At 48.7% G+C, this 144,179-nt stretch overlaps 1 protein-coding gene across 1 annotated transcript; it reads right to left on the bottom strand.

The window, feature by feature from the left end:
- Positions 1 to 24,779: 24,779 nt before the first annotated feature.
- Positions 24,780 to 91,027, bottom strand: LOC139278151 (probable G-protein coupled receptor 139). Its single transcript, XM_070896808.1, has 5 exons — positions 90,958 to 91,027; positions 36,728 to 36,967; positions 32,372 to 33,210; positions 30,702 to 30,737; positions 24,780 to 24,923 (listed from the first exon to the last, which is right to left on the bottom strand). Exons 1-5 carry the CDS (start codon positions 91,025 to 91,027, stop codon positions 24,780 to 24,782), a joined length of 1,329 nt encoding a protein of 442 aa, XP_070752909.1.
- Positions 91,028 to 144,179: the final 53,152 nt, after the last annotated feature.

The raw sequence follows: 144,179 nt of genomic DNA, 5'->3' as shown, positions 1-144,179 counted from the left end.
ACATTTTGGGCTGGATTTCCCTTTCAATAGCAGGACTTCCACCTACTCACATGATCTCACTACGAACCCACAGAAGTTTCCTAACCTGGTCCTCATTAGTTATTCGGAGTTGGCTTTAAAGAAGGTAAACTACTGCTCATTGGTTTACCATCGCTGGGAGGGAGGGAATTTCAGTGGTTCTGCCGCTGATTCGAAGGGTAGCAGAACAATGTAAAGGCAGAAGGAATGGCACCCAGGATTACAGATACTTCAATGAATGTCCTACTAGGAGAAACAAGTTTAAGACGAGGAGGGCTCAGAGATGGAGAATCCCCAAAACCAGGTTGTTGAAGTTTAATGGACGAGGTGACAGAGGCTGTGCGTGCAACTTCCTCCACCCCACAAACTGCCGCATGGAGCAAGAAGAGGTTTAATTACCTCACCAAGGTCAATGAAGGCATCACCTCCATGTCAGAATAATAGGGGCCTATTGCACTCCTCCTTACCTCTCATGTCTTCTGGGTGACAGACAAACTGAGGTGAGTGCAAAGAATCTCCGATAGAATAAAACACCTTCTTAACTCCAAGCCATGTCAGAGTCTTACTTTTGGATCAGGGAGATAACTTGCAGACATTTGGAGCTGAAGCAGATGGGTTTAGTGGCTGGGGTAATAAACATAGCTCGAGGGATCCATTAACTATAACATAGAAAAATAACAGTTAATAGAGAAGTTATTGCTACTCTTCAAAGAAGTTAAGAACAGTTAGGTCAGGATGTCTTAGTTCAGGGAAGTAGTTTTGGGGTAAACATCTACAACTGTTTACACGAATAGTCTGTCTTCAAAGAATTTGGGAATAGATACATCAGGTGGTCTTATCTGTGACATGTAACCTTGATGTTGACAGAATACGGTGTACAAAGCAGCATGATTGTCAACAAGGTTTCAGAGGGCTCGAAAGATACAGAAACTGTCAAGCTGCTCTCTCTGTGTTTAGTTGAGCTGATCACGCAAACTAAACATCAATGATGTCTATTCCATGTACTCCACCATGAAGTTCCTTGTGCTTACTCCAAAGGTGTTGTGAACCAGAGAAGGATGGCGGTTGACTGCTAACAGAGTGTCACATTTGCAACCCTCCAGCCCTCTGGCACACTCCATATCTGAGGAGGATTGGAAGATTGTGGCCTATAACTAATGCAATTTGCACCCTACCTTCCCTCACCAATCGAGGATACACCCCATCCAGATCGGGTGACCGTTGTACTTTGAGCGCTACCAATCTTTTAACTATCTCATCTTTATCTATTTTTATCCTATCCAATTGCTCCACTATCTCCTCCTTTACTGTGACAATGGCGGCATCCTCTTATTTAGTGAAGACAAACAAAAAGTACTCATTTAGTACCTCAGCATGCCCTCTGCCTCCACAGGAAGATGTTATTTGGTCCTTAATCCACCCCACCCTTCCTTTCACTACCCTTGTGCTATTTATATGTTTATAAAAGACTTTTGGGTTCCTATTTATGTTACCCGCTAATGTGTTCTCATACAACTTCTTTGACCCGCTTATTTCCTTTTCCCGTTCTCCTCTGCACTTTCTGTATTCAGCTTGATTCTCTACTGAATTATGAACCTAACATTTATCATAAGCCTCCCTTTCTATTTCATTTTAATCTCTACATTTTTAGTCACCCAGAGAGTTCTAGCTTTGGATGCTCTTCCTATCCCCCTCATGGGACTGTGCCAAGTCTGTACCCAAACTCTCTCTGAACTGAAGGCTTCCTTTACAGCTTTCTCTGACAATTTTTGATTTCAAACCACCTGGGCCAGATCCCTTTTCAGCTCCCTGAAATTAGCCCAACTCCAGTCAAGTATTTTCACATTTGATTTATCCTTGTCCTTTTGCATCAACCGCCTTCCTGTATGGCTCTGAGACATGGACCATATAGAGTAGACACCTCAAATCGCTGGAGAAATACCATCAACGGAGTCCCCGCAAGATCCTGCAAACCACCTGGAAGGACAGATGCACCAACGTTAGTGTCCTCGACCAGGCCAACATCCCCAGCATCGAAGCATTGACCACACTCGACCAGCTCTGCTGGGTGGGCCACGTTGTCCGCATGCCCGACACAAGACTCCCAAAACAAGCGCTCTACTCGGAACTCCTACACGGCAAGCGAGCCCTCATGTGGGTAGAGGAAACATCTCAAGGACACCCTCAAAGCCTCCCTGATAAAGTGCAACATCCCCACCAACACCTGGGAGTCCCTGCCAAAGACTGCCTTCAGTGAAGGAAGAGCATCCGTGATGGCATTGAGCACCTTGAGTCTCGTCGCCCAGAGCATGCAGAAATCAAGCGCAGACAGCGGAAGGAGCATGCGGCAAACCAGCCTTCCTACCCACCCTTTCCTTCAACCACTGTCTGTCCCACCTGTGACAGAGACTGTAATTCCCGTATTGGACTGTTCAGTCACCTGAGAATTCACTTTTAGAGTGGAAGCAAGAATTCCTCGATTTTGAGTGACTGCCTATGATGATGATGGTTTCCTGTGACATCATGCTTTGTTTTTTTTTCACCTCACAGCTCAGTTTGGGCTACTCTGTGCGAACTGTTTTGACCTCTGACTTCTCTCCCGCTCTCGGGCTGTAATGTGCAACAACGTAAATTTGGAGCTCCAGAAACTGGCAGAATGAGGAGAGAGCTTCGGAGAAATGGAAATTACAAGCTCCACACACGGGGGAATGAGGAGAGAGTGCTGGATAGAAAAGAATTAGGAGCTCTAGGAACACGGGAACTGGGAGCTTCAGAAATTGGGGCAATTTATATCACTGCATACGGTGGAGTAAGAATCCCCAGAAACAAAGGGATGAGGACTCCAGAAGCAGGGAGAATTAGGAGACAGCACCAGAAATAGGGGAGTTAGGAGCTTTATAAACAAGGGAATTCGAAACTCCAGAAACAGGAAAATTACGAGCTGCTCAAACAGGGAGAATTTCATCATCATCAAAGGCTGTTCCTCGAAATCGAGGAAGATTTGTTTCCACTCTAAAAATGACTTCTCAAGTACTGTACAGTACAATGCGAGAATTACAGTCCCTGTCACAGGTGGGGCAGGGAGTCATTCGAGGAAAGGGTGGATGGGGAGTCTGGTTTGTCGCACGCTTCTTCCACTGCTAGCGTTTGCTTTCTGCATGCTCTTGGCGATGAGACTCGAGATGCTCAGTACCCTCCCGGATGCTCTTCCTTCACTTAGGACATTCTTTGTCCAGGGACACTTAGGTGGTCGGTGGGGATGTTTCACTTTATCAAGGAGGCTTTGAAGCGTTTCCTCTGCCCACCTGGGGACTCGCTTGCCGTGTAGGAGCTCCGAGTAGAGCACTTGCTTTAGGAGTCTTGTGTCAGGCATGCGAACAATGTGGCCCACCCAACGGAGCTGGTCGAGTGTGGTCAGTGCTTCGATGCTGGGGATGGGCTGATCGAGGACACTAACGTTGGTGCGTCTATCCTCCTAGGGGATATGCAGGATCGTTGGTGAATTTTCTCCAGCTATTTAAGGTGACCACTGTATATGGTCCACGTCTCAGAATCATACAGGAGGGTGGGTATTACTACAGCCCTGTAGATAATGAGCTTGGTGCCAGGTTTGAGGACCTGATCTTCGAACACTCTCTTCCTCAGGCACCCGAAAGCTGCGCTGGCGCACTGGAGTCAGTGTTGAACCTCGTTCTCGATGTCTGCCCTTGCTGATAATAGGTTCCCGAGATATGAAAAGTGATCCAAGTTGTCAGGGTGGCGCTGTGGATCTTGATATCTGGGGGGCAAAGCTGTTTGGCGAGATTAGGTTGGAGGAGGACCTTTGTCTTACGGATAATTTAGAGAGGGCTCCATAACCAGGGGAATTATGTCTCCAGAAAGAAGGAAATTAATAGCACTAGAAACAGAGTGGTTAGGAACAACAGATATATGGTAACTTGGAGTTCCTGAAACAGGGTGAATTTGGAGAGGGCACCAGAATCAGGGGATATATGAGGGAGCTCCAGGATCAGGGGAATTCGGACAGAGCCCCAGAAACAGCGGAATTAGGAGAGAGATCTAGAAACGGGAATTAAGAGCTCGAGAAATAGGGGAATTTGTCTTCAGAAACAGGGTGAATAAATTTATCGCATCAGAAGCAGGGGAATTAAGAGCGAATTCCAGAAACAGGGGGATTCTGAGAGGGCACCATGAATAGCTGAATTAGGGGAGAGTTCCAGAAACTTGGGAATTAGGAACTCGAGAAAAGGAGAAATTGATGAGGAAGAGGAAAGACATGGACTGCAGGAGGATATCAATCTACTGGTCAGGTGGGCAGAGCAGTGGCAACTGGAGTTTAATTCAGAAAAGTATGATGTAATGCACTTGGGGAGGGCTAATAAGGAAAAGATATACACATTAAGCAGTAGGCCATTTAATAGTGTCGATGAACAAAGCAACATTGGAGTGCTTGTCCACAGATCCCTGAAAGTAGCAGGCCAGGTGAATAAGGTGGTTAAAAAGGCATACGGAATGCTTGCCTTTATTGGCCGAGGCATAGAATACAAGAGCAGGGAGATTATGCTTAAATTTTATCATACTTTGGTTAGGCCACAGCTGGAGTATTGCGTGCAGTTCTGGTCGCTGTATTATCGGAAGGACGTCATTGCATTAGAGAGGGTACAGAGATTTATTTGGATGCTGCCTGGTATGGAGAATCTTAGCTATGAAAACAGATTGGATAGGTTGGGTTTGTTCACCTTGGAACAGAGGAAGTTGAGAGGAGACCTCATTGACGCATACAAAATATTGTGGCGCCTGGACAGAGTGGATAGTAAGGGCCTATCTTCATTCTCTTGTTCGTTCCACTCCCTATATTTCACTCATGGTTAGTCACTTCATTCATATATCTCTCTCTCTCTATATATATATATATATGTGTGTGTATATATATATATTATATATAATATATAATATATATTTCGATATATAGTTATAGATATGGATATACATATCTATATATATATATATATTTATTGCCCTCTATATGTATATATGTGTATCTCTCTATCTCTCTCTCTTTCTCTTGATGTGGATTATGACAAAGACACTCAACATTGGTCTTTTGTGGAGAAAATAATTGTTTAATTGCTTGATCAAGGGAAACACGGTTTACAACAGTTCCTTAACTGGGTGCCTTCCCAACCGTTCTCGTTCAAATATGTTCGGAGCTGCACCTTTGTACAGACTTCTTTGCAAAGTCATCATTTACATCACCATTGGTCAGTCTCTCTACCGCGTGGCAATCTTCACTTCAGCTTGTTAATTGCTGATTGTTTCAGTATGAACAGATACATGCTACAGCCTGCCAATAACAGGAACTTATTCACTAGGCCTCAGACCTTAGTTCTGAACAACGGGAATTTAAACCATTGTCCTACTGTTGCACCTGCTAATTTTGCCACATCAGCAAATTGTGTTTTTGCCATCCCAATCTAAAATGTGTTTAACTCGTTAATTCCCCCTTCAGATATGCTTGCTTTGGAGGCAGTCAGAGACAGTTCACTAGGTTGATTCCAGAGATGAGGGAGTTGATTATGAGGAAAAGTTGAATAGGTTGGACCTCTACTCATTGCTCTGCAGTTGCACCTGATAATTTGCCACATAAGCAGAATTTCGTTTTTGCCTTTCCAGCATAAAGCGCGTTTAATTCCCCCGTCAATCCTCCCTTTGGTCATATGGTTATTCAATTAACCCAGTGTGACCATTTTTTTTGTTACCTCACTAGACTCGTGTGTTTCCTGAACCGATTTCGTTGATTAGGCGATAGGATTGGGACACTCACGACTCATATGAGGCATTCGTGTTGGTTTGGTTCGTCTTTCTTGTTACCTACTTTCAGCAAAGGATTCCTTTCATATTTCTGAGCGGCTTTTACCACCACTTTCATCCTCTCCTCCGACATTGAAAGCACCATTCAAACAATAACATAAGTACAATCAACATCTGCACTATCACTAATACATGTGATATAATTCTTATCCAAGGATGTATATGAACATTAGTTCCAAAATTCTATCGTCGTATATTTTTGTCATTGATCACAGATACTTTTCTCCAACACTATCTGTTCTTCACTTAGTTTGCCAATGGGTTTTCCCTGACGCTCTGCGAATCCCTTGTACTGCACCTTTATAGTGTCTACCACCATTCCACTGATAGTTTCTTCTTTTAATTGTGGGTATGTAATATGTCCCTAAATATTAAATTCTTCTCTGGTGGTGAAGCAAAAGTCGGTGTTAGTGATGGGGCAGTGCGTTACTCCTCCCACAGTCAAGTTAGTGGCTGTGGTGCTGAACACCATTGCACGTTACTTCGTGGTGCTGCTGTTGTCTCGGAATCCAACATCAGCGGGATTATGCTGATGACACATCATTCTGTGCAGCTTTATCCACAGTCATCTTGATCGAATTTGGGTTGTTCTCGGCACAAAACAACCTGGTTATTCTTATAACAATCTTTAATGCACACACCCTTGGTATCATCTCTCTTCTTAATAACGTATTGGTGCAGTTTGTGGTATCTGACCCATGTGTGGTTTCTTATTTCTCCTATATTGTCAACTGTATACAGGAGGTTTCCCTTGGTCACATCATATTGTGGTATTGACAGTACAAATCCGACTATATTCTGATGACTATTTACACATTTAGTTTTAGAAGCCTGATTCCATAGGCGTCTGTTTCCCTTTTTCTCAATACATCATTGATTATCTAATGTGGGACCTCCCTATTTTGCAGCTATTCTAAGTTATGTTCGACTGTAGTTATCATTCATGCTCCATACCTGGCACATACCTCAGCGTTTCATCCGCTTTCGCTTTTGTATTTTTGGTACACGTTTCTGAAGTTAATTGTCTTGGCATGATCCCTTAGTGTGTGGGTCACTTGTAACAATTCTCTATCAGCCCCATCTCCCAATTGGGCCTGCATCTTCCAGTAATTGTCTCCCCTCTCCAGCATCCCTGTTAGGGTTAGGGTGAGTGTGTCAATGTGCTTTTCTACCGCCTGGAGATCTATACTGTTTACCATCGCTACTCCCGCCGCATAACCCATGCCTATCATTTTATAAACCTCTGGGTTTTAGACTCTGGTCCATCTAAGGCCCGCCGTGTCAGATTTTTATACATGCTTATTGTTTTTGACCTGTAAAATCTGGGGATCATTAGCTCGGTCAGATTTAGAAATATTGTGATTATCTTCTGGCGTATTCCAAAGTGTATTTTTTCATTTGTATATTTCATTACTACTCTCCCTTTGGCCCCTTTTGTTATGTGAGGGCAACTTGGAGTTCTCCTCTTCCCCCTCCTGTATGATTGTCACGACTTGTACTTCCCTGTGGGGTGGGTGATGGGCTACTAGTTCCTTCCTTGTCCTTGTAGAATTATAAGGTTGGTGGTGATCACGTTGATATACATTCTGTGGATAAAACAGATCCTGGATATTCTCGGTTTTTTGTTAGATTCTTAACATTTCTACTTCTACCAGCTTGTTTGCACCATTTCTCTGGGAATGTGACCTTTCCCAGATCCATTTAATTATGTCAAGTACCCCTAGTATTGCCAATCCCCAGAAAAGTGTATCTATCAATGCATTCCTCCATTCCTTATATACTTTCAGCTCGGACCAATGTTTCCATCGGCCGCCACATTTCATATTTACACTGTTAGCGTTAGTGTTTTCTTAGAAGAATCACTCAACACTCAGGGTCGGTTCCAATGCTGAAGCAGCTTTTATTACGCTCAGTGGGAAGGAAAAACTCAGGACCGTATCCAGGTTTCTCTTCACAGAACAAAGAGTTACATGTACCTTTATATGTTTCACAACAGTTACAAAACAGTTTACTACAGTTACACAGCCCATCACGGCTGGACACAAGCCAATCACAACGATTATAGATTACATATAGGTTCTTTTAACCCAATAGAATTCTCCTAGTATCCAGGGAACCATTGTCAACTTGGGCTGATCGATGACTTTATATGTTCTCTCCCTAGTTCTTTCATCTGGGAGAAATAATTGGTTTGTAGCCTTGTTTACAGCAAATGGCTTCCCTCTTATCTTTCTTCCTGGGGAATTAATTGGTTTATGACCTTGTTCACAGGAGATGGTTTCCTTCTTATCTCTGTCTTCCCAGGCATTCCTACAGTGGGCCTCACAGGGTTATTGCTCGGTCAGTGAACGTTCAACAGTTCACAGTTTGACTACCTGGTTTTCCATCATGCCTGGGCAGCCATTTTATGTGTGTGTCCATTTAAGCTTATGTGAGTTTTAAATATCCAGCAGGTGCCTAATGCCTAAGTCTATATATATGTTTCTACTCTCTGCAACAATTCCCCCTTTCGGTAAAGGGACTAGTCCTAGTCCCCTTTTAACCGAAATACTGCCTTTATCTGATATTTGTGCACGGCCCGGTATTCCTTGCCTCAACGTGCTGGCCAGTCACGCGGTTTCAGGAGTTCCGGTTGCTTAAATCAAATTAACAAAGGCTAGCTCCTCCCGTCCCCTTTTCAAACAGGCTTGTTTAATATCCAGGGAACGGTGATTAGTCCGTTTCCGCCATTTGTGGCGCCTGCATACCTGGCAGGCCATCACGCCCCATGTTATTGCTAAGATTAATTGTATACCGACCAGTGTGTGTGAAATAATTCGGATCCATGGGTGGATGTTCACATTTATTCCCCAGTCCCAGACCTTTCTCCACCAACTCTGACTTTGTAAGTCTACCTCGGTATCTTCTTCCAGTTCTTTGATTTTAGTTTGTAGCTGGTGATAGATTTTTACGGATTGCCCCACTCTGAGCCTTAACTCCCGTAATACCTCGGTTAGATGTGGGATAGGGACCTGCTCTGGCTCGTCATAATCCTGTAAATGATCATGGAGCTGATCGGTTACCTCGATAACTTCGGACTTCCGGCGCCTAACCTGGGTGATATGCGCTTGCCCGATCGCGACAGGTCGTAGTGGTGTAAAGCAAAAGTTTGGCTGCGGTATAGGGCACTGCAGGTCATTATACTGGTATGAACGCTCTGTGGTAGAGACGCAGTATCTTCCCCTCCCTCCGTAGCCTGCCCTCGCGAAGTGCATGTGTGCGGGCACTATTTCTAGTACACACCCGTTGGTTCGGTTAAACCCGCACTCGTCTAGTTCCCCTCGGCCCACCGGGTGAGGGCATACTGTGATTTCCCCCCTTTGCTTGCAATCTGCTAGGGAAATCCCAGTAAGTATGTTGTTTCGACGAACGGCAGAGGTGGTGGTTAGGTAGTAGCGTATGGAGACATTTTCCCGTATTACTCCGATATTCTCTCGTTGGTATAGGGGGAACGGCCCTGAGTCCGGCGTGACTATAGGGATCATCAGGACTGTCCCTATCCCGGTAGTCCTACCCATCTGGCAATCTGGAATTGCTGGGTATACTCTGGTCAGTCCCTTCAGAGTACAATTATCCAGTGTCCCCCTTTGGTTAGCCAACTGAGCTAAATCTTCCTGTTCTCTATCAATGAAGTGATTGATGGTTCTGGCGTGAGCTTCCATGACTGAGATGCCATCCAGCTGGATTTTGGCACCCTCCTTTCCTAGGTTGGCTTGGTCTTCCTGGTTTTGCTCCACCCTCTCCAATAACCCCTTCATCACCCCTCTAAGCTGTTCCACCCTCTCATTTAATTCTTGTATGTCTATCGAGTTCACTACGGAGGTCTCTGTATTGAAAACGGTAGCAACATCATTAACTATTTCCCTCTTCATCCTGGGGGCTAACCCCTGTCCCCGGAACTTACTGGCACCCATGGCATCGGCAGCCTGCTGCATTACAACTTTACTTAATACATTGTACATCTTCCTTGACTGTTCTGTACAGTATTCCAGCATCTGGATGCCTGAAATATTGATCAGAACAGGCACAATTTCATGTCTAACATTATCATACAACAGTTCCCCCTCGCTGTACATTACAATCCCATTCTCTGATCCCTTCGTAGTTATGGGGCAAGGCAGTTCCTCGGGCAATGTAGTGATTCTTATGGGGCGCGGTGTCAGAGGGGGTGAGAAACATACATACAATGATATTGCAGTCGCCCCCGCCTCCTCGTAATACCCACACAGCCCCACTCCCTTCTTGCGGATGACTGATTGCTGGGATTGTCCCGGAGGCGCGCAAATTATGCCGAAAGTACATTCATCAGGCCCTTTGACATCCCTCCGTTTAATGCATCTGCTCCTTATACCCGTGGAGCACTGTACACATACTCTTATTCTTATTAGGATTCTTATTAGGATTCACTTGTAACCATGCATTAAAATAAGTCCTGTCCTTGCTCCAGTCCTTGGCTGCTGGGATGCACATTCCGGCCGTTAAATTAAACAAGACTCCATAGTTCATATAGTTGTTTATTTCCAGCGTGCTCTGCTGTCCGTCGGTGTTGCCCAGGGTACGTGCATGTCGCAGGGCTATCCAGATTACGAGTAGCGCCGTTCGTATTCCCATTCCGGTAAGTATTATCTGTAATTTTAAACAGACGGCCTGGTCGTCACCAGGGGTTAAGTTTTTTGCTCTACGAGAGTCCCTGTCACCCTGCAAAATCAGAAGCACAAGGTTATAATCGAACCATTTCGAGCTGAATCTGTAGGGCGTGCGCCCGTGTCTTTACTCACTTAAATATTACCCAAACTCCTATGACCAAGGCCAAAGCTATTCCTCCAAACATCGCTGTCTGCTTTACCATTAGGTTGGGTTTGTGGACTACACCTACCCACCGTGGGGTACATTGGCTCTATTGCCAGAGGTGACGGTGCTATGGCTGCGCACTGCACTATCCGTCTAGTCCCGTTATCTCTTCCAGCCTGTTTATCTTCGCTTTTAACTCTTCAATTTGTTTTATTGAATATCTATTTCTTTATTGTATCAGGCAAGTATTATTACATAAGCTAGTTCTGTTTTTATTTTTGTTTCCTCTGTTAGGTGAGTCTTTTTTTTTCTATTAAAAAATCCAAATTAATAATGTTCAGTATAAAACGGCTGTCAATGGAAAGGGTTAACTCCTTTCCAGGTTTGTAAGAAGACCTGATGACTTCACGTAATCATCTGAAAAAAAAAGTCTTTGTGCCTTCAAAACTGGCTTCGAAATTAGGAATCCGTTAAAAACAGCATAAATCATTAGAGTAAACTCCAATGTTTTCTTAACTTCTAATTCAAGTACTTGCCAAAGAATTTTTTTTTAATTGTTTTAAAACAAGACCACACATACAATAGCAATTTTGTTTACTGAAATTCAATTCTGTTTTTTTTTATTTCTCTCTTTCTCCTCATTATCTTCAAAACCCTCCTGCTTGTTTAGACTGTTCGGGACATTTTTGATAAACACTGTCCATTTTGGAAATCTTTTCAAACTGCATTGAAACTTTTTCATAATTGAAAATTCGAATCCATGTAGAATGTTTTTTACTTATTCCAATTTTTTTTTCTCTTCTAATTAAACCAATATCTTTTTCACAGCAAACATCAACTAGTATTTAGTAAGTTATGTCTTTTTTCATTTAGTCCGTTACATCTTTTTTTTTCCTTTCTTCAAATTAGGTTTTGTATTTTACACGGAGGGTTCGTAACTCCATAAAGTTGTTAATTTAAAATCATTTGTTTACTTTCAAAGTGGCGTCTTTATCTTTTTCTTTTTCTCCATAACTGGAATGGAGACCAGCTTTGAGAGTTTGAGTGCTGCCTTTCGTTATCTCAAAATGCTCCAGTTTCAAAGTCGTTACTAAAGCTTGCTGTTTTTTAACATTTTCCAAAAGTTCCTTTTACACCTTCGCAGATAGCTCGCCACTTGCCCAGGAGTTTGACCTGATCAGATTTAATTTAATCTTTTTCTTTTTTTTTTAAATCCACCTCAGTATTTCCTGTGCCTTCTCTGAATATCTCAAAATCCCAATTCAAACTTTGTAATTTCAATCTTTATTTAAAACTTTTTTTTTTAGAAGCTCTCTTTTTTTTTTAAGCATTCTTTATCTCATTCCGAGACCAAATTTATGTCTTTCAACCCAATCAATCATTGCATGTTTTCTTTCGGCAAGTAAGTGAGCATGTCAAATAAATATTTTGCTTAACAAACCTATTCTTTATTTGTTTATTTTCCTAGCTCCGTAACTTATCATCCGAATAAATCCACACCTGCGTTTCTAACTTAAATGTCTTAAAACTTCCCACATACAGGACAACATTACAAAGGGTTTAAAAAAAGACTTTCACTCTGTTTCTAAAATAAACAGACACTTGCATTCCTCTTCCAACCAGGCTTTCGGAACATGAAAACATAAAAAAATTCATTCTGCAGTCAAAAATCACACAGACACTTCTCACTCAACGATTTACAACAATCTCTCTTCTTGTTTTGGCCGGCTCTATTTTTGGATCCATGACCTTTCAGGGAATTCGTAGTTTTATTCCTGAGGATTCCACCCTGCTTTAATCATTTTTTCAATTAGCTTCTTTTGTTTTTCCGCCAGGTGGCGGGTAAGCGACCCTTCTGGTCTCCACTCGAGTTTACTTGTTTTCATGGCCATTCCTGGGTAGGACTAGTACCGTTAGGAATCTACTCTCAGAGGTCCGCTTTCTTTCTAGCGCGACTTGTAGTAAACTGTCTCTTGGCTACTGTCAGGTCACAAGTTCTGCTGTTACACAAACTTATACAATTCTTAAAAACGCGTTTAAGCAATTCCCGCAGTGCTCTACGTATCCTTAACGACTACCTACCACCGCTCAGCCCGTTGGTCCGACCCTGTTCACAGGTTTGGATTCCGTTAGCTGCTGTACACCGCTTGGTTCTATCCCGGGGTATTTCAAATTACACTACTGGGTCCGGAAGATGTCTCTCGGTATCACGATCCCACGGTCTAAGTGTGTTCCCTACGCCTACTTGGTTCCTGGCCGTCACGTGGGACAAAAGTCCTCTTAATTCAGGCTCAGGCTAGGCGTTTGAGATATTAGACCGTCTCCTCATGTCGATCAACCAGCTTCCACCTTCCGCACCCTTTATACTTAAAAATTGTTTTTTATACTCACCCGGGTTTTTTCCAAGGGCGTCCAGCGACTCCGGGAAATCCCGTCGACTACGCCATTGTTAGCGTTAGTGTTTTCTTAGAAGAATCACTCAACACTCAGGGTCGGTTCCAATGCTGAAGCAGCTTTTATTACGCTCAGCGGGAAGGAAAAACTCAGGACCGTATCCAGGTTTCTCTTCACAGAACAAAGAGTTACATGTACCTTTATATGTTTCACAACAGTTACAAAACAGTTTACTACAGTTACACAGCCCATCACGGCTGGACACAAGCCAATCACAACGATTATAGATTACATATAGGTTCTTTTAACCCAATAGAATTCTCCTAGTATCCAGGGAACCATTGTCAACTTGGGCTGATCGATGACTTTATATGTTCTCTCCCTAGTTCTTTCATCTGGGAGAAATAATTGGTTTGTAGCCTTGTTTATAGCAAATGGCTTCCCTCTTATCTTTCTTCCTGGGGAATTAATTGGTTTATGACCTTGTTCACAGGAGATGGTTTCCTTCTTATCTCTGTCTTCCCAGGCATTCCTACAGTGGGCCTCACAGGGTTATTGCTCGGTCAGTGAACGTTCAACAGTTCACAGTTTGACTACCTGGTTTCCCTTCATGCCTGGGCAGCCATTTTATGTGTGTGTCCATTTAAGCTTATGTGAGTTTTAAATATCCAGCAGGTGCCTAATGCCTAAGTCTATATATATCTTTCTACTCTCTACAACATACACATGTGTCTCTGCTAATCAGTACCTCATAGGGACCGCTCCATCGAGGGGTGAATCCAGGTTTTTCTGGTAACACCGTAACCATTACCCTTGCCCCCACCTCGGGTACTACCGCCGAGGGGTTCTGTTCCTTTATCCTCGTCTTCCTCTCCCTGTTTATCTCGCACTTCCTGTCACATACATTTCAACTACCTACTCAGTTACATCACATACTTCCTAATTCTATCGCGTAAAGGTCCTTACTCTACTCCTCCTCCAACTATTCCCTCAGGGAGTTTCATTGCTCGTCCAGTCATTAGTTCCTAAGGGGTGAGTCCCGTTGTGCATTTCGGTGTAGCACGCAATCTCATCAATATGGTGGGCAGGAGTTCCGGCCATGCCTGTCCGGTTCCTGGATTGTTTTACTCAGGGAGGTTTTGAGGGTTCTATTAATTCTTTCGACCATTCCCGAACTCTGGGGATGGCATGGGGTGTGGAATTTCTGCTTAATGTTCAGTATTTTACAAGTTTCCTTCATTACCTTTCTTGTGAAATGAGTCCCTTGGTCCGAATCTATCTGAATGGAAATCCCCCATCTAGGAATTACCTCTCCTGCTAGTATACCGTGGTTCTGGTGCAATTGTGGGTGGTGAATGCTTCCACCCACCTTGTAAACTGCTCAATAATCACCAAGCAGTACCTCCTTCCCCTGGTGTTTATTAAGGGCCCAGTAAAATCAAGCTGTATGTTTTCCCATGGTCCCCGTGGGCGGGGTTGGTGTGCCATGTTTATTTTTATCGCTTTTCCCGGATTATGTTGGGTGTACGTAACACAGTGCTGACAATGTTTAGCAACATTCCCGGGCACCACCAATCTCGTGAGATATTGGATATCATGGCGTTATGCCCGGCATGGTCAATGCCGTGGTGCAGTTCCATGATCATTTGCCGAATGCAGGAAGGGGCCAACACCTTTCTGTCCTTTCTCCACACGGAGTCTATATCAGGTGATCCTCCCCTCCTCTCCCATTCTGCTCTTTCTTCCTCGTTCGTATCTGCGTGCAGTTTAACTATGTTTATAACTTCCTCTGCGGTAATGCTACAGACTGACTATACCTTTATGTCTGCGGATGTGGTCGCTTCTCGACCAGCATTGCTCGCAGCCTCATTTTCACGCTGTGTTTCATCCACTACTTGTTGATGGGTCTTTACCTTTATCACTGCTGCTTCAGCTGGTTTGCTGGCTGCTTCTAATAGTAATTTTATATGTTCATCGTGTTTGATGGCCTCACCGCAAGAGGTAACAAACCCTCTCCTTCCCCACGTACCATATAGTCATGTACTACCCCAAAGGCACACCTACTCTCTGTATATATGTTCACTGTCTTTCCCTCTGCTTGTAATAAGGCTTCCGTCAGTGCAGTTAATTCTGCTAATCGGGCTGAAAGGCCTCTGTCCAGAGCTCCCTACATCACTACCTCAAGATCCTGGTTTAATACCGCCCATCATGTACGTGTGTGGCCATCAATTTACCGTCCGGATCCGTTCACATACCATGTGAGGTCAGGGTTTTCGAGAGCTATCTCACTCACATTCACTGGGGTAGCTGCTCATTCTAATGCATTACATTCATGGGGCTCGCCCCCAGTGAGAATTCCTTCTGCCGGGTTTCCCCGGTGTCTCTAACTATCTTTACTGATTCATCATGGGGCAATAAAACAGCTTCCCACTTCGCTCGGTGGACTTTGGAGATAGCGCGGTGCTTTCCAGTATTAAACATTTCTACCAGGGTGTGTTTTGTGTAGGACAATTTTGCCTGTCATCACGACAGGTTTGCTGACCTTGACTGCCCATGTGGCGCGGTTTAGTGCAGCCATGCATTTGGACAAACCCGCGGCTACTGGTGATTGTTGGGTTGAATAGTAAGCTGCAGGCACATTCTGTCCACGTGCATTTGTGTCACCACGGCTCCATAAAAGCCTTCTTGGTTCTCACAATAAACGTGGAAAGGGAGGTCCACATTCGGGTGTCCCAATCCTGGGGCAGACATTAGGGCCTCCTTCAGACTTCCATATGCTGTCACTTGCTCGGGACCCCATTCTGTCGTCTCTAGAGACGGTTCTCCCCCTTTTACCAACCTCTGCACGGGTTCCACAATTGCTGCAAAGTTGTGTATAAAATCCCTGCAGTAGTTAACGAGTCCCAATACCTTGCTCGCTCCTCGGACTGTTTTTGGCTCATTTCCTATCCTTGGACATTGTCCGAGTGCCTTGGGAAATCTCGTGTCCCTAGTACTGCACTGTGGATTGTCCAATCTGTGCCTTTTTGGGGTTTACCTTAAACCCCGCTTCTCGTAATGCTTCTAGGACCTCTATAAGTGTGCCTGTGTGCCCCCTTTCATCTTCTGAGTCTATCAACAGGTCGTCTACCTACTGCAGCATCATACTTCTGTATGGTGTCAGGTCCACTTTTTCTATGGCCCGGCTCATGGCTCCATGAACTATTGCCAGACTATTGTGGAATCCTTGTGGGACCCGCATCCAGGTACACTGGTGGTCACCAACCATAAAGGCGAATTCATCCTGGGGATTCCTTTGCTAGGGGTATGGACCAAAAGCCGTTGGCTATGTCGAGTACCGTGAACACCTGGTGTTCAGGCTTCAACGCATTAAATATGGTCGTGGGGCTTGCCACAATGGGGTGCCATCTTCGAGTTACCTTATTCAAAGCTGTGCAGTCAATGGTCAGCCTGTATGACCCCGTCTTGCTTCTTTACTGAACATACCGTGGAGTTGGTAGCTCCTTCCGCTTCTCTAAGTACCCCATTATTTAATAACTCCTTTATGATTTGTTTTACGGCGGTCATTGCCTCTGGTTTAATGGGATATTGTTTATGTGAGGTATGTTCGGGTCCTGGGATCACGACAGAGTCACCCCCTACCAACCCACAGTCTTGCTTGGACATTGCCCAAACTCCACTGACGTGCTGGCAGACGGCCCCCCACTGTCCTCGTGCATCCCAATCCCTTGTTATGATCCGGGCACTTCCGACTTCAGAATGTCCATCGACCCTATCTTGCCTCCCTGACACACTCATCTTCTGACCATTGGCCTTTACCCAAATTACCTTCTTTCCCCGGGGTTCCACCAGCGCCCCTAATTGATCCAATAAATCTAATCCTCGAATCGTACCCTCATTGTTGGTCATTACGTAAAATTGGACCAGTAGTAAGATTCCAATAATACAACCTCTCTTAATTTGGCAGTTGAATTGGTCCCTTCCACCTCCTCCCCGCATTTACCCAGCAACGGTCCTTGGGGTGTACAGTTCTGTCGCAGTTCCGGCATTTCTTTCGCGATGATCTACACTCGCTTTTTCGATGTCCCATCTTTCCACAATTATAACACTCCTGACTATTCCCCACTCTCATGGCCGCCACCTCGGTCTTTATCTGTTTTGTTGTCTCGCTATCTACCTGACATGCCCATTGTACCAATCCATCGTACATATTGGCTGCTATTATCCCCATTTTGAGAATTTTCTGATGCTCTGCCAAAAAACAATCTTTAAACATTTTACAGTAGCGGATATCGTTCCGGTCTAGGTTGGCCTGGCCTGACGACTCCTGATATGCTGTCCATAAACGCTCTCCATATTCATTATTGTTCTCATTTTTCTTTAGTTTTACCAACATTATAAGGCCCCAATTGGGCTGTGATGGTCCCAAGACATTCTGCACAGTGGTTTTGAATCCGTCATATGTAGCCTGCTTTATGGCTCGGGTGGCATTTACGTTAGTAATCCAGGTCCCATCGCTAAAATTTTGTGCCAGGTTATTTTATTTGTCACATGGGCATGTTGCCCTGACTCGTTGATGAACGTCCTGTTCATGCATATCATGAATGTCATACATTTCTTGCAGTGACGTCCAAAACTCTAAGTTTCTGTTGCGGGGTTTTATTACACCCAAATTCTTAAGTATGTCCTGTTTTTCCAGGGGGATGAAGGCCCTAAATTTGTGTGCCCCTGCATTGGGACCTCCTACTGTCACTGTCACTGGTGCGATGGAGGTTTTGTCTTCGTTGTCGCTACTGTCCATCTTTGGGGCAGTTGGGACTACTTTCTCATAGGGTGGGGGCATGTAATTTGTCTTACTGTCTATCTCGTCGTCTTGGTCATTGCGTAGGGGCCCAAAGTGTCCCTCCATCTGCTGTTTTAAACTACTTACTTCTACCCTTAACCTATGTAATACTTCTAGCTGAAGCCTGGCCATGGTCTTATATTAGAAACATTGACTGACCTCCATCAAACCCGCTTTGGCTGTCTTTTTGTTTTTTTGTTTCTCCCAGCATAATTTTTCTTTTGCAGCGTCTTCTTTGGGATCCCATCCGTCACTTAACATAGTAACTATCAATTTTCTATGGTCATCGGCAAAATACCTTCTCAGTGAACCTCCCGGCCCCCTAATCTAGCATATCTTTGTGTTATATGTTTGGTACCTCTACCCCTCTATCAGCTCGTTGTCCCCTTTAACCTGGGTTCCTCGAACCTAGGATCTGCAATTACAAACCTACGATGCCAATTCTACTTTGATAATTACTATTGTGACCTCTTAACTACCCTCAATTCTTTTACACTATTGCAGACCTTTCTCACAAGTTCGGACACCCCAGGCGACCGATACGTTTCACGGCAGATTACATCGGATTTATGAGTGATATTTAAAATATATACTCACTCGTGATGATCTGCGAACGTCCGTTTCTCTTGGAGGTTGTGAGTCTGAGTGATGCAGAGGAACAAAGGAATCTTGGAGAACAAACATACTAATCACTAAATGTTGCGACACAAAGTCATAAAAAAGCAAACCCAGCACTAGGGTTTATTTCTGGAGGTACAGAATTGTAATGTAGGGAAGTTATGCTAAACCTGTATCAGATCCTTGGTGAGACCACACAGAGTACTGTGTACTGTTCTGGTCGCCATATTACAAAAAGGATATCGAGGCACTGGGAGAGGGTGAAGAGAAGATTTACAAGGAAGATACCAGAAATGCGAGGGGATGCATATCAGGAAAGGATGAACAGGTTGGGCCTCTTTTCTCTTGAAAACATTACGGTGCTCTAATAGAGGTCTTTAAAATTATGAAATGTTTTTACAGAGTAGATACAGAGAGAATGTTTTCACTTGTGGGGAAGAGCATGAGTAAAGGCTATCAATATAAGACAGTCAGCAAGGAATCTAATAGGGAATTGAGAAGAAACTTTTTCCCCAAAGAGTGGCAAGAATGTAGAACTCGCTATCACAGCGAGTGATTGAAAGGAATAGTATCGATACATTTAACTGAGTCTCGATAGCTGCTAATCATTCACAACTGTTAGAGGAGGTTAGTTCCAGTGGTTTCATATCAGTTTCAGCCAGTGGATCAGTTTATCTGAGTAATTTCAACCCTCACAATTCTGTCTCTGAACCAATTTGAATGTTAATGGAATGAGAGAGAAGGAAAACAGAAAAAGTCAACTTACAGAGCTGAATGAAAAAACCTACAAAGGCCATTCAGCCTATCGTGTCTGCTCCTGTCTCTACAGCTGCAGTTACCTACTCCAATCCTGTTTCTCCGTTCTGCTCCAGATCCCACTGGCTCCTCGTGCTGACATTGTGAGGTTCCTCTGGCAGTGTTGAGCCTGATCAGTGGCTGGGTGATTGGGTGGGTAAGCCGGCAGCGTCTAGTTTTGTGGCAAGGAACTCCGCAGAGAGAGGTCAGCTATTATTTAATTCAGAGCCCACACCCAGACCACAATGTTCTGTGGTCTGTGCAGGTGCGATTTGAGGTGGGTCATGTGAGAAATTCGATAAAAGCCGGAGTCTGTGAGGACCCTGACTTCATCCTGCCGCTGCACGCCTTTCCCTCTGGAGCATTTGCTGGTGCGGCAGCAACACAACCCGAAGAGGCGGGGACCTAATTGAGATTATTTTAAGCTTCTTGTCAGACATGTGAACGCCTTTTTGTCGACACATTTCAAATTTCCTCACACGGCTACTGGATTCACGCAGCTTGTGAACTACTTCTATCAGCCTGAGGCAGGAGTTCAGTGGCCATTCCTCCAGCTGATTAATTGACAGCATCCAAAATGGTACTAAAACTCGCAACTCACAGCTAATCACTTTCCTCAGGCAGAATATGTTCCTGACGACATTGGCAGCACAGATTAAACTTTCTGCAGGCTGTAAGTGTGTCTAGCAAAGTCTCCAGTGTCACCTCATTGGAAGAACCTCTCTCACCATTGACAGATTGCTTCTCTCAACTCCAGTTGACCTTCCATCTGTTCAATCAGTGAGTGACGTTTCTGCTGTGTCACCATGGTGCTCAGAATGGGACCACGATGAACCCCAAGACCAGCAGCACCAGACACACCAGCAGCACCAACAACAACACCGCCAAACTTCTCCACAACCAGCTGATGCTGCACAGGACAGAGGGTATCAGCACACAAGCATATTACTGCCCGGGAGGCCATGGATGGCCAGATTTACTTAACTTTGCGGTGCACCACAATACGACTGCCACATGCTGTGCCAGGTTGGCACCATCCCACAGCAACACCATAAAGAATGCCAACAGTAACCAAGCCACTCCTTCCACACTGACCACCATTGCTGGACGTTCTGTTATGTCTTACGGGTCACTGCAACTCACTACACCACTTCCAAAGGGGCACACAAATGAGTCCAAGACGGTAAAGTGGCGTAAATAAAGATTTTAATGGTTAACAATACATTAACGCAAACTTGCCATTAACATTGACTAAAATATCCTAGTTGCTACCATTGTGAATCTACCTGTGTGCCGGATTTCCCTTATGCACACTTCTACGAGGTGCTACCCCTGTGGCTTCAGCAGAGGTAGGGGCAGGCTGCTCACTCCCGTGTTGTGAATGCTTAGATAATCTTGGGATACGAGCTCTGGGTTTTGGAGCCTATGCAGGCCCCAGCAATATCTGCTCCTCTGGCGACTGAGCAGGGGCAGATTCGGCCGTCATGATGAGAGGGCCGACTTAGGGCTCTGACTGAGGGGGAGGCAAAGGTGGAGAAGCGTAAACACTTTGCGGGGACCACATACTACCCTCCCCACTCTCACATCATCGTTCTCATGGGCTAGCAACACCCCTTTGTTCGCAAGCAGCTGGAGAGCACCTTGCTGCACATCACTGGTATTATGTTCAGAAGAAAACCACAGGACTATATCGCAAGCTCAAACTGTTGTGACCTTGGTCTCTTTATTCGGACTCCACAGTGAGGAAGCAGCATGGTGAGTCACCTTTTATACCTGCTTGCCCCAGGGTGCACAGGTGAACCTTAGGTCTCCCACAGGTGTGCCCCCTAGTGGCAAGTCTTACATTTTGGTAAGGTTTACATACATATATAACATCACTGCCCGCAAAGTCATATGTGCAAGTTATTTGCTAATTGAGGCGATCTGTTGCCTTGTGTACCCGGGTCAATTGCCTTGGTTGAAGTCCTGACATGGTGGGTTCATCCTCGTGGTTGATGGCGTAGTTGATTGTGTTAGTGGGTCGCTGGGGGCCAGGAACTTTCACAGTGGTTCCTGGTTATCTGTAGTTCGCAGTTTGGTCTGGTCCCACTGCTTTACTCGTTAGCACGGTACATGGTGTCACCATCAAACGCTCCGTTTTCAGTAGATACACTCCATTCCCCTCCCTTGGCTAATGCGTAACCAGCGGCCCAACTGGGACCCTGAACATGGTCTACATCACTTATTCTGCTGTCGCGTGGAGGGGCCATGCAATTATGGCACATTCTCTGCTGATTGCATATGGACGGCTCGGTTGTGAGTGATTCTGTCTGGTGACTGCTTAGCACCCAGGATAGCCGGGTCTGCAGGGAGTCGACCATGAAACAAGTGGTGCTAGGTTTTGTGATTTGGGCTTGCTGACCCTGAGGTCTGACAAGCCCAGGATGGCCGCAATGGACTTGAGACATTTTGTAGTGGCAGGAGACCTAGTGGTCCCCGTGGACCTTGGGCCGCAGTATGGGAGCCCTGGACCACCAACTGTATGTCGCCGCCCTACCTTACTTTGCAACGTTGGGATGGGTCTTTCGTCTCTGCGACAGATAGGTAGCCACATCCCGTCTAGCAGTTCACCTTTGGCAGGCGGTAACGTGGGATCTTGGCTGGTCCAGCTCCTAAGCTGGGAGGCCCTTACGGTTGACCCATCACTTTCTAGCACTTCCCGATCGCGAGTGGGTCTGCGGGCTGCGCCGTTTCCACCCTGGTGGTGGGCAACGGTAGCCAACTGAGAGCATTAGTGTTGCTCTCAGTGCCTGGCCCGTGGCGGATCATGTTACAGTGCACAGACAGTGTTAGACATTCTCGAAACAACGCATCGATAATGCTGCCTCTGCTCTCCCAAACTTGTGGGATGGGCAGCTTGTCTGACTCGAGCACATATTGGGACATTCTTTGGTATGTCTCTTTAGTCCCGTGAACACAGGCTGCTGCTTTGTTTAACTTATTGGATACATGTTCAATCGTTTGGGGCTCGCCCGCGACTTTAGACTGCTGCACAACACTCCCGACACCGTGCGGTAACATCTCACTTGCTATGAATACTTTGTTAGATACATATACAACTCGATTGGGTGTGCCCGCTACTTGGCTTGCTGTACAACACACCCGACCCCATGTGATAACGCATCACTTGTTACAAGTACTTTGTCAGATACATATACAACCGGTTGGTGTTCACCGCTACTTTGGCTTGTTGTAAGGTACATTCCTCCGTTCCGTTGCAGCGAAATCCCGTAGTCTGGACGCTCCCTCGTCCCGTGGTCTGGACGCTCTCTCGTCCCATAGCCTGGATGCTCTCTCGTCCCATGGTCTGGATGCACTCTTGTCCCATGGCCTGGACGCATCTTTGTCCCATTGTCTGGATGCACACTTGTCCCATGGTCTGGACGCACCTTTGTCCATGGTCAAGATGCACTCTTGTCCCGTTCTCTGAACGCACTCTCATCCCGTGGTGTGGATGCCCTCTTGTCCGTGTCTGTGATGCCGACTGCCGTGATCTTCCTGGCTAGGTATTTTGCCTCTGGCATTGGGAAGATGTATTCGGATCGTTTCGGCCGGAGTCCCACTCCGCATGGTCGATCTGGAGCCTCTTCCATCATCGCGATGAAGTCGTCGGCTTTGGGTGGTGGGTATCGCTCCTGTACCACTGCTCGCTTCAACTTTACCTCCTTGTGGTTGGGATGAGCGACCTCTGCCTCGGGAATCTGCAAATGGATCTGCACTTCCATGCCTGGTTCAGCTGAAGGTGGGGGCTTGCTCAGCCTTTGGGAAGGGGAGACCTCGTTCACCGGACAAGGTATGCAGAGGTCTTCCCAGTTCCATTAAATCTTCCCCATCCACCACCTGCCAAGCAGCGTTGACATATCACCAGATACAATCCACAGTGGTAAATCGTATACTGCTCTCTCATGCAATACTCTTATATCCGCACGACCAATAACTGGTATCAGTTCCTTGGTGTAGGTGCACAGCTTTGCCTGAATCGGGATCAGCTTGGGTCGCTGTGCTTCGTTGAATGCTTTCTGGCTCATAACTGATTGACTCGCCCCCGTGTCTAGTTCCACGGAGACTGGAGTGCCGTTAAGTTCAACTTTTAACATTATCGCAGGGCTTTTGGTGGAGAAGGTGTGTATCCCATATTGTTCCACTTTATTCTCAGTTTGAGTTGCCTCTCGTGTTCGTTCATCCTGATCCTCGCTGGATCAGATGTCCTCTCCTGACTCTGCCATGTGGTGAGTCTCAGGTCGTTTGCACATTCGCTGGAGGTGCACCATTGTTCCACGGCTCTTGCACACATAGGGCTTGAATCGACATTGATGAGCTCGATGGCTGCCCCCACAGCAGCAACATGGTGCTCATGGATATACATTCACGCCCCACGGTGGACTCTGAGTCACTCAAGGCCTAGGTCTGGCCTCTGCAATCGTGTGGGCCCTGCCCTGTGCTGTTCTGCCTGCTGAAAACATTAGTTTGCGCACGGTGCTAGCTGGTGAGCTTCGATTCTGTGAAGATATCTTTTTCGTGTTGTCGCTCGTGGATATGAAGGCTTGGGCTGTCGTGATGGCCTTGCTCTGATCTAGGGATTCGGCAGACAGCAGTTTGCAAAGAATTACCTTGTGTCCAATACTAAGCATGAAAAAGTCCCGCAACATTTTTCCCAAGGATGCTGCAAATTCACATTGCCCCACAAGGCGACTTTTGTTGGCGACAAAGCTCGTCACGTTCTGGCCTTCGGAGCGACGGTGCATGTAAAAGCGGTACCTGGCCATCAGGATGCTCTCCTTTGGCTTGAGGTGTTCCCCAGCCAGTGTACACAACTCTGCGTAAGATTTGTCCGTTAGTTTGACCGATGCCAGCAAATGTTTAAGGAGGCCATCTACGGATGATCCAAATAGGGTGAGGAGAATCGCCCTGCGCTTGATCTCTGTTCAGCCATGTCCAATTCGTTGGCTACTGGTCAAGGTGCTCAACTAAGGCTTCCCAATAATCACCCTCAACAAATCTCTCAAGAATACCAACGGCAGCCATTACCACGTGAAAGTTCGATATCTGTTACTCGTTGCCAATTTGTTATGTTCAGAATCAATCCACAGGATTATATCACAAGCTCAAACTGTTGTGACCTTGGTCTCTTTATTCAGACTCAAGAGTGAGGAAGCAGCATGGTGAGTCACCTTTTATACCTGCTTGCCCCAGGGTGCACAGGTGACCCTTAGTTCTCCCACAGGTGTGCCCACTAGTGGCAAGTCTAATATTTTGCTAAGGTTTACATACATACATAACAACTGGGACCATGAGTACCCACGTCTACGCTGACATCTCTCCTCGACAGGAGGTCTGTCAGCCTCTGCCATCTATGCTCCATAAGTATTCATCAGTTCTCCATCAACACCATGTGCTCCTGTGGGTAGTGCATTAGCTGCTCTGTGCAGATGGGCACCATATCCATGGAAGGACCGACTCTCACCATGGCCTGTGACATGGTGATGCTCCTGTTGGAGATGGACTCCTGCATTCTCTGAACATTTGCAGACATCGTGCTCACAAAACCGGTCAGAGCTCCCTGCACTTCTTCCTGCACCTCCAGAATCAGCCACTTCCTGAGGCTCAGTGTCTGCCTGCAGCTGAGCAGAGCTGGGACAGTCCTGCGTCCTCCAGCAAGGAGACTATACTGCTGTCCCTGTCTGCACCATGTGCTCTTGCTCACTTGTGACACACCAGCTGACACACCATTCTATCTCGCATTGGACCTACAGGAGTGTGCATCTCTGTGCTGGTGCAGGGTGCGCTTATGTCTGGTGACGGTGCACCCTCAGAGCTGGAGGCTCCTCTAAGGAGTCGTCTTGCTCTTCATAGAAATGTAGAATCATAGAAAGTTACAGCACGGAAGGATGCCATTTTGGCCGAGCCTGCCTAGAGCTATCCATCCAAATCCCACTTTCCGTAGCCTTGTAGGTTATGGCTCTTCAAGTGCACATCCAAGTATTTTTTAAATGTAAAAAGGTTTCTGCCTCTACCACCCTTTCAGGCAGTGAGCTCCAGACCCCACTATCATCTGGGTGAAGACATTTTTGATCTAATCTCCTCTAAATGTTACAGCAATTAAGTTAATTTTATGTCCCCTGGTTGTTGACACCTCAGCTAATGGAAATAGGTCCGTCCTATCCACTCTACCTACGCCCATCATAATTTTATACATTCAATAAGGTCTGCCCTAAGCCTCCTCCATTCCAAAGAAAACAACCCCAGCCGATCCAATCTTTCCTCGTAGCTAAAATTTACCAGTCCAGGCAACATCCTCGTAAATCTCCTCTGTACACTCTCTAGTGCAATGGCATATGGCCTGTAATGGGGTGACCAGAACTGCATGCAGTACTCTAGCTTTGTCCAAACTAGTGTTTGATACAGTTCAAGTATAACCTCCCTGCTCTTGTATTCTATGCCTCGGCTACTAAAGGCAAGTATTCTGTCTGCCTTCTTAACCAACTGATCTACCTGGTCTGCTACCTTCAGGGATCTGTAGACATGCACTCCATTGTCCCTTTGTTCCTCTACACTTCTCAGTGTCCTACCTCTACATCCTGGAAAGTAGGCAGAGGGGGTACCCTTGATAGTCCTGCGGGAGAATAAATAATGTGTGCACATATTATGATGCACATGATGACCATTCTGTGACTGATGCCATGAGTCCCGATATGAGTGACTGATGTATGCCCTTTAGCTGTATGATATGTAATTCTATCGCTAGGTTGCTAAAATGTCTGCTCTCTCGGTCTTCTGCTTCCAGCTGTTCAGACACTCCCAAGACTTCTAACGCAGCCTCCTCTACTTTTGTGCAGGTGGCAAATGATGGAAGCCAACCTACAGTTTCCTCTCTCTCTCTTATTGTGCATTTTCTTCTCCTGCTAGGAGGCAAAGAAGGGAAGTTTGAGTGAAAGTGATCTATTAATGTAATGAGTGGTCAGGTTTCATCATGAGAGACAGACTATGATGGAGTGGGGTGGCTACTTGCGTGCTGTGAGTTGATAAGATTGCATTAGGATGTGTGAGAGTTTGAGGGGCAAATAATATGATGAGGACAGATGAGGGAGGGATGGGAGGACGTGCAAGGTAAATTGGTGTAATTAAGGATATGTGAGGAGGGTTGGGAAGGCAGAGTGATGGGGATATGATGGGAGGCACAGCATTTGAAGGTGAGTGTGGTTTTGTACAAATGTTTCCTGATCTCATGAGATCATTAAAACGTTTGTGGCACGGCACTCAGCTCCTCCTGAACATATTGGAGTTATTATTGAAATGAAGAAGGAATGCAAAGTGCCCCAGTATAGCGAGACCTAGATGTACCTTTGCATGAAACACCAAAGGATAGTATGCAGGTAGCACATGTGATCAGGAAGGCCAATGGTATTTTGGCCTTTATTGCAAAGAGGATGGAGTATAAAAAGCAGCGAAATCTTGCTACAGCTATATAAGGTTTTGGTGAGGCCACACCTGGAATACTGTGTGCAGTTTTGGTTTCCATATTTAAGAAAGGCTATACTTGCTTTGGAGGCAGTTCAGAGAACGTTCACTAGGCTGATTCTGGGGATGAGGGGGTTGATTTATGAGGGAAAGGTTGAGCAGGTTGGGCCTCTACTCATTGGAATTCAAAAGAATGAGAGGTGATCTTATTGAAACGTATAAGATTATGAGGGGGCTTGACAAGGTGGATGCAGAGAGGATGTTTCCACTGATGGGGTGGAAGAGGGGACTAGAACGAGAGGGCATGAACTTAGAATAAGGGGCTGGCCATTTAAAACAGAGATGAGGAGAAATTTCTTCTCTCAGAGGGTTGTGGATCTGTGGAATGCGCTGCCTCAGAGAGCTGTGGAAGCTGGGACATTGAAAAAATTTAATACAGAAATAGACAGTTTCTTAAACGATAAAGTGATAAGTGGTTATGGGGAGCGGGCAGGGAAGTGGAGCTGAGTCCATGATCGGATCAGCCATGATCTTATTGAAAGGCGGAACAGGCTCGAGGGGTCGTGTGGCCTACTCCTGCTCCTATTTCTTATGTTCTTATATCCCGGCTGTTTGTCTCCTCTGCAATTTGCAGCCAGGCTCTTTTTGACTCCTGCGGATGTCTCTTCCGCCCATTGTAATGGAAGAGGGCCTCCCTGTGTGCTCTGACACCATCCATAAGGATATGGAGGGAATCATCGGAGAACTTGAAAGCAGCTCTCTGCCTCTCTGCAGCCATCTCTCCAAGTCTTTGGGGCAATGCGAACCTCCAGTGTGCTGCCTGCACATTCCCAGATAAAGCATCAAATCCAAGGTGGCCCTGGCTCCTTTTAATGAACCACGTGAAAACGTGACATGGATGACGTCACCTGACCAACAACATTTAATAGGGCTGGCGGGTATAATGGGCCCATTATCAGAAAGTCTTTGTCTGCAGCGGGATGGAAGCAGTAACGGGGTCGTGACCTGCCATGCTGACCACACTACCCGACACGCCCAGGTACAGAAACCTGTCACATCCTTTGTTGCCCCATGCCCAGCGCTCACTCCCATGGATGACCACATCCATATATCTGTGGACCGAGAATACAAGGGCCAAGAAATTCAGAAACTCAGTGCCGGCAGTCAAGGATGGTTTAATAAAAAAATGGCGGCCGCCCACTTCTGGTGCGGACCATGTGGGACACCAACTTGGTGAAGGTGATATGAGTGACTGATAGTATGCCCTTTAGCTGTATGATATGTAATTCTATCGCTAGGTTGCTAAAATGTCTGCTCTCTCGGTCTTCTGCTTCCAGCTGTTCAGACACTCCCGAGACTTCTAACGCAGCCTCCTCTACTTTTGTGCAGGTGGCAAATGATGGAAGCCAACCTACAGTTTCCTCTCTCTCTCTTATTGTGCATTTTCTTCTCCTGCTAGGAGGCAAAGAAGGGAAGTTTGAGTGAAAGTGATCTATTTAATGTAATGAGTGGTCAGGTTTCATCATGAGAGACAGACTATGATGGAGTGGGGTGGCTACTTGCGTGCTGTGAGTTGATAAGATTGCATTAGGATGTGTGAGAGTTTGAGGGGCGAATAATATGATGAGGACAGATGAGGGAGGGATGGGAGGACGTGCAAGGTAAATTGGTGTAAGTAAGGATATGTGAGGAGGGTTGGGAAGGCAGAGTGATGGGGATATGATGGGAGGCACAGCATTTGAAGGTGAGTGTGGTTTTGTACAAATGTTTCCTGATCTCATGAGATCATTGAAACGTTTGTGGCACGGCACTCAGCTCCTCCTGAACATATTGGAGTTATTATTGAAATGAAGAAGGAATGCAAAGTGCCCCAGTATAGCGAGACCTAGACATACCTTTGCATGAAACACCAAAGGATAGTATGCAGGTAGCACATGTGATCAGGAAGGCCAATGGTATTTTGGCCTTTATTGCAAAGAGGATGGAGTATAAAAAGCAGCAAAATCTTGCTACAGCAACATGTGTGTGACGGCAGTATATAAAGCAGGCAGATCGTGACATTAGTCAGCATGCGACACTGATTTGACGCTGCCACTTGGGGGTCACCGTTTAAACCGAGGGCCTCGCCTAAACACACACGTGGAGTTGCCTATCACTTCTATCATGGAAACCATGGGCTCCATGCATTGTGCAAAGCCCCAGGTAATGTTGGACACGGACCCCTCGATGCACCTTGACAATGACAAGCGTCTCTCTGGCAGGCATAGCACTGCACCAAGCATTTCTGTGTGCATGCCCATCATCTTTTTTCTGAATGCCGTCCAATCAAAGTTCTCATCTGAGTCCTTTGCAGCAGAACGTGTGCGATCTCACCCTCTAGGGGGCTGACATCTGCACTACCCTGTCTCCTTGGCCTGGCAGCAGCGCAATCATGCCCCGTGGCTCACCACATGCATGTCCCGCCTCTATACTACCCTCCAAAGTTCGTGCATTGCTATTTTCTAAGATGGTGCCTTGGAGAGTCAGATCGAGTAAAGGTGTCTCTTCTTCTCCATCACTCTCCTCCTGTACTTTGCTGACCAGTCTGGGCAGCTGGCAGTTCCTAAGTATCCAAAAGGAGACAGGCACAAGGGTCGGGTTGTGTTGAGGGGTAGGGTGGAGGATCAAGATATACATGCTTACACCCTCAGCACCTTGTTAGTAAGAAGAGATTGTGGATAGAGGGAGAAGTTGGATATGAGAAGAAGGATTAAGCAATGTATCATGAATACTTTCAGCCTCGCAGCTCACCACGGTCTCAGTGACAGCCCCTCCAGTGATCTCCTACACAGATCTCCAGCCGTGCTTGCCACTCAACCTGTTTGTTCCAGCTTGCACCAATGGTGTGCCATCTTGGCCTGCAAGAGAAAGGGAAGTGTGTCAGTGATTGTGGTGCAATGTGTTTGCATGATGTGATAATCATGGTTGAATAGCTGGCATTGTGTACATACTGTGGGAAGTTGGTGTGATATTTAGTGGTGGTAAGTTTGTGAGGGTGAGGTGAAGCTATGATTGTGAGGTCTGAGTCGTCATTGCTAGACTGTTGGTAGGTGAGTGATGAGGTGTGCTGCATTGGGCAGTGTATGAGGCTAGTGCTGCAGTTGGTGGGATATGGCATTGCAAGATGTATTCATTTACCTTGGCCACTCCAATCAGCTCATTTAACTTCTTTTGGCACTGCTAACTTGTCCAGGGGGCAACACTGTTGGCACTGATGGCTCTGCAATGTCCTCCCACTGCCTTCACAGAGTCTGTTTGAATGGCATCCTGCCTCCTGCAGGTAGAGGGCCTGTCTCCTCCTGTAGACCAAGGCCTAGAGTTCGCCAGCAGTGAACATGGTGCCCTTTCCCTCTCCTGTTGAGATATTGTTCCAGCTCCAGCCACGATGAGGTACTTTGGTAAACAAGCACCTCCCCTTTCAGAAGTGCAGTCAGCCTTTCACCCTGCATGTATCCTTTAAATAGACGGCAGATTCCACACGGTATTGGGAATCCTGTTGAGCTCTGAGCCGACCAACACGTTTCTCCCTGGGCTCAGTGTTGCAATCATGGCAAGAAGCAGGCAGCACAAATTTTCCTCCCCAGGAGTCCTGCCACTGAAACCGGGAAGGTGCATTCGGGTTGTCTCAGCCGGATCATCACCACGCAGTCGTGATGAGAAGTCTGTGCCTCGGAGGCTGCGCGTATCTGCTCTCTGGTGCCTAGTCCAACCGAAGGTAGGGGCTTGCTTTGCCTCTGAGCACGGAGGACGTCGATCGCTGGAGGGATGAAGTTTTCCCTGTTCCAATGAATCTTACCCATCCATTTTCTTCCAAGTCGCGTTGGTCCATCACCTGAAACAATCCATAATGGTAAATTATCACAGCGCCATCATGGGATACACTTACATCCACACTACCAACAACTGATATCAGTTGCTTTGTGTAGGTGCGCAGCTTTGCCTGAACCGGGAGCAGCTTGGGTTGTTCAGCTTGATCGTTCCATAGCCTCTCAAAGGCATCCTGGCTCATTACAGACTGACTCGCCCCCGTGTCCAATTGCATGAAGACTGGAACGCCATTTATCTCGACTTCCATTATCATTGGAGGACAATTTGTGGTGCAGGTATAAACTCCATACACTTCGTCCCGGGACTGAGTTGCCTCTCTAGCCATCTCCTCGTAATCCGCGCTGGATTCACAGCCATCTGCTGACTCCTCTTCCACGTGGTGAGTCACAGCTCTTTTGCACATTCGCTGGAGGTGGCCCTTTATTCTGCAGCCTTTGCAGACATAGTCTCTGAACCGACACTGATGAGCCCTGTGATTACCTCTGCAACGCCAGCATGGTGCTACTCGACTTACGTTTGCACCCCTCGGTGGACTCTAATTTAAAGAACTCAGGGGCCTGTACGTTCTGCCCTGGGCAGATTCATGTTCAACAGTTCTGCCTGTGAAAGGCGCCATTCTATTTGGAGTATTTGCCGATTTGAGTCCTGAGAGTGAGTCATCATCTGCTTGGAGCTGCAGATTGAGGACATGAACGCCTGGCTGATGCTGATTGCCTTCTGCAGAGTGACGGTGGTTTCGGCAGACAGTAGCCTGTGAAGAATGGCCTCATGACTGATGCCAATTACGAAGACGTCCCGCAATGCATCAGCGAGGGATGCACCGAATTTACATGGCCCTGCCAGCCTCCTGAGTTCGGTAGCGTACTTCGCGATTTCCTGGCTCTCGGGGCGGCGGTGTGTATAAAATCGATGCCTGGCCATGAGGCTGCTCTCCTTCGGTTTGAGTTGGTCCCAAATTAGCACCTGCGGCTCCTCGTATTAATTGGTCGTTGTTTTCTCTGGTGCAGGCAATTCCCTGATGAGGCCGTGGACTGTGGGCTCACAACTGGTCAACGGGATAGCTCTGCGTTTATCTGCCAGCGTGGCCGGATCATCGTCTACCAGGTCGTTTGCTACGAAATATTGGTCGAGCAAAACCGTAAAGGCTTCCCAATCTTCATCCTCTAGACCTTTTCTAATGCACCAAATATGTCATTCTGTTGTGAAAGTTCATAATCTCGTCGCCAGTTGTTATGCCTTTAATACTCTTATGAATGACTCCACGAGGTCCAGTGTTGTACTTGAGCTGTTGTGACCTTCGTCCCATTTATTGTAACTCCAGAGTGAGGCACAAGCATGGTGGGCAGCCTTTTATACTGGGCCCTGCATACATATGCAGGTCACCCTCAGGTCTCCCACCGCAGTGCCCTCTGGCGGCCCACCTTACATGACTATACAGTTGGTACACATGGTCTACATACATGACAGTTTCAATGATGTTTTGTGATCTCGGTAACGAGCCGGGATGGGATTAATGGGATATAATGTGAAACAAATTGAATTTGAGTTCAGGAAAGTGGTCAGCTCTCACTGTTAGGTAACTAACTGGACAATCAGAACAAAGGGGGAAGTCACCACATTCTTTAACTCCTCTCTGACTTTGCTCTGGGTCACAACGTAAATGCAAGTGTTGCTGCAGGAACTGAGGAGTTGTAGCATTGACGCGATGTATCTAATGAAGTACGGAAGACGGTCTTTGTGAAAGATATGAAGGAACTGACTTAATATAATTCGTTCGTGGAGGGTGTACACAACTTGTGTCCCCCACAGCAGTATGAAGCTTGCAGATATACTGAAGAGCAGGATGATCGACTTCCTGCGATTCTTCATCTCTGTATCCTTGTGATTCTCCTGATCACTGTTCCTCCGCAGTATCCTGCGGGCTCTACTCGTCAATAAAATATATCTGACAGTCAGGCCATTGAGGAGCAGAATCAGAACGAACGGGAGCAGTGGGGTTGTCACTCGATGTAAGAAGTCAAATGCTTTCCACAGGGGTGAGGTATAGTAGCTGAACTTCACCATGCAGAACCACGGTGTGCTGAAGAAATACACAGCTTCATATCGAAAATACCAAGGGATGTTCTTTAAAGAGCTCAGCACACACACTGTTGTGATTACCACCAACGCAGTTCTCCAAGTGCAATATTTACTTTTCAGCTTCTGGCAACAAATGGCCACAAATCGATCACAGGTGAAAGCGACTGTGAACCAGACAGAACAATCTGTGGCTGCATGAGTGAGGCAGTCAATGAGACCACACAGGGTAATGTTGTTCGTGAATGGTTCCGTGGAATAAAGGGGGATAATCTGCTTCAGCAGCACGTCAGTGAGAATAACACTTAGATTGGCTGACGCCATCGCCACCAGGTAACAGGTGATACATCCGAATAGACCACACCTTCCTCGGGACAAGATCAGGATCACCAGCAGGTTAACTGTGAGAAATCACAAAAAAAGTAGCAGATAATACTCATCAAACTGGCAACACAGATTGGACATGATTTTGAGTGGGATTTCTAGTGTTCTTACTGCATTCAGCAAATAGAGATTGATCCCCAGACCTGGAGAGTGCTATTAAATGGAGACTGATCAATGGAACTGGACAGTGTTTTCAAGTGGAGGGTGATCTCTGGACATGAACAGTGCTACCCATTGGAGACTGATACCAGACTGGGGCACTGCTGTCTTATGGTGAAAGATCTATCGACTTGGGCAGTGCTCTCAAACGTGGATTGAGCTGGGGAACTGGACAGTGCACTCAAATGAGAACTTATATCTGGGCCTAGTCCGTGCAAATAAATGATGTTTTATCCCAGAAATCGACAGTTCTATCAAATGGAGACTGACCTCTGTTCCTGGACACTGTTATCAGAAAGAGAATGATGCACGGAATTGACAACTGCTATGAAATTGCAACCGATCTCTGGACCTGGGCAGTGCTAGCAACTAGAGACTGATACCCAAATATAGGCACTTTTGTCAAATTGTGAACGATCTCTGGACTTGGGCTGTGCTTTGAAATACAAACTGATCTGTAGAACTAGAGAGTGCTAAGGAGTGGGATCTGATCTCCTGATGTAGGCATTCTGAGCAACTGTAGACTGACCATCGACTGATACAGTGCTTTCAAATGGAGACATATCCAAGTACTATGGATTAGAGAATGATCTATAGACCTGGTTAGTGCTAACAATTGTATAATGATTTTCAGACCTGGTAAGGGTAAATAGTTAGAGAGTGATCTTTAGACCTGGTTATTACCAACAATTGTGGATTGATCTGTTGATCTGGTTAGTGTGAACAATTGGACAGTTTAGTGTTAAAAATTGGAGCAGTATCAATGCTCCTGGTTAGTTTGAACAATTGGAGAATGATCTCCAGACCTGTTTACTGATAACAATTGGAAAATAATCGGTTAGTGGTGACAATGGGAGTATGGTCTTCTCTTCATGAGCAATCCCACGGAGTCGAGGATGATCAGGTGACTGCTGAGTCCAATGCGGGACCGAAAGTCTCTCTCAAGGTTTTGGCAGACGGTGGTTGGAGGGATAGAACAATAGGTGCGGGAGTAGGCCATTCGGCCCTTCGAGCCTGCACCACCATTCAATATGAGCATGGCTGATCATTCACCTCAGAACCTCATTCCTGCTTTTTCTCCATACCCCTTGATCCCTTTAGCCATAAGGCCAAATCTAACTCCCTTTTGAATATATCTAACAAACTGGCCTCAACAGCGTACTGTGGTAGAGAATTCCACAGGTTCACAATTCTCTGACTGAAGAAGTTTCTCCTCATCTCGGTCCTAAATGGCTTACCCCTTATCAATAGTCATTGACCCCTGGTTCTGGACTTCCCCAGCATCCTGCATCTAACCTGTCCACTCCCGTCAGAATCTTTTACGTTTCCATGAGATCCCCTCTCATTCTTCTAAATTCCAGTGAATATAAGCCTAGTCGATCCAGTCTTTCTTCATATGTCAGTCCTGCCATCTGGGAATCAGTGTGGTGAACCTTCGCTGCACTCCCTCAATAGCAAGAATGTCCTTCCTCAGATTGGGAGAACAAAACAATGTTCAAGGTGTGGCCTCAACAAGGCCCTGTACAACTGCATTACGACCCCCCTGCTCCTATACTCAAATCCTCTCGCTACGAAGGCCAACATGCTATTTGCCTTCTTCACTGCCTGCTGTACTTGCATGCCAACTTTCAATGACTGATGTACCTTGACATCCAGGTCTCATGACACCTCCTCTTTTCCTAATCTTTCACCATTCAGATAACATTCTGTCTTCCTGTTATTGCCACCAAAGTTGATTACCTCACATTTATCTACATTATACTGCATCTGCCATGCATTTGCCCACTCACCTAACCTGTCCAAGTCACATGGCAGCCTCTTAGCATCCTCCTCACAGCTCACACTGCCACCCAGCTTAGTGTCATCTTCAAATTTGGAGATATCACGTTCAATTCCTTCGTACAAATCATTAATGTATATTGTAAATAGCTGTGGGCCCAACACTGAACCTTGCAGTATCCCACTAGTCACTGCCTGCCATTCTGAAAAGGACACGTTTATTCCGACTCTTTGCTTGCTGTCTGCCAACCAGTTCTCTATCCACGTCAATACATTGCCCCCAATACCATGTGCTTTAAATTTGCTCACTAATCTCTTGTGTGGGACCTTGTCAAAAGCCTTTTGAAAGTCCAAATATGCCACATCCACTGGTTCTCCCTTGTCCACTCTACTATTTATAACTCTAGAAGATTTATGAAGCATGATTTCCCTTTCATGTTGACTTGGACCGATCCTGTCACTGCTTTCCAAATGTGCTGCTATTACTTCTGAAATAATTGATTCCAACATTTTCCGCAAACCGATGTCAGGCTAACTGCTCTATAATTCCCTGTTTTCACTCTCCCTCCTTTTTTTAAAAGTGGCGTTACATTAGCTACCCTCCAGGCCATAGGTACTGATCCAGATTCAACGCACTGTTGGAAAATGACCACCAATGCATCCACTATTTCTAGGACCACTTCCTTAAGTACACTGGGATGCAGACTATCAGGCCCTGGTGATTTATCGGATTTTAATGCCATCAATTTCCCGATCACAATTTGCTGACTAATAAGGAGTTCCATAAGTTGCTCCTTCTCGCTAGACCCTCGGTCCCCTAGTATTTACAGAAGGTTATTTGTGTCTTCCTTAGTGAAGGTGGTTGGAAGGGCTGCATGCCCTCCTTACGCTGTGTGCGATTGGCTTGCACGAGCTCCCAGCAAAGAGACTTGACGTGTTCAATGCCTTCCCGGATGCTTCTCCTCCACTTTGAGCGGACTTGGGCAAGGGATCCCTTGGTGGCAGTGGGGATGTTGTACTTTTTCAAGGAGTCTTTGTGGGTGTCCATGAAGTGTTTCCTCTGCCCACCTGGGGCTCACTTGCTGTATCAGAGCTCTGAGTAGAGCACTTGTTTTAGGAGTCTTGCATCCGGAATGCAGACGATATGGCCCGTCCATAGGAGCTGATCGAGTGCGGTCAATGCTTCGATGCTGGGGATGTTGGCTTGAGCGATATGTGCCCATCCTGCCAATGATTTTGCAGGATCTTGTGGAGGCAGCGTTGGTGATACTTCTCCAGTGGTTTAAGGGGTCTGCTGTACATAATCCATGCCTTTGAAGCTTATAGGAGGGTGGGTATCACTACTGCCCTGTAGACCATGAGCTTCGTTACGGGTTTGAGGTCCTGGTCTTCAAATACACCCTTCCTCAGCCGACGGAAGGCTGCACTGACACACTGAAGGCTGTGTTGGACTTCGTCATCGATGTCTGCCCTTGGTGACAGTAGGCTCCCAAGCTATGTTAAATGTTTCACATTGTGCAAGGCCTCATCATGGATCATGATAATCGGGGCAGTGCTGCGAGGCAGGGACAGTTTTGTATAGCACCTTTGTATTACGGGTGTTTAGTGCCATGCCCATACTCTCGGACACTTTGATGAAGGTATTGACGACGGTCTGGAGTTCGACCTCCGAGTGTGCGCAAACGCAAACGTCATCTGCATACCGTAATTCAATGACAGAGGATGGGGCGACCTTGGATCTGGACTGTATGTGACAGAGGTTGAACAGTTTCCCGTTCGTTCTATAGATAAGCTTCACTCCAGCAGGGAGCTTATTAAGGGTGAGATGGAGCATTGCTGCAAGGAAAATCGAGAAGAGGGTTGGTGAAATGATACAACCATGCTTGTCCCCGGACCGCACGTGTATTGGGTCTCTGGTGAATCCATTGTTCAGGATCATGGCTAGCATGTCATGGTGGAGCAGGCGGAGGATCATGATGGACTTTTGAGCGCAGCCGAATTTATGGAGACACTCCATAATCTTTCGAGTTTAACAGTGTCAAAGGCCTTTGTGAGGTCAAAGAAGGCCATGTACAGAGATTGACACTGCTCCCTGCATTGTCTTTAAATTTGACACACGGTGACTGCCCTGTTCATTGTGCCCCTTACTGGGTGGAATTCGCATAGTGAATCTGGGAGGAGCTCTTCAGTCACTGGTTGAAAGCGATTGAGAAACATTCTTGTGATGACTTTCATTGTGGCAGACAGCAATGAGACTCCTCTGTAATTACCGCAATGGGACTTGTCACCGGTCTCAACTTGGTTCGAGCTAAATATTGGAGAATGATCTGTAGAACTGGTTAATGCTAATAATGGTCTATAGATGTCGTTAGTGCAAACAGTTAATGGTCTGTGGACCTGGTTAGTGCTAACAATTGGAGAATGATCTAGACTTGGTTTCGGCGAACGATTGAAGAATGAGCTGTAGACCTGATCAAATCTAACAATTGGAGAACGTTCGATAGAAGTGGTTCACACTTACAAATGGGTAATGCTCTATGGATATGTTTAGTGTTAACAATGGGAGAATGATCTATAGACCTGACCTGTATTAACAATGGGAGAATGATTTATAGAACTGGCCTGTTTTAGCAATTGCAGAATGATTTATCGACATGGTTAGTGCAAACAGTTCGAGAATGATCTTCAGAAACATAGAAATCTACAGTGCAGAAGGAGGCCATTTCGTCCCATCGTGTCTGCGCCCGCCAAAAAAGAGCCACACGGCCCTTGGTCAGCAGCTCTGAAGATTACATATAAACCTATGAACAGTGAAAAATGGCGGAAACGTGAAGACCAACCAGCCCAACTAGTCCACCGCACACAACTGCGACACTCCTTGCTCAAAAACATTCTACACTCCACCCCAATTAGAGCCACGTGATCTTCTGGGAGTGGCAAAAACCAGATAAAAACCCAGGCCAATTGGCTTAAATAAAATCTGGGAAAATTCTTCTCCGGCCCATCCAGATGATTGAAACTAGTCCAAGAGATCACCTTGGCTATATCTGCGCAGGCAACAAGAGGTTATCCAGTCTAATCCAAATTACCAGTTCTAAGTTGGAAACCTGCAGGTTACAGCACTTTAAGTGCCCATCCAAGGACACTTTAAATGAGGTAAAGGTTTCTGCATTCACAACCCTTCCAGGCAGTGAGTTCCAGACCCCCAACACCCTTGCGTGAAGAAGCCCCACCTCAAATCACCCCTAAAACTTCCACCAACCACCGTAAAGCTATGGTCCTCATAATTGACACCTGCACCAATGGAAATAAGCTCTTGCTATCCACTATATCCAGGCCCCTCAAAATTTTGTACTTCTCAATGAGGTCTCCTCTCAATACAGCCAAACTGTTTCCTGTCGAATGTGGCCAAATCAATCCTCAACTTAGCAAAATTAGCTTTTTCCCATTTTGTGCCTTTCATTCCAGGCCTATCCTTGTCCCTATCCATAACTAACTTGAATATGGCTGAATTATGGTCATTGGCAGCCACGTGCTCTCCGACTAATACCCCTTCAACCTGCCCAGCTTCATTCCCTAAAATTAAACCCACAACCGCCTCCTCTCATGTTGGGTTTGTTACATACTGATTAAAAATGTTCTCTTGAATGCATTTTAAAAATTCTGCATGCTTTATACCCTTCACACTATATTTGTCCCAATCAATATTAGCATAGTTAAAATGCCTTACTATTACTGCCCTATGGTTCTTGGACATCACAGCAATTTGCCTACATATTTGCTCCTCTATCTCCCTCCCACTGTTTGGGACTCTATAATACATGCCCAGCTGTGTGATCGCCCCTTTTTTATTTTTCAGTTTGATCCATATGGCCTCATTTGATGATCCCTCTAACATATTATCCCTTCTCACTGCTTTAACAGTTTATTTAATCAATACCACGATGCCCCAGCCCTTTTTACCTGCTTAGTGCAAAAAAAAATGGAGAATAATCTACAGACATGGTTAGTTTTAACACTTGGAGAATGAGCTATAGACCCGCATAGTGTTATAAATTTGATAATGAATTTTTGGTCTGGTTAGTGTTACCAATTGCAGAAAGATCTATGTACGTGGTTACTTCTAATCATTGGTGAATATTCTACGGACCTGGTTTGTGCTAACAATTGGAAACTGTTCTATCGAAATGGATAGTGCTAAAAATTGGAGAATGATCTGTGGGACTGATAAGTGTGAACAGTTGGAGAATGAAATATGCACCAGAAAAATTGTAGAACGATCTTCAGACCTCGTTAGTGCTAACTATTAGAGCACGATCTACAGCCCAGTTAGTGCCAACAATGGACGATGAGCTATAGACATGATCAGTGCAAACAATTGCAGCATGATCTATAGACCTGGTTAGTGCTAACAATTAATGAATTATCTATAGACATGATCAGTGCTAACAATAAGGCAATGAACGATAGACCTGGTTAGTGTTAACAATTAGAGTGTAATCTATGAACCTGGTTTGAGCTAAATATTGGAGAATGATGTGTAGAACTGGTTAGAGTTAACAATTGGGAAAAGTTCTATGGATGTGCTTAATGCTAACAATTGAGAATGGTCTATAGACCTCATTAGCATTAACAATTGGAGCATGATCTATAGACCTGGTCAGTACTATCAAGTGGAAAATGATCTGTGAATTTCTTTAGTGCTAACAATTGGAGAGTAAATTATGAACCTGGTTTGTGCTGGCAATTGGAGAATGATCTTTTGACCTGGTTAGTGCTAAAAATTGTTGAATGAATTATGGAACTGGTAAGTTTTAACAATGTAGAATGGTCTATGAACCTGCTCCTGTTAACAATTGGAGAATGATCTACGTACCTGGTTCGTGCGAACACTTGGAGAATGATCTGTAGCCCTGGTAAGTGCTAACGATTGTAGAATGATCTATGGACCTGTTCTTGCAGAAAATTGGAAGATGATCTATGGGCCTGGATAATGATAGCGATCGGTAAATATTCTATAGACCTGGTTAGTGCTGACAATTGGAGAATTATCTGTGGATCTGGTTATTGTTGATCATTGGAGATTAATCTATGGACCTGGTTATTGCTAACAATTGGTGAATATCTATGGACTAGGTTTGTGCTAACAATTGGAGAATAAAGTATGGAACTGGTTAGTGCTGACATTGGGAGAATTATCTGTGGACCTGGTTATTGTTGACAATTGGAGATTGATCTTTGGACCAGGTTATTGCTAACAATTGGCGAATGGTCTAAGGACTAGGTTACACCTAACAATTGGAGAATGAAGTATGGACCTGGTTAGTGCTTACAAATGGAGAATGATCTGTAGACCTGGAGAGTGTAAATACTTGGAGAATGATCTATGGTGAATGGTCTATGGTCCACGTTCTTGTTAACAATTGTAGAATTTTCTATGGACCTGGTTAGTTATAACAATTAGAGAATTATCTATAGACCTGTTTTGAGCTAAGTATTGCAGAATGATCTGTACAACTGGTTAGAGTTAACAATTGGAAAAAGTTCTATAAAAGTGGTTAATGCTAACAATTGGAGGATGTTCTTTTGACCTGGTTAATGACAACAATTGGAGAATGAATTATGAACATGGTTCATGTGAACAATTGCAGAATGGTCCATGAACTTGGTTACTGCCAACAATTGCAGAACATTATTTATGCCTGGTTACTGCCATCAATTGGACAATGATCTATAGACCTGCTTTGAGCCAATGATTGGAATTAATCAACAGAGCTGCTTAGAGTTAACAATTGGGGAAATTCTATAGAAGTGGTTAATGCTAATAATTGGAAAATGCTCAAGGGGCCTGGTTAGTGCAAAGAAATTGAGAATATTTTATGTACCTGGTTAATGTTAACAAATAGAGAGTTATCTATGCAGCTGGTAAATGCTAACAATTGGCGAATTATATAGAGACTAGGTGAGTGTGAAAAATTGAATAATGAACTATAGACCTGGTTAGTTCTAACAATTGGAGAATGAACTACGGACCTGGTTAGTGCAGACAATTGGGGAATTATCTTTAGACCAGGTTAGTGCTAACAATTGTAGAATGAACTATTGACTTGGTTATTGATAACAATTGGAGAATGAATTATGGGCCTGGTCAATGGTAAAAATAATAGATTGATCTACAGAGGTTTTTCTTGTTAAGAATTGGAGAATGACTTCTGATCCTTGTAGTGTGAATAATTACAGAATGGTCTATAAACCTGGTTAATGCTAACAATTTTAGAACACTCTTTAGATCTTGTTAGTGTGAACAGTTGGACAATGATCTATGGCTCTGGTTAGTGCTGACAATTGTAGAAATAGCTATGGAGCTGGTTAGTGTAAACAATTGGAGAATGATGTAGGAATCTAGTTAGTGCAAACTATTAGAGAATGAACTATAGACCTGGTTCGTGTTAACCACTGTGGAATATTCTGTGGACCTGGGTAGTGTTAACAATTGGAGAATTATCTATAGACCTAGTTAGTGTTAAGAATTGGCGAATGATCTATGTAACTTGATAGTACTAATAATTGTAGACTGGTCTAAGAACATGGTTAGTGCTAACTATTGGAGAACGATCTATGTAACTGGTTTGTTCTAACAACTGAAGAATGAGCTAAGAAACTGGTTAGTGCTAACTATTGGAGAATGATCTCAGTTACTGGTTAGAGCTAACTATTAAAGAATGATCTAAGAAACTGGTTAGTGCTAACTATTGGAGAATGATCTAAGAAACTGGTTGGTGCTAACTATTGGATAATGATCCATGGAGCTGTTTAGTGCTTAAAATTGAAGAATGTTGTGTTAACCTGGTAACTGCTAACAAACGGAGAATCATCTCTAGAACTGGTAAGTGTTAACCATCGTAGATTATTCAAAGGACCTGGTTAGTGTTAGCAATTGGAGAATGATGTTTGGATCTGGTTCGTGTTTAAATTTGAGAATGATCTATGGACCTGGTTACTGTTAATAATTGGAGAATGATATGTGGACTTGGTATGTGCTAACAATTGCAAATGATCTAAATACATAGTTAGTGCTCACATTTTCAGTATGGTCCATAGACCTGGTTAGAGCTAGCAATTGGAGAATTGTCTAGAGAACTTGTTTTCAATTGGAGAGTGATCTATGGAACTGGTTAGTGGGAATAATTTGGGAATTATATATAGACCTGGTTAGTGCGAACATTGCGTGGACCAGGGTAGTGATAACAATTGAAGAATGATCTAAGATCCTTGTTCATGCTAGAATTTGAGAAAGCTTTATCGACCTGCTCTGTGCTAACAATTGGGGAAACATCTATGGACATGGTTAGTGCTAACAATTGGAGAATGATCTATAGATGTGGTAAGTGTTATCAATTGGTGCATGATCTATAGACCTGGTTCAATTTAACAATTGGAAAATGATCTGTAGATCTGGTTAGTGCGAACAATGGGACAATGATTTAAGAATGTGGTTAATGCTAACAATTGGAGAATAATCTATTTAGCTGGTGTTGAGAATTGCAGAAGTTTCTAAGAACCAGATTAGTGTTAACCATTGGAGAATGATCTATGGACCTGGTTAGTGTTAACAATTGGGGAATACATTATGGACCTGGCTAGGGATAAGAATTGTACACTGATCTAGGAACGTTGTCAGTGTGAAAAATTGCAGAATGATCTATGGATCTGGTTTGTGTTAACAATTGGAGAATGATCGATGAATCTTGTTTGCGTTAACAATTGGACAATGATCTCTCGACCTGCTTAGTGCAAGCAATTGGAGAATGATCGATGAACCTGGTTTGTATTAAGAAGTGAAGAATGATCTATTGACCTGGTTAGTGTTAGCCATTGGAGAATGATCTATGGACCCGGTTAGTGCTAACAATTGGAGGATGAACTGTGGACCTGGTAACGGGAGCGTAGTTATAAAATCGCCGGACTGATAATCAAGATGACTGGACTAATGATCGAGAGACACGAGTTCAAATCCGACCACGGCAGCTGGGGAGCTTATCTTCAGTTAATTAATGATTATGGAATATTAAAAAAGCTTTTGTTGGTAATAGTGACCATGAAAATACCGCATTGTCATAAAAACCCATCTGTTTCAATAATATTCTCCAGCGAACTGCCGTCCTTACCAGGTCCGGCTTATATGTGACTCGAAACACACTGCAACGTGATTGACTCTTAACTGCCCTCTGAACTGGCCTAGCAAGCCACTCAGTTGTACACAACCGCTAAGAAAAACAATAGTGAGCATAAATCCAGATGGACTCCCTGGCATCGACTTCGGCAACATCACACCCAGCACAATCGACACTGCAAAGTCCTTCTCACCAACATCTGGGGACTTGTACCAAAATTTGGAGAGCTGTCCCACAGACCTGTCAAGCAACAACCTGACACAGTCATACTCACAGTATCGTACCTTTCAGTCAATGTCCCATAATCTTCCATCACCATTCCTCTGTATGTCCTGTCCCACCAGCAGAACAGACACACACGGGGTGGCGGCACAGTGGTACACAGTCGGGAGGGAGTGGCCTTTGGAGACCTTAGCATTGACTCTTGACAGCATGAAGTCTCAAGGCTTCAAGTCACGAATCGGCAAGGAAACCTGCAGATTACAAGCTACCGCCCTCACACAGCTGATGATTCAGTAATCCTCCATGTTGAATACCACTTGGAAGAAGCACTGAGAGTAGCAAGGGCACAGAATGTACTCTGAGTGGAGGACTTCAATATCCATCACCAAGAGTGACTTGGTAGCACCACTACTGACGAAGCTGGCCGAGACCTGAAGGATATAGCTGCCAGACTGGGCCTGCAGCAGGTGGTGAAAGAACCAACACGAAAAACCTACTTGACCTTGTCCTCACCAATCGACCTTGTCCTCACCAATCTACCTGTCGCAGATGCATCTGTCCATGAGATCATTGGTAGCAGTAAACAGCACACAGTCACTGTGGAGATGAAGTCCCGTCTTCACATGGGGGACACCATCCATCATGCTCTGTGGCACTACCACCTTGATAAATGGGACAGTTTCAGAACTGACCTAGCAGCTCAAAACTGGGCATCCATGAGGCGCTGTGGGCCATCAGCAGCAGCAGATTTGTATTCCACCACAACCTGTAACCTCATGCCCGGCATATCCCTCACTCTACCATTACCATCAAGCCAGGGGACCAACCCTGGTTCAATGAAGAAAGTAGAAGAGCATGCCAGGAGCAGCACAAGGCAAACCTGAAAATGAGGTGCCAATCTGAGGAAGCTGCAACACAGGACTACATGCATGCTAAACAGTGGTAGCAGCATACTATCGACAAGGCTAAGCGGTCCCACAACCAACAGCTCAGATTAATGTGCTGTAGTCCTGCCACATCCAGTCATTAATGGTGGTGGACCATTAAACATTTAACGGGAGGAGGAGGCTCCATGAATATCCCCATCCTCAATGATGGCAGAGCACGGCATGTGAATGCAAAAGAAAAGGCTGAAGTGTTCACAACCATCTTCAGCCAGAAATGCCGAATGGATATCAGCCTCCTCCTGATGTCCCCACCCTCAAGGAAGCCCGTCTTCAACCAATTCGATTCACTCCACATGATATCAAGAGACATAAGCACTGGAAAAATAAAAGGCTATGGGCCCCAACAACATTCCGGCTGTAGTGCTAAAGACTTGTGCTCCACAACTAGCCATGCCTCTAGCCAAGCTGTTCCAATACAGATAGAATACTGATATCTTTGCGACAATGTGGAAAACTGCCCAGGTATGGTCTGTCCACAAAAACCAGCGAATTACTGCCCCATCAGTCTACTCTCAATCATCAGCAAAGTAATGGAAGGTTTCATCAACAGTGCTATCAAGCAGCACTTACTCACCATTAACCTGCTCACTGATGCCCAGTTTGAGATCCGCCAGGACCACTCAGCTCCAGAACTGTTATAGCATTAGTCCAAACATGGACAATACAGCTGAATTCTAGAGGCGAGGTGAGAGTGACTGCAATTGACATCAAGGCAGCATTTGACTGATTGTAGAAGCAAGGAGCCCTTGTAAAACTGAATTCAATGGGAATCAGAGGGAAAACCTCCACTGGCTGGAGTCATACCTAGCACAAAGGAAGGTGGTTGTAGTGGTTGGAGGTCAATCATCGCAGCCCCAGGACATCGCTGCAGAGTTGCTCAGGGCAATGTCATAGGCCCAACCATTTAATGTTGCTTCATCAATGAACTTCCCTCCATGATAAGTGAGGATGTTCGCTGATGATGTCACAGTGTTCAGTTCCATTCGTAACTCCTCAGATAATGGAGCATGCAGCAAGACCTGGAAACATTCAGGCTTGGGCTGAAAAGTGGCAAATATCATTCGTGACACAGAAGTGCGAGGCAATGATGTCTCCAACAAGTGACAGTCTAACCACTGCCCCTTAACATTCAATGTCATTACCATTGCTGAATCCCCCACCATCAACTTCCTGGGGTCATCATTGTCCAGAAACTTAACTGGACCAGCCACAAAGATACTGTGACAACAAGAGCCGGTCAGAGGCTGGGTATTCTGTGCTGAGTCGCTCACCTCCTGACTCCCCAAGGACTTTCTACCATCTTCAAGGCACAAGTCAGGAGTATGATGAAATAGTTTCCACTTCCCTGGAGGAGTGCAGCTCCAACAACACTCAAGAAGTTCGACATCATCCTGGACAAAGCAGCCCGATTGATTGGCACCCCATGCAACACCTTAACCTTCCACTCCCTCCATCACTGAATTACCGTGGCTGCAGTGTGCACTATCTTCAAGATGCACTGCAGCAACTCACCGAGGCATCTTCAGCAGCAGCTCCCAAATGCAAGACTTATACCACCTAGGAGGACGTGGGTAACAAGAACATGGGGACTCCACCACCTCCACGTTACTCTCCAAGTCACTAACAATCCTGATTTGGAAGCATATTGCCGTTCCTTCACCGTTGCTGGATCAAAAACCTGTAACATCCTCCTGAATAGCAGTATGAGAGTAAAATAACAACACGGACTGCAGCGATTCAAGAAGGTGGCTCTCCACAACCATCTCAAGGGCAATAAATAGTGGCCTTGCCAGCGACACCCACATTCGCCGATCCAATATTTTTTTTTTAAATTGGAGATTGATCTATCGACCTGCTTAGTGTCAATTATTGCATACTGACCTATAGAACTGGTTATTATTAACAATTGGAGAATGGTCTATGCAACTGGCAATTTCTAATAATTGGAGAATGATCCAGGAACGTGGTTAGTGCTAACAATTGGAGAATGATTGAAGAAACTGGATATATTTAACAATTGAAGAACATTCTATAGACCTGTTTACTGTTAACAATTGGAGAATGATCTAAGAACCTGGTTAGTGCTAACAATTGGTCAATGATCTACAGATCTGGTTAGTGTTAACAATTGGGGAATATTATATCGACCTGCATAGAGATATGAATTGTAGACTGATCTAGGAACCTTGTTCGTGTGACCAATTGGAGAATGATAAAGGATCTGCTTACTGTTAACAATTGCAGAATGATCAATAGACCTGGTTTGTGCTAACAATTGGAGAATGATCGAAAGACCTGGTCATTGCAAACAATTGCAGAATGAACGATAAACTTGGTCAGTGCTCACAATTGGAGAATCATCCATGGGCCTGGTTATTACAGACAATTGGAGAATGATTTAGAGCTGTTTAGAGCTAACAATTGGAGAATGAATTATGGACCTGCTGAGTGTTAACAATTAGAGAATGATCTATTTACCTTGTGTTGACTATTGGAGAATTATCTAAGCAACTGCTAAGTGTTAACCATTGTAGAATGATCTATGGATCTTGTTATTGATAATAACTGGAGAATTATGTATAGATGAGGTTAGTGTTAACATTTGGAGAATGAGCTATAGAATTGGTAAATGTTATCAATTGTAGCATGATCTATAGAGCTGGTTAGGTTAACAATTAGAAAATGATCAATGGACATGGTAAGTTCAAGCAATTGAAGAATGATGTGTCAATCTGGTTACTGCTGACAATCGGAAAATGGTCTGTCGACCTGGTAAGTGCTAAACATTGGAGAATATTCTCAGGATATGGTTATTATTAATAATTAGAGAATGATCTACTGCACTCGTTATTCTTAATATTTGATGAATTATCTATGGATCAGGTTAGTGCGAATAATTGGAGAATGATTAATAGACCTGGTTCGTGATAACTATTGGAAAATGATCTATAAACCTGGTTCTGCTAACAATTGTAGCACAAACTTTATATGTGTTTAGTGCTGACAATTGGAGAATGATCTGTGGAACTGGTTAGTGGTAACAATTGGAGAATTATCAACAGACCTTGTCCAAGCTAACAATTTGAGCATGATCTATAGATCCGGTTCAAGTTAACAATTGGAGAATGATCTATAGTTCTGGTTAGTGCTAACAATTGGAGAATTGTCGATAGACCTGGCAATGTTAACAATTGGAGAACGGTCTATGGCCCTGGTTAATGTTAAGCATTGGAGAATATTCTGTGGACCCGGGTCGTGATAATAATTGAAGAATGATCTAAGTACCTTGTTGGTGCTAACAAATCTACAAAGATTTATAGACCTGCTATGTGCTAACAATTAGGGAAACATCTATCAACATGGTTACTGTTAACCATTGTAGAATATTCTGTGGACCTGGTAGTGTTACCAATTGGAGAATGATCTACAGACCTGGTTAGTGCTAATAAATTGGAGATTGAACTATGGACCTGTTTCGAGCTAACAATTGGAAAACGATCTATGTAACTGGTTAGGTCTAACAATTTGAGAATGATCTAATAACCGGGATAGTTTTAAGCAAATTACAATTGAAGAAAGTTGTATCGAACGGGTTAGTGCTAACAACTGGAGAATTATCTATAGACCTGGAAAGAACTTATATTTGGAGAATGCTCTATGTTCCTGGCTAGTGTTAACATTTGGTGAATTATCTATGGACCTGGTTAGTGCGAACAATTGGAGAATGATTTCGAGACCTGGTTCGTGATAATTATTGGAGCATGATCTATAAACGTGTTTAATGCTAACAATTGTAGAATGAACCTTAGACCTGGTTACTGCAAACAATTAGAGAATGATCTGTGGACCTGTTTACTGCTAATAATTGGACAATGTTCTATGAACCTGGTTATTGATAACAATTGTAGAATGAAGTTTGGACTTGGTTGGTGTTAACAATTGAAGAAGGATATATGGAGCTGGCTAAAGTTAAAAATTGGGGTTTGAGCTAAAGCCCTGGTAGGTGCTCATAATTGGAGATTATTCTATGGACCGGTAAAGGCTAACAATTGGACAACCATATAAGTATCTCCTCTTTATTTATATGCTATCCAATGTCTCTACCTCTCCTCCTTTCCTGTTACATTGGCAGCATTCCTTTCTTAAAGGGAACACCGATGCAAAGTTTAATTTTGTACCTCAGCCCTGGTCTCAGATTCCACAAGACGATTCAGTGTTGATCCCTAATCGGTCCCACCCTTCATTTGACTCTGTATTCAGTCACTGTCTTCAGGAGACAGCTTTCTGTTTGGCGATAATTCGCTATTTTGTTTATCACTCAATATGATTCAATTTTATTGCAATACTCAGGTCCATGAATAAGTCTCCATTTTATAGCCAGTGTCCAAGTCTGAAGATGAAACTCCATTTCATATCCCTAATATGGGTCAATAGATCTCCAATTGTTAACACTTACCGGGTACATATATCATTCTCCAATGGGTAGCAGTAACCAGTTATGTAGATCATTCTCCAATTCTTAGCACGAGCAAGGTCCATATAATATTCACCAATTATTAACACTAAGCAGGTCTATATATCATTCTCCAATTGTTATCACTAACCGGATCTATAGATCATTCTGCAATTGTAAGCACTGATCAGGTCGATAAAGCATTCTCCAATTGTTTACACTAACCACGTTCATAGATTAACATGCAATGATAAGTCTACAGTGATGTCCCCATGGAGTTGGTATTAGGGCCACTGTTATTTGTCATGTATGTCTAGTTGGGTGTAGGGAGTATAATTTCAAAATTTACAGATGACACAAAGCTTGGAATGTAGTAACAGTGAGGAGGATAGCAACAGACTTCAGGCAGACACAGAGAGACTGGTCAAATGGGCACATGCATGGCAGAAAACATTTAATGCAAAGCAGTGTGAAGTGAAGCATTTTGTTCAGGAGGATTAGGAGAAGCACTGCAAAATTAATGCTACAATATTAAAGGGGTGCAGGAACAGGAGGACGTGGGGATGTTGTACACCAATCTTTGAAGGTATAGAACAAGTTGTTGAGTCTGTTGATAAGGTATTTGTGATCCTGTGCATTATAAAGGAGGGATGTGACCAGGGCCCAGGGGAGGCGCGAGTTGGGGGCCAGGGGCCCAGGTGTAGCATGGGCCAGTCCACACTGCCGATACGAATGCACACTAGATCCATGCAGAAAAGCACATCTCTGTATTGTATAGGGTAAATCACATAGAGTTAATTATGATATTCCGACATTTACAGTGTGTTTCCTTCTTCATGCCTCGTGGAATGTTGTTGATGAAGAGGGAGAGAGAGAGAGAGACCTTGATATGCACACCATCTTGTTTATGGGACGATCAGTGCCTCGAGGTCTCATGCTGGGGCCTTACAGATTAGGAGTTGGCCATAAGGCACATGCACCCATGTTTGTTCAATAGTATAAAGGAATGGAACTGTCCAGTAGCTCTTTCAACTTCACCTTGGACCATGATTCGCAAGTGGTGCCGGGACCCCCAAGGCTCCTGACCAGCCATGGTTGCGGAGTTCCCGACGGGCTGAAGGCTGTGACCTTTGTTGCATCTTATCATACTTCGCTTTTCTTCGTAAACTGTATTATGTTTCTTTTCTCTCAGTAAATGGTGTTTTATCTTTACTTCATTTATCTTGTCCCTTATTTAACATTCATCCAGATCCCGAACCTGGGTCTATTATTATCGATCCAAAACATTTTGGCGTAGTCGGCAGGATCTGGTAAAATGTTTAAGAGAAAAGACAAGAAGCAGTCTCCTCTTGTGGGAGAGAAGTATAGAATACCAGGGTGGAGCACGAGGGATGAGGGTTTTGGCTCTCTTGCCAATGTGCTAGCTCGGTTTGGACCCCCGTAACATGGGGAAATGCCGTTATTGGAACAGAGCAAAGATAGAACCGTACCCCACGCGATACTGTCGCTCCTGGAGGAAGTGGGCTTCCCACAGGAGAACATTAGTCCGCCACAAATGGGATGGATTTTGTTGACAGCATTAAAGGCGATGTGTAAACAACTTAAGGAAAGTGAGGCAGAAAACCTACAGTTAAAAACAGCTTTTAAGCTTTTGGAAAGTCAAAACTCGACCCTGACTGAAGCGGTCCGCACTGCACAAGAACGGGCGCATAAAGTCAATGAACAATCAGAAACTTTAATATGCCGTCTGGTGACAGTGCAAAATATGACGGAAATTACAGATAGATCGGCCAAAGGTACGTGCATTGGTAGCTGGACCCACTTTGGATCCGGCTCATTGGGACGGAGACATCTGGTACTCCTTTGACTCAAAATATGAGTGGACAGATGAGAGGGGGGAACGGGAGGAAAGTAAAGTCACTCCCCCATACGCTCTGAGCACGGAAGCTAGACCCCTTATGACAAATAAGACGAAAAAGCAAGATGGGGAACCGCCGGTAACCACTAGAGGGGTGTGTGATTTCAGCACTACTGAGTTTCAAGAAATAGGGTCGCGATTTCGCCAAAAACCCGGGGAGTCATTGTCAGAATGGCTAAACCGGATTTGGCACCAGGGAGCATCAGGCATAATACTTAACCCCGAAGAGTTAACAAAAATGGGGACTATGACCATGGACCACCATATCACAGCAGTGCTACAGAATGTCCAGGGCATACTTTCGCTATAGGACATGGTTACTATAGGGGTCCTGCAAAAATATCACTCTGCCATTGATTGGGAAGTGGAGATAAAACCTTGGAATACTATGGTGGAGGGTGCGATATAGTTGCGCAATATGGCAACACAGGGAGGATTATATCACCAACCATATGGGGGGCCAGCTCAGGAGCTCTTTACGGCAGGTATGCGGAGCAGGCTGATGAAGAGTGGCCCTCCTATGATGAGGGTGTGCTGCTCGCATTGTTGGAACCAGCCCAAGGGCAGCGGGTGTGGTACACTTGCCTATTGTTAGGACAGTTGGAGGATGTAGAAGATAGTGTGCGAGAGTCGAGAACGGCTAAGGTAGAGGGGGATCGGGACCAGCGACAAGGTTTGACCTCTGGGAAAGGTACAGGATCAGGAAAGACAAAAAAAAAGAATTACGCGGAGGGACATGTTCACTGCTTTACTGAAGGCAGGGGTCCCCAAGGAAAAAATTGTTGGAATCCCAACAGGAGCGATGTATTCTATGTGGAAGCAACACTGTGTCCCGGGAACAGGGAAGGGTGAAAGGGTGGAGGTAAGGGAGACTAAGTCGGATAGCGATAAGTCTGCGGATGCGGAGAAACCACCACCCGCTAGCCAATACCACAACGTAGAAGAGCTGTGGAAGGCTAGTACTCCCGTCAACTAAGGGTGTGGGCAGGATCCGGGAGTACTCCCCATTCGAACTCCATCAACCCAAGCTCCCGGGGACCTGAGGCCACACATTCTGATTACGATACATTGACAGGGGGGGGCGGTGGGGGGGGGGGTGTGGGGAACATACAAAGAGATTTTGCTTTACTAGACACAGGGGCAGAAGTTACTCTAGTTCATGGACATTCTGGGAAACAAACAGGGATCCGTATGATGATTAATGGGTTCGGAGGGGCAGAAACGCCCACTGTCCGAACAGCTATCAGAATGGCATTGGGAAATGGGCCTCCGCGCTGGGTAACGGTCTTAATATTGGCAGTAAAGGTACATATTTTTGGAATGGACCTTTTGAAGGGAACCACACACACAACACCTCGTTCGGGTGATTCTCATTCGGGATACTGGCGATCACTGTGATTGCAGGGGAAGCAAACTGGGAAACCGTGGTAATACCACGGCCATCGCATATAGTGACTATGAAACAGTACTGAATACCTGGGGGGACACAAAGAAATAGGGGAAACCATACAAGGGCTCTTGGAGGCGGGTATCATTCGACATGCGTGTTCCCCTACAATAGCCCTGTTTGGCCTGTGCAGAAGCCTGACAAAAGTCATATCGTAGACAGAGCAAGTAAGGGAAAAGAAGGAATCACCTGACTACATGAGCATGTGGCTGAATACCCACAAACAGCTGAGAGTGAGCTTAGGCAGTTGTCTGTCAGTTTAACCAAAGAGTCACCGATCTCCTGGGGCGTGTCTTTTGAACAGTTTACACCTGAGGAACGTAGCCATGCCTGGTTGACAGAAGGCTCAGCGGTCTGGCGAAACGGCCTTCGTCCAAAAACTCAGACAATTGTGCATGATGAGGGCGTGGGAGGCTCCAGCCAGCTAGCAGAACTAGCAGCTGTAGTCCTTGCGTTAGAAGAGAAACAGCAACAAGTTCACATATATATTGACTCATGGGCAGTAGCCAATGGCATGGCGAGCTGGATGCGAAACTGGCATGAACATGACTGGCAAATAACTGGGAAAGACTTGCGGGGAAAGCACCTATGGGAACAAATATGGTCCAAAGCCCAGAAGATGAAAATAACTGTATATCATGTGGACGCTAACATGAAAAACACTTCAAAGACTTCTGAACATAACACCGTTGATAATATAGCACAGGTACAGGCTGTCAATGAGGCGGAAGAGGAAGAATATGGATAGATAAATGGGCCAACCACAAATCTGGACATTTGGGCATTCAGGGTACGATACAATGGACACGAAATAGGGGGTTACATTTGACTACGGACGGTGTTAAACAGATCATAAACACCTGTGAAATTTGTCAAAAGGTGAAGCATTTTCCCCTACAACGACAACCCGGTGCCCATATTAATAGATGGACTCAACCAGCAGAAATATGGCAAGTTGATAGGACCTTTCCCATTGCAACAAAGGTTCCAATATTTGCTCACTGCTGTTGATACCTATCCTATATTTTGATAGCTTATCCAGTGACTAAAGCGTATCAACAAAGTATGATTAAAGGACTGGAGAATTTAATCACATACTATGGTGAGCCAGCAGAAGTATAGTCCGATAATGAGTCGCACTTCACAGGTCAAACAGTGCAACAGTGGGATCTATTGGGTGTTTCACATAGCTTACTATCCGCAAGCCGCAGGGTTAATAGAACGCATGAATGGACTACTTAAGCAACAGATTAAAATATTAACTCCCAATAACACATTGCAAGGGAGGTTAAAGGTCTTACCACAAGCAGTGCGCAATCTGAGTCACCGACCATTGCGAGCGGGGCGGGGGGGGATCTCCCATAAGCCACATGTTAGGCAAAGTTAGTGTCCCTACTATTGAAAAAGAAAATCAGACTCAGGACACAGTTTGTGAAGGAGGAAAAGTGTGGGTACAGTACCCCCAGAAACCCTTACAAGCAGGGGAAATTTTAGCGAAAGGAGAAGGAAACACTTATTGGGTGCTCCTGACTGGTAAAGATATTCCTCGATGTGTTGACAAGGTTAAATTGACTAAACGAGGCTGAAATTAATATACTTATGCTTCCTCCCACAGGAATTCTGCCAAAAATGGCGACTTACCAACTTGTGCTGGCAAGTCTCTGTGTCTCGTTATCTGTGACTGTGCTACTTCCATCCTCAAACACAGCATGGGATGGCCGTATAGGGTGGCGGTTAACTAACATTGATCGTACAGAAGACACATTTACCTGTCCTTCCGGGCAAGCCTGCACTGTAGGACACTAGAGCGTCACCTGTGATGCATGCGGGTACTGGGGAGGCCCAGGACAGGTCCTATTAACAGTAAGCACGGGGGCCAACATCATGTCATCAATCAAGTGGCAAAAAGATATCACAAAAACCAACATTTGGTGCCAGTTTATAGTGCTTCTTCACCTGTATGGCCGGAATCTGTGGGTACCCGAGTTCAAGGATGGATGGATTGATGCTAGCAATAGAACTCACCAATCTCAAGATTGTCAAATATGGCTTTTCGATATGGTGTATCCTTTGCACACACCTGTGTTTGAACCATGTTCCCTACCTTTGGCAGTACAAACCTTGATAAATTGTATGTTGCCACAACAAGCCAGAACATACAAGATAAAGATTTTGGACTGGCAAGGAAAAGGTTGGAAAGAGACAATTACAGTACTGGCCAATACGGATATGGAGGGACTGTTCACCTATAAAGACAACAAGTTAATAATGAGACTTTGATAGTCTCTAAAACAACACCTCTCCCTTTATTGGGAAGACAGACTTTGTGCAAACTAGGAGCCACAATTTATTGCACAAAGGAAGGAATGTTCATGGAGCTCCCTCCAAATAAAATCCATCAGTTCTTTAATGGGATTGAAGAAGAGAAAAGGGAGGGTAACAAAGAAAAGGCTGCCCTCTATTGTTGGCAATTGAATGGTAACTTCTACTCCCCTTTAATACGTGAAGTAGCCCTAAGCGGGAACATATATTTGGGCACTTGTACCATACAATGATAACATTTTACATGAAATTGGACAGAATCATGTTTGTATTACTAGTGTCTATCCCATTTATCTTGACGGTGCCCGTAATGATCCTCCTCTAAATGCTTGCTTTAAAGATGTGTATACCATATATTACCTTCATTCTAATAGGTCATAACGATTGGGATGATGGAAAAATGTTGTGCGCCATCGCACTGTCCTTGGCATTACTAACCTTCCTCCCGCTGTAGACCTAACTCGTTTAGCTCAATTTCTAAAGGATAAACAAAAGGTCGCTGATGAATTGAACAAACGAGGGCGTAATCTTCATACTCTGCAAGTTGCTATGAGTTACAGTGAAGGTGCCTTGGTCAGAGTTGTGGCAATGGTCACCGACCTTACAGTACACCATTGGTGGGACATCTTTTACGGATGGTCCCCAAAAACATCCGCCGCTTTGAAGCTGTTAATACATCCTATCGTTGTTTTACTCATCGCGTTATTACTGATATTACTGCTCGTATGTATTCTTTGGTGAAGATTGCAGGCGTTGCTTGCGCATACTCAACGTGTAACTGATGCATTACGCCTTCAACTCGATTATATTACTTCGAATGTTTAAATATCAAGGGTGGATTATATTGTATAGTGTTAATCACATAGGGTTAATTATGATATTCCGACATTTACAGTGTGTTTTCTGCTTCATGTCTCATGGAATGTTGTTGATGCAGCGAGAGAGAGAGAGAGAGAGAGAGAGACCTTGATGCACACACCATCTTGTTTATGGGATGATCGGCGCCTTGTGGTCTCATGCTTTGTGGAAGAACAGCTGGGGCCTTACAGATTAGGAGTTGGCCATAAACCACATGCACCCATGTTTGTTCAATAGTATAAAGGAACGGAACTGTCCAGTAGCTCTTTGAACTTCACCTTGGACCATGATTCACGAGCGGTGCTGCGACCCCCAAGGCTCCTGACCAGCCGTCGTTGTGAAGTTCCCGACGGGCCGAAGGCTGTGACCTTTGTTGCATCTTATCATACTGCTCTTTTCTTCGTAAACTGTATTATGTTTCTTTTCTCTCAGTAAATGGTGCTTTATCTTTACTTCAGTTGTCTTGTCTCTTATTTAACATTCATCCAGATCCCGATCCTGGGCCTATTATTATCGACCTAAAACAGTCTCCAGTTGTCTTGGGTAATCCTTGACACTGGACCAAGACCTAGCTCTGTCAAGCACCTGTCGGCCACAACATGTTAAAAAAATCCACACACAGGCATCTTCCACCCTTGCGGATGTAGTTCGGGTTCTTCATTCAAAATACCTGTGAACTAACTCATCCTTTTTTTTGGTGTGGAAGCAAGTCATCCTCGTTTCGAGGGACTGCCTATGAGGAAGATGATGATGATGATGATGATGATGATGATGACGCTTTATAAATAGAAGCATAGAGCAATGAAGATATGGTAACACTTTTTAAATCACTGCTTCAGCCCCATTAGAGTATTGTTTCCAATTCTGGGTGCCGCACTGAGGAGTGCAGAGGAGATTTACCAGAATGGTGCCAGTGATAAGGGAATACAGATATGTGGAGATACTGGAGAGCCTTGTGTTATTCTCCTTATTCTGGTAATAGAGCAGGGGAGTGGTGGGACTATTTGGATAACTCACTTATAGAGACAATACATGTACAATGGGACAAATGCTCTCCATCTGTGCTGTATGATTATACTCAATTATATTTTACAGCTGGCAGGCAAACAGATCAAACAGGAAACTGGATGTACTGATGGATAATGAGCCTGAAATAGTCTACAAGGAAGGAGAGAGAGAAACCAGGAAACCTCAGACCTGTCAGTTTAACATCAGTTTTGGGGTAGTTTCTGAATACTATCATCAAACACGGAGTGCCTGAGCACTTGGAGAAGTAAGAGCTGATCAGAAAGAGAGTCAGCTTGGATTTGTGAAGGGAAGCTCATATCTGACTAATCCAGGTGATTTGTTTGAGGAGGGCACTAGCAGGAAAGTGCCTATGGATGTTATCTCTCTAATAATAATGTGATCTTGTGCAGCATATAACAGCAGCGGTTCAGGGCTCGGTAGAGGCACATCAGATCCTTGTCTCCAGTCGCCTTGGTCAATCCTCGCCACTCAACCAAGAGCTGGCTCTGTCAAGCCCGCGTGCGGCTGATGTGCAACGGTCAGCACACGTTAAAAATGCCATGCCCAGGCATCTTCCACCCTTTAAGATGTAACTCACTGAAACACCTGTGAGCAGATTTGTTTTTTGTGAGAAGAGCATCATCCTCGTTACGAGGGACTGCCTAGTAGTCTATAATCTGATGACAAGGGATGACTTTAACGGGATGAGCAAAGTATCCACAGTAAACTGGACTGAGCTGTCAATGGGTAAACCGACAGACACACACCGGCAAGGATTCCCAGAGGGAATCTTACAACACAAAACCAGCACATGAACTAAAATTAAAAATCGCGACTTGTGTCGTTAACATTCGCTGCAACTAATTAACCAATCGGCTCTATCAAGCTCAAAGGCTTATATAGATGCAAGGAAAATCGAAAATTCAACAGACGGGGAGAGCTATAAAACACAACAAAGGGGCAAAATGGAAGCAATGAGAGATGCAGAAAGAGAATGAAGAAAGTTGGAATTGGTATCAAAACAAACGGCAAACGGTTTTATAATTATATGAAGAGAATGAGAGCGGCAAGGCAGGCTGTGGGTATATATTGAAGACAGATGGAGGGGTGACTTCAATGAATGAGGAAATGGCAGGCTTGTTAAATGAGGAGCTTGTATCCTGAGAGGGGGAAGAGGACAAAATACCAACGGTACAAGGGATCCTGGATTCTATATTCAACACATGTTTACAGAAACCCTGGAACCGATTGCGGTAGGTTACTGTGGCGGAACTACAGTTAAGTGAATGTCACATCAAACGTTACACTCTGGGCACACAAAGTGAATCCCAGATATTTCTACCCGAGGTCCGTCAGTGAAGCTTTCGGTTTTTCAGCAACTCGTCTCGAAACAACTATTTGGGTCCCGACATTTCAATCTCCATTGTCAAGGGGCCTCGTGACTTGCACACAGATCGGGACAAAAATGCTAAAGTGACAGTATTTCTACAGAGCTGTCACTTCATGAAGCCCCGCCGTTGGACTCAGCTGTTTCTACATAGATTGAGTCGGGTTAGGGTTACTTCACTGTAGGATTCCCACCGGGGATCCAATGGACTGACAGAGATATCACAAATAACTGTTAGAAAGCAGCGCCCAACCGGAATAGGCGATAAAAGCAGTTAAAATGCAGTCTCTGAGATCTGAGCATCACAGTGAAACCTGTTGTCCATCATCTCCAGGGACACTGTGGGTTGTGAGATAAACAGTGCGATAAAATAGGAGCAGGGATTTAGACACAGCCCAAACCAACAATATACCAGCTCAATAGAGAGAGAGGGGGAGAGAGACATACAGAGACAGACAGACGGATGCAGAGAGTGGGAGAGACAGACAGAGAGATGGATAGAAAATGGACAGACAGGAGAGACAGAGATACAGAAAGATATACAGAGACACATAGAGGGATACATGAACAGAGATATATGCAGATCGACCGCGAGAGAAATTTGAAAGAAACAGACAACGATAGAGAAGCAGAGAGAGAGAGACAAAGAGAGAGAGAGAGTTAGATAGAGTGAGACCGAGAGATACAGAGAGAGGGAGATATACAGAGAGAGAGAGACAGAGAGAGAGAAAGAGAGAGAGGGAGAGAAACAGACAGAGTGAGCGAGAGAAAGAAAGAAACAACGAGCGAGAGAGATTTAGAGAGAGACCGAGAGAGACAGAGGAAGAGAGAGTGATACAGCGAGAGAGAGAGAGATAAAGAGAGACACACAGACACCGAGAGAGCCAGCGATAATGAGGGGCAGAAAGCGAGAGAGTTATAATCAGAGAGGGAGACAGAGAAAGAGAAAGATAGAATGATGCAGAGATACAGAGATGCACAGAGATAACGAGAGAGAAAAAGACAGAGCGAGAGACGGAGAGAGAGACAGAGAGTGAGAGAGACAGAGAGAGCGAGTCAGAGACGGGGATGGGAGAAACTCAGCGAATCTATTGCACAGCATGACCGGGACAGCGCCAGGCACTCACCACATTATACAGTATCAACATGACTGGGAACATACCGAATGTGACTGGGTATTATTGCAGTCTGTATTGCCTGTGGATTGCAGTAATCCCATTAAACTAGTACAGAGCGGGGATATCAGGATGTGCTAAAGGGGAACAGGTGGATCCACAGTGAGCAGCACAGACTGAATACACAGTGTGTCGCTCAGGATCAGACAGCTGCAATCAGAGCGGATCTCACAGCTTGTCATAAAGCTGTCATCCGGAGCCAGTGCTCGATCTGTGTCAGAGATTGTCAGACAGATCCATGGGGCGGCATCACTTATATTACACATTCACATTAGTATCGTTTGTGTAAGGGAGTCGAGTGAAAATGGGGAATGTGACATTTGTTAAAGTGATGTCACTAACAGTACACTGTGACACACGGGTGACGGCAACACGCTGACACTATCAGGAACAGCGGCAACACGCAGGCACTTACTTGGGATCGCAACCGCGGCGAGAATGGGATAGAAAATCCTTTGAATATCATAAAGGTCCACATTATCAAGCAGGTGGTGCAACATCCTTTCCCTCGCAGTCCCACACGCAGTGCCAATCTCAGTCCTATACACCCAGTGCCAGATTCAGTCCCACACCCAGTGCCAGGCTCAGTCCCACACCCAGTGCCAGTCTCAGTCCCACACCCAGTGCCAGGCTCAGTCCCACAACCAGTGCCAGTCTCAGTCCCACACCCAGTGCCAGTCTCAGTCCCACAACCAGTGCCAGTCTCAGTCCCACACCCAGTGCCAGTCTCAGTTCCACACCCAGTGCCAGTCTCAGTCCCACTCCATGCCCCTCTCCAGCGATGCTGTAATGGGAGCTCCTATTTCTAGAGAGGAGGAAAGCCCCCGTGAGACGTGGAGTGGGCGGAGAAGGTTGTATCACACTTCATATTACTTACAGTCAGTTGTACACAGCAGATTGGAAAGTGGTGTCAGGGGTGTCATATAAAATCATGTTTAAATGGCTGTGCAACAGGTGGGCAAAATTGCGAAATGCAGTTGTACAATTGCTGTTAATGACTCCACACCATGACAACCCTGTACATTCAGGGAAGCACCTAACTCAATTAACTGCCAATTTCATCATTAGAAACATAGAAAAATAGACATTTACAGTGCAGAAGAAGTGCATTTCGGCCCATCGTTTACATGCCCATGATAAAGAGTCGCACAGCCCTCGGTCAGCATGTTACATATAAACCTACGATCAATCAACAATGGTAGAAAGGCAAAGAGCACCCAACCCAACCAATCCGCCCACATAACTGCGACACCACTTATACTGAATTCTTCTACACTCCACGCCAACCGGAGCCATGTGATCTCCTGGGAGAGGCAAAAACCAGATAAAAACCCAGACCAATTTTGGGATTAAAAATCTGGGAAAAATCCTCTCCGACCCAACCAGCCGAACGAATTTAGTCCAGGAGATCACCCTGGCCTTATTCTAGTCCCTTCATTACTTTCCATTATATCTGCACCGGCCAACAAAAGATTATCGAATACAATCCCAATTACCAGCTTTAGGTCTGTAATCCTGCAGGGTACGACACTTAAAGTCCCCATCTTAAAAGTGGTGATGATTTCTGCATCAACCATTCATTTAGGCAGTGAATTCCATACCTCTGCTTAAAGAACACCCCACCCCCTCAAATCCCCTCTAAACCTTCCACCAACCACCTTAAGACTATGCCCCCTCGTATTAGCTCCCTCCACCAATGGAAATAGACCCTTACTATCTACTATGTCTAGGCCCCTCAATATTTTGTACACCTCAATGTGGTCTCCTCTCAACTTCCTCTGTTCCAGTAAGAACAAACCCAGCCTGTCCACATTTCCTCATAACTAAGATTCTCCATTCTAGGCAGCATCCCAGTAAATCTTCTCTGCACCCTCTCTAGTGCAGTCACATTTTTCCTATAATACGGCGACGAGAAATGTGCGCATTACTCCAGCGGTGGCCTAACTAAAGTATTATACAATTTAACATAAACTCCTTGCTCTTGAATTCTATGCATCGGCCAACAAAGGCAAACATTCGGTATGCCTTCTTAACCATCTTATCCACCTGGCCTGCAACTTTCAGGGATCTGTGGAAAAGGGTGGAGCTGTTGGAGGCGTGGCCTATTCACTTGGAGCTGTGCTGCAGTGAGAGAAGGAGCTCCCTGCTGTTGCTCCTGCCTGGAAGGCCTTTGTGAGCCCTGTGAAAAAGCCCAGGAAGAGGAGGAAGGGGCTTACTACAATTCCAATTCATCCAGAGGGAGTGGAGGAGAGCAGAAAATTCAACATCATTATTACTGCTGCAGAGAGTTGGAGAGAGGGGGAAAAGAACAACAACTATCCAGTGTGGAAGGAGGAAAAGACTTCATCATCAAAAGGTGGGTGTATTTTGGTGCATTCCCCTAAAGACTTTGTTGTATTGGTGGGGGGAGGAAAGACGACCATTTCGAGGGCCTGAACATCGCGGGGGGTGTGTGTGTGTGGAGGTGTTTGTGAGGGTCTTGCCCACAACTAGGCCTCACACACCACTGAAGCACCCCTCCCCCATTGCCGAGCCTGGGATAACTGGAGCTACCTGGCCGAAGACTCATTGATGCCCCAATTAACATCGTTGGGAGTGCTGTGCCTGGGTGGCTCCAGCTACCCCAAGTGAAAACATCTTCTGCCCCCACCCGAAGACCATCCCAAAGACTTTGTTTTTTGCTTACCATCTGTGGGGTGCACCCACCCATCACTGTGAGGGGAGACCTGCCCTCACAGCTCCCCTCTTTCCCACCCTCCCTCTCTCTTTCTGTCACTCTCTCTGTCTCACCCCTCTCTCTCTGAGAGCCCCTTTCTCCTCATTGGAAAAATCAATTACAAGACAACTGAGCAGAGGGAGCAAGGCCCCTCCCCAATCGTCAACTAGGGGAGAGGTGTGCCTCTTTCAGAGCTCCCTCTGTTCAAACACCAACGAGGCCATTTAAGACCATTAAGGCCTGTGACTTTGGGGTGGGTGTAGCCCTTAAAAGGACCCCGTGATGGCGACCCCATCCACGCCGGTGGCAGGGCCAGCAAAGACATATGCGCAGGCGGCGTCCACATCCATGGTGCCTCCTGCGCCTCCTGCTGCCCTGCCACCTTTCAGACTAATAACAAAGAAACACGGGGTCAGGAGCTACACTCACCCGACAATGAGCATTGAGGAGTGCGTGCGGGCGATGGCTGGGGTAGTTGGCCCCTCGGCCATTGTCGCAGCCTCCAAGATGTCTGGGAAGGCAGTGTTCTTCCTGGGGTGGGAGCGGGCGGTGTCCCTGGCCCTTGAAAAGGGGCTTACGGTGGGCGGGACGTTCCTGCCGGTGGACCCTCTCGAGGCCACCGTGCAGAGAGTCATCCTTTCCAATGTCCCGCCCTTTGTTCCCGCTGTGCTCCTCCTCCCTCACCTACACCAACTGGGGGAGGTAAGGTCAGGGATTAACCCCATACCGCTCGGCCTCAGGGAGAACAGCTTGCGGCGCGTGTTCTCCTTCCACCACCAGCTCTTTGTCCGACTGGCGCGGGAGGAGACGACGGAGGGATCATTTAATGTGGTGCACGAGGGGACTGCCTACCGCATCTTTTGGACGTCGGACGGCGTGCGTTGCCAAGCCTGTAGGGAGGTGGGGCACGTTCGCAAGAACTGCCCCACCTCCAAGGCCGCCAAACCACCGAAGGCGGCTAAGGCTGGCGCCGCTGCCACCCCTCCTCCTAATTGCGTCCGCGTACCGGGATCTGTGGGTGCGCGGGCATCATTGGAGGCCTTTGTTTTCACGGCCTCCGGCGGGGGGGAGGGAGAGCGTCCGGCCGGAAAGAAGGCGCGGAGGAAGGCGAAACATCTCGAGGCGGGTCCCCTCAGTGCGCCAGACAGTCTGATCACCGCGCTCAGCCCAACCCTGTCACCGGCGAGCGTGGGGTGCCCTGAGCCCTGCCTGAGCCCTTGACCACTACCGCAGAGTGGCTCGGGCGCGGGCAAGAAAAGGAAAAGGGGGGAGTGGAGCGGGATGCCTCGGCAGACATGGAGGTCTCCCTGCCTCCATGCCCCCCCAGGAACAAAAGGAGGCGCCACTCCAATGAGGCGGAGGGGGAACAACACCACTCCGTGGAGGAGCCGGTGCCTGCCGCGTGTCCCGTGTCCCCGAGCAGCGCCCCCAAACTGCGCTGTAGGTGAGAGGAATCTGTCCCCGGGGAGGGTGGGGCAGTCGAGGCTGCCCAGCCTCTGCCTCCTGGGGATGGCGTGGAAGATCTGCCTGTCATGGGGGTGTGGGGCGAGCGGAGGAATGCGTTGCCGCCGGGTCGAGCGTCCCGGGGACTGAGGCGGGCGGGGCCGAAAAGGCCGAACCTGAGCCCGCCCAGCTATTAACCAACTTCCCCCGGGACTTGCACGACTCGGCAGAAAATGAAGATTTAAAAAATTTTAATATACATCCACACGCTGGGCCGGGAGGTGGCGGCGGGGAGGGGGAAGAACACCAACCCTAGCCCCTTACTTTGGAGCTGGGGTAATTGGAGGACCTGGAACATTTGTTTGACCAGGTGTCTCCAGTTTCCCCGGTTCCTGGGGCGGAGGAGGAACCCCTTCTGCTGTCGCTTCCTGACCCAGCACCGCATTTAAAAGAGCCCAGTGGGGACTCCTCTGCTGACGATCCTGGGAGTGGGATCGTGGCAGAGCCAGGGTCGGATGGAGCGGCCGTGCCATTTGCCGTACCTCGTGCGGTCGATGGGCCGGCTGCTGGCGGTAATCTGCCGGGGGGGGACGGGGACTCGGTGGGGGACGAGGGAGAAGATCTAGACTCCATCGCCAGTGAGGCGGAGGATCTCCTCGTGCCCGCCGCTGAGTCCCCCCTCATTCCTGTAAAGGAACTCCGGTACTTTTTGGCCCAGAGCCAGGGTCGCCGCAACCGAGCCCATCTGTCCCAGGAAAAATGATCCGAGCCGGGGCTACTTATCGCGTCCGTCCACGCCGCCGCTAAAACCATGGCCGCGGGCGGGCCCTTACCAATGGTGCAAAGCCTTGAGCTGCGCCGGCTCAAAGGGTTCCTCGCTGGGCTGCTGAATGAGTGGAGGTCAAAAAATGACTCCAATCCCCCGCCACAATAGGTTAGGTAGAGGTTGCACTATGCTTTTGTCATGAAGATAACCAGAGCCAGCCTCAACATCAATGGCGGCAGAGAGGCACGCCATAGATTTAAAAAATTTTCGCTCCTGCAGGAGGGGAAATATGCAGTGTGCTTCCTGCAAGAAACCCATACCCTTCCGGGAGACAAAGCCACGTGGCTCCTGGAATGGCAAGGAGAGGTCCGCATGAGCCACCTCACCACCACTTCTCGTGGGGTGGCCATCTTGCTGGCCCCGCATTTTCAGCCGGAGATCTTGGGGGTCGAGGAGCCCGTGCCAGGCCGTTGGCTGCAAGTCACGGTTCGCCTGGGGGATGTGCCGCTCCAGCTCATGAACGTGTACGCTCCTCAGCCCGGCCCGCAGCAAGCGCGCTTCTTCGAAGGAGTGTCCGCTCTTCTTGGCTCCGTCGACGTCGGCGACTGCATTGTCCTCGGGGGGGATTTTAACTGCACCCTCGAGGCGAGGGACCGCTCCGGTGCCCCACAGAGCATGACGGTGATTGAGAAGTTGAGGGAACTGGTCGGGTCCTTCGACTTGGTGGACGTCTGGCGAAATCTCCACCCCGACTCCAGCGTCTTTACTTGGGTGAGGCCTGGAGTAGGATGGTCCAGAATCGACCGCCTTTACGTGTCTCAGGCGTACATTTCCTGCGTCCCGGCGGCCTCCATGTGGCCGGTGCCATGTTCGGACCACCATCTGGTGTGGGCGGAGTTCGCTTCGCTCCGCGCAAGGACGGGGTCCACGTACTGGCATTTTAACAACCAGCTGCTGGAGGAGGTGCGGTTCCAGGACTCGTTCCGTCGTTTCTGGGCCGACTGGAGAAGGAAGCAGGGGGACTTCCCCTCCTTGAGGCTATGGTGGGACGTGGGCAAGGCTCACGTTCGCGTCTTCTGTCAAGAGTACGCGAGGGGGTCGACCAAGAGGTGGGCGGCCAGGGTCGCGCCTAGAAAAAGAGGTGCTCGACCTGGAGTCCCGTCTCTGTCAAGTCGTCGAGGACCTGGCCCTGCGGACGGTGTACGAAGCGAAGAAGGCCATGCTGAAGGACCTGCAGCTCGTCGGGTCCCGAGGTGCGTTCGTGAGGTCGCGGATCCGATTCCTGCGGGATCTGGACCGCGGCTCCCCCTTTTTCTAGTCGCTGGAAAAAAGACAAAGTGTCCGTAAGCAGCTCCTGACGCTGCTGGCTGACAACGGCGCTCTCGTCTCGGATCCGGAGGGCGTCAACAACAGGGCCCGTGAATATTACGGGGCTCTGTTCTTTCCAGAGCCATCAAGCGAGGAAGCGCGTAGAGTTTTGTGGGAGGACCTGCCGAAGGTCAGCTCAGAAGGCGCCGAAAATCTGGAAGCTCCGCTAAGCCTGGCGGAGCTGACCGGTGCCCTCGACCGGCTCTCGAGAGGAAAAGCCCCGGGGCTGGACGGGCTGACCGTGGAGTTCCACAGAGTGTTCTGGGACGTCCTGGGGGGCGACTATGCGTGGGTCCTGGGGGAAAGTCTGGCGACCGGGGAGATGCCCCTCTCTTGACGCAGGGCAGTCATCGTCCTGCTGCCTAAGAAGGGCGATCTCTGCCTCATTAAGAACTGGCGCCCGGTCTCCCTCCTCAGCACGGACTACAAAATCTTTGCCAGGGTGATGTCTGCTCGACTTGGCGCCATGCTGGACCACATGATCCACCCCGACCAGTCCTACACGGTCCTGGGCCGGACAATCCACGATAACATCCATCTGGTCCGGGACCTCATCAATCATTCCCAGGAGGCTGGTCTGTCGATCGCCTTCCTATCGCTCGACCAAGAGAAGGTGTTCGACAGGGTGGATCACGACTATCTGTTCGGGACTCTGCGCGTTTTCGGGTTCGGGACACATTTCGTCGCCCAGATCTGACTTTTGTATGCCACCGCGGAGTGTCTGATTAACGTCAACGAGTCCTTGACGGCGCCCCTTCGCTTTGGGAGAGGGGTGCGCCAGGGATGCCCCATGTCCGGCCAGTTATATGCCATCTGCGTGGAGCCTTTCCTGCGCCTCCTGCGGACGAGGTTGACGGGACTGGCTCTGCAAGGGCCGGGCTTGGAAGTCGTCCTCTCGGCTTACGCCGATTATGTGCACCTCACGGTAGAGGATCCCGCTGACCTGCGGAGGATGCGTGAGTGCCAGGAGATTTACTCGGCCGCATCCTCCGCCAGGATCAACTGGGAGAAATGTTCCGGAATCCTGGTGGGTCAGTGGCGGGTGGACTCCCTGCCGGAGGAGCTCAGGCCTTTTGCATGGAGCATGACCCATCTCTTCTATCTGGGAGTCTACCTTAGCCCTGACGAGGAAGCCTGGCCGGCGAACTGGCAAGAGCTGAAGGCCAAGGTCGCCGCTCGCCTAGGGCGCTGGACAGGACTGCTCCGAGTGCTGTCCTACAGGGGTCGAGCAGTAGTCATAAACCAGCTGGTGGCCGCCATGCTGTGGTACCGGCTGGTCACTTTGACCCCTCCCCCTGCGTTTGTCACCAAGATACAGAAGAAGCTGGTGGACTTCTTTTGGAACAACAGGAAGCACTGGGTCTGTGCCACGGTCTTGAGTCTCCTGCTTGGGGAGGGCGGTCAGTCGTTGGTGTGTGTCAGCACCCAGCTCGCGACTTTCTGTCTTCAGACCCTGCAGAGATACCTTTACGTTGAGCCCCCTCCTAGGTGGCGCGCTCTGGCGACGTATTTCTTCCGTCAGTAGCACGGCCTCAACTACGGCACGCAGCTCCTGTTTGTGAGCATGGGGGGGCGTCAGGACCGCCCTCCGGGAGCTGCCTGTCTTTTACAAGGAACTCACCAGGGTCTGGAACAACGTCTCCACCAAGCGCAACTCTCCACCGGCTGCAGTGGTGGCCATCCTGCAGGAGCCGCTGCTCGGGAATCCGTACCTCCACGACCGAGGTTTTAGGTGGCAGTCGGACGAGAGGGCTGTGGCTGGTGAGGTGACCAGGGACCTGACCGATGGCGGAGGAGCGGGCTGGATGGCACCAGACACGCTGGCGCGGCGCCTAAATTCGGCCCATGTCCGACGTGCGGCCGATGCCATCGAGTCACTAAAAATAGCTCTGGGCCCTGACTCCGTTAGGTGCATCGAGGAAGCTCAAGCACGTGGGGAGATCCCGTCCGAACTGACCCTCATCCGGATGGAATTCCTCATCGGCGCCAAGTCCCGGAACCTCCCTCGGGAGCCGGCGCCTCACAACTTGAGCCACCTCGGGGCAATCATCTCCGTGTCTTTCAGTTCCACGAGGAGGGGTTTCCTGTATGGGCTGCTCTTGCACACTCTCAACTTTGCCATCCTCGCCTGCCGTCCGGACACGCCATGGCGTACCATCTTGGTGACTGGAGGAGGCGGGGTTCCCCGATGGAGGGCACTCTACGCGGGAGTCCTCCCACTATTTATCGGGGTCTTGGCCAGGAGGATGGTGCACGGAGCAGTGCCGTGCAATAAATTTTTAAGCCGGTTCACGGGCTTCCAGGCCGCCTGCAATTTCTGTGGTCTGGAAGAGTCCGTGTTCCATGTTTTTATCGAATGCACGAGGTTGCAGCCCCTGTTTTATTATTTAAAGGGGCTGCTCCTGAAATTCTGGCTGCACTTCAGTCCCACACTCCTGATCTTTGGGCACCCTGTGCGGAGGGGAGCGGGTAGGTCCGAGGGCCTCCTCTTAGGACTGCTCCTGGGCACGGCCAAGGGTTCCATAAGCCGGTCCAGGCAGCGGGCGGTCGAGGGGGTCGTTCAGCCTGACTGCCTGCCTCTCTTCCGCGCGTACATCCACGCCAGGGTGTCCTTGGAGATGGAGCATGCAGTGTCCACCGGTACGCTCGCGGCCTTTCGTGAGAGGTGGGAACCGGAGGGACTGGAGTGCATCATCACGCCCGGCAACCAAATTTTAATTTGATTTTATGTTTTAAAGTTTAATTTGTTTTAATTGCCAGTGTTTTTAGTGTCCCCCTCCCCTTTTATAGGGGGCACTTGGAGAAAAAAAATATCCGATTTTAGTGCCCAAAAAAACCCCCAAAAAAGGGCCTTGAAAATGTTTGGTGTGTCCCCCAGATCGGGGGGACATGATTTAATGTTTTAGTTTCCTCCCAGAAAGAGTTATGTGGACAAGGTTAGAGCTGTTGGAGGCGTGACCTATTCACTTGGAGCTGTGCTGCAGTGAGAGAAGGAGCTCCCTGCTGTTGCTCCTGCCTGGAAGGCCTTTGTGAGCCCTGTGAAACAGCCCAGGAAGAGGAGGAAGGGGCTTACTACAATTCCAATTCATCCAGAGGGAGAGGAGGAGAGCAGAAAGTTCAACATCATTATTACTGCTGCAGAGAGTTGGAGAGAGGGGGAAAAGAACAACAACTATCCAGTGTGGAAGGAGGTAAAGACTTCATCATCAAAAGGTGGGTGTATTTTGGTGCATTCCCTGAAAGACTTTGTTGTATCGGTGGGGGTAGGAAAGAAGACCATTTCGAGGGCTAGAACGTCGCGGGGGTGTGTGTGTGTGGAAGTGTGTGTGGGGGTCTTGCTTACAGCTAGGCCCCACACACCACTGAAACACCCCTCCCCCATTGCCTAGCCTGAGATAGCTGGAGCTACTTCGCTGAAGAAATATTAATCACCCTATTTAACATACTTGGCAGTGTGTGCCTGGGTGGCTCCAGCTGCCTTAGGTGAAGACATCTTCTCCCCCCACCCGAAGACCATCCTTTTAGACTTTGTCTTGTTTTTTTCCATCATCTGGGGAGGGCATCCCAGAAAGACACCCACCCATCGCTGTGAGGGGAGATCTGCCCTCACAGCTTCTCTCTTTCCCACTCCCCTCTCTCGCTCTCTGTCACTCTCTCTGTCTCTCCCATGTCTCTCTGAGAGCCCCTTTCTCCTAATTGGAAAAATCAATTACAAGACAACTGAGCAGAGGGAGCAAGGCCCCTCCCCAATCGTCAACTAGGGGAGAGGTGTGTCTCTTTCAGAGTTCTCTCTGTTCAAACACCAACTAGGCCATTTAAGACCATTAAGGCCTGTGACTTTGGGGTGGGTGTAGCCCTTAAAGGGACGCCGTGATGGCGACCCCATCCACGCCGGTGGCAGGGCCAGCTAAGACGTACGCGCAGGTGGCATCCACATCCACGGCACCTCCTGCGCCTCCTGCTGCCCTGCCACCTTTCAGACTAATAACAAAGAAACACGGGGTCATGAGCTACACTCACCCCACAATGAGCATTGAGGAGTGCGTGCCGGCGATGGCTGGGGTAGTCAGCCCCTCGGCCATTGTCATAGCCTCCAAGATGTCTGGGAAGGCGGTGTTCTTCCTGAGGCCGGAGCGGGCGGTGTCCCTGGCACTTGAAAAGGGGCTCATGGTGGGCGGGACGTTCCTGCCGGTGGACCCTCTCGAGGCCACTGCGCAGAGGGTCATCCTTTCCAACGTCCCGCCCTTTGTTCCCGCTGATCTCCTCCTCCCTCACCGACACCAACTGGGGGAGGTAAAGTCAGTGATAAACCCCATACCGCTCGGCCTCAGGGAGTACAGCCTGCGCCAGGTGTTGTCCGTCCGCCGCCAGCTCTTTGTCCGGCTGGCGCGGGAGGAGACGATGGAGGCATCATTTAATGTGGTGCACGAGGGGACTGCCTACCGCGTCTTCTGGACATTGGACGGCGTGCGGTGCCATGCCTGTAGGGAGGTGGGGCACGTTCGCAAGAACTGACCCGCCTCCAAGGCCGCCAAACCACCGAAGGCGGCCAAGGCTGGCGCCGCCGCTGCCACCCCCCCCTGTTGCGTCCGCGTACCGGGAGCCGTGGGTGCGCGGTCATCGTCGGAGGCCTTTGTTTGTACTGCCTCCGGCGGGGGGTGGGAGAGCGTCCGGCCGGAAAGAAGGCGCGGAGGAAGGCGAAACATCTCGAGGCGGGTCCCATCAGTGCGCCAGACAGTCTGATCACCGCGCTCAGCCCAACCCTGTCACCGGCGAGCGCGGGGTGCCCTGAGCCCGTGCCCGAGCCCTTGACCATTACCGCAGAGGGGCTTGGGCGCGGGCAAGAAAAGAAAAAAGGGGGAGTGGAGCTGGAGGCCTCGGCAGACAAGGAGGTCTCCCTGCCTCCGCGGGCCCCCAGCAACAAAAGGAGGCGCCGCTCCAATGAGGCGGAAGGGGAACAACATCCCTCCGCGGAGGAATTGGTGCCCGCTGCATGTCCCACGTCCCCCACCAGCGCCCCCAAACTGCGCCGTAGGCGAGAGGATTCTGTCCCCGGGGAGGGTGGGGCAGTCGAGGCTGCCCAACCTCTGCCTTCCGGGGATTGGCGTGGAAGATCTGCCTGTCGTGGGGGGCGTGGGGCCAGCGGAGGAATGCGTAGCTGCCGGGTCGAGCTTCCCGGGGACTGAGGCGGGCGGGGCCGAAAAGGCCAAATCTGAGCCCGCCCAGCTATTAACCAACTTACCCCGGGACTTGCATGACTCGGAAGAAAATGAAATTGAAAAAAATGTAATATACATCCACACGCTGGGCCGGAGGGTGGTGGCGGGGAGGGGGAAGAACACCAACCCTCACCCCCTACTTTGGAGCTGGGGGAATTGGAGGACCTGGAACATTTGTTTGACCGGGTCTCTCCGATTTCCCCGGTTCCTGGGGCGGAGGAGGAACCCCTTCCGCTCTTGCTTCCTGACCCAGCACCGCTTTGAAAAGAGCCCAGTGGGGACCCCTCTGCCGACGATCCTGGGGGTGGGATCAGGGCAGAGCCAGGGTCGGATGGAGCGGCCGGGCCGTTTGCCATACCTCGTGCGGTCGACGGGCCGGCTGCTGGCCGCGACCTCCCGGAGTGAGACGGGGACTCGGTGGGGGACGAGCGAGAAGATCTAGAGTCCATCGCCAGTGAGGCGGTGGATCTCTTCGAGCCCGCTGCTGAGTCCCCCCTTATTCCTGTAAAGGAACTCCGGGACATTTTGGCCCAGAGCCAGGGTTGCTGCAACCGAGCCCATCTGGCCCGGGACAAATGGTCCGAGCCGGGGCTGCTCATCGCGTCCATCCGGGCCGCCGCTAAAACCATGGCCGCGAGCGGGCCTTTATCAAAGGCGCAAGGCCTTGAGCTGCTCCGGCTCAAAGGGTTCCTCGCTGGGCTGCTGATGGAGTGGAGGTCAACAAGCGACTCCACTACCCCCCCACAATAGTTTAGGTAGAGGTTGCACTATGCTTTTGTCATGAAGATAACCATAGCCAGCCTCAACATCAACGGCGGCAGAGAGGCACACCGTTGATTTAACAATTTTTCGCTCCTGCGGGAGGGGAAATATGCGGTGTGCTTCCTGCAAGAAACCCACACCGTTCTGGGAGACGAAGCCACATGGCTCCTGGAATGGCAACTAGAGGTCCGCATGAGTCACCGCACCGCCACTTCTTGTGGGGTGGCCATCTTGCTGGCTCCGCATTTTCAGCCGGAGATCTTGGGAGTCGAGGAGCCTGTGCCAGGCTGCTTGCTGCACGTCATGGTTTGCCTGGGGGACATGCCGTTCCATCTCGTGAAGACCATCTCGTGTATGTGTACGCCCCTCAGCCCGGCCCGCAGCAAGCGCGCTTCTTTGAAGAAGTCTCCGCTCTTCTTGGCTCCGTCGACGTCGGCGACTGCATTGTCATCGGGGGGGATTTTAACTGCACCCTTGAGGCGAGGGACCGCTCCGGTGCCCCGCAGAGCATGAAGGCGATCGAGAAGTTGAGGGACCTGGTCAGGTTCCTTAGACTTGGTGGACGTCTGGCGAAATCTCCACCCCGACTCCCGCACTTTTACTTGGGTGAGGCCTGGAGTAGGATGGTCAGAATCGACCGCCTTTACGTGTCTCGAGCATACGTTTCCTGCTTCCCGGCGGCCTCCATGCGGCCGGTGCCCGTATTTGGACCACCACCTGGTGTGGGCGGAGCTCGCTTCGCTCCGCGCGAGGACGGGGTCCGCGTACTGGCATTTTAACAACCAGCTGCTGGAGGACGGGCGGTTCCAGGACTCATTCCGTCGTTTCTGGGCCGACTGGAGAAAGAAGCAGGAGGGCTTCCCCTCCTTGAGGCTATGGTGGGACGTGGGCAAGGCTCACGTCCGCGTCTTCTGTCAAGAGTACGCGAGGGGGTCGACCAAGAGGCGGGCGGCCAGAGTCGGGCGCCTAGAAAAAGAGGTGCTCGACCTGGCGTCCCGTCTCGGTCAAGTCGTCGAGGACCCAGCCCTGCGGACGGTGTACAAAGCGAAGAAGGCCGCGCTGAAGGACCTGCAGCTCGTCGGGTCCCGAGGCACTTTCGTGATGTCGCGGATCCGGCTCCTGCGGGATCTGGACCGTGGCTCCCCCTTCTTCTACTCGCTGGAAAAAAGACAAAGTGTCCGTAAGCAGCTCTTGACGCTGCTGGCCGACGACGGCTCTCTTGTCTCGGATCCGGAGTGCGTCAACAACAGGGCCCGTGAATATTACAGGGCTCTGTTCTCTCTGGAGCCGTCCAGCGAGGAAGCACGCAGAGTTTTGTGGGAGGACCTGCTGAAGGTCAGCCCGGAGGGCGCAGAAAATCTGGAAGCTCCGCTAAGCCTGGCGGAGCTGACCGGTGCCCTCGCCTGGCTCTCGAGCGGAAAATCCCCGGGGCTGGACGGGCTGACCGTGGAGTTCCACAGGGTGTTCTGGGGGGGTGACTACTCGCGGGTCCTGGGGGAAAGTCTGGCGACCGGGGAGATGCCCCTCTCTTGGCGCAGGGCAGTCATCGTCCTGCTGCCTAAGAAGGGCGATCTCTGCCTCATTAAGAACTGGCGCCCGGTCTCCCTCCTCAGCACGGACTACAAAATCTTCGCCAGGGCGATGTCTGCTCGCCTTGGCGCCGTGCTGGACCACATGATCCAACCCGACCAGTCCTACACAGTCCTGGGCCGGACAATCCACGATAACATCCATCTGGTCCGGGACCTCATCCATCATTCCCAGGAGGCTGGTCTGTCGATCGCCTTCCTATCGCTCGACCAAGAGAAGGCGTTCGACAGGGTGGATCACGACTATCTGTTCAGGACTCTGTGCGCTTTTGGGTTCGGGACACATTTCGTCGCCCAGATCCGACTTTTGTACGCCACCGCGGAGTGTCTGATTAAGATCAACGGGTCCTTGACGGCGCCCCTTCGCTTTGGGAGAGGGATGCGCCACGGATGCCCCATGTCCGGCAAGTTATATGCCATCTGCGTGGAGCCTTTCCTGCACCTCCTGCGGACGAGGTTGACGGGACTGGCTCTGCAAGGGCCGGACATGGAGGTCGTCCTCTCGGCTTACGCCGATGACGTGCTCCTCGTGGTAGAGGATCCCGCTGACCTGCGGAGGATGCGTGAGTGCCAGGAGATTTACTCGGCCATATCCTCCGCCAGGATCAACTGGGAAAAATGTTCCGGACTCTTGGTGGGTCAGTGGCGGGTGGACTCCCTGCCGGAGGAGCTCAGGCCTTTTGCCTGGAGCATGACCCATCTCCTTTATCTGTGAGTCTACCTTAGCCCCGACGAGGAAGCCTGCCCGGCGAACTGGCAAGAGCTGGAGGCCAAGGTCGCCGCTCGCCTAGGGCGCTGGACAGGACTGCTCCGAGTGCTGTCCTACAGGGGTCGAGCGCTAATCATAAACCAGCTGGTGGCTGCCATGCTGTGGTACCAGCTGGTCACTTTGACCCCTCCCCCTGCGTTTGTCACCAAACAGAAGCTGGTGGACTTCTTCTGGAACAACAGGAAGCACTGGGTTTCTGCCGCGGTCTTGAGTCTCCCGCTTGGGGAGGGCGGTCAGTCATTGGTGTGCGTCAGCGCCCAGCTCGTGACTTTCCGTCTTCAGACCCTGCACAGATACCTTTACGTCGAGCCCCATCCTAGGTGGCGTGCTCTGGCGACGTATTTCTTCAGCAAGCAGCACGGCCTTAACTACGACACACAGCTCCTGTTTGTGAGTGTTGGGGGAGTCAGAACCGCCCTCCGGGAGCTGCCTGTCTTTTACAAGGAACTCACCAGGGTCTGGAACAAAGTCTCCACCAAGTGCAGCTCTCCACCGGCTGGAGTGGCGGCTGTCCTGCAGGAGCTGCTGCTTGGGAATCCGTACCTCCACGACCGAGGTTTTAGGTGGCAGTCGGACGAGAGGGCTGTGGCTGGTTAGGTGACCAGGGTCAGGGACCAGCTCGATGGTGGAGGAGCGGGATGGATGGCGCCAGACACGCTGGCGCGGCGCCTAAATTCGTTCGACGTCCGCCACGCGGCCGATGCCATCGAGTCGCTAAAAACAGCTCTGAGCCCTGACTCCGTTACGTGCATCGAGGAGGCTCAAGCACATGGGGAGATCCCGTCCGAACTGACCCCCATCCGGACGGAATTCCTCATCGGCGCCAAATCCCAGAACCTCCCTCGGGAACCGGCGCCTCACAACGTGAGCCGCCTCGAGGAAATACCCTCCGTGTCCTTCAGTTCCGCGCGGAGGGGTTTCCTGTACGGGCTGCTCCAGCACACTCTCAACTTTGCCATCCTCGGCTGCCGTCCGGACACGCCATGGCGTACCATCTTGCCGTCCGGAGGAGGCGGGGGTCTCCGATGGAGGGCACTCTATGCGGGAGTCCTCCCACTATTTATTGGGGACTTAGCCTGGAGGGTGGTGCACGGAGCAGTGCCGTGCAATAAATTTTTAAGCCGGTTCACGGGCTCCCAGGCCGCCTGCAATTTCTGCGGTCTGGAAGAGTCCGTGTTCCATGTTTTTATCGAATGCACGAGGTTGCAGCCCCTGTTTTATTATTTAAAGGGGCTGCTCTTGAAATTCTGGCTGCACTTCAGTCCCACACTCCTGATCTTTGGGCACCCTGTGCGGAGGGGAGCGGGTAGGTCCGAGGGCCTCCTCGTAGGACTGCTCTTGGGCACGGCCAAGGGTGCCATCAGCTGGTCCAGGCAGCGGGCGGTCGAGGGGGTCGTTCAGCCTGACTGCCTGCCTCTTTTCCGCGCATACATCAGCACCAGGGCGTCCTTGGAGATGGAGCATGCGGTGTCCACCGGTACGCTCGCGGTCTTCCGCGAGAAGTGGGTACCGGAGGGCCTGGAGTGCATCATAACGCCCGGCAACCAAAGTTTAATTTGTTTTAATTGCCGGTTTTTTTAGTGTCCCCCTCCCATTTTATAGGGGGCACTTGGAGGAAAAAAAATATGATTTTAGTGCACAAAAAAAACCAAAAAAACCCCACAAAATAACAAAACAAAAAAAACACAAAAAAAAGTGCTTGAAAATGTTTGGTGTGCGCCCAGATCGGGGGGACACGATTTAATGTTTTAGTTTCCTCCCAAAAAGAGTTCTGTGGGAAAGGGTGGAGCTGTTGGAGGCGCGGCCTGTTCACTTAGAGCTGTGCTGCAGTGAGAGAAGGAGCTCCCTGCTGTTGCTCCTGCCTGGAAGACCTTTGTGAGCCCTGTGAAACAGCCCAGGAAGAGGAGGAATGGGCTTACTACAATGCCAATTCATGCAGAGGGAGAGGAGGAGAGCAGAAAATTCAACATCATTATTACTGCTGCAGAGAGTTGGAGAGAGGGGGAAAAGAACAACAACGATCCAGTGTGGAAGGAGGGAAAGACTTCATCATCAAAAGGTGGGTGTATTTTGGTCCATTCCCCTAAAGACTTTGTTGTATCGGTGGGGGGAGGAAGGAAGACCATTTCGAGGCCGGAACATCGTGTGTGTGTGAAAGTGTATGTGGGCGTCTTGCCCACAACTCGGCCCCACACACAACTGAAGCACCCCTCCCCCATTGCCTAGAAGGGATAGCTGGAGCTACCTGGCCGAAGACTCATTGAGGCCCCAATTAACATCGTTGGGAGTGCTGTGCCTGGGTGGCTCCAGCTGCCCCAGGTGAAGACATCTTCTCCCCCCACCCGAAGACCATCCCAAAATCTTTGTTTTTTGCTTACCATCTGGGGATGCACCCACCCATCACTGTGAGGGGAGACCTGCCCTCACAGCTTCCCTCTTTCCCACCCCCCCCACCTCACTCTTTCTCTGTCACTCTCTCTGTCTCACCCCTCTCTCTCTGAGAGCTCCTTTCTCCGAATTGGAAAAATCAATTTCAAGACAACTGAGCAGAGGAAGCAAGGCCCCTCCCCAATCGTCAACTAGGGGAGAAGTGTGCCTCTTTCAGAGCTCCCTCTGTTCAAACACCAACGAGGCCATTTAAGACCATTAAGGCCTGTGACTTTGGGGTGGGTGTAGCCCTTAAAGGGACCCCGTGATGGCGACCCCATCCACGCCGGTGGCAGGGCCAGCAAAGACATATGCGCAGGCGGCGCCCACATCCACGGCGCCTCCTGCGCCTCCTGCTGCCCTGCCACCATTCAGACTAATAACAAAGAAACAAGGGATCAAGAGCTACACTCACCCCACAATGAGTGTCTGGGAGGGCAGTGTTCTTCCTGGGGTCGGAGCGGGCGATGTCCCTAACCTTGAAAATGGGCTCACGGTGGGTGGGACATTCCTGCCGGTGGACCCTCTCGAGGCCACCACGCAGAGGGTCATCCTTTCCAACGTCCCGCCCTTTGTTCCCGCTGAGCTCCTCCTCCCTCACCGACACCAACTGGGGGAGGTAAGGTCAGGGATTAACCCCATACCGCTCAGCCTCAGGGAGAACAGCCTGCGCCACGTGTTCTCCTTCCGCCGCCAGCTTTTTGTCCGACTGGCGCGGGAGGAGACGACGGAGGGATCATTTAATGTGGTGCATGAGGGGACTGCTTACCGCGTCTTCTGGACGTCGGATGGCATGTGGTGCCATGCCTGCAGGGAGGTGGGGCACGTTCGCAAAAACTGCCCCGCCTCCAAGGCCGCCAAACCACCGAAGGCGGCCAAGGCTGGCGCCGCCGCCGCCCCTCCCCCTAGTTGCACCTGCGTACCGGTAGCCGTAGGTTCGCGAGCATCGTCGAAGGCCTTTGTTTTCACGGCCTCCGGCGGGGGGGAGGGAGAGCGTCCGGCCGGAAAGAAGGCGTGGAGGAAGCCGAAACATCTCGGGGCAGGTCCCCTCAGTGCGCCAGACAGTCTGATCACCACGCTCAGCCCAGCCCTGTCACCGGCGAGCGCGGGGTGCCCTGAGCCCGTGCCCGAGCCCTTGACCATTACCGCAGAGGGGGCAAGAAAAGAAAAAGGGGGGAGTGGAGCGGGAGGCCTCAGCAGACATGTAGGTCTCCCTGCCTCCGCGTGCCCCCAGGAACAAAAGGTGGCGCCGCTCCCATGAGGCGCAGGGGGAACAACATCCCTCCGCGGAGGAGTCGGTGCCCGCCGCGTGTCCCACGTCCCCCACCAGCACCCTCAAACTGCGCCGTAGGCGAGAGGAATCTGTCCCCTGGGAGGGTGGGGCAGTCGAGGCTGCCCAGCCTCTGTATCCTGGGGATGGCATGGAACATCTGCCTGTCGTGGGGTGCGTGGGGCCAGTGGAGGAATGAATTGCCGTTGGGTCGAGCGTCCCGGGGACTGAGGTGGGCGGGGCCGAAAAGGCCGAACCTGAGCACGCCCAGTCATTAACCAACTTCCCCCGGGAGTCGCTCGACACGGAAGAATGACAAAGTGTCAACAATTTTAATGATTCTGTACACGCTGGGCCGGGGGGTGGTGGCTGGGAGGGGGAAGAACACCAACCCTCGCCCCGTACTTTGGAGCTGGGGGAATTGGAGGACCTGGAACATTTCTTTGACCGGGTCTCTCCGGTTTCCCCGGTTCCTGGGGCGGAGGAGAAACCCCTTCCACTGTCGCTTCCTGACCCAGCACCGCTTTTAAATGAGCCCAGTGGGGACTCCTCTGTCGACGATCCTGGGGGTGGGATCGGGGCAGAGCCAGGGTCGGATGGAGCGGCCGGGCTGTTTGCCGTACCTTGTGTGGTCGACGGCCGGCTGGTGGCGGCGACCTCCCGGAGGGGGACAGGGACTCGGTGGGGGACGAGGGAGAAGATCTAGAGTCCATCGCCAGTGAGGCGGTGGATCTCCTCGCGCCCGCCGCTGAGTCCCCCCTCATTCCTGTGAAGGAACTCCGGGACTTTTTGGCCCAGAGCCAGCGTCGCCGCAACCGAGCCCATCTGGCCTGGGAAAAATGGTCCGAGCCAGGGCTGCTCATCGCGTCCGTCCGCACCGCCGCTAAAACCATGGTCGCGGGCGGACCCTTATCAAAGGCGCAAAGCCTTGAGCTGCGCCGGCTCACAGGGTTCCTCGCTGGGCTGCTGAGGGAGTGAAGGTCAAAAAACGACTCCACTCCCCCCACCAACAATGGGTTAGGTAGAGGTTGCACTATGCTTTTGTCATGAAGATAACCAGAGCCAGCCTCAACATCAATGGCGGCAGAGAGATACGCCGTAGATTTAACAATTTTTCGCTCCTGCGGGAGGGGAAATATGCGGTGTGCTTCCTGCAAGAAACCTACACCGTTCCGGGAGATGAAGCCACGTGGCTCCTGGAATGGCAAGGAGAGGTCCGCATGAGCCACCTCACTGCCACTTCTTGTGGGGTGGCCATCTTGTTGGCCCCGCATTTTCAGCTGGAGATCTTGGGGGTCGAGGAGCCCATGCCAGGCCGCTTGCTGCACGTCACGGTTCGCCTGTGGGACGTGCCGCTCCATCGCGTGAACGTGTACGCCCCTCAGCCCGGCCCGCAGCAAACGCGCTTCTTCGAAGAAGTGTCCGCTCTTCTTGGCTCCGTCGACGTCGGCGACTGCATTGTCCTCGGGGGGGATTTTAACTGCACCCTCGAGGCGAGGGACTGCTCCTGTGCCCCGCAGAGCATGATGGCGATCGAGAAGTTGAGGGACCTGGTCGGGTCTTTTGACTTGGTGGACGTCTGGCGAAATCTCCACCCCGACTCCAGCGCCTTTACTTGGGTGAGGCCTGGAGTAGGATGGTCCAGAGTCGACCGCCTTTACGTGTCTGGGGCGTACGTTTCCTGCGTCCCGGCGGCCTCCATGCGACCGGTGCCATGTTCAGACCACCACCTGGTGTGGGTGGAGCTCACTTCGCTCCGCGCGAGGACGGGGTCCGCGTACTGGCATTTTAACAACCAGCTGCTGGAGGACGTGCGGCTCTAGGACTCGTTCCGTCGTTTCTGGGCCGACTGGAGAAGGAAGCAGGGGGACTTCCCCTCCTTGAGGCTATGGTGGGACGAGGGCAAGGCTCACATCCGTGTCTACTGTCAAGAATACGCTTGGGGGTCGACCAAGAGGCGGGCGACCAGGGTCGGGTGCCGAGAAAAAGAGGTGCTCGACCTAGAGTCCCGTCTCAGTCAAGTAGTCGAGGACCCGGCCCTGCGGAAGGTGTACGAAGCGAAGAAGGCCGCGCTGAACGACCTGCAGCTCGTTGGGTCCCGAGGCGCATTCGTGAGGTCGCGGATCCGGTTCCTGCGGGATCTGGACCGCGGCTCCCCCTTCTTCTACTCGCTGGAAAAAAGACAGAGTGTCCGTGAGCAGCTCTTGACGCTGCTGGCAGACGATGGCTCTCTCGTCTCGGATCCGGAGGGCGTCAACAAAAGAGCCCGTGAATATTACGGGGCTCTGTTCTCTCCGGAGCCATCCAGCGAGGAAGCGCTTAGAGTTTTGATGGAGGACCTGCCGAGGGTTGGCATGGAGGGCGCCGAAAATCTGGATGCTCCGCGAAGCCTGGCAGAGCTGACCGGCGCCCTCGCCCGGCTCTCGAGGGGAAAAACCTCAGGGCTGGATGGGCTGACCGTGGAGTTCCACAGGGCGTTCTGGGACGTCCTGGGGGGCGACTATGCGCGGGTCCTGGGGGAAAGTCTGCGACCGGGGAGATGCCCCTCTCTTGGCGCAGGGCAGTCATCGTCCTGCTGCCTAAGAAGGGCGATCTCCGCCTCCTTAAGAACTGGCGCCCGGTCTCCCTCCTCAGCACGGACTACAAAATCTTCGCCAGGGCGATGTCTGCTCGCCTTGGTGCCGTGCTGGACCACATGATCCACCCCGACCAGTCCTACACGGTCCCGGGTCGGACAATCCACGATAACATCCATCTGGTCCGGGACCTCATCCATCATTCCCAGGAGGCTGGTCTGTCAGTCGCCTTCCTATCTCTTGACCAAGAGAAGGCGTTCGACAGGGTGGATCACGACGATCTGTTCGGAACTCTGCGCGCTTTCGGGTTCGGGACGCATTTCGTCGCCCGGATCCGACTTTTGTATGCTGCCGCGAAGTGTCTGATAAAGGTTAACGGATCCTTGACGGCGCCCCTTCGCTTTGAGAGAGGGGTGCGCCAGGGATGCCCCATGTCCGGCTAGTTATATGCCATCTGCATGGAGCCTTTCCTGCGCCTCCTGCATACGAGGTTGACGGGACTGGCTCTGCAAGGGCCGGGCGTGGAGGTCATCCTCTCGGCTTACGCCGATGACGTGCTCCTCGCAGTAGAGGATCCTGCTGACCTGCGGAGGATGCGTGAGTGCCAGGAGATTTACTCAGCCGCATCCTCCGCCAGGATCAACTGGGAGAAATATTCCGGACTCCGGGTGGGTCAGTGGCGGGTGGACTCCCTGCTGGAGGAGCTCAGGCCTTTTGCCTGGAGCACAACCCATCTCCTCTATCTGGGAGTCTACCTTAGCCCCGACGAGGAAGCCTGGCCGGCGAACTGGCAAGAGCTGGAGGCCAAGGTCACCGCTCGCCTAGGGCGCTGGACAGGACTGCTCCGAGTGCTGTCCTACAGGGGTCGAGCGCTAGTCATAAACCAGCTGGTGGCCGCCATGTTGTGGTACCGGCTGGTCACTTTGACCCCTCCCCCTGCGTTTGTCACCAAGATACAGAAGAAGCTGGTGGACTTCTTCTGGAACAACAGGAAGCACTGGGTCTCTGCCGCGGTCTTGAGTTTCCCGCTTGGGGAGGGCGGTCAGTCGTTGGTGTGCGTCAGCACCCAGCTCGCGACCTTCTCTCTTCAGACTCTGCAGAGATACCTTTACGTCGAGCCCCCTCCCAGGTGGCGTGCTCTGGCGACGTACTTCTTCCGCCAGCAGCATGGCCTCAACTCTGACACGCAGCTCCTGTTTGTGAGCTTAGGGGGCATCAGGACCACCTTCCAGGAGTTGCCTGTCTTTTACAAGGAACTCACCAGGGTCTGGAACAAAGTCTCCACCAAGCGCAGCTCTTCACCGGCTGGAGTGGCGGCTGTCCTGCAGGAGCCGCTGCTCGGGAATCCGTACCTCCACGACCAAGGTTTTAGGTGGTGGTCGGACGAGAGGGCTGTGGCTGGTGAGGTGACCAGGGTCAGGGACCTGCTCGATGGTGGAGGAGCGGGCTGGATGGCGCCAGACATGCTGGCGCGGCGCCTAAATTCTGCCAACGTCCGCCGCGCGGCCGATGACATCGAGTTGCTAAAAACAGCTCTGGGCCCCAACTCCGTTAGGTGCATCGAGGAGGCTCAAGCACGTGGGGAAATCCCGTCCGAACTGACCCCCGTCCGGACGGAATTCCTCATCGGCGCCAAACCCAGGCTCCTCCCTCGGGAGCCGGCGCCTCACAACTTGAGCCGCCTCGAGGAAATCCCTCCGTGCTTTTCAGTTCCGCGCGGAGGGGTTTCCTGTACGGGTTGCTCCTGCACACTCTCAACTTTGCCATACTCGCCTGCCGCCCGGATACGTCATGGCGTACCATCTTGCCATCCGGAGGAGGCAGAGGTCCCCGATGGAGGGCATTCTACGCGGGAATCCTCCCAGTATTTATCAGGGACTTGGCCTGGAGGGTGGTGCACGGAGCAGTGCCGTGCAATAAATTGTTAAGCCGGTTCACGGGCTCCCAGGCCGCCTGCAATTTCTGCGGTCTGGAAGAGTCCGTGTTCCATGTTTTTATTCAATGCACGAGGTTGCAGCCCGTGTTTTACTATTTAAAGGGACTGCTCCTGAAATTCTGGCTGCACTTCAGTCCCACACTCCTGATCTTTGGGCACCCTGTGCGGAGGGATCCGGGTAGGTCCGAGGGCCTCCTCGTAGGACTGCTCCTGGGCACGGCCAAGGGTGCCATCAGCTGGTCCAGGCAGCGGGCGGTCGAGGGGGTCGTTCAACCTGACTGCCTGCCTCTCTTCCGCGCGTACATCCGCGCCAGGGTGTCCTTGGAGATGGAGCACGCGGTGTTCACCGGTACGCTCGCGGCCTTCCGTGAGAGGTGGGCACCGGAGGGACTGGAGTGCATCATCACGCCCGGCAAACAAATTTTAATTTGATTTTATGTTTTAAACTTTAATTTGTTTTAATTGCCGGTGTTTTTAGTGTCTCCCTCCCCTTTTATAGGGGGCACTTGGAGGAAAAATATATGATTTTACTGCCCAAAAAAACTTTTTAAAAAAACACCAAAAAAAGGGCCTTGTAAATGTTTGGTGTTCCCCCCAGATCGGGGGGACACGATATTAGAATTAATGTTTTGGTTCCTCCCAAAAGAGTTCTGTGGACCAATTGTGAAGCTTTGGAGGCATGGCCTATTCAGTTGGAGCTGTGCTGCTGTGAGAGAAGGAACTCCCTGCTTTGCTCCTCCCTGGAAGGCCTAGAATGAACCCTGAGACCAGCGCAGGAAGAGGAGGAGGGGGCTGGCTTACTACGTCCAGAGGGCGAGGAGGAGAGCAGAAAATTTATCAACTTATTACTACTACAGAGAGTTGGAGAGAGGGGGAAAAGAACAACCTGAGAAACCACCATCCAGTGTGGAAGGAGGGAGAGCCATTTCTACAATCTTCAACAGGTGGGTGTGTTTTGGTGCATTCCCCGAAAGACTTTGTTGTATCGGTGGGGGGAGGAATGAAGACCATCTCGAGGGCCGGAACATCGCGGGGGTGTGTGTGTGTGGAAGTGTGTGTGGGGGTCTTGCTTTCAGCTAGGCCCCACACACCACTGAAGCACCCCTCCCCCATTGCCTAGCCTGGGATAGCTGGAGCTACCTGGCTGAAGAATCATTAATTACCCTATTAAACATCGTTGGGAGTGTGTGCCTGGGTGGCTCCAGCTACCCCAGGTGAAGACATCTTCTCCCCCCACCCGAAGACCATCACCAAGGACTATGTCTTGTTTTTTTTCCATCATCTGGGGAGTGCACCCCAGAAAAATGCCCACCCATCGCTGTGAGGGGAGATCTGCCCTCGCAGCTTCCCTCTTTCCCACCCCCCCCACCCGCCCGCTCTCTCTCTCTGTCACTCTCTCTGTCTCTCCCCTCTCTCTCTGAGAGCCCCTTTCCTCCTTAAATTAAAGTTAATTAAGACAACTGAGCAGAGGGAGCAAGGCCCCTCCCCATTCGTTAACTAGGGGAGAGGTGTGCCCCATTAAGAGCTCCCTCTGCTCAAAACACCAACGAGGCCAATTAAAGAACATTAAGGCCTGTGACTTTGGGGTGGGTGCAGCCCTTAAAGAGACCCCGTGATGGCGACCCCATCCACACCGGTGGCAGGGCCAGCTAAGATGTACGCGCAGGTGGTGTCCACATCCATGGCGCCTCCTGTGCCTCCTGCTGCCCTGCCACCATTCAGACTCATAACAAAAACAACACGGGGTCAAGAGCTACACTCACCCCACAATGAGCATCGAGGAGTGCGTGCGGGCTATGGCTGGGGTAATCGGCCCCTCGGCCATTGTCGCAGCCTCCAAGATGTCTGGGAAGGCTGTATTCTTCCTCGGGTCGGAGCGGGTGGTGTCCCTGTCCCTCGAAAAGGGGCTCACGGTGGGCGGGACGTTCCTGCCGGTGGAGCTTCTTGAGGCCATCGCGCAGAGGGTCATCATTTCTAATGTCCCGCCCTTTGTTCCCGCTGGGCTCCTCCTCCCTCACCTACACCAACTGGAGGAGGTAAGGTCGGGGATCAACCCCATACCGCTCGGCCCCAGGGAGAGCAGCCTGCGCCACGTGTTCTCCTTCCGCCGCCAGCTTTTTGTCCGGCTGGCGCAGGAGGAGACGACGGAGGGAAGTTTTAATGTGGTGCACGAGGGGACTGTCTACCGCGTCTTTTGGACGTCGGACGGCGTGCGGTGCCATGCCTTCAGGGAGGTGGGGCACGTTCGCAAGAACTGCCCCGCCTCCAAGGCCGCCAAACCAGCGAAGGCGGCCAAGGCTGGCACCGGCGCCACCCCTCCCCCTAGTAGCGTCCGCGTTCCAGGAGCCGTAGGTACGCAGGCATCGTCGGGGGCGTTTGTTTTCACGGCCTCCGGCGGGGAGGAAGGAGAGCGTACGAACGGAAGGAAGGCGTGGAAGAAGGTGAAACATCTCGAGGCGGGTCCCCTCAGTGCGCCAGACAATTTGTTTACCGCGCTCAGCCAACCCCGTCACCAGCGAGCGCGGGGTGCCCTGAGCCCGTGCCCGAGCCCTTGACCAATACCGCAGAGGGGTTCGGGCACGGGCAAGATAAGAAAAAGGGGGGAGTGGAGAGGGAGGCCTCGGCATACATGGAGGTCTCCCTGCCTCCGCGCCCTACCAGGAACAAAAGGAGGCGCCGCTCCAATGAGGTGGAGGGGGAACAACATCCCTCCGCGGAGGAGTCGGTGCCCGCCGCGTGTCCCGCGTCCCTCAACAGCGCCCCCAAACTGTGCCGTAGGCAGGAGGAATCTGTCCCCGGGGAGGGTGAGGCAGTCGAGGCTGCCCAGCCTCTGTCTCCCGGGGATGGCGTGGAAGATCTGCCTGTCGTGGAGGGCGTGGGGCCAGCGGAGGAATGCGTTGCCGCCGGGTCGAGCGTCCCGGGGACTGAGGCGGGCGGGGCCGAAAAGGCCGAATCTGAGCCCGCCCAGCTATGAACCAACTTCCCCCGGGAGTCGCTCATCCCGGAAGAAACGGAAAATATGAACAATTTTAACGATTCTGTTCACGCTGGGCTGGGGGGTGGCGGTGGGGAGGGAGAAGACCACCAACCCTCGCCCCCTACTTTGGAGCTGGGGTACTTGGAGGACCTGGAGAATTACTTTGGCCAGGTCTCTCCGTGTTCCCCGGTTCCTGGGGCGGAGGAGGAACCCCTTCCGCTGTCACTTCCTGACCCAGCACCACTTTTAAAAGAGCCCAGTGGGGATTCCTCTGCCGATGATCCTGGGGGTGGGATCGGGGCAGAGCCAGGGTCAGATGGAGCGGCCGGGCCATTTGTCGTAACTCGTGCGGTCGACGGGCTGGCTACTGGCGGCGACCTCCCGGAGGAGGATGGGGACTCGGTGGGGGACGATCGAGAAGATCTCGAGTCCATCGCCAGTGAGGCGGTGTATCTCCTCGTGCCTGCCGCTGAGTCCCCCCTCATTCCTGTAAAGGAACTCCGGGACTTTTTGGCCCAGAGCCAGGGTCGCCGCAACCGAGCCCATCTGGCCCGTGAAAAATGGTCCGAGCCGGGGCTGCTCATCGCGTCCGTCCGCGCCGCCACTAAAACCATGGCCGCGGGCGGGCCCTTATCAAAGGCGCAAGGCCTTGAGCTGCGCCGGCTCAAAAGGTTCCTCGCTGGGCTGCTGAAGGAGTGGAGGTCAACAAACGACTCCACTCCCTCCCCACAATAGGTTAGGTAGAGGTTGCACTATGCTTTTGTCATGAAGATAACCAGAGCCAGCCTCAACATCAACGGCGGCAGAGGGGCACGCCGTAGATTTAACAATTTTTCGCTCCTGCGGGAGGGGAAATATGCAGTGTGCTTCCTGCAAGAAACCCACACCGTTCCGGGAGATGAAGCCACGTGGCTCCTGGAATGGCAAGGAGAGGTCCGCATGAGCCACCTCACTACCACTTCTTGTGGGGTGGCCATCTTGTTGGCCCCGCATTTCCAGCCGGAGATCTTGGGGGTCCAGGAGCCCGTGCCAGGCCGCTTGCTGCACGTAACGGTTCGCCTGGGGGACGTGCCGCTCCATCTCGTGAACGTGTACGCCCCTCAGCCCGGCCCGCAGCAAACGCGCTTCTTCGAAGAAGTTTCCGCTCTTCTTGGCTCCGTCGACGTCGGCGACTGCATTGTCCTCGGGGGGGGATTTTAACTGCACCCTCGAGGCGAGGGACCGCTCCGGTGCCCCGCAGAGCATGTCGGCGATGGAGAAGTTGAGGGACCTGGTCGAGTCCTTCGACTTGGTGGACGTCTGGCGAAATCTCCATCCCGACTCCAGCGCCTTTACTTGGGTGAGGCCTGGAGTAGGATGGTCAAGAGTCAACCGCCTTTATGTGTCTCGGGCGTACGTTTCCTGCGTCCCGGCGGCCACCTGGTGTGGGCGGAGCTCGCTTCGCTCCGCGCGAGGACGGGGTCCGTGTACTGGCATTTTAACAACCGGCTGCTGGAGGACGTGCGGTTCCAGGACTCGTTCCGTCGTTTCTGGGCCGACTGGAGAAGGAAGCAGGGGGCTTCCCCTCCTTGAGGCTATGGTGGTAAGTGGGCCAGGCTCATGTCCGCGTCTTCTGTCAAGAGCACGCGAGGGGGTCGAACAAGAGGCGGGCGGCCAGGGTCAGATGCCTAGAAAAAGAGGTGCTCGACCTGGAGTCCCGTCTCGGTCAAGTCGTTGAGGACCCGGCCCTGCGGATGGTGTACGAAGCAAAGAAGGCCGCGCTGAAGGATCTGCAGCTCGTCGGGTCCCGAGGCACGTTCATGAGGTCGCGGATCCGGTTCCTGCGGGATCTGGACCGCGGCTCCCCCTTCTTCTCCTCGCTGGAAAAAAGACAGAGTGTCCGTAAGCAGCTCTTGACGCTGCTGGCCGACGACGGCTCTCTCATCTCGGATCCGGAGGGCGTCAACAACAGGGCCCGTGAATATTACGGGGCTCTGTTCTCTCCGGAGCCGTCCAGCGAGGAAGCGCGCAGAGTTTTGTGGGAGGACCTGCCGAAGGTCAGCCCGGAGGGCTCCGAAAAGCTGGAAGCTCCGCTAAGCCTGGCGGAGCTGACCGGCGCCCTCTCCCGGCTCTCGAGGGGAAAAGCCCCGGGGCTGGACGGGCTGACCGTGGAGTTCCACAGAGCGTTCTGGGACGTCCTGGGGGGGCGACTACGCACGGGTCCTGGGGGAAAGTCTGGCGACCAGGGAGATGCCCCTCTCTTGATGCAGGGCAGTCATCGTCCTGCTGCCTAAGAAGGGCGATCTCCGCCTCCTTAAGAACTGGCGCCCGGTCTCCTTCCTCAGCACGGAATACAAAATCTTCGCCAGGGTGATGTCTGCTCGCCTTGGCGCCGTGCTGGACCACATGATCCACCCCGACCAGTCCTACACGGTCCCGGGCCGGACAATCCACGATAACATTCATGGTCCGGGACCTCATCCATTGTTCCCAGGAGGCTGGTCTGTCGGTCGCGTTCCTATCTCTCGACGAAGAGAAGGCGTTCGACAGGGTGGATCACGACTATCTGTTCGGAACTCTGCGCGCTTTCGGGTTCGGGACGCATTTCGTCGCCCAGATTCGACTTTTGTATGCCGCCGCGGAATGTCTGATTAAGGTTAACGGGTCCTTGACGGCGCACCTTCGCTTTGGGAGAGGGGTGCGCCAGGGATGCCCCATGTCCGGCCAGTTATATGCCATCTGCGTGGAGCCTTTCCTGTGCCTCCTGCGGACGAGGTTGACGGGACTGGCTCTGCAAGGGCCGGGTGATGAGGTCGTCCTCTCGGCTTTCGCCGATGACGTGCTCCTCGCCGTAGAGAATCCGGCTGACCTGCGGAGGATGCGTGAGTGCCAGGAGATTTACTCGGCCGCATCCTCCGCCAGGATCAGCTGGGAGAAATGTTCCGGACTCCTGGTGAGTCAGTGGCGGGTGGACTCCCTGCCGGAGGAGCTCAGGCCTTTTGCCTGGAGCACAACCCATCTCCTCTATCTGGGAGTCTACCTTAGCCCCGACGAGGAAGCCTGGCCGGCGAACTGGCAAGAGCTGGAGGCCAAGGTCGCCGCTCGCCTGGGGTACTGGACAGGACTGCTCCGAGTGCTGTCCTACAGGGGTCGAGCGCCAGTCATAAACCAGCTGGTGGCTGCCATGTTGTGGTACCGGCTGGTCACTTTGACCCCTCCCCCTGCGTTTGTCACCAAGATACAGAAGAAGCTGGTGGACTTCTTCTGGAACAACAGGAAGCACAGGGTCTCTGCCGCGGTCTTGAGTATCCCACTTGGGGAAGGCGGTCAGTCGTTGGTGTGCGTCAGCACCCAGCTCGCGACTTTCCGTCTTCAGACCCTGCAGAGATACCTTTACGTCGATCCCCCTCCCAGGTGGCGTGCTCTAGCGACGTACTTCTTCCGCCAGCAGCACGGCCTCAACTACGACACACAGCTCCTGTTTGTGAGCTTGGGGGGCGTCAGGGCTGCCTTCCAGGAGCTGCCTGTCTTTTACAAGGAACTCACCAGGGTCTGGAACAAAGTCTCCACCAAGTGCAGCTCTCCACCGGCTGGAGTGGCAGCCGTCCTGCAGGAGCCGAATCCGTACCTCCACGACCGAGGTTTTAGGTGGCGGTTGGACGAGAGCGCTGTGGCTGGTGAGGTGACCAGGGTCAGGGACATGCTCGATGGCAGAGGAGCGGGCTGGATGGCGCCAGACACGCTGGCGCGGCACCTAAATTCTGCCAACGTCCGCCACGCGGACGATGTTATCGAGTCGCTAAACATCTCTGGGCCCTGACTCCGTTAGGTGCATCGAGGAGGCTCAAGCACGTGTGGAGAACCCGTCCGAACTGACCCCCGTCCGGACGGAATTCCTCATCGGTGCCAAACCCCGGAACCTCCCTCGGGAGCCGGCGCCTCACAACTTGAGCCGCCTCGGGGAAATCCCCTCCATGCCTTTCAGTTCCGCGCGGAGGGGTTTCCTGTACGGGCTGCTCCTGCACACTCTCAACTTTGCCATCCTCGCCTGCCGTCCGGACACGCCATGGCGTACCACCTTGCCGTCCGGAGGGCACTCTACCCGGGACTCCTCCCAGTATTTATCGGGGACTTGGCCTGGAGGGTGGTGCATGGAGCAGTGCCGTGCAATAAATTTTCAAGCCGGTTCACGGGCTCCCAGGCCGCCTGCAATTTCTACGGACTGGAAGAGTCCGTGTTCCATGTTTTTACCGAATGCACGAGGTTGCAGCCCCTGTATTATTATTTAAAGGGGCTGCTCCTGAAATTCTGGCTGCACTTCAGTCCCACACTCCTGATCTTTGGGCACCCTGTGTGGAGGGGAGCGGGTAGGTCCGAGGGCCTCCTCGTAGGACTGCTCCTGGGCACGGCCAAGGGTGCCATCAGCCGGTCCAGGCAGCGGGCGGTCGAGGGGGTCATTCATCCTGACTGCCTGCCTCTCTTCCGCGCGTACATCCGCACCAGGGTGTCCTTGGAGATGGAGCACGCGGTGTCCACCGTTACGCTCGCGGCCTTCTGCGAGAGCTGGGCACCGGAGGGACTGGAGTGCATCATCACGCCCAGCAATCAAATTTTAATTTGATTTTATGTTTTAAAGTTTAATTTGTTTTAATTGCCAGTGTTTTTTTTAGTGTCCCCCTCCCCTTTTGTAGGGGGCACTTGGAGAAAAAAATATATATATGATTTTAGTGCCCCAAAAAAAACTTTAAAATAAAAACAAAAACACAAAAGAAAAAACACAAAAAAAGGGCTTTGTAAATGTTTGCTGCGTCCCCCAGATCGGGGGGGCCACGATTGAGTATTTAGCCATATGGGCTAGGCGATGGTTTAATCCTCAGACGCGAAACCGTTGGTGACAGCTCCATTGTTAAAAGTCATCTTGGACATCACGGGTAGCGACCAGAAGGATTACTGCATCCAAGAGTTCAAAGCACACTCTAAGACAGAGCCCAAGTGGAAAGGGAATAGGAAAGCAGACACACTGGCCAAAACAAGACAGGAGAAGGGACACCTTGGGATCCATATTAGTATGGAGAGATTATGATTGTAACAGGCAGAGAGAGCCCAAAGAAGCACTATTGCCGTGGAATTAAAACAGACTCAGCTACGGGATGCAGATCTTAGAGCAGCGATTTGGGACAAGATAGACAGGAAATCTGTAGCAGAATCATTGAGAGCTGCAGATATAGTAGTAAAGCAGTCAATGTTCTCTAAGGGAGATAGTTGGAGTGTGGCAGGGCAGTGCAGGGAATAATTCTTGCAACTAGTGCATGGGGGTCCGGGGACTGGATATCCAGGGCCAGAAATGACGTGGAATAAAGTAGAAGCCGTGGGATGGTGGCCCGGGCTTAGAAGGGATGTAAGAGATTATTGTCAGAATTGTCTGGTATGTGCCGCAAACTATCCAGACAACCACCGGAGAAATGCTCTGTTGGCACATGATTTGGATTCTGATAAAGACACACAACACAGGTCTGTTGTGGAGAAAAGAATTGTTTAATTGCTCGATCAAGGGAGACACGGCTACACTAGTTCCTTAACTGGATGCCTTACCAAACGTTCTCGTCGAACACTTTAGCAGTTGCTCTTTTATACAGAATTCTTTGCAAAGTCATCATTTACATTATCATTGGTCAGTCTTTCTGCTCTGTGACAATTTTTGCTTTAATACAGATTGTTTAATTTTAACTTTGCTGATTGTTCCTGTATGAATAGATGAATCCAGCATCCTTCCAAGAACAGGAACCCGCTCCCTAGACCCAAGATCCTAGTTGTGAATAACAGGAACTTGCACCATTGTTTTGGGTTGCACATGATAATTTTGCGACATCATTTTTTTTTTGCCTGACTAGCATAAAGCGCGTTTAACTCTTTAATCGGCTCTTCAATCCTGCTCCCCTCACCCCGCTTTTGGTCAGATGGTTATTCAATTAACCCACCATGACCAATCTTTTTTTTGTTCCCTTACTAGACTCGTGTGTCTACCGCCCCAATTTTGTTGATCAGGCAATAGGATTGGGACACTCGCGACTCATCTCAGGTATTCATGTTGATTTGGATTGTCTGCCCTGTTACTTACTTTCAGCAAATTCTTCCTTTCGTCTTTCTGAGTGGCTTTTACCAGTGCTTTCAAACTTCTCCTCCGACATCGAAAGCACCATTCAAACAGTAACATAAGTACAATCAACATCTGCACTATCACTCATACATGTGATATAATTCTTATCCAAGGGACTACATGAACATTAAGTCCAAAATTCCATTGGCCAACACTTTCTTGGTATCCTTTTGCAGCGTAACAATCTTTTTCACCAGGATGATATATTTCTCATTGCTCACGGAAACTCTTCTCCAACACTGTCTGCTCCTCTCTTAGTTTGGGAATGGGTTTTCCTTGAGGCTCTTCGAATCCCTCGTACCCCACCTTTATAGTGTCGACCACCTTTCCACTGGTAGTTTCTTCTTTTAATTCTGGGGATATAATGTGCCCCATAATATTAACCTTTTCTCTGGTCGTGAAGGAAATGTCAGTGGTAGTGATGGGGCAGTGCGTTACTCCTCCCACAGTCAAGTTAGTGCCATTGCCCATTACTTCGTGGTGCTGCTGTTGTCTCGAAATCCAGCATCAGCGGGGTTATGCTCAGGACACATCCTTCTGTGCGGCTGTATCCACAGTCATCTTGATCAAATTTGGGATGATCTTGGCACAAAACGACCTGGTTATTCTGATAACAATCTTTAATGCACACGCCATTGGTATCATCTCCCTTCTTAATAATGTATTGGTGCAGTTTGTGGTATCTGACCCATGTTTGGTTTCTTATTTCTCCTATATTGTCAACTTTATACAGGAGGTTTCCCTTGATCACAGCATATTGTGGTATAGACAGTACAAATCCGATTATATTCTGATGACCAGTTACACATGTAGTTTTAGAAACCCATGCTTTGCTGTTTCGCCTGATTTCAAAGACGTCTGTTTGATTTTACTCAATCTGGGACCTCCCCATTTTGTAGCTGTTCTAACTTATGTTCTACTGTACTTATCATCCATGCTCCATACCCGACGCATACCATGATGTTTCGTCGATTTTCGAAATAGTACTTTTGTTTCTTGTTTATTAAGTTAATTGTCTTGGCATGATCCCTTAGTGTATGGGCCACTTGTAATAATTCTCGTTTGGGTGAGTGTGTCAACCTGCTCTTCGACCATCTGGAGATCTGTAGTGTTTACTGTTGCTACTCCCGCCGTATATCCCGCGCCCATCATTTCTAATATCTCCCTTTTTCGTCTAACCTTCTCTTTTAATGTGATAAACCTCAGGGTCTTAGACTCAGGTCCATCTAAGGCCCGCAGTGTCAGATTTTTATACATGCTGATTTTTTTCTTACCTGCAGAAACTGGGGATCGTTAGCTCAGTCAGATTTAGAAATATTGCGATTATCTTCTGACATATGCCAAAGTGTATTTTTTTCTTCGTGTATTTCATTAATAACCCCCCCTTTGGCCCCCATTGTTATGTGAGGGCACCTTGGAGTTCTCCTCTTACACAGGAACATTGTTCCCTCTCCTGTATGATTGTCACAACTTGTACTTCCCTCTGGGGCGTGTGATGGGCTACTAGTATCTGTCTTGTCCTTGTTGAATTATAAGGGCCGTGGTGATCACGTTGATATACATTTTGTTGATAAAACACATCCCGGATATTCCAGGTTTTTAGTTAGAATCTTACCATTTTTATTTCTACAGGATTGTTTGAACCGTTTCTCGGGGCATGTGACCTTTTCCAGATCCATTTTATTATGGCAAGTACCCCAATATTGCAAATATTAATCCTAGTCCCCCAACAAGTCCATCTATCAATGCATTTCTCCATTCCTGATATTCTTTCAGCTCGGACCAATATTTCCATCGGCCGTCACCTTTCATATTTACACATGCATATGTGTCTCCGCTAATCAGTACCTCATCGGTTCCGCTCCATTGAGACGCGAATCCAGGTTATTCAGGGATTACCCGAACCATTACCCTTGCCCCAACCTCGGGTACTACCACCAGGGGTTTTGTTCCTTTATCCTCGTCTTCCTCTTCCTGTTTATCTCGCACTTCCTGTTGCATACCTTTCAACTGTCTACTCAGTTCCATCACATACTTCCTAATTCTGTCGCATAAAGGTCCTAACACTGCTCCTCCTGTAACTATTCCCTCAGGGAGTTTCATTGGTCGTCCAGTCATTCGTTCCCAAAGGGTGAGTCCTGTTGTGCATTTCGGTGCAGCACGCAGTCTCATCCATATGGTGGGCAGGAGTTCCGGCCATGCCTGTCCGGTTCCCTGGATTGTTTTACTCAGGGAGGTTTTGAGGGCTCTGTTCATTCTTTCGACCTCGAACTCTGGGGATGGTATGGGGTGTGGAATTTCTGCTTAATGTTCCGTATTCTACAAGTTTCCTTCATTACCTTTCCTGTGAAATGAGTCCCTTAGTCTGAATCTATCTGAATGGGAATCCCATATCTAGGAATTACCTCTTCCGCTAGTATACAGGCTACCGGTGGTTGTGGTGCAATTATGGGTGGTGAATGCTTCCACGCACCTTGTAAACTGATCAATAATCACCAAGCAGTACCTCCTTCCCCTGGAGTTTATTGGGGGCCCAGTAAAATCAAGCTGTATGTTTTCCCATGGTCCCCGTGGGCAGGGTTGGTGTGCCATGATTATTTTTATCGCTTTTCCCGGATTATGTTGGGTGCATGTAACACAGTGCTGACAATGCTTAGCAATATCGCTCACATTCCCAGGCACCACCAATCCCGTGAGATATTGGATATCATGGCGTTATGGCCAGCATGGTTAATGCTGTGGTATAACTCTATGATCATTTGCCGAAAGCAGGAAGGGGCCAACACCTTTCTATCCTTTCTCCACACGGAGTGTATACCAGGTGATCCTCCCCTCCTCTCCCATTCTGCTCTTTCTTCCTCGTTCATATCTGCGTGCAGTTTAACTGTCTTTATGTCCTCCTCTGTGGTAATGCTACAGACTGACTATCTCTTTATGTCTGCGGATGTGGTCGCTTCTCGAGAGGCATTGACCGCAGCCGCATTTCCACGCTGTGCTTCGTCCATTACTTGTTGATGGGTCTTTACCTTTATCACTGCTGCTTGAGCTGGTTTACTAATAGTAATTTTATACGTTCATCGTGTTTGATGGCCTCGCTGCCAGAGGTAACAAACTCTCTCCTTCCCCATGCTACCATAAAGTCACGTACCACCCCAAAGGCATACCTACTCTCTGTATGTATATATATTCACTGTCTTTCCGTCTGCCAGTAATAAGGCTAACGTCAGTGCAGTTAATTCTGCTTCTTGGGCCGAAAGGCCTCCATCCAAAGCTCCCTGCATCACGACCTCGCAATGCTGGTTTAATACGGCCCATCCCGTACGTGGGTGGCCATCGACGTACCGTCGGGATCCATCCACATACCAGGTGAAATCTGGCTTTTCGAGAGCTACCTCATTCACATTCCCTGGGGAATCTTTACATTCTAATGCATTACACTCGTGAGGCACCCCTCCAGTGAGGATTCCTTCTGCCGGGTTTTCCCCAGTGTCTCTGACTATCCTTACTAATTCATCGTGGGGCAGTAGAACGGCTTCCCACTTCGCTCGGCGGACATTGGAGATGGCCCAGACCTTTCCAATATTCAACATTTCGACCAGAGTGTGTTTGGTGTCTAGGACAATTTCGCCTGTCACTACGACAGATTCGCTGACCTTGACTGCCCATATGGCGCAGTCGAGGTCAGCCACGCATCTGGACAAGCCCGTGGCTACTGGTTATTGTTGGGTTCAAAAGTAAGCTATGGGTCTTATTCTGTCCTCTAGCATTTCTGTCTCTTATCAGAGAGAATGGCATTTTTAGATTGTTTCCAAACTTTTTAGTGCATGTTTTTTCCCTAATCTGTTTAGTATTATTTCTTTTAAAAAGTTTGCCGAACCCAAGATTTTCCAATACAACCAAAAGGCTTTTCAAGGAGAATATCTTAAAATCCCAATTCAAATACTGTACTGCCGATCTTTACATTTAAATTTCTTTTACTGAACGAGAAGTTTTCAAGTCATTTAAAATAAGATTCTACACAAAGGGAAATGAGGGCGGAGCTTCCCCCAGCCTGTAGCCTCGAGAAACCCACGCAGGCTTTTTTTAAAAGGCATTAAACTCTCCCTTCTCCATTCTTTATCTCATTTTTTGACTAAATTTATTATTTTTCAACCCAATGTAATCAATGATTATGTGGATTTTATTAAACAAGTAATTAGGCATCTCGGCGTGTAATAACCAAATTGAAAAGACAACACTTTCTGATGATTCTAATTGATTTAAAATGAGACCATTCATTTTTAATTTAAGTTGTATCTTTTGTTAAACAAACCCATCCTTTGTGCATTTCCTTGCTCAGTAACTTATCATCAAAAGACATCCACATCTGTGTCTCTAACATAAAATATCATTCAATTCGAGGTACACAATTCAACTTCTTCACATTTCTTAAACTTCCCATATCTGGGACAACACTACAAAGTGTTAAAAACATTCAGCTCTCTGCCCGAAAAATGTGGATAGAGCTAAAATAAAGATACAGATACACCATTTCTCTTTTAAAAGACTGGCTTTCAGACAAATGAAAAATTCATTAATTCCCACCTCAAATAGTCTACATTCAAGAAGACTTCCACACAACTATTTTCATTCAACAAAGCTTATTGACTGACCACCATCAAACCTGCTTTGGTCGTCTTTTTATTTTTTTTTGTATCCCACTATAATTTCTGTTTTGTGGGGTCTTCTTTGGGTTCCCACCTGTCACTTAACATAGGAAATATACTTTTTTTTTGGTCGTCGGCAAAATACCTACTCAGGGAACGTCCCAGCCCTAATCTAGCAATCTGGCACATCCATGTTTGGTACAGCCACCCCTCTAGTGGTTCGTTGTCCCCTTTAACCTGGTTTCCTCGAACCTAGAGTCTGCAATTACAAACCTACGAAGCCGATCCTACTTTGATAATTACTATTGTGAGTTCTTTACTACCCACAAGTCTTTTACACCATTACAGACCTTTCTCACAAGTTCGGGCACCCCAGGCGACTGACACGTTTCATGGCAGATTACATCGGATTTATGAGTGGTATTTAAATTATACTCACTCGTGATGGTCTGCAAACATCCATTTGTCTTTCGCCAGGTGTGTCCTGCCAGACTACGCCATTTGATGTGGAAAATGACAAAGACACTCAATACAGGTCTGTTCTGGAGAAAAGATTTATTGAATTGCTTGATCAAGGGAGACACGGCTCCACTAGTTCCTTAACTGGATGCGTTACCAAACGTTCTCGTTGAACACTTTAGGAGTTGCACCTTTATCCAGAATTTTTTGCAAAGTCATCATTTACATTATCATTGATTAGTCTTTCTACCATGTGACAATCTTCCCTTTGTTACAGATTGTGCAATTTTAACTTTGCTGATTATTCCAGTATGAACATATGAATCCTGCATCCTGCCAACAACAGGAACCCACTCCCCAGGCCCATGATCCTAGTTCTGAAAAACAGGAACTTACACCATTGTTCTGGGTTGCACCTGATACTTTTGTTGCATCATCTTATTTTTTTGCCTGGCTAGCAGAAAGCGCGTTTAACTCTTTAATCGTCCCTTCAGCACACACAAGGTGGATAGAGGGGCCGTGGCAGTCTATACAGATAGATTTCATAGGGCTACTGCCCACCTCAGGCAGAGGCAATAAATATTGCTTGGTGTTCATCGATGTCTTTTCAAAATGGGTAGAAGCTTTTCCTTGTAGGGCGGCCACCACAGTAGTCACTGCAAAGATTCTGGTGCGAGAAGTATTTCCTCGATGGGGACTGCCCCTGATAATGGAATCAGATCAACTGAGTCATTTCACCAGAGTAGTAATGTAAGCTTCCCTAAAGCTGTTCGGAATACAGGGGAAATGGCATGTGGCTTATAATCCCCGACGGTCAGGTCCAATAGAAAGGAGAAACCCACCTTAAAAGAGAGGCTTAGAAAGAAGATTGAAATACCCTGAAGAAATGGGATGGGATCTTTCCCCGAGTACTGATGAATCACCGAGCCAGTCTCTCTAAGAGTACGGGACATTCCCCACATGCACTGATGAAAAGGAGACTTATGAGGACCCCATCCCATAAACTAGTACCAGTCCTGACAGAAAAGCAAGTTAAAGAGGTCACACAGGATAGGTTTCTCAGAGATCTGTATGATACTCTGAAGCAGCTAACAATATGGGCAGACAGCACCAGCAGAATAAACTGCTGCTGGAACCCCGGGTTACACAGCAATGGAAGATAGGGGATCAGATCAGAGATCAGGTAAAACACTAATAATAAAACCAAACAGGCTCTCCGGCATTGACCTCGGCGCCAGCTTTGGACACTACAACAGCACACCTAGCCCAGTCGACACTGGGAAGCATCCTCTCTAACATCCGGGGACTTGTGCCAAAATTGGGAGAGCTGTCCCACAGACCCGTCAAGCAACAGTCTGACAGAGTCATACCCACAGAATCTTACCTTTCAGCCAATGTCACAGACTCCTCTATCACCATCCCTGGGTATGTCCTGTCCCACAGCAAGGACAGACCCACCAGTGGGTGGTGGCACAGTGGTATACAGTCAGGAGGGAGTGGCCCTGGGCGTCCTCAACAATGATTTCAGACCCAATGAGCTCAGGTCTAGCAGGAGCGAGGAAACCTCCTGCTGATTTCCACCGACCGCCCTCCCTCTGCTGATGAATCATTACTCCTCCATGTTGAACACCACTTGGAAGAAGCATTGAAGGTATCAATGGCAAAGAATATACACAATTGGGGGATGTCAATGTCAGTGCCTGCGGGTCACGTTAATGGAGAACAATGGTATTTTTGACCGGGGGGGCGGGGGGCACAACCACTTTCTGGGAAATTGCCCCAGAGGTTTGGGGGGCACTGTCCCAGCAGTGCCGCACTCCATGATTAGATCCCAGGGCCGGCATGCAACTGTGAATGACAACATCGTCCCGAGCCTTGGCCGCCCACCGCCCTACGCTGACCCCACGCCGACCCCACACTGACCCCACACTGACCCCACACCGACCCCACGCCGACCCCACGCCGACCCCACACCGACCCCACACCGACCTCACATAAACCCACACCGCCCCCACACTGACCTCACACCGACCCCACGCCGACCCCACACAAACCCACACCGCCCCCACACTGACACTCGCCCACACCAAACCGCCCCCATGGGGGAAATGTCCCCGCAGACATGGGGCACGTGCTGGTGGATGTGAAGCTAAAGGCCATCACCTGCCAGGGTGTCCCTTAAAGTGGAGACCATTAGTTCCATGGTGCGCCACCTTTAGTTGTCAACTGACTCTTGGGTCGGCCCCATAATGGTGGCCCGAGCATCGAGCAGGCCCCCATCGTGCAGTCCCACACTCAGTTCTGGATGCCGGGTTGCTGGACACGTTTACACCATCCCATCGTGTCAGTATCAGGAGTTTTGCAGCACATAAAAAGTATCTGCATTTATTGTTCAATAACTCAAACTGCTAGACTTGGGTGCTGTACTGGCAGTTGAACTCACCCTCCAGGATTCATGGTGGAAGGCGAGGAGGCAGCGAGACAGACTGGACCATGTGGTCAGGGGGAGGAGGAAGGCCATCAGGGCTTTCAATAGGGGGTCGTAACCTACGACGATATTCCGAGGCACTTCTCCTACCTCCAATTAAGCGAGGAGCAGTGTATTAGATGACAACGCTTCAGCACGGAGGTGGTCACAGGTCTCTGCCAGCTTCTATAACCTCACCTCCAGCCTCAGGTCATGGCTCTCTCAGTGGCAATCAAGGTCATCATCGCCCTCAATTTATTTGTCAGTGAATCCTTCCAGTCTGCAACAGGAGACATTGCTAACATTTCAGTTTGCCATCCATTGCTGCATTCGGGAGGTCACGTAGTGTCTCTACAGCAGGAGATGGGACTACATGTACTTCGCCATCACCATGGAGAAGCAGGACCAGCATGCTTGTGGCTTTGCCCGAATAGCAGGATTCCCGATGGTGCAGAGCGACATTCTTCGCTCCCATTTGGCTTTATGGGCAGTTCATAAAAATCCTGTGGTCTTCCATAACCGCAATGGCTACCACTCACGTAATGCGCAGTTGGTGCACGACCAGAGACAACGAATCCTCAATATCAGTGCCCGCTATCCAGGCAGCAACCACGATGCTTCCATCCTGTTCCAGCAATCACATCAACTCATGGCTGGTTGCTCAGAGACAAGGGCTAACCACTGTCCATCTGGCTCATGGCTCCCCTCCACAATCCCAACATCCCTGCCCAGCACTCATTTAATGAGAGCCAAGCTGCCACCAGGTACATCATCAAGCAGGCCATCGGGGTGCTCAAGCAACGGTTCCGCCAACTTGACCACTCAGGAGGAGCCCGCTAGTACTGAGCTGAGCGGGTGGCCCATTTCCTGGTGGTCTGCCTCATGCTCCACAATCGGTCAGCCCTTGTTACCCGGGATTGTGGGACCATGTCAGGAGGAGGAAGAGGGAGAGAAGGAGCAGAACAAGCAGTACGAGTACAAAGAGGAAGGCAAAGAGGACGATGAGGAGGATGAGGTTGAAGAGGAAGAGGAGCAGGAGGAGAATCAGGACAAACAAGGAGGAGGAGGAACAAGAGGAAGGGAAGAGGCAGCCACTCAGTCGGTCTTCCAGAAAGGAGTCCATGACAACCTCATCAGACTGCGTTTCCAATGGATTAATGTCCAGATCCCCGTGGATCACCACATCCCCATCATTCCATCCCTGTCGCAGACCATATCACAGCACAAAGCTGAAATGAGACACAACATAAAATAATCCAAACTGAATTAATAAATGTATCAATTATCAGTGAACACATATTTCCAAATAAAACATGAATTATTACCCTTGTGCAATTCCTTAGTGCCTCTGGCACTGTCCCTTTACCTGCTCTCATGCTGCTACGAAGTGTTGGCCCAGTGGCTGCAGCAGGGTTGGTGGAAGGCTGCTGTGTGTCCCTGCGGGAGACCCCAGATGGACATATAGGATCCCCATGACCAGCTCCGTGTCTGGAAGGCCGAGCTGTAGACTGCACCACCTCAGCATGAGCGGCAGCAGTCTGGCCTAACCAGATGACAGGCAGCAACAAGGGCAATGGCGGAATGGCAGTGATGGGAACAGGAATGCTGTCATCCTGAGAGAGGACAGCAGGTTCCTGCTCCACTGACCCACTGCCATTCCCCTGGGGCAGCAGCTCATCATCCCTAGCAATCTCTTGGAGCACAGATTGCTGGCCTGCTGCAAAACTGTGAAAGCCCCGTTCGACGGTGGTAAACCCAGCCATGATGGCAGCAATCAGAGCTTGCATGGTGTCAATCTGAGACAGCATGGGAGCAGTCTGCGTTTGATGCCACCAACATGCACTGCATTGCAGCACTAAGACATTGCGTCGCTTCTGCCTGTGCTGCAATTGAAGCAGCGCGATCGCCCATCACCCACGGCATCATGTCTGGGTCGCCATGGTCTCTGTGGGAGACCACCATTCTTTGCTGACTGGGAATGATTGATGGACTCTGTTATGTAATGATGTGTGTATTGTCCCAGTACCTTAAATGTATTGTAAGTACTATGCCACACCACAGAGGGCGCTGCGGTGGGAAACCCTGGTAGTACCTGTAACAGGTGCTATATAAGGCTGACCACCACACCTGGGAGGCACTCTGGAGCTGAACAATAAAGGACGAAGGTCACAGCAGTTAGACTTACACCAGACCGTGTGGAGTCAGTGATTTGTGTGCTACATACACCACACTGGCAACGAGGAAGCGGACGAACTCCACGCAACCATGGCTACTCGGGCTCGCTAAAGGATTTTACCGTGGGCAATGATTGGGAGGCATTTACGGAAAGGCTGAAGTACTACTTCACAGCAAATAACCTGACGGAGGACACTTACGCAATGAGAGATAAGCGTAAGACGATATTGCTCTCCAGTTGTGGAGATGAGGTTTACTGTCTCGTCAGGGATTTGCTGGCACCTGGGAGCGCCAGGGACAAGTCATATGAGGAGCTGACTGAACTCATTCGTGACCAGTTGAAACCGAAGGAGAGCATCCTCACAGCCAGATACAAATTTTACCATCACTGCAGACCCGAGGACCAGGATATCACCAAATAAGCTGCAGACCTCAGGAGACTCGCGGCACCGTGTGATTTTGGGGCACACCTTGACGAGGCTTTGCGGGACGTTTTCGTTATGGGGATTGGCCACGAGGGCCTCCTTCACAAGCTGCTGGCCACGGAACCCACAGTCACCCTGACAAAGACCATCACCATCAGCCGGGCATATATGACCTCGACTTGCAGCACCAAGCAAATAATCCACACAGTCTTGAACCCGGCAGGCACTGTCCACAGGGTAGCGCCCACCACGGACAAAACTGCAGAACGTGGCTCTGCCCGGGGCAGAGAGCTCGGACCTCGGGATCCTGGAGCTCAGAGTCCGCTGAGGGGGGCCAATCAAGCAGCACCATGCTGGTGCTGTGGAGGAAGCCATGGGGCTCACCGGTGCAGTTTTGCGGAGTACATGTGCACCTTTAGCGTATGTGTAAAAGAAATCAGACTCACCATGTGGCTGAGGAGATGGGGGATGATCCACTGTTCAGCGAGGAGCAGGTCGAAGAAGATGAGGTGCTTGGACTGTATACGTGTACCGACGATTCGCCCCCAGTGATAAGTGAAGTAAAAATCAACGGAGTCCCTGTGAGTATGGAGGTGGACACGGGCTCAGGTCCGTCGTTGATGAGTCGGAGAACTTTTGATAAACTGTGGATTAACCCAGCTGCACGACCCAAGCTGGTCCCGGTCACGGCGAAGCTGCGTACCTACACCAGGGAACTGATGCCTGTTCTTGGCAGAGCGATGGTGCAGGTATCCCACGGAGACGAGACGCATGCTTTACCTTTGTGGGTCGTTGCAGGCGATGGGCCGACACTCCTCGGCCGGAGGTGGATGGGGAAGGTCCGCGGGAGCTGGGAAGACTTCATCACTCCACAGGCTGCTGCTCCCCGGGGTGCTGCCGTGCCCCGGGTCCCCAGAGAGCAGCGCCGACCGAGCTGGAGCTGCAGCCTCAATCCACCCACAGGCAAGTCCCAGGCCCGGACCTCACACAGAGACCCTGCAGCCTTAATCCCCACAGGCAAGCTCCAGGCCCGGATCTCACACAGAGACCCTGCAGCCTCAGCCCCCACAGGCAAGTCCCAGGCCCTGACCTCAGGCCCCAGAGATCCCGCAGCTCCAGCCCCCACACGCAAGCAGCCCTGCACAGAGGGGCCCCAAGAGGGGGTGAGGGTTGAGCCGGCAGGGGCGCTGCGGGCGGGGTGCTGAGTTATCCAGGGGCTGGCGGAACGCAAGAGCCCCGCAGAGGAGCTGTTAGCGTCGGGCGGCAGCAGCAGCTGGAGGTCGGGGGCTACGGAGGCCGCGGGGGACGCGGCAAGTCGTGTCGGAGCTGCAGAGCATCAAAGATGGCGGCGCCCAAGAAGAAGCCTCGTGGAATCCTCCTCCATCAAAGATGGCGCCTTAAAGAGGAAATGCACCTGGAGTCTTAAAAGGGCCTTACAATGAGGTGGTCCCCACAAAGGACTTCTGTTTGGCAGAGCGAGTCTAAAATGAGCTATGTTAATGTGAGATAGTGAATTTATAATAAGAATTACTTTTTTTTATGCTGAATGGCCACTGTATTTGTGTAAAATAATGGATGAAGTACAATTAATGATAACGGCTAACAAGGACATCAAGGTTCCGCTACCAGTCAATAACCAGATAATGTACCAGATAAAATGTACCATACTAACGCACTGTCTATGCCCGCCTGCCTTCCGTTGGACAAGTGTGATGTTATGTAATGATGTGTGTATTGTTGTCCTGCGTCCAGGTGGAGGGGGGAATGTGATGTTATGTAATGATGTGTCTATCGTCCCAGTACCTTAAATGTATTGTAAGTACTATGCCACACCGCAGAGGGCGCTGCGGTGGGACACCCTGGTAGTACCTGAAACAGGTGCTATATAAGGCTGACCACCACACCTGGGAGGCACTCTGGAGCTGAACAATAAAGGACGAAGGTCACAGCAGTTAGACTTACACCAGACCGTGTGGAGTCAGTGATTTGTGTGCTACATACACCACAGACTCCATGTTGTGTGCACAACCCTGTGCAATGTTGAAGCTGGACTCCTCCATGCCCCTTACCACTGCCGAGAAGCGCTCAGGCACCCTTGCCATTGCACCTATCATCTCCGAGTGCAGGCCCATCAGCCTTCTTCTAAATGCCTCCCCATCAAGATCCTCCTCTGAGTCCTGTGTTTCAGATATCGCGAGCTGGCCCCCGAGCTGTGCAGATACTGCTACTACACAAGTCTCTAAAGAACGTGTCGTGTTCTCTGAAACTGTCTCAAATACATTCCATGAACTGTGCCCGATGGTAGAGCTACTTTTGGGGGCGGCGGGACAAGAAACGTCTTTCACCAGTGTTTTCTGCCCCTTGTTATTTCTTATCTCAACCCAAACTGATTCTACTTCCTGATCTTCAGAGCCAACATCCATTCTCACTTCTGTCCTTATGTCAACCTTCATTATCAGGGCCACACCCCACCCCACACCAACTTCCACTCCCCCTTTCATTTTGCCTGTCTTTTCGAAATGTCAAGTACCCAGCAATATTTAACACTCAACCTTCTTCATCTTGCAACTACGTCTCTATCATATTTTTTCGATCAAACCCATTTATCGCTATTTCTGCCAGTAATTCATCGACCTTGTTCGAAGTTCGTCGTGCATTCAGATAAAGAGCTTAATTTTAAAGTAACCTTATTCCCAGCTTTTACCATATTCACTGATGCCACTGCTAGCTGATCAACCACTATCAGTACACTATGCCACCTGCATACTATTCTTTTGCATTTCATGCAAAGGTACGTCCAGGTCTCGCGAGACTGTGGCACTTTGCCATCCTTCTCCTTTTAAATATGTTCAGGAAGAGCTAAGTTCCACACCCTCCTATCGCTGTGAGGGGAGACCTGCCCTCACAGCTTCCCTCTTTCCCACCTCCCGCTCTCTTTCTCTCTCTCTCTGTCTCTCTCCTCTCTCTCTGAGAGCCTCTTTCCTCCTAATTGAAAAACCAATTAAGACAACTGAGCAGAGGGAGCAAGGCCCCTCCCCAATTGTCAACTAGGGGAGAGGTGTGCCTCCTTTAGAGCTCCCTCTGTTCAAACACCAATGAAGCCATTTAAGACCATTAAGGCCTGTGACTTTGGGGTGGGTGTAGCCCTTAAAGGGACCCCGTGATGGCGACCCCATCCACGCCGGTGGCAGGGCCAGTAAAGACATATACGCAGGCGTCCACATCCACAGCGCCTCCTGCGTCTCCTGCTGCCCTGCCACCATTCAGACTTAAAACAAAATACACGGCGTCAAGAGCTACACTCACCCCACAATGAGCATCGAGGAGTGCGTGCGGGCGATGGCTGGGGTAGTCGGCCCCTCGGCCATTGTCGCAGCCTCCAAGATTTCTGGGAAGGCTGTATTCTTCCTGGGGTCAGAGCGGGCGGTGTCCCTGGCCCTTGAAAAGGGGCTCACGGTGGGCGGGACGTTCCTGCCGGTGGACTCTCTCGAGGCCACCGCGCAGAGGGTCATCGTGTCAAACGTCCCACCCTTTGTTCCCGCTGAGCTCCTCCTCCCTCACCAACACCAACTGGGGGAGGTAAGGTCAGGGATCAGCCCCATACCGCTCGGCCTCAGGGAGAGCAGCCTGCGCCACGTGTTCTCCTTCCGCCGCCAGCTCTTTGTCCGGCTGGCGCGGGAGGACACGACGGAGGGACCATTTAATATGGTGCACGAGGAGACTGCCTACCGCGTCTTCTGGACGTCGGACGGCGTGCGGTGCCATGCCTGCAGGGAGGTGGGGCATGTTCGTAAGAACTGCCCCGCCTCCAAGGCCGCCAAACCACCGAGGGCGGCCAAGGCTGGCGCCACCGCCACCCCTTCCCCTAGTAGCATCCACGTGCCGGGAGCTGTGGGTGCGCGAGCATCGTCGGGGGCCCTTGTTTTCACGGCCTCCGGCGGGGGGAAGGGAGAGCGGTCGATCAGAAAGAAGGCGTGGAGAAAGGCGAAACATCTTGAGGCGGGTCCCCTCAGTGCGCCAGACAATTTGATCACCGCGCTCAGCCCAACCCTGTCACCGGCGAGCGCGGGGTCCCCTGAGCCCATGCCCGAGCCCTTGACCAATATCACAGAGGGGCTCGGGTCGAACTTCCCGGGGACTGAGGCGGGCGGGGCCGAAAAGGCCGAACCTGAGCCCGCCCAGCTATTAACCAACTTCCCCCGGGAGTCGCTCGACCCGGAAGTAACAAAGAATGTTAACATTTTTAATGATTCTGTACACGCTGGGCCGGGGGGTGGCGGCAGGGAGGGGGAGGAACAACACCCCTCGCCCCTTACTTTGGACCTGGAGAATTTCTTTGGCCGGGTCTCTCCGTGTTCTCCGGCTCCTGGGGCGGAGGAGGAACCCCTTCCGCTGTCGCTTCCTGACCCAGCACCGCTTTTAAAAGAGCCCAGTGGGGACCACTCTGCCGACGATCCTGGGGGTGGGATCGGGGCAGAGCCAGGGCCGGATGGAGCGGCCGGGCCGTTTGCCGTACCTCGTGCGGTCGACGGGACAGCTGCTGGCGGCGACCTCCCGGAGGGGGACGGGGACTCGGTGGGGGATGACGGAGAAGATCTTGAGTCCATCGCCAGTGAGGCGGTGGATCTCCTCGTGCCCGCTGCTGAGTCCCCCCTCATTCCTGCAAAGGAACTCCGGGACTTTTTGGTCCAGAGCCAGGGTCACCGCAACCAAGCCCATCTGGCCCTGGAAAGATGGTCCGAGCTGGGGCTGCTCGTCGTGTCTGTCCGTGCCGCCGCTAAAACCATGGCCGTGGGTGGGCCCTTATCAAAGGCGCAAGGCCTTGAGCTGCGCCGGCTCAAAAGGTTCCTCACTGGGCTGCTGAAGGAGTGGAGGTCAACAAACGACTCCACTCCCCCGCCACAATAGGTTAGGTAGAGGTTGCACTATGCTTTTGTCATGAAGATAACCATACCCAGCCTCAACATCAACGGCGGCAGAGAGGCACGCCGTAGATTTAACAATTTTTCGCTCCTGCGGGAGGGGAAATATCCGGTGTGCTTGCTGCAAGAAACCCACACCGTTCGGGGAGACGAAGCCACGTGGCTCCTGGAATGGCAAGGAGAGGTCCGCATGAGCCACCTCACTACTACTTCTCGTGGGGTGGCCATCTTGTTGGCCCCGCATTTTCAGCCGGAGATCTTGGGAGTCGAGGAGCCCATGCCAGGCCGCTTGCTGCATGTAACGGTTCGCCTGGGGGACGTGCCGCTCCATCTTGTGAACGTGTACGCCCCTCAGCCCGGCCTGCAGCAAACGTGTTTCTTCGAAGAAGTGTCCGCTCTTCTTGGCTCCGTCGACGTCGGCGACTGCACTGTCCTCGCGGTGGTTTTTAACTGCACCCTCGAGGCGAGGAACCGCTCCGGTGCCCCGCAGAGCATGACGGCGATGGAGAAGTTGAGGGACCTGGTCGGGTCCTTCGTCTTGGTGGACGTCTGGCGAAATCTCCATCCCGACTCCAGCGCCTTTACTTGGGTGAGGCCTGGAGGAGGATGGTCCAGAGTCGACCGCCTTTACGTGTCTCGGGTGTACGTTTCCTGCGTCCCGGCGGCCTCCATGCGGCCGGTGCCGTGTTCGGACCACCACCTGGTGTGGGCGGAGCTCGCTTCGCTCCGCACGAGGACTGGGTCCGCGTACTGGCATTTTAACAACCAGCTGCTGGAGGACGTGCGGTTCCAGGACTCGTTTCGTCGTTTCTGGGCTGACTGGAGAAGGAAGCAGGAGGGCTTCCCCTCCTTGAGACTATGGTGGGATGTGGGCAAGGCTCATGTCCGCGTCTTCTGTAAAGAGTACGCGAGGGGGTCGACCAAGAGGCGGGCGGCCAGGGTCGGGCGCCTAGAAAAAGAGGTGCTCGACCTGGAGTCCCGTCTCGGTCAAGTCGTCGAGGACCCGGCCCTGCAGATGGTGTACGAAGCGAAGAAGGCCGCGCTGAAGGACCTGCAGCTCGTCGGGTCCCAAGGCGCATTCATGAGGTCGCGAATCCGGCTCCTGCGGGATCTGGACCGCGGCTCCCCCTTTTTCTACTCGCTGGAAAAAAGACAGAGTGTCCGTAAGCAGCTCTTGACGTTGCTGGCCGATGATGGCTCTCTCGTCTCGGATCCGGAGGGTGTCAACAACAGGGCCCGTGATTATTACGGGGCTCTGTTCTCTCTGGAGCCATCCAGCGAGGAAGCGCGTAGAGTTTTGTGGGAGGACCTGCCGAAGGTCGGCCTGGAGGGCGCCGAAAATCTGGAAGCTCCGCTGAGCCTGGCGGAGCTGACCAGCGCCCTCGACCGGCTCTCGAGGGGAAAAGCCCCGGGGCTGGAGGATCTGACCGTGGAGTTCCAAAGGGCATTCTGGGACGTCCTGGGGGGGGCGACTACGCGTGAGTCCTGGGGGAAAGTCTGGCGACCGGGGAGATGCCCCTCTTTTGGCGCATGGCAGTCATCGTCCTGCTTCCTAAGAAGGACGATCTCCGCCTCCTTAAGAACTGGCGCCCGGTCTCCCTCCTCAGCACGGACTACAAAGTCTTCGCCAGGGCGATATCTGCTCGCTTTGGCACCGTGCTGGACCACATGATCCACCCCGACCAGTCCTACACGGTCCCGGGCCGGACAATCCACGACAACATCCATCTGGTCCGGGACCTCATCAATCATCTGTTGGTCGCCTTCCTATCTCTCGACTAAGAGAAGGCGTTCGACAGGGTGGATCACGACTATCTCTTCAGAACTCTGCGCGCTTTCGGGTTCGGGACGCAATTCGTCACCCGGATCCGACTTTTGTACGCCGCCGCGGAGTGTCTGATAAAGGTTAACGGGTCCTTGACGGCGCCCCTTTGCTTTGGGAGACGGGTGCGCCAGGGATGCCTCATGTCCGGCCAGTTATATGCCAACTGCGTGGAGCCTTTCCTGCGCCTCCTGCGGACGAGGTTGACGGGACTGGCTCTCCAAGGGCCGGGCGTGGAGGTCGTCCTCTCGGCTTACGCCGATGATGTGCTCCTCGTGGTAGAGGATCCCGCTGACCTGCGGAGGATGCGTGAGTGCCAGGAGATTTACTCGGCCGCATCCTCTGCCAGGATCAACTGAGAGAAATGTTCCGGACTCCTGGTGGGTCAGTGGCGGGTGTACTCCCTGCCGGAGGAGCTCAGGCCTTTTGCCTGCAGCACGACCCATCTCCTCTATCTGGGAGTCTACCTTAGCCCCGACGAGGAAGCCTGGCCGGCGAACTGGCAAGAGCTGGAGGCCAAGTTCGCCGCTCGCCTTGGGCGCTGGACAGGACTGCTCCGAGTGCTGTCCTACAGGGGTCGAGCGCTAGTCATAAACCAGCTGGTGGCCGCCATGTTGTGGTACCGGCTGGTCACTTTGACCCCTCCCCCTGCGTTTGTCACCAAGATACAGAAGAAGCTGGTGGACTTTTTCTGGAACAACAGGAAGCACTGGGTCTCTGCCGCGGTCTTGAGTCTCCCGCTTGGGGAGGCCGGTCAGTCGTTGGTGTGCGTCAGCACCCAGCTCGCGACTTTCCGTCTTCAGACCTTGCAGAGATACCTTTACGTCGAGCCCCCTCCTAGGTGGCGTGCTCTGGTGACGTATTTCTTCCGCCAGCAGCACGGCCTCAACTACGACACGCAGATCCTGTTTGTGAGCTTGGGGGGCGTCAGGATCGCCTTCCAGGAGCTGCCTGTCTTTTACAAGGAACTCACCAGGGTCTGGAACAAAGTCTCCACCAAGCGCAGCTCTCCACCGGCTGGAGTGGCGGCTGTCCTGCAGGAGCCGCTGCTCGGGAATCCGTACCTCCACGACCGAGGTTTTATGTGGCGGTTGGATGAGAGGGTTGTGGCTGGTGAGGTGACCAGGGTCAGGGACCTGCTCGATGGCGGAGGAGCGGGCTGGATAGCGCCAGACACGCTGGCGTGGCACCTAAATTCGGCCAACGTCCGCCGCGCGGCTGATGCCATCGAGTCGCTAAAAACAGCTCTGGGCCCCGACTCCGTTGGGTGTGTCGAGGAGACTCAAGCACATGGGGAAATCCCATCCGAAATGACCCCCGTCCGGACGGAATTCCTCATCGGTGCCAAAACCCCGGAACCTCCCTCGGGAGCCGGCACCTCACAACTTGAGCCGCCTTGAGGAAATCCCCTCCGTGCCTTTCAGTTCCGCGGGGAGGGGTTTCCTGAGCTGCTACTGCACGCTCTCAACTTTTCCATCCTCGCCTGCCATCCAGACACGCCATGGCGTACCATCTTGCCGTCCGGAGGAGGCGGGGGTCCCCGATGGAGGGCACTCTACGCGGGAGTCCTCCCACTATTTATAGGGGACTTGGCCTGGAGGGTGGTACACGGAGCAGAGCTGTGCAATAAATTTTTAAGCCGGTTCACGGGCTCCCAGGCAACCTGCAATTTCTGCGGTCTGGAAGAGTCCGTGTTCCATGTTTTTATTGAATGCACGAGGTTGCAGCCCATGTTATATTATTTAAAGGGGCTGCTCCTGAAATTCTGGCTGCACTTCAGTCCCACACTCCTGATCTTTGGGCACCCTGTGCGGAGGGGCGCGGGTAGGTCCGAGGGCCTCCTCGTAGGACTGCTCCTGGGCACAGCCAAGGGTGCCATGAGCAGGTCCAGGCAGCGGGCGGTCGAGGGGGTCGTTCAGCCTGACTGCCTGCCTCTCTTCCGCGCGTACATCCACGCCAGGGTGTCCTTGGAGATGGAGCATGCAGTGTCCACCGGTACGCTCGCGGCCTTTCGTGAGAGGTGGGCATCGGAGGGACTGGAGTGCATCATCACGCCCGGCAACCAAATTTTAATTTGATTTTATGTTTTAAAGTTTAATTTGTTTTAATTGCCGGTATTTTTAGTGTCCCCCTCCACTTTTATATGGGGCACGGAGGAAAAATATATGATTTTAGTGCCCAAAAAAACTTTTAAAAAAACAAAAACACAAAAAAAAACACAAAAAAAGGGCCTTGGAAATGTTTGGTTTGCCCCCCAGATCGGGGGGACACGATTTAAGGATTAATGTTTTAGTTTCCTCCCAAAAGAGTTCTGTGGACAAGCACTCCAATGTCGCTTTGTTCATCTGCACTTATAAATGGCCTAAGCTTAACGTGTATACCCTTTCCTTATTAGCCCTCCCCAAGTGCAGTGCATCTTACTTTTCTGAATTAAACTCCAGTTGCCACAGCTCTGCCCACATGACCAGTAGATTGATATCCTCCTGCAGTCCATGTCTTTCCTCTTCCTCATCAATTTCTCCTTTACTCGAGTTCCTAATTCCCAAGTTTCTGGAACTCTCCCCTAATTCAGCTATTCATGGTGCCCTCTCAGAATTCCCCTGTTTCTGGAATTCGCTATTAATTCCCCTGCTTCTGATGCAATCTACTTATTCACCCTGTTTCTGAAGATCCAATTCCCCTGTTTCTGGAGCTCTTAATTCCCGTTTCGAGATCTCTCTCCTAATTCCGCTGTTTCTGGGGCTCTGTCCAAATTCTCCTGATTCTGGAGCTCCCTCGTAATTCCCCTGATTCTGGTGCCCTCTCCAAATTCACCCTGTTTCAGGAACTCCAAGTTACCATATATCTGTTGTTCCTAACCATTCTGTTTCTAGTGCTATTAATTCCCTTCTTTCTGGAGACCTAATTCCCCTGTTTATGGTGCCCTCTCTAAATTATCCATAAGACAAAGGTCCTCCTCCAACCTAATCCCGCCACACAGCTTTGCCCCCCAGTCATCAAGATCCAGAGCGCGACCCTGACAACTTGGACCACTTTTCATACCTCGGGAACCTATTATCAGCAAGGGCAGACATCGACAACGAAGTTCAACACTGACTCCAGTGCGCCAGTGCAGCTTTTGGGCGCTTGAGGAAGAGAGTGTTCGAAGATCAGGCCCTCAAATCTGGCACCAAGCTCATTGCCTAAAGGGCTGTAGTAATACCCGCCCTCCTGTATGCTTCTGAGAAGTGGACCATATACAGTAGTCACCTTAAGCTGCTGCAGAAAATTCACTAACGGTCCTGCAAATCCACTGGGAGGATAGACGCACCAACGTTAGCGTCCTCGATCAGGCCAACATCCCCAGCATCGAAGCACTGACCACACGTGACCAGCTCCATTGGGCGGACACATTGTTCGCATGCCTGGCACAAAACTCCTCAAGCAAGTGCTCGCCTCGGAACTCCTACACGGCAAACGAATCCCCAGGTGGGCAGAGGAAACATTTCAAGGACACCTTGAAAGCCTCCTTGTTAAAGTGCAACTTCCCCACCGACACCAGGGAATCTCTGGCCAAAGACTGTCCTAAGTGGAGGAAGAGCATCCAGGAGGGCGCTGAGCACCTCGAATCTCATCGCTGAGAGCATGCAGAAAACAAACGCAGGCAGCAGAAGTAGCGTGCGACAAACCAGACTCCCCACCCACCATTTGCTCCAATGACTCCCTGCCCCACCTGTGACAGGGACTGTAATTCCCGTATTGTACTGTACAATACTTGAGAACTCATTTTTAGAGTTGAAACAAATCTTCCTCGATTTCGAGGGACAGCCTTTGATGATGATGAAATTCTCCCTGTTTGAGGACTCATAATTTACCTGTTTCTGGAGTTTCGAATTTCCTTGTTTATAAAGCTCCTAACTCCCCTATTTCTGGTGCTGTCTCCTAATTCCCCATGCTTCTGGAGTTCTCATTGCTTTGTTTCTGGGGATTCTTACTCCACCGTATGCAGTGCTATAAATTGCCCCGATTTCTGGAGCTCCCAGTTCCCGTGTTCCTCGAGCTCCTAATTCTTTTCGATTCAGCACTCTTTCCTCATTCCCCCGTGTGGGGAGCTTGTAATTTCCATTTCTCCCAAGCTCTCTCATCATTCTGCCAGTTTCTGGAGCTCCAAATTTACATTGTTGCACATTACAACCGTGAATTAGGAGGTCCAAACAGCGCGAGAGTGGGAGAGAAGCTGGAGGTCAAAACAGTTCGCACAGAGCAGCTCAAACTGAGCTGTGAGGTGAAAGAAAATAAAGCATGACATCACAGGAAACCATCATCATCATAGCCAGTCCTTAAAATCGAGGAAGACTTGCTTCCACTCTAAAAGTGAGTTCTCAGGTGACTGAACAGTACAATACGGTAATTACAGTCTCTGTCACAGGTGGGACAGACAGTGGTTGAACGAAAGGGTGGGTAGGAGGCCTGGTTTGCCGCACACTCCTTCCGCTGCCTGCAATTGTTTTCTGCATGCTCATGGCGACGAGACTCGAGGTGCTCAGCGCCCTCCCGGATGCACTTCCTCCACTTAGGGCGGTCTTTGGCCAGGGACTCCCAGGTGACGGTGGGGATGTTGTACTTTATCAGGGAGGCTTAAGATGTTTCCTCTACCCACTTGGGGGCTCACTTTCCGTGTAGGAGTTCTGAGTAGAGCGTTTGCTTTGTGAGTCTTGTGTCAAGCTTGCGAATAACGTGGCCCACCCAGCAGAGCTGGTCGAGTGTGGTCAGTGCTTCGATGCTGGGGATGTTGGCCTGGTCGAGGATACTAACGTTGGTGCATCTGTCCTCCCAGAGGATTTGCAGAATCTTGCGGGGACATCGTTGGTGGTATTCCTCCAGTGTTTTGAGATGTCCACGTCTCTGAGCCATACAGCAGGGCGGGTTATGGAAAAGGACAAGGATAAATCAAATGTGAAAATACTCGACTGGAGGAGGGCTAATTTCAGGGAGTTGAAAAGGGATCTGGCCCAGGTGGTTTGGAATCAGAAATTGTCAGAGAAAGCTGTAAATGAAGCCTTCAGTTCAGAGAGAGTTTGGGTACAGACTCAACACATTCCCATGAGGGGAATAGGAAGAGCATCCAAAGCTAGAACTCTCTGGATGACTAAAAATGTAGAGATTAAAATGAAACAGAAAGGGAGGCTTATGATAAATGTTAGGTTCATAATTCAGTAGAGAATCAAGCTGAATATAGAAAGTACAGAGGAGAACGGAAAAACGTAATAAGCGGGGCAAAGAAGGTGTATGTGAACAAATTAGCGGGTAACATAAATAGGAACCCAAAAGTATTTTATAAACATATAAATAACACAAGGGTAGTGAAAGGAAAGGTGGGGTGGATTAAGGACCAAATAAGATCTTCCTGTGGAGACAGAGGGCATACTGAGATACAAAATGAGTACTTTTTGTTTGTCTTCACGAAATAAGAGGATGCCGCCATTGTCACAGTAAAGGAGGAGATAGTGGAGCAATTGGATAGGATAAAAATAGATAAAGAGGAGGTAGTTAAAAGGTTGGTAGCGCTTTGGTAGCGCTCAAAGTACAACGGTCACCCGGTCTGGATGGGGTGTATCCTCGGTTGTTGAGGGAAGGTTGGGTGGTAATTGCATTAGTTATAGGCCACAATCTTCCAATCCTCCTTAGATATGGAGTGGTGCCAGAGGACTGGAGGATTGCAAATGTGACGCTGTTAGTAGCCAACCGCCATCCTTCTCTGGTTCGCAACATCTTTGGAGTAAGCACAAGGCACTTCATGGTGGAGTACATGGGATAGACATCATTGATGTTTAGTTTGAGTGATCAACTCAACTAAACACTGAGAGAGCAGCTTGACAGTTTCTGTATCTTTCGAGCCCTCTGAAAACCTGTGGATAATCATGCTGCTTTCTACACCGTATTCTGCCAACATCAAAGGACATGTCACAGATAAGACCTCCTGATGTATCTATTTCCAAATCCTTTGAAGACAGACTATTCGTGTAGATGTTTACCCCAAAACTACTTTCCTGAACTAAGACTTCCTGACCTAACTGTTCTTAACTTCTTTGAAGAGTAGCAATAACTTCTCTATGAACCGTTATTTTTCTATTTTATAGTTAATGGATCCCTCGAGCTATGTTTATTACCCCAGCCACTAAACCCATCTGCTTCAGCTCCAAATATCTGCAAGTTATCTCCCTGATCCAAAAGTAAGACTCTGACATGGCTTGGAGTTCAGAAGGTGTTTTATTCTTTCGGAGATTCTTTGTACTTACCTCAGTTTGTCTGTCTCCCAGAAGACATGAGAGGTAAGGAGGAGTACAATAGGCCGCTATTATTCTGACATGGAGGTGATGCCTTCATTGACCTTGGTGAGGTTATTAAACCTCTTCTTGCTCCATGCGGCAGTTTGTGGGGTGGGAGAAGTTGCACGCACAGCCTTTGTCACCTCCTTCCATTAAACTTCAACCATCTGGTTCTGGGGGTTCTCCATCTCTGAGCTCTTCTCTTCTTAAACTTGTTTCTCCTAGTAGGACATTCATTGAAGTATCTGTAATCCTGGCTGCCATTCCTTCAGCCTTTACATTGTTCTGATACCCTTCGAATCAGCGGCAGAACCACTGAATTTTCCTCCCTCCCAGCGATGGTAAACCAATGAGCAGTAGTTTAACTTCGACGAACCCAACTCCGAATAACTAATGAGGACCACGTTCGGAAACTTCTGTGGGTTCGCAGTGAGATCATGTGAGCAGGTGGAAGTCCTGCTATTGAAAGGGAAATCCAGCCCAAAATGTTGGTTATGAAACCTGGGCGGTTTCCATAATGGGCTGACGATCCGCTGGATGACAATTTTACATCCAGCGGGCAAGTTGAAAATCTACCTCATAGTCGCATGAAAATTCTCCTTCCTCCACAGCATAAATTACAAAAACATTAAAAAGATAAAACAATTGCACTTACCTGAGGATGCATTAGTTCCCTCTCCGCTGTTGGTATAAGTTTCTCACCCACTTTTCCAGGCGTTCACTGTCGGGGCATACGTGTCGAGCAGCAGTCTAAAAGCACGTCGGTGTCACAACCAGGGACAGTTCTTGTGGATGGTTCTGCTCCGCGCTGTCGAAAAACCAGCCCCGAAAACCACTGCCACCATTGCCGCCGATCCAGGCAAAAAACAGCGCACAAAGGACCAGAAAATCCGCCCGCATTCTATAATGGGAAATGACTAAGAAAGAATGACCCTTCATTACAGGTTGCTCTCTTGGTGTCTGGAGTTTGTGGAAGAGGAAGGAGAATTTTCATGAGACTCTGAGGTAGATTTTCACTGTCAAACCATTTAATGTGTATTCCATCGGTTCACAATTCTCTGGGTGAAAAAGTTTCTCCTCATCTCGGTCCTCCTAATCTGAGGAAGGACATTCTTGCTATTGAGGGAGTGTAGTGAAGGTTGACCAGACTAATTCCCGGGATGGCAGGACTGATATATGAAGAAAGACTGGATCGACTAGACTTATATTCACTGGAATTTAGAAGAATGAGAGGGGATCTCATAGAAGCATATAAAATTCTGAAGGGATTGGACAGGTTAGATGGATGAAAAATGTTCCTGATGTTGGGGAAGTCCAGAACCAGGGTTCACAGTCTAAGGATAAGGGGTTGGCCATCTCGGACCGAGATGAGGAGAAACATTTGCACCCAGAGATTTTTGAACCGATGGAATGCTCTCCCACAGAAAGTTGTTGAGTCCAGTCATTGGATATATTGAAAAGGGAGTTAGATGTGGCCCTTACAGCTAAAGGGATCAGGGGATATGGGAAGAAGACAGGAGTGGGGTACAGAAGTTGCATGATCAGCCATGATCATATTGAATGGTGGGGCAGGCTTGAAGGGCCAAATGGCCTGCTCCTGCACCTATTTTTTATGTTTCTATTTTTCCTGCAATCTGCAGCTTTCTTCTTCATTATCAACCATACAGCCAATTTTAGTGTCATCTGCAAACTTCTTAATCATATCCCCAACTTTCAAGTCCAAGTCATTAATATATATCACAAAAAGCAAGGACCTCGTACTGAGCCCTGCGGAATCCCACTGGATGCAGCCTTCCAGTCACAAACACACCCATCAACCATTCCCCTTTGCTTCCTGCCTCTGAGCCAATTTTGGATCCAACGTGGCACTTTCCCATGGATACCATGGGATTTTATGTTCGTGACCAGTCTGCCATGTGGGACCTTATTAAAAGCTTTGCTAAAATCCATATACACTACATCATACGCCCCGCCCTCATCGACCCCCTCCTGGTTACCTCCTCGAAAAATTCAATCACGTTCGTCAGGCACGACCTTCCCTAAACAAATCCATGCTGACTGTCCTTGATTAATTCATGTCTTTCCAAATGAAGATTTATCCTGTCCTTCAGGACTTTTTCCAGTAGTTTTCCCACCACTGAGGTTAGGTTGACTGTCCTGTAATTACTCGGTCTATCCCTTTCTCCCTTATTAAACAAAGGTACCACATTAGCAGTCCTCCAGTCCTCTGGCACCTCACCTGTAGCCAGAGAGGATTGCAAAATGATGGTCGGAGCCTCTGCCATCTCCTCTTTTGCTTCTCTTAACAGCCTGGGATACATTTCATCCGAGCCTGGGGATTTATCCACTTTCAAAGCAGCTAAGTCTCTTAATACTTCCTCTCTCACTATGTTTACCTCGTCTAATATTTCACACTCCTCATTGCATAGCCTGCATCGCCCCTCTCTTTTGTGAAACAGATGCAAAGTATTCATTATGAATCATACCCACATCTTCTGCCTCAACAGATTACCTTTATGGTCTCGAAAAGGTCCCACTCTTTCTCTAATTATCCTCTTGCTCTTAATGTATTTATGAAACATCTTTGGGTTTTTCCTGATTTTAGTTGTCAACATTCTTTCATGCTCTCTTGCTGCTTTCCTGATATCTTTTTTAATTGCACCCTTACACATCTTATACTCCTCCAGAGTCTCTGCAGTATTGAGTTCTCGGGATTTATCTTAAGCTTAACTTTTTCTCTTTCTCTTATCCTTTAAGTCCTTTGACATCCAGGGGGCTCTAGATTTGATAGCCTCACCCTTTTTTTAAGGGAACATACTTGCTCAGTACCCTCAGGATCTCCTCCTTGAATGCCTCCAACTGCTCTGACACTGATTTACCATCAAGTAACTGTTTCCAGTCCACATTTTGTCCTTCAATCTTTTGTGCTTCGAATATGTATCCAGTGCCCTTTTTAAGGCTAATATTGAGTCTGTATGCACTGCCCTATCAGGCAGTGTATTCAAAACCCTAGCCACTCGTTGTGTAAAAATGTTTGAACCAGTGTTGCCTCTGGTTCTTTTGCCAATCACATTAAATCTGTGCCCTCTGGTTATAGAAACATAGAAACATGGAACATAGGTGCAGGAGTAGCCTATTCGGCCCTTCGATCCTGCACCACCATTCAATGAGTTCATGGCTGAACATGCAACTTTAGTACCCCATTCCTGCTTTCTCGCCATACCTCTTGATCCCCCGAGTAGTAAGGACTACATCTAACTCCTTTTTGAATATATTTAGTGAATCGGCCTCAACAACTTCCTGTGGTGGAGAATTCCACAGGTTCAGCACTCTCTGGGTGAAGAAGTTTCTCCTCATCTCGGTCCTAAATGGCTTACCCCTTATCCTTAGACTGTGACCCCTGGTTCTGGATTTGCCTAACATTGGGAACATTCTTCCTGCATCTAACCTGTCTAAACCCGTCAGAATTTTAAACGTTTCTGTGAGATTCCCTCTCATTCTCCTGAACTCCAGTGAATAGAAGTCCAGTTGATCCAATCTTTCTGGATATGTCAGTCCCGCCATCCCGGGAATCAGTCTGGTGAACCTTCGCTGCACTCCCTCAATAGCAAGAACGTCCTTCCTCAAGTTAGGAGACCAAAACTGTACACAATACTCCAGGTGTGGCCTCACCAACGCGCTGTACAACTGTAGTAACACCTCCCTGCCCCTGTACTCAAATCCCCTCGCTATGAAGGCCAACATGCCATTTGCTTTATTAATCGCCTGCTGTACCTGCTTGCCAAACTTCAATGGCTGATGTCCCATGACACCCAGGTCTCGTTGCACCTCCCCTTTTCCTAATCTATCACCGTTCAGATAACAGTCTATCTGTTTTTACCATCAAAGTGGATAACCTCACATTTATCCACATTATACTTCATTTGCCATGCATTTGCCCACTCAACCAAGCTATCCAAGTCACTCTGCAGCCTCATAGCATCCTCCTCGCAGCTCACACTGCCACCCAACGTCGTGTCATCCACAAATTTGGAGATACTACATTTAATCCCCTCGTCTAAATCATTAATGTACAATGTAAACAGCTGGGGCCCCAGCAAAGAACCTTGCGGTTACCCACTAGTCGCTGCCTGCCATTCTGAAAAGTACTCATTTACTCCTACTCTTTGCTTCCTGAATGCCAACCAGTTCTCAATCCACGTCAGCACACTATCCCCAATCCCATGTGCTTTAACTTTGCACATTAGTCTCTTGTGTGGGACCTTGTCGAAAGCCTTTTGAAAGTCCAAATACACCACATCAACTGGTTCTCCCTTGTCCACTCTACTGGAAACATCCTCACAAAATTCCAGAAGATTTGTCAAGCATGATTTCCCTTTCACAAATCCCTGCTGACTTGGACCTACATGTCACCTCTTTCCAAATGCGCTGCTGTGACATCCTTAATAATTGATTCCATCAATTTCCCCACTGCTGATGTCAGGCTGACCAGTGTATCATTCCCTGTTTTCTCTCTCCCTCCTTTTTTAAAAAGTGAGGTTACATTGGCTACTCTCCACTCCATAGGAACTGATCCAGAGTCTATGGAATGTTGGAAAATGACTGTCAATACATCCACTATTTCCAAGGCAACCTCCTTAAGTACTCTGGGATGCACACCATCAGGCCCTGGGGATTTATCGGCCTTCAATCCCATCAATTTCCCCAAAACAATTTCCTGACTAATAAGGATTTCCCTCAGTTCCTCCTTCTTACTTGACCCTCTGACCCATTTTATATCCGGAAGGTTGTTTGTGTCCTCCTTAGTGAATACCGAACCAAAGTATTTGTTCAATTGGTCTGCCATTTCTTTGTTCCCAGTTACGACTTCCCCTGATTCTGACTGCAGGGGACCTAATTTGTCTTTACGAACCTTTTTCTCTTTACATATCTATCGACGCTATTGCAGTCCATTTTAATTTTCCCTGCAAGCTTCCTCTCGTAATCTATTTTCCTTGCGTTAATCAAACCCTTTGTCCTCCTTTGCTGATTTCTAAATTTCTCCCAGTCCCCGGGTTCGCTGCTATTTCTGGCCAATTTGTGTGCCACTTCCTTGGCTTTAATACTATCCCTGATTTCCCTTGATAGCCATGGTTGAGCCACCTTCCCTTTTTTATTTTTACGCCAGACAGGGATGTATAATTGTTGTAGTTCACGCAAACAGTGAGCAGGACCTTGCAGATACCAAAAGGCACAACAAGCATTCAGAAAAGACTGAACGATTACACAAAAAGAAAAAACATAAAAAACACAAGCATAAGGAATCCAGAAAGAGAGATTAAGGAAGAGTATGGTGTAGAGTACGGTGTATAAAACGTGTTTTTTGTGCTCCAGGCTGTTGGTGTATGAAACTTAACTCCACGAGGCTGAAATGTGATTTTTTTTTCCAAAATTGACTGTTTATGTATTGTAGTTACCCATAGGCTTAACTAAATTTGAAATCCATTGAATGTATTGTTCTGTTGTAGCCTTATAGTGGCAGTACTTTATTATTTTGTTACAAAATGAAATAGTTCATATACCTTGCAGGTTTAAATGCAGATTAGCAGCTCAACAAGTGGCTGAGCGACATTAATGTAGGTGTATGCCTCGGTTGTCACACAAACCTCACACAGTAAGCGTAGGGAATATAGATCTATGGACGACATGCCCGCATAAAGACAAAAACAGTAAAAAATCAAATAATTCAGTGTACTAGGAGAAGATGAATCCACATTATAGTAAGCCCACAACTACTTCAAAAGATGCATTAGGGAAGGTCCAGGGGAAAGTAACATTGATGATTCTGTGGCTTAAAACTCCTACAGCTTAAGAATAAACAAGTTGTGGGAGTACAGGACACTATCTATATATAATCTGTTGCTGGGCCTGTTGAATGGAGTGGCCTTTTATTATTTCATGTCACTAAAGACCCATGAAGGTTACAGTCATGAGAAAATTGAGGTTTATTTCACAATTCATAATAAACCATTACTGGTACAGTATTACGACATGTATTTTAAGACGGTAATTTTTCATGTAGAATTATTACGCAAGGGGATGCTGCAAGTTATGTGGGGAGTTGGGTACAGAGCAGTTTGTGAAGTTTAGGTTGCAGCAAATAATTCAAATATCACTCCTTTCTGTTTTCATTTATGTGAAAGAGGCATTATTAGGATAAAGGGTTGGCCATTTAGGACTGAGATGAGGAGAAACTTCTTCACTGAGTTGTTAACCTGTGGAATTCCTTGTCGCAGAGAGTTGTTGATGCCAATTCATTGGATATATTCAAGAGGGAGTTAAATATGGCCCTTACGGTTAAGGGGATCAAGGGTATGGAGAGAACGCAGGAAAGGGTTACTGAAGGAATGATCAGCCATGATCTTTTTGAATGGCAGTGCAGGCTCGAAGGGCCGAATGGCCTACTCCTGCACCTATTTTCTATGTTTCTATGTTTCTATGTTTCATCCATTCGGTCTCTAAATGTCTGCCATTGCCCATCCACTGTCAACCCCTGAAGTATCATTCGCCAATTTATCCTCGCAAATTCCTCATACCTTCAAAGTTACCCTTCTTTAAGTTCTGGACCATGGTCTCTGAATTAACTGTTTAATTCTTCATCCTAATGTAGATTTCCACCATATTATGGTCACTCTTCCCCAAGGGGCCTCGCACAACGAGATTACTAATTAATTCCCTCTCATTACACAACACCCAGTCGAAGATGGCCTCCCCCTAGTTGGTTCCTCGATATATTGGTCTAGCAAACCATCCCTTATGCGCTCCAGGAAATCCTCCTCCACCATATTGTTTCCAGTTTGTTTAGCCCAATATATATGCATATTAAAGTCACCCATGATAACTGCTGCACTTTTATTGCATGCACCCCTAATTTCCAGTTTGATGCCCTCCCCAACATCACTACGACTGTTTGGAGGTCTGTACACAACTCCCACTTGCGTTTTCTGCCCCTTGGTATTCTGTAGCTCCACCCATACCGATTCCACATCATCAAAGCTGATGTCTTCCCTTACAATTGCATTAATTTAATCTTTAACCAGCAACGCCACCCCGCCTCCTTTTTCTTTCTGTCTATCCTTCCTAAATGTTGAATACCCTTGGATATTGAGTTCCCAGCCTTGGTCACCCTGGAGCCATGTCTCCGTGATGCCAACCACATCGTATCCGTTAACTGCTATCTGCACAGTTAACTCGTCCACCTTATTCCGAATACTACTCGCAATGAGGCATAGAGCCTTCAGGCTTGCCTTTTTAACCCACATAGACCTTTTAGAATTTTGCTGCAAAGTGGCCCTTTTTGTTTTTTGCCTTGGGTTTCTCTGCCCTCCACTTTTACTCATCTCCTTTCTGTCTTTTGCTTCTGTCCACATTTTGTGTCCCTTTGTCTCCCTGCATTCGTTCCCATTCCCCTGACATATTAGTTTAACTCCTCCCCAACAGCACTAGCAAACACTCCTCCTCGGATATTGGTTCCAGTCCTGCCTAGGTGCAGACCATCTGGTTTGTACTGGTCCCACCTCCCCCAGAACCATTTCCAATGCCTCAGGAATTTGAATCCCTCCCTGCTGCACCACTGCTCAAGCCACATATTCATCTGAGCTATCCTGTGATTCCTACTCTGATTAGCACGTGGCACTGGTAGCAATCCCGAGATTACTACTTTTGAGGTCCTACTTTTTAATTTAGCTCCTAGCTCCTTAAATTCGTCTCGTAGGACCTGATCCAGTTTTTTGCCTATATCTTTCGTACCAATGTGCACCACGACAACTGCTGTTCGCCCTCCCTTTTCAGAATGTCCTGCATCCGCTCTGAGACATCCTTGACCCTTGCACCAGGGAGGCAACACCATCCTGGAGTATCGGTTGCAGCTGCAGAAACGCCTATCTATTCCCCTTACAATTGAATCCCCTATCACTATTGCTCTCCCAATCTTTTTCCTCACCACCTGTGCAGCAGAGTCCGCCCCGGTGCCATGAACTTGGCTGCTGCTGCTCCCCCCTGATGAGTCATCCCCCTCAACAGTATCCAAAGCGGTGTATCTGTTTTGCAGGGGGATGGCCGCAAGGGATCCCTGCACTACTTTCCTTGCACTGCTCTTCCTGGTGGTCTTCCATTCCCTATCTGTCTGTGGACCCTTTCCCTGTGGTAAGACCAACTCACTAAATGTGCTATTCACGTCATTCTCAGCTTTGTGGATGCTCCAGAGTGCATCCACCCTCAGCTCCAATTCTGCAACACGGTCTGTCAGGAGCTGGAGGCGGATACACTTCCCGCAGATATAGTCGTCAGGGACACCGGAAGTGTCCCTGAGTTCCCACATAGTACAGGAGGAGCATATCACGTGTCAGAGCTCTCCTGCCATGACTTAACCCTTAGATTAACTTAAATTGGCAACAACAATGCTAAAAGTTATTCACTGATCCAGAAGAGAAAAAGGAAAAACTACTTACCAGTCACCAGTTAATCACTTACCCCCTTGGCTGTAACGTCACCTTTCTATTTCTTTCTACTTCTTTTATGCCTTCTTCCTGCAGCTGCACAAGCCTCTCACCAACACTGCCCGACTCCTGCACTCGCGGCCTTTTGTAGGCCTCCACGCACCCGGACTGTCGCCTCTCACCAACACTGCCCGACTCTTGCACTCGCGGCCTTTTGTAGGCCTCCACGCACCCGGACTGTCGCCTCTCACCAACACTGCCCGACTCCTGCACTCGCAGCCTTTTGTAGGCCTCCACGCACCCGGACTGTCACCTCTCACCAATGCTGCCCGACTCCTGCACTCGTGGTCTTTTGTAGGCCTCCACGCACCCCGGACTGTCGCCTCTCACCAATGCTGCCCGACTCCTGCACTCGCGGCCTTTTGTAGGCCTCCATGCACCCCGGACTGTTGCCTCTCACCAATGCTGCCCGACTCCTGCACTCGCGGCCTTTTGTAGGCCTCCACGCACCCCGGACTGTCGCCTCTCACCAATGCAGCCCTTCAGCCATGGGAAACTGTTTCTCTTTATTTCCTTTATTAAACACTTCATGATTTGTCACATCTGTCACATCTCCTCTTAGCCTTCTCTGCTCTCTGCTCCAAGGAGAACATCTCCAGCTTCCCCAGTTTCTCCACCTAACTGCATTCCCTCATTCCTGGAACCATTCAAGTAAATCTCTTCTGCACCCTCTCCCAAGCCTTCATGTCCTTCCTAAAATTTGGTGCTTAGACTTGGACACAGTACTCCAGCTGGGGACGAAGCAGTGTTTTATATCGGGATAGCATAACTTTCTGGATTTTGTATACTATGCCTCTATTTAAAAAGCACAGGATTCCATCGGCTTTATACACTGCGTTGTTAACTTGTCCCGCCACCTTCAAAGATTGGTGCACAAACACCCCCAGGTTTCTCTGTTCTTGCACCCTTGAAAATTGTACCATTTAGCTTGTTTTGTCTCTCCTCATCCTTCCTACCAAAATGTAACATCTCACACTTTTCTGTGTTGAGTTTCACCTGTCTTGTGTCCTCTCTTTCCACCAGTCTATCTATGTCTTCTTGAAGTCTGTTGCTATCTTCCTCACTTTTTACTGCACTTCCTAGTTTTGTGTCATTTGCAAATTTTAAAATTGTGCCCTGTGCCCGCAAGTCCCAGTCATTAACATATATCAAAAACAGCCGTGATCCTGGTACTGAACCTGGGGAACTCCACTGTATACCTCCCTCCAGTCTGAACAAACAGCCCTTCACCACAACTCTGTTTTCTAGTCATGCTGCTACTGCCCCTTCTCGCTTCAATTTTGCTAACAAGCCTAACATGTGGTATTTTATCAAACGCCTTCATCCACCCTCTGTTACCTCATCAAAAAACTCAAGCAAGTTAGTCAAACACAATTTCCCCTTAACAAATCATTGCTAGCTCTCCTTTATTAGTCCAAACTTGTTCAAGTGGCTGTGAAGTTTCCCTTGGCTTTCTCCTGTACCCAGCACTGAGGTTAAACTGACTGGTCTGTATTGGTCAGGTTTATTCTTCTCCCCTATTTTGAACAAGGGTGTAACATTTGAAAACCTCCAGTTCAGGTTGGAAGATTGTGGCCAGCACTTCTGCAATTTATGCCCTGACTTTCCTCAGCAACCGAGGATTCATCCGATCCGCGCCGGGTGAACTATCTACTTAACTACTGCCAGCCTTTCTAGTAATAATAAAAAGAATATGTTTTATTTACACAGCGCCTTTAACAGTGTAAAACATCTCACGGTGTTTCACAGCAGTGTTAGAAGACAAAACAGATAAGTTTGACACCGAGCCACAAAAGAAGAAATTAAGGCAGACATCCAAAAGCTGCTTAAACAGGTAAGAACATAAGAACATAAGAAATAGGAGCAGGAGTAGGCCATTCGGCCCCTCGAACCTGCTCTGTCATTCAATAAGATCATGGCTGATCTGATCATGGACTCAGCTCCACTTCCCTGCCCGCTCCCCATAACTCTTTACTCCCTTATCTCTCAAAAATCTGTCTATCTCCGCCTTAAATTTATTCATTGACCCACCCTCCACAGCTCTCTGGGCAGCTAATTCCATTGATTTACAACACTCGAAGAGAAGAAATTTCTCTTCATCTCAGTTTTAAATGGGTGGCCCCTAATTCTAAGAGTATGGGCTAGATGTTCCATTATTTTGGCATGCATAATGCCCACTTAATGGCCATTTTAACACTGAAATGAGGTGTAATGCCCAGATATCACCCATTTAGCAACAAAATGGAAACTGATGCCCAGTTTTCGTTTTGCATTACTTTCGCCGGGAAAAAATAATACCGCCTGCCCACTTTTTTTGGGCAGAATCATCAAAATGGGCGAAACCAATGTTACTTTCGTCACATAATTAACGCCAAGATTTAACAATACCGCTTCCCACTGTTTTTTGTCATAAAGATCACATTTGCAACAACTGACGGCCAGTATATCGCCCATACTTACTTCGACAATATCACTCGCCGAAAAAACTGCTGGGAAAAAGTTGAATTAACTGGAACTACTCACAGCGGTATGGACGCCATGTTCTAAATTACAGGTCACATCATTTAAAAGGCTGCTCTGCTTCAACCTCGGGGGTGTTCAGATGTACTCTGGAGGTGATGTGAATATCTGAACAAATATCTTTTCATACTGTGGATGATTGGAATTTACTTGGTGTCTCAGTGGGGACATTCATTCTTTGTGAACAATCGTTGGAAAACAGATAGCTGTTGGAATGGGGCCTATCATTTTTCACCCTCTCTTGATGACCACTCACATGCTGCAGACTCGAGACGGTAGAAGTTACACTCGACAGCATCATGTGCCCAATGTAAGACGTGACAGACTGATGAGGAGGACCAGTCGGTACACCCCCCGGAAATACAGGGAGAAGCAGTCTTAACTCAACTTGTGCGACACCACCTGCTTTAGGAGACTGCGCTTCCACAAAGGGGTTATCAGTGAGATATGCCAGCCTGCCAGCACCATCAGGACTGCACTGTCCGTAGAGGTCAAGATCACCGCGGCACTGTTGTTCTACACATCGGGTTCCTTTCAGGCCTCAGCTTGTGACATTTGCGATATATCTCAGTATGCCACACATTGCTGCATTCGACAGGTCACTGAAGCACTATACATATGCAGGAGGGACTTTATTAGCTTCCCTATGACCAGGGAGGTTCAGACTGAGAGGGCTCTAGGAGTCTACTGAATTGAAAACTTCCCCAAAGTGCAGGGAGCAATAGATTGTACACACATTGCAATGCAGGCACCTTTTCAGGATGCAAAGGTTTTCAGGAACCACAAGGGATTCCACTCCCTGGATGTCCAACTGGTTGTCGACCAGCAGCAAATTATTATGGCAGTGAATGCTCAAAATCCAGACAGCATCTATGATGCTCACATCCTGCGTGAGAGTACTGTATCTGACTTGTTTACCAATCAGCCACAAGGTCAATAACGCTGGATGCTTGGTAACAAAGGTAATGGCCACGTCATCTGGCTGATGACTCCCTGCTTGACACCCACACTGAAGCCGAGAAGCGATACAACAAGAGCCATAGAGCCACTCACAATATCGTCGAGAAAACAATTGGAGTGCTGAAGCAGCGCTTTAGATGCCTGGACCACTCAGGAGGCGAACTCCAATACCACCGTGAGCAAGTAGCTCAATTTGTGGTGGTGTGCTGCATGCTGCACAACTGGGCTATCAGGAGGGGCATGAATTGCTGGAAGAGTCTGACGATCCACCTCAGGTGAGAGAGGAAAGAGAAGGACGAGGAGATGGACACTGACGTTAGGCCAGAAAATCAGGCTGACGCTGAAGCCATGCCCCCGCCCCGCTGTAGACCGCAGGAAAGGACCCGTGGTGGCTCCATAGCTGCACGACTCTTATGTCAGGAGCTCAGCAATGAGCGCTTTGCTTGAAAGAACATTGGTGATATTTACAAAACTGACACACTGCTGGGTGTGCAGGTCTTACATCAATGGTGGGCATCATCTTGGTGACAGTTAAAGTTTAAGTTGATTTAAGGTAAGAGTAATTATACCCTTTCATGTTAACGAATCACCAGTGTGAAATGGTACAGCCATCTGAGACAATGTTAAATAAAAAACATTTAACCTGACCATTTGTCTGAAATGATAAGTATATCTGTGAAAACATCCCCAGCCCACAACAAATTTATCACATTTACATCATTACAATGGTCCTCATTTGCAGCAAAACAGAACACAAATGCAAAACAACAAGGTAGCCCCCTTGCCCCTTGCCCCGAATCTCCCACCACAATAGCAGCAGCAATCTAAAAATGACGTGGCCTTGCTTTGGGAGTCTTGTGTTGGGCATGCGAACAATGTGGCTCGCTCAATGGAGCTGGTCGAGTGAGGTCAGTGCTTCGATGCTGGGGATGTTGGCCTGAGCAAGGTTGCTGATGTTGGTGCATCTGCCCTTCCAGGGGATTTGCAGGATCTTATGGAGACATCATTGGTGGTATTTCTCCAAGACTCAAAAAGCAAGCGCTCCACTCGGAACTCCTACATGGCAAGCGAGCCCCAGGTGGGCAGAGGAAAAGCTTCACGGACACCCTTAAAGCCTCTTTGATAAAATGCAACATCCCCATCAACACCTATGAGTCGCTGGCCAAAGATCGCCCAAAGTGGAGAAAGAGCATCCGGGAGGGCGCTGAGCACCTCGATGCTCGTCACCAAGAGCATGCAGAAATCAAACACAGACAGTGGAAGGAGCGTGCGGCAAACCTGTCCCACCCACCCTTTCCTTCAACCACTGTCTGTCGCACATTAGACAGAGACTGTAATTTCCGTATTGGAATGTTCAACCACCTGAAAATTCACTTTTAGAGTGGAAGCAAGTCTTCCTCGATTTCCAGGCAATGCCTATGATGATGATGATGATGATGATGTTTCCTGCCCGGTGCCAGGGTTAAGGACTGTGGTTGAATGATCAGCCATGATCTTATTGAATGGCAGTGCAGGCTCGAAGGGCCGAATGGCCTGCTCCTGCACCTATTTTCTATGTTTCTATGTTTCCCCTGGGCTTGAGAGGAACACGGAGTTGGAGGGGGAAGATCCAGTTGTCATGGTTCACTTAGTTATCAACATAGAAACACAGAAACATAGAAAATAGGTGCAGGAGTGGGCCATTCAGCCCTTCGAGCCTGCACCGCCATTCAATAACATCATGGCTGATCAATCACCTCAGTACCCCATTCCTGCTTTCTTTCCATACTCCTTGATCCCTTTAGCCATAAGAGTCACATCTAACTCCCTTTTGAATATATCTAATGAACTGGCCTCAACAACTTTCTGTGATCGAGAACTCCACAGGTTCACAATTCTCTGAGTGACGAAGTTTCTTCTCATCTTGGTCATAAATGGCTTTCGCTTTATCCTTAGACTGTGACCTCATTTCTGGATTTCCCCAAAATCGGGAACATTCTTCCTGCATCTAACCTGTCTAATCCCATCAGAATTTTATATGTTTCTATGAGATCCCCTCAGGAAAATCTCCCGACTCCTGTACTCAAATCCTCTCGTTATGAAGGCCAACAAGTCATTTGCCTTCTTCACCGCCTGCTGTATCCGCATGCCAACTTTCAATGACTGATGTACCATAACATCAAAGTCTCATTGCACCTCCTCTTTTCCTTATCTTTCACCATTCAGATAATATTCTGCCTTCCGGTTTTGCCGGCAAAGTGGATAAGCTCACATTATACTGCATCTGCCATGCATTTTCCCACTCACCTAACCTGTCCAAGTCACCCTGCAGCCTCTTAGCATCCTCCTCACAGCTCACACTGCCAGCCAGCTTCGTGCCATCTGCAAACTTGGCGATATTACATTCAATTCCTTCAACTAAATCATTAATGTATGTTGTAAGTAGCTGGGGTCCCAGCACTGAACCTTGCAGTACCCCACTAGTCACTGCCTGCCATTCTGAAAAGGACCCGTTTATTCCTACTCTTTGCTTCCTTTCTGCCAACCAGTTCTCTATTCCAGTCAATACATTACCCCCAATATCATGTGCTTTAATTTTGCGCACCAATCTCTGGTGTGGGACCTTGTCAAAAGTCTTTTGAAAGTCCAAATACATCCACTGGATCCCCCTTGTCCACTCTACTAGTTACATCCTCAAACAATTCTAGAAGATTTGTCAAGCATGATTTCCCTTTCATAAATCCATGCTGACTTGGACCAATCCTGTCACTACTTTCCAAATGCATTGCTATTACATCTTAAAATGATTCCAACATTTTCGCCACTACTGATGTCAGGCTAACCGGTCTATAATTCCCTGTTTTTTCTCTCCCTGCTTTTTAAAAAGTGGATTACATTACCCACCCTCCAATCCATACGAACTGATCCAGAGTCTATAGAATGTTGGAAAATGATCACCAATGCATCCACTATTTCTAGGGCCACTGCCTTAAGTACTCTGGGATGCAGACTATCAGGACCTGAGGATTTATCGGCCTTCAATCCCATCAATTTCCCTAACACAATTTCCAGACAAATAAGAATTTCCTTCAGTTCCCCCAGCTCACTAGACCCTCGGTCCCCTTTTATTTTCGTGAGGTTGTTCGTGTCTTCCTCAGTGAAGACAGAACCAACGTATTTGTTCAATTGGTCTGCCATTTCCTTGTTCCCCATTATGTATTCACCTGATTCTGACTGCAAGAGACCTACATTAGTTTTCACTAAACTTTTTCTCTTCACATATCTAGAGAAGCTTTTGTAGTCAGTGTTTATGTACCTGGCAAGCTTACTCTGTTACTCTATTTCCCCGCTCATAATTAAACCCTTCGTCCTCCTCTTCTGGATTCTAAATTTCTCCCAGACCTCAGGTTTGCTGCTTTTTCTGGCCAATTTATATGCCTCTTCCTTGGATTGAACACTATCCCTAACTTCCTTTGTTAGCCACGGTTGAGCCATCGACCACTATTTATTTTTATGCCAGACTGGACTTAGCATTGTTGTAGTTCATCCATGTGATCTTTAATGTCTGCCATTGCCTATCCACCATCAGCCCTTTAAGTATCATTCCCCAGTCGATCCTAGCCAATTCATGTCTCATATCACCGAAGTTACCTTTCTTTAAGTTCAGGACCCATATGTCTGAATTAACTGTGTCAAAATCCATCTTAATGAAGAATTCTGCCATATTATGCTCACTCTCAATGAAGAATTCTGCCATATTATGGTCACTCTTCCCCAAGGGGCCTCGCACTACCAGATTGTTAATTAATCTTCTCGCATTACACAAGACCGAGTCTAGGATGGCCTGCTCTCTAGTTGGTTCCTCGACATATTGGTCTAGAAAACCATCCCTTTTACACTCCGGGAACTCCTTCTCCACAGTACTGCTACCAGTTTGGTTAGCCCGAGCTATATGTAGATTAAAGTCACCCATGATAATTGCTGTTCCATAATTGCTAACGTCCCTAATTTCCTGTTTGATGCCATCCCCAACCTCCCTACTACTGTTTGTTGGTCCAAACACAATTCCCACTAATGTTTTCTGCCCTTTGGTGTTTCACAGCTCTACCCATATAGATTCCACATCATCCAAGCTAATGTCCTTCCTTACTATTGCGCTAATCTCCACTTTAACCAATAACGCTATCCCACCGCCTTTTCTTTCCTGTCTATCCTTCCTGAATAATGAATACCCCTGGATGTTGAGTTCCCAGCCTTGGTTAACATGGAACCATGTCTCCATAATCCCAATTACATCATATCCATTAACAGCTATCTGCACATTTAATTCATACACCTTATTACGAATGCTCCTCGCATTGGTCGGACATTGGTAGGACAAAGTAAGAGGTACTGCTGAGGTTGTATGAGCAGCTAGCGTCTAATTTGAAAAGCAGAACCACAAAGGTAATAACCTCTGGATTACTACGATCAAATTGGCACATGGTCAATAAGATCAGAGTGATGCATGTGTGTCTCCAAGATTGGCATGGGAGAAATGGGTTCCGATTCATGGGACACTGGCACCAGTTCTGAAATAAGAGGGAGCTGTTCTGTCGGGACAGGCTTCACTTGGACCAGGCTGGGACCAGAGTCCTGGCGAATCGAATAACTAGAACTGTAGAGATGGCTATAAACTAAATATTGGGAGGTAGGGTACAGGTGAGGGGACATTTAAATAGTCAAATTGAAAGTTTAAGGCAATAGTGGAGGTTAGTGATAGGGGTAATGATAACCAGAGTGTGACAGGAAGGGACACAATGTATACACATAAGAGTGCATCAGAAAGTAGTCAGAGTAGGGAAAATGGTAAAAAGACAAAATTAGAAGCTCTATATCTGGAAGCTCGCAGCATTCATAACAAGGTAGATGAGTTGATGGCACAAATAGAAATACGTGGGTCTGATCTGATTACCATTACAGAGACATGGTTGCAAGTGACCAAGGATGGGAACTGAATATTCAGTGAGATTTGACATTTCAGAAGGATATGCAGAAAGGAAAAGGAGGTGGGTTAGCTCTGTTAAGAGACGAGATCAGTGCTGTAGTGAGGAAAGCTATTGGCTCAGAAGATCAAGATGTACAATCAATTTGGCTCGAGATAAGAAATAATATGAGTAGAGAGTCACTGGTGGGAGTAGCCTACGGGCCCCCAAACAGTAGCCACACTGCAGAACAGAATATAAATTAAGAAATAATAGAGGCTTGTAAGAAAGATACAGCAATATCGTGGGCGATTTTACTCGTCATATTGATTCGACAAATCAAATTGACAAAGGTAGCCTGGAGGAAGAGTTCATACAGTGTATGCAGGCTGGTTTCTTGGAACAATACGTTGTGGAATCAACCAGGGAACAGAATATTCTAGATCTGCTAATGTGTAACGAGGCTGGAGTAGTTAATGATCTCATTGTGAAGGATCCTCGGGGGAAGAGTGATCATAGCATGGTAAAATTTCAAATTCAGTTTGAGGGTGGGAAAGCTAGGTCTCAAACTAGTGTCCTGAACTTAAATAAAGGTAATTACAGAGGTATGAAGGCAGAGTTGGTTAAAGTGGACTGGTAAAATATATTAAAAGGTAAGAGTGCAGAAAAGCAGTGGCAAACGTTTAAAGAGATATTTAATAACTCTCAGGAAAGATATATTCCAGTGAGAAAGAAAGACTCTAAGAGAAGGATGAACCATCGTGGCAAACTAAGGAAGTAAAGGATGGGATCAAATTGAAAACGAAGGCATACGATGCTGTGAAGTACAGTGGAAGGGCAGAGGATTGGGAAATGTTTAGAAACCAGCAAAGGACGACTAAAAAATTGATAAAGAGAGTGAAGATAGCTGATGAGAGTAAACAAGCAACAAAAATGAACATAGACAGTATGAGCTTCTGCAGGTATATAAAAAGGAGGCGGGTAGCTAAAGTAAACATTGATCTCTTAGAGGATGAGGCTGGGGAATTAATAATGGGGAACAGGTAAATGGCAGAGACTGCGAACAAATATTTTGTGTCGTTCTTCACGGTAGAAGATACTAAAAGCATTCCAATAATTGATAATCAAGGGGAAATTGGGGGGTGGGGGGCGGGGGACGGAACTTAACACAATCACTATCACTGGCGAAAATGTATTCAGCAAAATAATGGAATTAAAGGTCGACAAATACCCTGGACCTGATGGCCTGCATCCTAGGGCCTTAAAAGAGGTGGCTGCAGAGATAATGGATGCATTGATTGTAATCTATCAACAACGCTGGAAACTGGAGAGGTCCCAGTAGACTGGAAAACTGTAAACGTAACATCCCTATTTAAGAGAGGAGGGAGACATAAAGCAGGAAACTATCGGCCAGATAGCCTTACATCTGTCATTTTCAGATTGGCAAATACTTAGTGGGGTGCCAGAGGGATCAGTGCTAGGGCCTCAATTATTTACAATTTATATGAATGACTTGGATGAAGGGACCAAGTGTAATGTAGACGAATTTGCTGATGAAAAAAAGATAAGTTGGAAAGCAAGTTGTGAGTAGGACGCAAAGATTCTGCAAAGGGATATAGACAGGCTCAGTGAGGTGCAAAAACTTAGCAGATGGAGTATAATGTGGGAACATGTGAGTTTATCCAATTTGATAGGAAAAATAAAAAAGCAAAGTATTATTTAACTGTGGAGAGATTACATAATGCGGTGGTACAGAGGGATCTGGGGGCCTTTGTACACGAAACACAAAAAGTTAGCATGCAGATTGAGCAAGTAATTAGGAAGGCAAATGGAATGTTGGCCTTTATTGCAAGGCGGATGGAGTATAAAATCAGAGAAGTCCTGCTACAACTGTATACGGTGTTACTAAGACCACACCTGGAGTTCTGCATTCAGTTTTGGTCTCCTTATTTAAGAAAGGATATACTTGCACTAGAGACAGTTCAGAGAAAGTTCTCGAGGTTGATTCTTGAGATGAAGGAGTTGTCATATGAAGAAAGATTGAGCAGGTTGTGCCAATACTCATTGGAGTTTAGAAGAATAAGAGGTGATCTTATTGAAACGTACAAGATTCCGAGGAGGGCTTGACATGGTAGAAGCAGAGAGGATGTTTCCCCTCGTGGGGGAATCTAGAATTAGGGGGCATGTGTTTCAGAATAAGGGGTTTCCCATTTAAAACGGAAATGAGGAGGTAATTCTTCGCTCAGAGTGTCGGTAATCTTTGGAATTCACTGCCCCAGGGAGCTGTTGGGGCTGGGTGATTGAACACCACTAGATTTCATGCAGTACACCATCAGAAACAATAAAATAATCCCCGAACAATCAGATAAAGCAGCAATAAAGATAAATTACTTTTAACTGTTATTCTGGAGGGGTCACAGTAACAGAGGTCTAATTTCACCCAGTGGTGGAAAACGGTAAAAAAAAATACGTTGACTTTGAGATGTCAGAAAGTGTCTCAGACCATCACACTTACGGTCCAGTGGATTGGAAGGGAGAACATGTAACACTGCTATTCACAAAAGGAGTTGGAGAGAAAACAGGGATCTACAGGCCATTCAGCCTGTCATCAGTCATCGGGAAAATGCTGGAATCCATTGTTAAGCAAGTGGTATCACAGCAATTAGACAATCAAAAAACTGTTCTAAAATTGATACATGTTCTCAACAACCTGTTCTCAAAAATCTGTTCTCAAAAATCTGTTCTCATAAATTGAGACTTGTTCTCAAATAAACCTGTTCTCAACAACCTATTCTTAAAAATCTGTTCTCAAAGAACTGTTCTCAAAAATCTGTTCTTATGAATTCTTACCTGTTCTCAAAAAGCTGTTCTTCAAAACCTGTTCTCAAAATCCTATTCCCAAAAACCTGTTCCCAAAAACCTGTTCTTAAAAACCTGTTCTCAAAAGCCTGTTCTTAAAAACCAGTTGTCAAAAATCTGTTCACAAAATTCTGTTCTCAGAAATCTGTTCTCAAAAGGAAGTTTTTAAAAACCTGTTCTCAAAAATCTGTTCTCAAAAATTTATGGGCGAGATTTCCACTTTTTTTTGCATGCTTAACGGCCACTAAACGTTCATTTTACCGCTGAAATTACATATAATACCCATTGATCGCTCATTTAGCCACAATCTGGAAACTGACAGGAATTTTTCAGAAACTTATCATCGAGCGTTAACGCCAGGAAAAAATAATACTGCCCGCCCACTTTTTTGGGGTGGAATCATCAGAATGGGTGAAATCAATGCCCGAAATATCGGCCAGCGTTCGCTTCCGCACGTAGCATCAAGCATGTACGGGAGAATATGGATGTCTTTGCCACGCACAAGCATAATTGCCGGATAGTAACTGAGGTAGAGGTGAAGATAGACCGGGATCCGACGACACGGCCCCAGAAACAGTATAATTTTCCCCAGGAAGCAGAAAAAGATTTTGAAACTGCTATAAATTCCCTGGTGGATCAAGGTGTGCTGAGGACTATTGCCACACATATGAACTCACCCCTGTAGCCAGTAAAGAAGTCCGATAACTCACGGAGGGCCACAGTGAATCTCTGAGTCCTGAATAAAGATATTCCAGCCAGTGCACCCACGATAGCGGTGGTAGCAGATTCGACAGGAAGTAACCCCGCAGCCGCTACAACTTTTACCGTGCTAGACATTTCAAATGGGTTTTGATCCATTCTCCTGAGACGGGAGGACCAGGATAAATTTGCCTTTACCCTTAAGAGACAGCAGTATACGTGGGCATGTCTTCCATGAGGGTTTCACAATAGTCCCTCGATTATTCACCAAAGTATGGCCGAGGCATCAGCCGGATCGGTTGGTCCAATACGTCGATGACCTATTGTTATTCTCCGAAAGTGCGAAGGACCACGGGTCATTATTGAGTGAGTTATTGAATTTGTTGAAGGAAGCAGGTTTTAAAGTAAATCCTAAGAAAGCTCAAATCGGCAAAGAGGAAGTGCAGTTTCTAGGTTTGACCATTAGGGCAGGAGAGAGAGCCATAGATGTAGCTAAGAGAAATACAGTGCAGGAACTATCTGTTCCTAAGGTCGTGTCTGGAGTAAGGTCTGGGAATAATGGGATACTGCAGGGAATTCATAGAGGGATACGCAGCCATGGCAGCTCCTTTGTTGACGCTTCTTAGGAAAGGAGTAGAGTGGGAATGGAGTGAGAGTTGTGAAGAAACATTCATTCGATTAAAAGAGATGTTACAGACAGCACCAGCAATGGGAGCAGTAAATGTGGACCAGGACCTTAGTCTGGAGGTAGCAGTGACTGGGGACAGTTTGAGAAAATGTTATTCCAGGAGCGACACGGCAAGCTGAGACCAGTGGCTTGCACCTCCCGGGTTGTCACCGAAGTAGAAAAGAGATTTTTAAACTGCGAACGACATCTGTTGGAAACTTTTTGGGCAGTAAAGCATTCTTACTCCTCACATGTTTAGCTACAATAACTTTACTGACCTGGCACAACCCGACACAAATGTTACTGGACGATGGAATGAAAGATGGGACAGTGAGCAGTAACAGGATTGCTCACTGGCCATTGTTCAGTTAGACCTGAAGGTTGAGAAGCTAGGGGAACCAAAGCTATCTCCTAACCTGGCTTATCCAGGAGCAGCTCATGTGTGTTCAGTGGAAGGAGGTAGGGATGTAGAGATGGTATTCAAAGCAGGAGAACACCCGACAGACAGGGACATCTATGTAGATGGGTCTCGTTCAATTATAAAAGGACAGAGAAAAACAGGCTGTGGGATTTACAATCCTGAAGCAGGGATAGAGCAAGCCAGAAAACTCCCCAACACTTTAATGTGCAGCAGCGGTAGCATATGTAGTCACACACCTGAACGAAGCCCCAACTCCCTATATGATATGTTCTGACTCCATGTTCACTTGTAAATCCTGTAAGGAATATTTAGCCATATGGGCTAGGCGATGGTTTAATCCTCAGACTCAAAACCGTTGGTGGTGGCTCCATTGTTAAAAGTCATCTTGGACATCACGGGTAGGGACCAGAAGGATTACTGCATCCAAATGGTCAAAGCACACTCTAAGACAGAGCCCAAGTGGAAAGGGAATGAGAAAGCAGACACACTGGGGAGACTAGAACTAGGAGGCACAGCCTCAAAATAGGGAGAGTGTTTGCTAGTGCTGTTGGGGAGGAGTTAAACTAATATGGCAGGGTGATGGGAACCTATGCAGGGAGACAGAGGGAAATAGAAGGTAGGGGGCAGAAGCAAAAGATAGAAAGGAGAATAGTAAAAGTGGAGGGCAGATAAATTCAATGCAAAAAGGAAAAAGGGCCACATTACAGCAAGGTTCAAAAGGGGCAAATTGTGTTAAAAAGACAAGCCTGAAGGCTCTGTGCCTCAATGATAGGATTATTCGGAATAAGGTGGATGAATTAACTGCGCAGACAGCAGTTAATGGATATGGTGTGATTGGCATCACGGAGACATGACTCCAGGGTGGCCAAGGCTGGGAACTCAACATCCAAGGATATTCAGCATTTAGGAAGGATAGACAGAAAGGAAAAGGAGGCGGGGTGGCGTTGCTGCTTAAAGAGGAAATTAATGCAATTGTAAGGAAGGACATTAGCGTGGATGATGTGAAATAGGTCTGGGTGGAGCTGCGGAATTCCAAAGGGCAGAAAACGCTAGTGGGAATTGTGTATAGACCACCAAATAGTAGTAGTGAGGTTGGGGACAGCATCAAACAAGAAATAAGGGATGTGTGCAATAAAGGTACAGCAGTTATCATGGGCGAAATTACTCTACATATAGATTGGGCTAACCAAACTGGTAGCAATACGGTGGAGGAGGATTTCCTGGAGTGTATTAAGGATGGTTTTCTGGACCAATCTGTCGAGGAACCAACCAGGGAGCTGGCCATCCGAGACTGGATGATGTGTAATGAGAAGGGACTAATTAGCAATCTTGTGCGAGGCTCTTTGGGGAAAAGTGACCATAATATGGTACAATTCCCTATTAAGATGGAGAGTGACAAAGTTAATTCGGAAACTAGGTTCCTGAACTTAAGGAAAGGTAACTTTGACGGTATGTGGTGTGAATTGGCTCGAATAGACTGGCAGAGGATACATAAAGGGTTGATGGTGGATAAGAAATGGAAAACATTTAAAGATCACATGGATGAATTTCAGCAATTGTACATCCCTGTCACAAATAAAAATAAAACTGAGAAGGTGGCTCAACCATGGATAACAAGGGAAATTAAGAAAAGTGATAAAACCATGGAAGGCGCACAAAAATTGGCTAGAAAAAGCAACAAACGTGAGAACTGGGAGAAATTTAGAATTCAACATAGGAGGACGAAGGGTTCAATTAAGAAGGGGAAAATAGAGTACGAGAGGAAGCTTGCAGGGAACATAAAAACTGACTGCAAAAGCTTCTATAAATATGTGAAGAGAAAAAGATTAGTAAAGACAAATGTAGGTCGCTTGCAGTTGGATTCAGGTGAATTTATAATGGGGAAAAAAGAAATGGCAGACCAATTGAACCAATACTTAGATTCTATCTTCACAAAGGAAGATACAAGTAACCTTCCGAATGTACTAGGGAACAGTGGGTCTAGTGAGAATGAGGAACAGAAGATATCCTTATTCGGCGGGAAATTGTGTTAGGGAAATTGATGGGATTAAAGGCCGATAAATCCCTGGGTCCTGATAGTCTGCATTCAGAGTACTTAAGGAAATGGCCCTAGAAATCATGGATGCATTCGTGATCATTTTCCAACAATCTATCAACTCTGGATCAGTTCCTTTCAACTGGAGGGTAGCTAATGTAATGCTACTTTTTAAAAAAGGAGGGAGAGAGAAAGCAAGTAATTATAGACTGGTTAGCCTGACATCAGTAGTGGGGAAAATATTTGAATCAATCATTAAGTATGAAATAGCAGCCCATTTGGAAAGCAGTGACAGGATTGGACCGAGTCAGCATGGATTTATGAAAGGGAAATGATGCTTGACGAATCTTCTGGAATTTTTTGAGGATGTACCTAGTAGAGTGGACAAGGGAGAACCAGTGGATGTGGTGTATTTGGACTTTCAAAAGGCTTTTGACAAGGTCCAGCACAAGAGATTGGTGTACAAAATCAAAGCACATGGTATTGGGGGTAATGTACTGACATGGATAGAGAACTGGTTGGCAGACAGGAACCAGAGAGTCGGGATAAACGGGTCCTTTTCAGAATGGCTGGCAGTTACTAGTGGGGTGCCGCAGGGCTCAGTGCTGGGACCCCAGCTCTTTCCAATATACTTTAACGACTTGGATGAAGGAATAGAGTGTAATATCTCCAAATTTGTAGATGACACTAAACTGGGTGACGGTATGAGCTGTGAGGAGGACGCTAAGAGGCTGCAGGGTGATTTGGACAGATTAAGTGAGTGGGCAAATACATGGCAGATGCAATATAATGTGGATACATGTGAGGTTATCCATTTTGGGGGCAAAATCATGAAGGCAGAATATTATCAGAATGGCAGCAGACTAGAAAAAGGGGAGCTGCAACGAGACCTGGGTGTCATGGTTCATCAGTCACTTAAAGTGGGCATGCAGGTACAGCAGGCGGTAAAGAAGGCAAATGATATGTTGGCCTTCATAGCTAGGGGATTTGAATATAGGAGCAGGGAGGTCTTACTGCAGTTGTACAGGGCCTTAGTGAGGCCTCACCTGGAATATTGTGTTCAGCTTTGGTCTCCTAGTCTGAGGAAGGACGTTCTTGCTATTGAGGGAGTGCAGCGAAGGTTCACCAGACTGATTCCAGGGATGGCTGTGCTGTCATATGAGGAGAGACTGGATCAACTGGGCCTTTATTCACTGGCGTTTAGAAGGATGAGAGGGGATCTCATAGAAACATATAAGATCCTGACGGGACTGGACAGGTTAGATGTGGGAAGAATGTTCTCGATGTTGGAGAAGTCCAGAACCATGGGACATTGTCTCAGGATAACGGGTTGGCCATTTAGAACTGAGATGAGGAGGAACTTCTTCACTCAGAGAGTTGTTGACCTGTGGAATTCCCTGCAGCAGAGAGTTGTTGATGCCACTTCATTGGAAATATTCAAGAGGGAGTTCGATATGGCCCTTACGGTTCAGGGGATCAAGGGGTATAGAGAGAAAGCAGGAAAGGGGTACTGAAGGAATGATCAGCCATGATCTTATTGAATGGCAGTACAGGCTCGTAGGGCCGAATGGCCTACTCCTGCACCTACTTTCTATGTTTCGTTGTAACCTGCTGACCGAGGGCTGTGCGCCTCTTCATCGTGGGCGTGTACATGATGGGTCGAAATGTCCTTCTTCTGCACTGTAAATGTCTATTTTTCTATATTTCTTATGCTGCAATGGGCAGTTAATCGAGCCAGATGCTCTCCTGAACATACAGGATTGTCTTGGTGCGGTTTCATTAACAGAAATTGTACAACTGCATTTCGCAAGAATGCCCACCTGTTGGACAGCCGTTTAAACATGATGTTATATGATACCCCTGTTAGCACTTGCCAATCTGCTGTGTACAACTGACTGTAAGTAATATGAAGTGTGATGCAACCTTCCCCTCCCTCTCCCCGTCTCACGGGGGCTTTCCTCCTTTCTAGAAATAGGAGCTCCCATTAAAGCATCGCCTGAGAGGGGCAGGGAGTGTTACTGAGCCTGGCACTGGGCGTGGGACTGCGAGGGAGAGGATGCAGCACCATCCGATTTATGGTGTGGACCTTTATGATGCACGAAGGATTTTCTATCCCATTCTCGCCGCTGTTGCGATCCCAAGTAAGTGTTGCGTGTTGCTGCTGTTCCTGATAGTGTCAGCGTGTTGCCGTTACCCGTGTGTCACAGTGTACTGTTAGTGACATCATTTTAACAAATGTCACATTCCCCATTTTCACTCGACTCTCTTACACAAACGATACTAATGTGAATGTGGAATGTAAGTGATGCCGCCCCATGGATCTATCTGTCAATCTCTGACACAGATCGAGGACTGGCTCCGGATGACAGCTTTATGACAGGCTGTGAGATCCGCTCTGACTGCAGCTGTCTGATCCTGAGCGACACACTGTGTATTCAGTCTGTGCTGCTCACTGTGGGTCCACCTGTTCCCCTTTAGCACACCCTGAATTCCCCGCTCTGTACTAGTTTAATGGGATTACTGGAATCCACAGGCAATACAGACTGTAATAATACCCAGTCACATTCGATACGTTCCGAGTCGCGTTGATACTGTATAATGTGGTGAGTGTCTGGCGCTGTGCCGGTCATGCTGTGCAATAGATTCACTGAGTTTCTCCCATTCCCATCTCTCTCACTCTCCATCTCTCGCTCTGTCTTTCTCTCTCGTTATGTCTCTGTGTGTCTCTATATCTCTGCATCATTCTATCTTTCTCAGTCTCTGTCTCCCTCTCTGTCTATAACTCTCTCGCTTTCTGTCCCTCATTATCGCTGGCTCTCTCGGTGTCTATGTGTCTTTCCTTGTCTCTCTCTCTCTCGCTGTATCACTCTCTCTTGCTCTCTCTCTCTCGGTCTCTCTCTCTGATCTCTCTCGCTCATTATCTCTTTCTCTCGCTCACTCTGTCTGTCTCTCTCCCTCTCTCTCTCGTTCTGTCTCTCTTTGTCTCTCTCTCTCTTTCTCTGTATCTCTCTCTGTATTTCTCCCTCTCTCTGTTTCTCTCTGTCTCTCTCTCTTTAAATCTCTCTCTCTGTCTCTCTCTCTCTCTCTGTTTCTCTCTCGCTGTCTGTTTCTTTCAAATTTCTCTCGCGTCGATCTGCATATATCTCTGTTCATGTATCCCTCTATGTGTCTCTGGATATCTTTGTGTATCCCTGTCTCTCCTGTCTGTCCATTTTCTATCCATCTCTCTGTGTTTCTCTCCCACTCTCTGCCTCCGCCTGTCTGTCTCTGTATGTCTGTCTCTATCCACTCTCTCTCTATTGAGCTGGGATATTGTTGGTTTGCGCTGTGTGTAAATCCCTGCTCCTATTCTATCGCACTGTGTAACTCACAACCCACAGTGTCCCTGGAGTTGATGAACAACAGACTTCACAGTAATGCTCAGATCTCAGAGACTGAATTTTAACTGCATTTATCGCTCATTCCGGTTGGGCACTGCTTTCTAACAGTTATTTGCAATGTCACTCGGTGGGAATCCTACAGTGAAGCTGAATGTGCCCCGACTCAATCTATGTGGAAACAGCTGAGTCCAACGGCGGGACTTCATCAAGTGACAGGGCTGTAGAAATACTGTCACTTTAGCATTTTTGTCCGGATCTGTGTGCAAGTCACGAGGACCCTTTAACATGGAGATTGCAATGTCGGAACCCAAACAGTTATTTAGAGACGACTTTCTGGAAAACTCAAAGCTTCACTGTCGGACCTCGGGTAGAAATATCTGGGATTCACTTTGTGTGCCCAGAGTGTAACAATTGCTGTGACATTCACGTAACTGTAGTTCCGCCACAGTAACCAACCGCAATGGGTTCCAGGGTTTCTGTAAACAGGTATTGAATATAGAATTCAGGTTCCCTTGTACCGCTATTATTTTGTCCTCTTCCCCCTCTCAGGATACAAGGTCCTCATTTAACAAGCCTGACATTTCCTTATTCATTAAAGTCACCCCTCCATCTGTCTTCAATATATACACACATCCTCCCTTGCCGCTCTCATTCTCTTAAAATAATGTTAATACCGTTTGCCGTTTGTTTTGATGCCAATTCCAACTTTCTTCATTCTCTTTCTGCACCTCTCATTGCTTCCATTTTGCCCCTTTGTTGTGTTTTATAGCTCTTCCCGTCAGCTGAATTTTCGCTTTTCCGTGCATCTGTATAGTCCTTTGAGCTTGATAGAGCCGTATGGTTAATTTGTTGCCACGACTGTTAACTGCACAAGTCGCGATTTTTAATTTTAGAGCATGTGCTGGTTTTGTGTTGTAAGATTCCCCCTGTGAATCCTTGCCGCTGTGTGTCTGTCGGTTTACCCATTGACAGCTCAGTCTAGTTTACTGTGGACACCTTGCTCATCCGGTTAAAGTTCACCTTACTGAAATGTAAAACGTTGGTTTGTGACTCTCCCGTCTCGCTCTCACCCCCCAATATCAAATTCATTCATATTATCGTCAATATTTGCAAGATAATCCCTTGTCATCAGAGTATAGACTACTAGGCAGCAGTCTCGTAACGAGGATGATGCTCTTCTCACCAAAAAGAAATCTTCTCACAGGTGTTTCAATAAGTTACATCTTAAAGGGTGGATGATGCCTGGGCATGGCATTTTTAACATGTGCTGACCGTTGCACATCAGCCGCACGCGGGCTTGAAAGAGCCAGCTCTTGGTTGAATGGCGAGCATTGACCAAGGCGACTGGAGACGAGGCTCTGATGCGCCTCTCCCGAGCCCCGAACCGCTGCTGTTATATGCTGCACAAGATAACATTATTATTATAGAGATAACATGCATAGGGACTGACCTGCTAGTGCCCACCTCAAACAAATCACCTGGATTAGTCAGATATGAGCTTCCCTTCACATATCCAAGCTGACTCTGTCTCTGATCAGCTCTTACTGCTCCAAGGGCTCAGGCACTTCGTGTTTGATGATAGAATTCAGAAACTACCCCACAACTGATGTTAAACTGACAGGTCTGAGGTTTCCTGGTTTCTCTCTCTCCTTCCTTGTCGACTAATTCAGGCTCATTATCCATCAGTACATCCAGTTTCCTGTTTGATCTGTTTGCCTGCCAGCTGTAAAATATAATTGAGTGTAATCATACAGCACAGATAGAGAGCATTTGACCCATTGTACAGGTATTGTCTCTTTAAGTGAGTTATCCAAATAGTCCCACCACTCCCCTGCTCTATTATCAGAATCCCTGCATGTTTCAGTGATACGTCCATGTCCAATTCCCTTTTGAAAGTTAGTATTGAATCCGTTTCCTCCACCATTTCAGGCAGTGCATTCCAGATCGCAACTATCTGCTTCGAAAATCTACTCATCTCCCCTAGTTTTTATTTGTTGCTAATTATCTTCAATCTATGTCTTCTGGTTACAGACCATCTTTAAACTTTGAAATTATACTCCCGCCACCCGACCACACGTATATGAAAAATAGCAGTGGCCCTAATACCAACTCCATGGGGACATTACTGTATACTTATAATTGCGGATTAATCTATGAACGTGGTTAGTGTAAACAATTGGAGAATGCTTTATCGACCTGATTATTGCTTACAATTGCAGAATGATCTATAGATCCGGTTAGTGATAACAATTGGAGAATGATGTTCGACCTGCTTAGTGTTAATAATTGGTGAATATTATATGGACCTTGCTAGTGCTAAGAATTGGAGAATGATCTATATAACTGGTTAGTGCTACCCATTGGAGAATGATATATGTACCCGGTAAATGTTAACAATTGGAGAATGATCTATGGACCCATGTTAGGGATATGAAATGGAGTTTGATCTTCAGACTTGGACAGTGGCTATAAAATGGAGTCTTATTCGTGGACCTGAGTATTGCAATAAAATTAAGTCATATTGAGTGATAAATAAAATAGCAAATTATTACTAAACAGAAAGCTGTCTCCTGGAGTCAGTGACTGAATACAAAGTCAAATGAAGGATGCGACCGTTTATCAATCAACACTGAATCGTGTTGTGGAATCTGAGGCTAAATTTTGCATCTGTGTTCCCTTTTCAGAAAGGAATGCTGCCAATGTGACAGGAAAGGAGAAGAGGGTAGAGACATTGGATCGCATATAAATAAAGAGGAGATACTTTTATGGTTCTCCAATTGTTCGCATTTACCGGGTTTAGAGAATAATCTCTAATTATTAGCACCTATCAAGGCTATAGATCATCCCCAATGTTTAACTTTAACCAGGTCCATATATCCTTCTTCAATTGTTAACACCAACCAAGTCCAAACTTCATTCTACAATTGTTAACAATAAC

Source organism: Pristiophorus japonicus, chromosome 13 (assembly GCF_044704955.1).
Source record: "Pristiophorus japonicus isolate sPriJap1 chromosome 13, sPriJap1.hap1, whole genome shotgun sequence".
NCBI classification, from domain to species: domain Eukaryota; kingdom Metazoa; phylum Chordata; class Chondrichthyes; family Pristiophoridae; genus Pristiophorus; species Pristiophorus japonicus.
The sequence above is the reverse complement of the archived record's forward strand: the minus strand, read 5'-3'. Positions and strand labels throughout refer to the sequence as shown.

What these genes read in the sequence shown, in the direction of transcription:
- LOC139278151 (XM_070896808.1), bottom strand. Translation starts at nt 91,027, where the DNA reads ATGTCGGAGGAGAAGTTTGAAAGCACTGGTAAAAGCCACTCAGAAAGA. An exon ending in AAAGGAAGAATTTGCTGAAA is followed by an intron (nt 36,968 to 90,957) that starts GTAAGTAACAGG and finishes TTTTCCTTGCAG; the next exon opens with CAATGCTCCATCTCACCCTT. An exon ending in GGGCATGGCACTAAACACCC is followed by an intron (nt 33,211 to 36,727) that starts GTAATACAAAGG and finishes GATTTCTCACAG; the next exon opens with TTAACCTGCTGGTGATCCTG.